The sequence below is a fragment of the Sphaeramia orbicularis genome, chromosome 5 (genome assembly GCF_902148855.1).
Source record: "Sphaeramia orbicularis chromosome 5, fSphaOr1.1, whole genome shotgun sequence".
In the NCBI taxonomy this organism is placed as follows: Eukaryota; Metazoa; Chordata; class Actinopteri; order Kurtiformes; family Apogonidae; genus Sphaeramia; species Sphaeramia orbicularis.
Window position 1 is genome coordinate 42503561 of NC_043961.1, and position 144179 is coordinate 42647739.

Here is a 144179-nt window from a genome sequence, read left to right on the forward strand (position 1 = left end):
GCTTACAAGTTAACTGCTGTGATTCACAAGCATTGCACGTAACATGGAGCGTTGTACAGTGACGTATTTATGGAGTAGAAACTGGTGTTCAGTATAATCAAATAAAAGTCACATTACCGTGCTGAGCCGTACCTTCCCACTGTAGTTTGAAACACTGTCAGTCAGCTGTTCTCGGTATCTTTTGCTATCCTGTGTGTGTCTCCATAGAGCTGTTCCGGTAAGAGTGCCCCCTGCAGGTTTGGAGCAGTTCCGTTCTACTGACTGGTTATGCAGCATTTTTCGTTTGCAGATGTTTTCTTGGTTTACATCGTTTCTCTATTTGCAGCGCATTTAATGATTATGCATTTTTGTGACTTGCAGTGCATTTTTTCATTTGCACCACGATCCTCTTTTTGTACCTCGTTTAGACTTTTGTTTGTGTTTGTGATTTTGCATCATTTCCGTACTTGCAGCTGTTTCCGCTAACTGATGCGCATTGGGCTGTTGCATTGCGTTTGGCCCTTGTCGGCCACCATACACCTGAGGCAGATGATGGACGTGGCTGAGGACTCTCACCAGTACACTTACAGAAGGAACTGGTCCACAGCTGATGCCATCTCTGCTGTGACCCAGCAGGGGCTCGTTTGTGGGATTGCTTGTCAATGCATTAACTCCAAATTTTATACAAAATATGCTAAATCTGAAAATTTAATGCATTTTGCATTATCCCATTTCTGGGCTAGCTGGTGCTAGCTGGTGGAGTCTGCCTTCGTTAACTGTCTTTTAGTTTGTGTTCAAGGGCTGATTTTAAACCGGATGTTGGGGATGTGCATTAGAATGAGGATATATTCTTGTAGCTTTATTTCACTTTATTTCTGTAATGTATTTCCTTTGATATATGATTTATATTTGAAAAAAAAATATTTTTAACACAATTTTGATAATATTAGATTTTCCTCTGGACATTTTGCTCAAAACACACAGTGAAAACGGTGGCAAGGTGAAATGAAAATGATGAAGTTGACCATGTCGACTATGCTCCAATAACAATTTAAAAAATGAAATTGTTAGATGATAGATGGATGATGTGTGATGGATGGATGGATGATGGATGTTGGATGATAGATGAATGGAAGCATGGATGATGGATGGCGGATGGATGGAGAGGTGGTGGATGGATGATGGATGTTCATGATGGATGGATGGATGGACAGGTGGGTGGGTGGGTGGGTGGGTGGGTGGATGGATGGAAGCAAGGATGGATGGATGGTGGTTGGATGGATGGATGGATGGATGGATGGATGGATGGATAGATGGACAGATGGATGGATGGACGGACGGATGGATGGATGGGTGATGGATGGATGATGAACAGATGGATGATGGATGGATGGATGATTAACAGATGGATGAATCGATGATGAATGGATGGATGAATGAATGGATGATGGATGGAGGTGCCAATGCCAGAAGTAAAGCTGGAGTAAACAGCTATTATTGTCCCAATTCATATTTGACTTTTATAGCTTGTCTTGTTGTGATTCCTCAGTCTGAACTCGGCTTTAGACTGTAAATACAAAAGAATTATCAACAGCAGAAAGATGGGAAATGCTGAACTACTATATGTGGGAGAAAAAAGTTCAAACAGGGTCAAATGTTCATCCACTAAATGGACAGTCTTCTACAGGGTATGGTAAGTCTCAGCATAATTCAGATTAATGCAAGTAAAATAAAAATAAATAGAAAGAAAACCAGTAATCAGTGAATTATTTCCATAATGATTTCTTTCATTTTCATATTGATTTGGCAGCATCGTGTTATGTAATCTCTGCCCTCTCTGCTTCATTCATTCATTCATTTTCTGAACCCGCTTTATCCTCACTAGGGTCTCGGGGGTCGCTTGGAGCCTATCCCAGCTACATAGGGGTGAAGGCGGGGTACACCCTGGACAAGTCACCAGTTAATGGGCTGACATATAGAGACAAACAATCACTCTCACATTCACACCTATGGGCAATTTAGATTAACCAGTTAACCTATTAGTGCATGTCTTTGGATGGTGGGAGGAAGCTGGAGTACCCGGAGAGAACCCATGCAGACACGGGGAGAACATGCAAACTCCACACAGAAAGGTCCCACCCCCAGTCGACTGGTGTTGGAATCGAACCCAGGACCTTCTTGCTGTGAGGCACGAGTGCTAACCACTGCACCACCGTGTCACCGTCTCTACTTCAATATATTGAAATTTATTCTGATCTTCATGTTTTTCTAGTTTGCTATTCTTATATCTTTTACTGTGTTGTGTTGTTTTTCTATATTTTAGTGTCTTTGCTTGCATCTTGGTTATTTCAACTGTATCTTGCTGTTGTGCCCTTCTGCTTTGTCTGTCAAAGCACTTTGTAAACCCAGTTTTTGAAAATGGCATATAAATAAAGTTATTGTTATTATTATTATTATTAGTAGTAGTAGTGTTAACTAGGCAGTGTCCTGTGGTACTCCAACAGAAATGCAGATACTCATGTAAACAAGAAAAGCACTCGGATAGCGCAGACCTCTGCCAAGACAGATCTGCCCCCCCCCCCCCCCCCCCCCCCCCCCGTGTCACCACCAAAATATTATCATTTCCTCCTTGTGCCAGTATCAACATTTCCTGAAAATTTCCTGAAAACTTTTTCAGTTATCTTGCTAACAAACAAACAAACAAACAAACAAACAAACAAACAAACAAACAAACACGTATGCATGCAAACACTATCTATCTATCTATCTATCTATCTATCTATCTATCTATCTATCTATCTATCTATCTATCTATCTGGCATTTTGAGTGACTTCATGGAGATAAGTGGTTGGAGGAACAAGGGATGAAACTGGAGCTGAAAACCCCAGACACACTAACTAGAACTAGACTAATAAATGCTCTCAAATAAGTTCAGCTATTTAATAAATGTTAACAAATACAGTTTATGTTTGTTAATACTCAAGTTAAAATTTTCAAATGTATAAACACACCAATTACAACTACATGGGGGAATTAGCAGGTTGTCTAGTAGGTCATTGAATTCCAAACACACTGATGCTAACATTAGCTAATGCAGCAAAGTTTATGTTATTGTAATTTTGTTTTTTATTATAAATTGATCTGTTTCATGACTCCTGTGATGGTCTTAGTGTAGTTCTTTGAATGCAGTTATAGCAGAGAAACTCATAACCTGAGTTAATACACAACCTACCGCTATCTGTCAATCACAGTGATGACTACAGACCAACCATTTTTTTTTGGTTTGTTTTTTTATAAAAGGCTGTAAAACCTAAAAAACAAAACAACAAAAAATGAACCCAAATATATTAGAATTTTTTTTGTTGTTGTTTTTTTTTGGTGATGGGTAAGGTCCCATCTGGAGCCCACCCCTAGTGGACATTTGAGGTACTACAGAGTTCAGCTCCACTGCATTGTGTTGGTTTAGAGATGGCGCCGGGACCTGACGTATACACACGTTTAAGCCCCTCCCACTCACTCACATTGGTTGGATGTGAATTTTGTGAAGGTTCAGCTGTGTTTTGCTCTACATGTTTTTGTGTTGCTGCACATTGGAGTCCACACGGTCGTTATTTTCTACATTATTTGGTCAGGTATCGTCAGATCCAGTCACCCCACCCCCACCCCTCAGCGGGGTTACCAGAGCCCGCCCAGCCCCCCCTCCTCCTTCCCACCCCTCCGGCTGCCTCCGCCTCTCCCTGGGCTGTCATCCACACCGCTGTTGTTGCAGCCATTTTAACCGTGGAGCGTCGGGATAGCGAAGAGCGGAGGATGCCGAAACAGCGCGGTTAAAAGGTAATACCAATTATTTGTTGATTCCTTTGGTTTATGTCGGTGGCCATAACGTTACTTGGCCGTTAACGTCTGTCAAACGGAGGCGTAGTCCGGTCAAAGCGGGGGAGGACGGCTGTAAACTAGTACCAACCGAGACGGAGGGAGATCACCGGGAGAGTACCCGAGCACAGCCCGACGCAGGCACTTCACAAGTCCGCGTGAAAAATGGCGACGTCTGCAACCAAAGCAATAAAGTTGTAAATGATCCCCAGCGGAACAAATACGTGACTTTCCATTTGGCGGCACTTAAAGGCTCCGTTCTTCACATTATAGAGACTGTTTTTGGCGCGTCACAAGGAGGGGGGGGGGGGGGGGGGGGGGGGCGCTCACGAGCTATATAGCGACGCAGGTTTGCGAATTTATTGTCGCTTGATCGTAACAGGCTAGTTAGCTCTGACACACGTTTCTAAGAAAATCTAATGAAATAATGTGACACCACCAGGTCCCTTTGTTCCTGCCACAACAACACAACGGGCTGATCTGTGTAAACTGTGGGTCTGTAGTTGAGCAGCTTACTGTTCTACGCAGGTTTGATACACCACAAATATATTTAGCTTCAGTAGCGTATATTCAATTATCGAGATAGTAAATACATAAAGACTTATTTAAGCTCCTTTTAGGTACATAAATAGGTTTGTCGATTTAAAACGTTGTCAAGCATCACTGCGTTTATTCTTCTGTGCGTTCATTGTGTTGGAACGAGCGTTTAGCAATCAATCCACCAGAGGCCTCTACTTTGTATTAACATATTGACCTAATACCACAAAGAAGAGTAAAGGTTTGTTTTGAGAGGATAAAGTCCGTAATAACAAACACGGTGACAATGGAAGAGGTTTTACTAATGTTGATATTGAGTCTTACTTTTTTTTAATAGTAGTTGAACGTTAACTCTCACAGCTGCTCTTCGAAAAGTGGTGCCATTTCTGGAAATTATTGTCTTCAAATGTCAACACTGCCTCTCATGCTTCTCAGTGGTATTGCTTTGCTTCCTCCATTTGGGTTCACATCTGCTAACTCCCAGTGGACGGACAGATATATAGACGTAATGAAGACAGAAGACGGACAGTATACATACATCTGAGAATTTAGCATTGACCAAAATCGGGTCTGGGCTTTGCACTAAACTGCAATTGGTAACAGCTACATTTAGTATCTCTTTGGTATATTGACCTAGGGGGTACTTGGAGCTACAGAATGATACAACATTGCAAAATTATTGTGTATTTAAGAAAATATAGATGCATGTATTAACACTTGTTCCTATAAACATTTTGTTGCCTTTGTATAATTTTGCAGGATGTCATTGATGTTTGTGGTGGTTAAAGGTTGTACTGCATGCGTTCCAGTGCATATGGAAATCAAAAACCTTGAAAACCACCAGTGGAATTTGCAACTCCTTATTTAACTTAAGGCTTTAACCCATTTCAGGTCAAAGACTTCTGTTAAAGTGTACCTGTAGTGAATGTTCATTAGTATCTATTTCATAGATCACATATAGGCATAATCCTAGTGGTTCCATAGGTAACTTCTGGGATATCTCGTTGTCAAGTAGGCGTTGGCGAGTACTAAGTAACTGCTCTATCAGTCAGACATGGTCACAGACATGTTTCCTCCTTCACTGGCTGTTCCAGTACCGGTACTGACCCAGACTGGTTGTCTTGTCCCATTACCTGGGCTGAGATGGACTAGTCACTGATGCTGTGCAGCAGACACCCGTCTAAGATGACACATTATCACCCAGTGCTGGGTCGCATCTCTAGGACAATGGTGGAGTGGAAAGGTTACTACTGAACAAACACCAACACATACTTTAACATAATCTGTCTCACTGACTGATATTAGTTTACTCACACAAGTGCCAACATGCACTTGAACTCAATCTGTCTCACTGACTGATCCTGGTTTACTGGTACTGATCACCTGGAATCAACAATGGTACATCACTTACAGCTAATGGCTACTCCCCATAGTTTCTGACCCTGCCTGTAATTCACATAATATAAAGGTCCAGTGTGGTGGGGATTTTTTTTTTTTTTTTTTTTTTATACTGCATTTGTGCCTCCCTCCCCCAAGTGCAGTAAATGTGGTAAATATGACCAGTACATGTGCACTTCAAGATGAAACCATTTTAGAATGTCATAGGTGATGGTTGCAATGGTGTGAACTGGGCTCTTTGCAAGAGTACTGTATGTATTTTTCTCAGTATTCCTTGGTGGTAGCTCACATCAGCTGTTTTCTCTGTGAATCCAGACTCCGTAGACTAAATATGTGGCAATGGCATAGTGGTTAGCACTTATACCTCACAGTAAGAAGGTTCTGGGTTTGAGTGTCAGTCGGACCAGAGCTGTTCTGTGCTGGGTTTAACTATTGTTGTGCTGATGAAGTTTTAGTTGGTCCCTTACTGCCTTCAGTGGTTGCTTACTGCTCCTTATGTGTGTGTAGTGTATTCTAATGCATACCGTAGGGATGTAACTATTTCCAGTATAATGATAAACCATGGGAAAATTCCTGGCGGTTAGTATTATCATTTCAAATTCTAATTAGGTCTGAGCAAGGCCAGGTCACAAGACGGTGAGGGCCTTTTAAAACCTCATGGTTCCGTTATTAGGGGCTTAGGGGCTTGGGCATCGACATGAGCCACTCTAGTGTTGAAGCCACGAGCAACCTATTGTTTCTCGATCAATCCATCTGGGGGCGCCATTCTTAATTAACCATACTTGCCAAATACCACGAAGAAGAGTAAAGTTTTTTGAGAAGAAGAAAGTCAGTAATAATAAACATGGAAATGACAGAAGTAATACTAATGTGAATGCTAATGTTGATATTAATGAGGGTAGTTGTCATAAATGTGTTAGTTTTTCACTAACTCACACAGTGTTTCTTTGAAAAGATCTGCTACGGTTCCCGGTGGTAATCTCCGTCTGGGTATCCATCCATGAGCACCTGGAAAACAAATGAAATGTACACAGAGGACGGACAGAATGCTCTAGCCGTATCCGTCTGTGTTTTTAACGTTACTTGGAGTCAGCATTACTTTTATCACCGTCATTTATTTTGAAAAATCTCCACGTTACTCCTTACATTATAGACATTACTCCGCTGCGTACCTGCAGCACTTAACTGCGAATGTCACGCTGCCATAAGTGGTATTGGTGCAGTTGTATTTGAGTATTTTTACGAGTACAAGTACAAGTACACGCTGAGTATCGGGCCCGATACTGGCATCGGTACATCTGTTACCAGTGCTCACCAGCATACGTCCGACTGGTGCAGGGATCTGGACTCTGCCACCTTGTACCTACATGCAGTTAGTATCTCTTTTTTGGCATAAGTTACTACACAGTACAAAAATTCAAAAGCCTCCAGTACCTTGACAGCTATGAACAGTTTTGCAGTGGCTGGGTTCAAGGTTTGGCGATCTCCAAGCCTGATGACTGTGAAAATACTGTGGTGCTGTCAAAGGTCAGCCTGTAGATAGTAAAATGTTTACGTGTGGTAATCAAGGGGGTAGTCATGGTGAAAAACTATCATCAGTGTTTCATAGTCAATAGACAGCATCGTTTATGTTAGGTTTATTTATTTTTGTTTATTTATTTACTTACTTACTTGTCTTGTCCAGCATCTTAACAGCAGAATGGTAGTCTGACTGCCATTTGGTGCTGAATAAATTTGCTTTGCCAAGGTATAAAGTATATTAGGCTGCCCTTGATATTCTACTGTCTTTATTATGGGTTTTGTTGATCCACATTTCAATGCCGAGAGGAGGAAAGGAAGAAGAAGGTGGCGAAGACCCTCACAAGAAAATATCAACAATACAAACAATAACAACCATGGTGATAATTGGCTGTAATGGTAAATATGCAGTAACATCATTTATATTTTTAATGTTTCCTCCCTACGGTCTTGTTCCATGTATCTGTGAAGTGACTGGGGTTGGATTCTAGCTCAGTGATGGCCTGGCTAGTGTGTTGGAATTGTAAATTAAGTAAACTAGTTGGAACCCCAAAATAATACACAGCCATGGGACTGTTGGCGCCTTTAAGTTCAAAATGGCAAAATGGGGCGGGGTTGCTGGTCGTTATGTCATCTCCTCAATCCTAATAGAATGAGTTGGATATTAGAAATGCCAAGTTACAGAAGTTTCGCTTTCTTTAACTCATGAATAATAATTTTAATGAACTTTTATTGGCAGAGCTCAACTCTACAGCAACTCTCCTCCTAATTAGCACATTACCTCAGCTGACAAACACCACCAGGTTCGGCAAAACAAAATAAAACCCACTGACAACAGCATTTGTACTAACGTTACCTTATCTTAAGAACACCATAATTTGTGGCTATAGTGGTTAAATCTCAACAGCTGGACAAGTCAAGCTAGCTAACTATAGGGCTATAGCTGAAAATCCAACATGACAGTTGTTTAAGATATACATTTATACAAACACTAACACATAGCAAAGAAATTCGACTTTACAACATAAATGTCCACTAATACAGGAAGTACACTCGATAATTTGAAAGATGACGATATCTCATTAACTTGGCACTGGAATTGTTATATCAGCTGCAGTAGAAATGAATGTGCTCCGATCGTGTTACACTCAATGTAGGAACTACCGGCCCCTACAAAACCCTTAAGTAGGTCCGTGTTTCGTCCGCCATTTTTTACAGCGGGAGTCTGTGGAAGTGTTGCTACTCTGATATATATATATCTAAGACTCTGAATGGAGTCTTAAAAATCCCCTGGGTTGAGTGAAAATTGTCAAAATGTCCTCTGTTAGAGTGCGTGATGTCATAACGTTAGAGTGGAGGAGCAGCGAAAATTCACTTGAAAATTTTCTGGATAACTCGCCCTCCTGGCCAAATGATACATAAGAGGTGAATGATCTTTTCCAAAAATGGAGCCACGGTTCCTGGGATTCATATGAACCCATGTTTGAAGACCTAGCTCTTTTTAAAGTGAAATGGCAGGCAGCAGTTTTGGCGGAAATCCCTCCTTCTCTCCCATAGGAGTCAGTGTTAATGGAATATTTTTTCTCTTGGTGAAGTGACTGTCTGTGCACTGCTGTAACTCAGTCTTTTCTCACAGTATGGGCCAAAAACATATCTGTGTGTTCCCCAGGTCTGTCTGTCCCTCATGATCATTTTAGTTTTTACCTATCATTTATGGTTTTCCCGTAATTAGCAGCTGTTCTGGAGCCTCCCAAAGGCAGAAATCAGCTTCTTTGTGTCTGTGGTCAAGTGCTTGCTGCCAGGGTAATCACCATGGTAACAACAGCTCTGGTCCGTGCCAGGCCCAGGTGTCAGGTTACAGCTGATTTAGGAACCACAGAGGCACAGCCATACTATAGAGGGTATGCACGTGACATCGCCACTAGCAGAAGTCACTGCAGTTACACCCACTGAGTGGCAGAAAGAGGGAGAGGAGTGGCAGTGTTGGCTTCAATACCATCTAAACTTAGGAACAAAATTTAACCCCTTTAGCCCTATCGGCCCGCCCGCGGGCTTAAAAAATTATATTAATATTCATCTACTGTAAAAAATATAATAAATCAGGACAATTGATGTTTTTTTCAACTTTTGCTCAAAGTTTAGACCCTAATGTTAATAAAAGTACATCAAAAGTGTATTTTAGTGCAAACTTTAATGTTCAAACATGATTTTAAATCTTTGTGGGGGGAAATATATGCTATTAAAAATCTCCGACATGAACAATTAATTTATGCATATCATCGTCAATCCAGCCGAAAAAAAAAAGGCGAGGATAAAAAAATTCTAATTTCTCTTTTAGTTTGTTACAGTTTACTCAGGCATAGTAATAGATACAGTATTTTAGACAATGGGAATAGATTGTGCGAGGTCTCTAAATGTCCATAGACACCAAGAACATCCATATGAACCTTATTATTGTGAAGTAATTCTTCATTTACTTTGGGTATGTCTTTTTAGGCATTTTTCCCCTGAAAATATGGTCAGGGTTAAACAGGTTAATAAAAAATGGGGAAGAGCTGTTGTGCAATTGATTATAGGAACATTAGGGCTAGGTATCATGGCCAGTTTCCTTAATCGATTTTATTTTGATTCATAAGGTTCTGAATCAATTAATTGTGATTCGATTCAGTATTGATTGATTCAGATTCATTTAGTGATATCAAAGTACAATTTTGAGTTGTAACTTGATTATTTGACTACTGCAGCCATGCAACACAGAATCAATATTGATATTGGAAAGGAGATAAATATGACATTTCAGCAGTAAAGAGATGGATCTGCTCTTAAATAATGAACAGGACAGAAACATTGCCATGTTTCTACAGTGGCTCTGAGCGGACTTCTGCCTCATCTTTATTCTGTTTTATGACTGGTGCTTCCAGCCTTAAGGCACATTACTATCACCCTGGGGCACTGACTCCAGTTTGGCCCACCTGAAACAGAATCATGTTGGGCCCTTGGTACAAGAAACTCACTGGAGGGGGAGGGTGGGCGGAGCTTCGTGATTTCCGCTTTACTATTCCTCTAACTCCACGCTCAGCCACAGGTGATCGAAGTTAATAGTCCTAGAACGACTGGCTTCCGCGACCCTCCTCCGCACTGTGGGCTCGAGTTTGAGGCCGGGAGGACCTCCCGTGGAGAGGTTTTCTCCACCCTTCCTCTGCGTTCCTACCATGCCAGAACTGTTGCAAGCACAATAAAGCGTCTCTCCTCGCGTCTCCGCAAGGGGCTCACGAGACGGAGCCGGCCGCGCTTCCACGTCAGCAGTTTCTGGGTCATTTACTTGTGGTCCTGCTCTGAAAAATCGATCTCATCCACCTTTAATCGATTATGCAAAATTAAAAAGAAATTGATCCAAAATCGATCAAATCAAATTTTTTTTACCCAGCCCTAATGAACTGGTTTGAAAAGCAGTCGGAGCTATCGTTTTACAGGTACCGAAAGTCAAAGAAAAGAGAACTAGATGGAGCCACAAATCCAGGCAACGAAACCTGGATTTGTGGTGCCCGTTTCGTGTCAAGTAACATCAATTTATGCTGTATTTTTTGGTAAAATTATACCTTAAATGACGGATTGTTTTGGCTAACGTTACTTCTTAGTAAAGCTTTTGGTTTCAGGATCAGATCTTTCATGGTTTTGTCTTCATTTTGTGGTTATGAACCTTGTGCTCCTACATGATTTGTAAACTAACTTAAACTGAGGCTAACCTAGTTTTCCAGCACAAAGCTACGACGGCCACCTTAAGGCCACATAAGAAAATAAAAACGCTTGTCACTATGAGTATGAAGTCATAAAATATCGATATAAAACTTGTAATTTTATGGTGATAAAGTTGAATACAAATAGAATCACAATGTTATGAGAACAAAGTCGTAGTTATTAAAAAAAACTAATAAATAAAATAAGTAACAAAAATGTCATTCATATGTGAGAGTAAAGTCATGATATTCCGACAATAAAGCCATAATATTACGAGAATAATGTCGTAGTTTAAAAACAGGTGGGAAAAATATCATAATTTACAAGAATAAAGTCGTACCCTGCTCGTACAAAGCAGTTGTAGCTGTGTTGTATAAAGTACTTGATATGAACTAGACCTAAATATTCTCAGTACCAGAAGATCATACATATATTCACTGGGGTCAATACATGGTCTACTGAAAATGGACTTTGGATCAGTTGGTTCTCTGCATAGTTTTAGCCCCTGGTTGTCAGTAATGATGAAACCATGTCTATTTGTTTCAGGTAAAAATAGCGATGATCCCCTACACCCTGGATGACAGGATATGCGATTTTGGGCCACATGTCGATTTTCGTGGACCACTTGTTCTTTGGTAGCTCGTATGGATCCATGTTGAGTCCAATTGTCCTTAATTTAATTTAATTTTTCACATTTTCATGGTCTCGCTGTGTTTACTGGTATACTCTGTCATGTTGAGCAGGTTGGTTTTGCCACTCAGTCTGACCTAGAGGGGCATGACCCAGGAGGGAGTGACGTATGTGCATACCCTCTATTGACAGGAAAACCTCCATGTAAGCAATTCACATTCAACATAGACACACACATAGTACACAGACAGGTTTTGGTGACGTATGACAACATAGTTAAAGCTCAAAAAATGTAATTAAAATAAAAGAAAAAGAAATTAATCAAAATTATAAAATAAAAATAAATAAAGCTCAAAAACTTCACAGGAATTTTCCATCTAAAATGAATGACCTCAACTTGGAATGCATACACATACACACGGAGCTATTCAGTTAAAGGAGCCTGTTTAAACAATGCTTTAACAGGACTGACAGAGACTGTGGGAGGCTTCTCATCTGAATACAGGCACACAGAAAGTCTTTGGCAATGTCAGTTGCCAAACAGTGCCACTAAGATCCAAACACCTCTGATTAATTTCTCATAAGGAATGAATGAGTGCTCAGCTCAATCTCACACCCATCTGATGACTCCAGAACAATCAGTCCAGAACTGTTTATTTTTAATACAATTAATTTGACTAACTCCACTTTACACAGTCATTTGACTGTCCCCACTTAACAGTCACTGCTTATTCAGTTCTGACTTTTTCCCATCACATTTTTTACAGCGACATGTTCATAAGACTCTCCACAAGCCTCACATGAAAGAATTTTTTAGATAGGCTGTACAGTTGTGGATTGATCGCAGTTTGTTTGACAGGTGGTTTTGTAGTTAATATAACATGGACACCCATGTCTCTTCCACAGGTTGTTATTTGTGATCAGGTGCAGCTGCCATGTTTCTCCTCCCCTAGCAACCCTGTAGAGTCCATAGCAGTGGTGTGTGTGAGACAACTACTATTATTACCACAGCCCGACCGATTAATCGGCTGGCTGATTAATCGGGCTAATTATAGCGTATCGCCAATTAATCAACATCGGCCAATATGTAGCCGATATATTAACTTTTTTTGCTGCGCAGAGATTCTGTCGCTCGCTGCTCGTGTGTGTGCGTGCGTGCGTGTGTGCGCTGCCTGGAGAACAAGAGGAACTTTAAAGCGAGTTAGTTTCACTTTTCACTCCTGCTCGGACAATGACGCTATCACTCCCCCACACACACAATCGCATAATCACTGAGCTACCCGCCCCCCCCCCCCATGGTCGCACGCTCTGACAAGGATGGACTGCTTATCGCCCCCCGACCCCACCCCGGTGGAAATCACGGACCGCTACTGCGTGCTCTGACAAGTATGGACCGCTGAACCCCCCCCCCCCCCGAAAATCATGGACCTCCCCACTTGTCTTATGAAGTATTCACCCCCCACACACACACTCATGTCCGTGCACTTCCTGTCTACCTCACAGTTGCATTCTGCCAGCAGGCCTGGGTGTTAAAAGTGTAGGGGAGACCGGGGACAGTTGTAACATGGGTCAGTTGTAACTCTTGCAATTGCTCCAATCAGGAACAACTTAGGATTCACCTAATTCACTCTGCACATGCTCAGTTTAGTCCTTAGTCCACATAAGAAGTTGTAGTGCCATGAGGTAGACACATCAATATTTGTGAGTGAAAACATAATTGTGTGGTAAGGAATATTTTTTTGCTCTAATTATTTTTGTGATTGCATAGTTTGCATTTCAAAGTTGTGTAAATTATATTTGTGAGATAAACAAAGATTTATGCAACTGTTTATCTACCAGTCCACAATTATCTAATATAAGATTATTATATCTTGTGTAGATCAGTGTTCTTATTTCATATATCGGCCAATATCGGATATCGACCGATATATTGGATATCAGCTTTTTTTAGCCCCCAGTATCGGTATCTGCCCCAAAAATCCCATATTGGTCGGGCTCTAATTATGACTGTTATTACTGTTACTGATCCAACATGCATGATGGAAAAAAACTGATTAAACTGATTCTCTTATACACACACTCAGACAAATTATTATTATAATAATTATAATTATTGATAATAATAATAATAGCAATAATAATAATGCTGTAAGCAGCACTGGGCATTGCCCCGTGCGTTCTGCCTCCCATGATCTTTGACACCTCAGCTCCACTCACACCTCTCCATCCCGGCACCAGCTCCCACCCTTAGGTGTCTGTCCTCCTTTCATCCTTACAGAACACCAGCACCCCTCTGCTGAAACCACCATCACCTTTTAATGAGGCTTTTATTTTGGAAAAACCCTACTGTGTGTGTGGTTGTGTATATGTGACAGAATCAGTTTGAATGAATTGAAATTGTATGAACACTTGAGCATAAGTCATGATTTACCACATTAAGGCTTTTATTTTGAAAAACCCGAGTGTGTGTATGTGTCTGTGAGAAAGAATAATTTTGATAAAGTAAAATTATATAAACAGTTGAGCGTTTGATCATAAAAACGAAGAATTATTAATAATCATTAGTTAGCACAGTGATATATGTCCGAGCAACATTTGAATATTTCACATCAGAGGCCATACAGTTTTGGACATGTCCAGAAAAGATGCGTAAGAGAGCCATCCACAAACATACAACAATCACATGAAGTAGAGACTAACTGGTAAATTCTAACTTAGTTTTTTAGCTTACCGGCCGACAGGCCATAAGCTATTGTCGTCATGCGGCGTCCGGTGGCGGCGTTGCCTGTCATCTGTCGTCATCATCTGTCGTCGTCGTCGTCCTTTGTCATTGTCGTCTGTCGTCCATTACAAAACTTTCAATTGTCTTCTTCTCTGAAACTACAATTCTGATTGACTTCAAACTTGGTATACAGCTTCTTTATGATGATGTCAACAAAAGTTAGTGAAATTATCTGGATCTGGATCTTATTCTGGATTTGGTGCGACTTTGAAAAATTTCCCCATTATAAGAGATAGGAAGTGGATCGATGCAATAACTCAGTAAATATAAATGGTATGAAGTTGAAATTTCTACAATACAGCCCTGATGGGGAGATGACCAAAACATAATGGCCACATGCTATAATCAGGATCTTCTTCTGGATCCGGGAACTTATGGAAAATTTAACAAGGGCTCTTATAGGGAAAAACTTTCAATCGTCGTCTTCTCCAAAACTACAGTTCTGATTGACTTCAAACTTAGTATACAGCTTCTTTATGATGATGTCAACACAAGGTATTGAAATGATTTCAATCCGGATCTGATTCTGGATTTAGTGTGACTTTGAAAAATTTTCCCATTATAAGAGATAGGAAGTGGATTGATTCAATAAATCAGTAAGTATCAATGATATCAAGGTGGAATTTGAATTTTTTACAGATCTGATTAGAATATGACCAAAACATGGGCTATTTCTGTAATATAACAAATACACATAACTGGGTGATAATAAATGGCATCTGGATACATTTCCCAAAGCTTTTAATTTGGCTGGTAAGCTACAGGGCCATTGGTCCTATTTTTTTAATAGTGAAGGCTATATAACTTTAAATTGGATTAACTAATGTATAGCATTAATAGAACAGCTTCTGATTCTACGGGATTCTAAGGTCCTCATCCCAGACATGATCATCAATTTGTAACCCAACTCCTCTTCCCAAACTTTTTTTAAAGAGTGAGTGGCAGTCCATTTGCTCTGAAAAGATCTTAACAAAATTTGATATCAAATGTCTTGAATCAAGGGGACCAAGCAGAAGCCTATAAATTTTGCTTTCTTCAGGTAAAGATTCAAATCTAGATGCATTCTGGTGGACATAGTTGCAGATCTGCAAGTATCTAAAGAAGTGTGCTGGTGGAAAAGAGAACTTATCCTTTAGCTGGATAAATGAGGCAAACTGGTTATCAGTGTATAAATCTCTTTAAACAACTATGCCTTTTAGCTTCCAGTTATCAAAAGTTGAATGTGAAAGTGAGGGGGGGGGGGGCATAGTTATGACACACTGGGGCAAAGCTGGAGGTGCCAGGTAACTTACAAGCCTTTTTAATTTGCTGCCATATTTTAAAGAAGTTCAGAATTATTTGGTTATTTACCATAGTAGGTATTGGCAGGTCAGATGTTGTAAAAAGCAATGCAGGGAGTGAACTCGGGTTGAAATGATGTCATGGTGTTAAGTTTAATTGCGATTTTAAACGTTACGTTTAATTAATCATCAAAGCTGCCAATAACCATCTCATAATATTCAGTAGATGAAGAGCGGAACCAAAGACATTCCATTATGCGGTTCCTGCACGGAACGAAAGCAATGTTACAGAAGCACTGCATTCAATATTCCACGAATGACAGAGAAGGAACGGAGACAGACGGTTCAGAAATTCAGACCATAAATATATTTTTGAAATGAGCTCACTTTAGTTTTCAAATAAGTTTGCTACCGTCATCTATGCAGCTTTGGGCTACCATTGCTCAACCATTTACAACAATGTGGCTGCATAACTTTTAGGGGTGTGCCAATACATCGATTATTAGATTCATTGCAATGCGACACAAGGCGATTCAATAACGATTCATAGATGTTCAAAAACGATTTTTCATTACTACTAAATGACAGGAACACAACCGCAGCACGCGGCCGGAAAATAAAAGTCACACGTGCAGCCCGAACACCTTAAGGAACAGACCAGGGGGAACACAGTAAAACCAACTCTAACACTTAGGCTACCATTACAGAGTGTGAGATTCACCCAGCGGGTTTAAAAGCTAGCATTTGGAAGCAGGGCTCTTGTGCTCTGATGTGGACGCTGGAGTGCAGATACAAACATCTGAACCGAAAGTATTTTGCCCAGTAAGCAGTTCCTGAACTGTACAATGACACCAGAACCTAAGTATTGGAATCACTGAGGAAAGTTTGTTGGATATCTCTAACATGTGATGCATGCTTTCATTGTGGATAGCGAAATCTTTAGTTTGTTATGGGATTTATGCTGCTCTTTGAGGATTTTGTTTGGATATAATTTATTATGACTGAATAAGCTGGCGCTTGTATTGGTTCAGATTGAATTAGCAGTTTTTATACAGTTATGTACAAAAGCATGTAAGTGGGAAGGGTCTGAGAGTTTCAGTGGGTTCCTGGGGAGCTTTTGAGGGACCAGAAAAACTAAATAAGCTGTTATTATTATTGTTGTTGTTATTATTATTATTATTATTATTATTATTATTATTTTAAATTATACTTTTACAGAAATCTGTGAAAACCATTTTTGGTTGTCCATCCATCCATCCATTCTCTTCCGCTTATCCGGGGCCGGGTCGCGGGGGTAACAGTCTAAGCAGGGATGCCCAGACTTCCCTCTCCCCAGACACCTCCTCCAGCTCTTCCGGGGGGATCCCGAGGCGTTCCCAGGCCAGCCGAGAGACATAGTCTCTCCAACGTGTCCTGGGTCTTCCCCGAGGTCTCCTCCCGGTGGGACATGCCCGGAACACCTCCCCAGGGAGGCGTCCAGGAGGCATCCGAAACAGATGCCCGAGCCACCTCAGCTGGCCCCTCTCGACGCGGAGGAGCAGCGGCTCTACTCCGAGCTCCTCCCTGGTGACTGAGCTCCTCACCCTATCCCTAAGGGTGCGCCCAGCCACCCGACGGAGGAAACTCATTTCGACCGCTTGTATCCGGGATCTGGTCCTTTCGGTCATGACCCAAAGCTCATGACCATAGGTGAGGGTAGGAACGTAGATTGACCGGTAAATTGAGAGCTTCGCCTCTCGGCTCAGCTCCTTCTTTACCACAACCGACCGGTACAGCGACTGCATCACTGCAGACGCTGCACCGATCCGTCTGTCAATCTCACGCTCCATCCTTCCCTCACTCGTGAACAAGACCCCGAGATACTTAAACTCCTCCACTTGGGGCAAAGACTCCCCACCGACCCGGAGAGGGCAAACCACCTTTTTCCGGTCGAGAACCATGGCCTCGGATTTGGAGGTGCTGATCCTCATCCCGCTCGCTTCACACTCGGCTGCAAACCGCCCCAGTGCACGCTGAAGGTCCAGGTTCGATGAGGCCAACAGGACAACATCATCTGCAAAAAGCAGAGATGAAATCCTTTGGTCCCCAAACCGGACCCCCTCCGGCCCTTGGCTGCGCCTAGAAATTCTGTCCATAAAAATTATGAACAGAACCGGTGACAAAGGGCAGCCCTGCCGGAGACCAACATGCACCTGGAACAGGTCTGACTTACTGCCGGCAATGCGAACCAGGCTCCTGCTTCGGTCATACAAGGACCGGACTGCCCTTAGCAAAGGGCCCCGGACCCCATACTCCCGAAGCACCTCCCACAAGATACCACGAGGGACATGGTCGAACGCCTTCTCCAGATCCACAAAACACATGTGGACTGGTTGGGCGAACTCCCATGAACCCTCGAGCACCCGATGGAGAGTATAGAGCTGGTCCAGCGTTCCACGACCAGGACGAAAACCGCCTTGTTCCTCCTGGATCTGAGGTTCGACTATCGGTCGGATCCTCCTCTCCAGTACCCTGGAATAGACTTTCCCCGGGAGGCTGAGGAGTGTGATCCCCCTATAGTTGGAGCACATCCTCCGGTCCCCTTTCTTAAAAAGGGGAACCACCACCCCGGTCTGCCAATCCAGAGGTACTGTCCCCGACCGCCACGTGATGTTACAGAGATGTGTCAACCAAGACAGTCCCTGCACATCCAGAGACTTAAGGTACTCAGGGCGAATCTCATCCACCCCCGGTGCCCTGCCACCGAGGAGCTTGCCAACCACCTCGGTGACTTCAGCTTGGGTGATGGACGAGTCCACCTCTGAGACCTCAGCCTCTGCGTCTTCTATGGAAGACGTGGCAGTGGGATTGAGGAGATCCTCGAAGTATTCCTTCCACCGCCCGACAACATCCCCAGTCGAGGTCAGCAGCTCCCCACTTCCACTGTAAACAGTGTTGGTGGCGCACTGCTTTCCCCTCCTGAGGCGCCGGATGGTTTGCCAGAATTTCCTCGAGGCCGACCGATAGTCCTCCTCCATGGCCTCCCCAAACTCCACCCAGACCCGAGTTTTTGCCTCCACAACCGCCTGGGCTGCAGCACACTTGGCCTTCCGGTACCCATCAGCTGCCTCAGGAGTCCCGCGGGCCAACAAGGCCCGATAAGACTCCTTCTTCAGCTTGACGGCATCCCTTACTTCCGGGGTCCACCACCGGGTTCGGGGATTGCCACCACGACAGGCACCAGAGACCTTGCGACCACAGCTCCGAGCAGCCGCTTCGACAATGGAGGTGGAGAACATGGTCCACTCGGACTCAATGTCCCCAGCCTCCCCCGGGATCTGGGAGAAGCTCTCCCGGAGGTGGGAGTTGAAGACCACACTGACATCGGGTTCTGCCAGACGTTCCCAACAGACCCTCACAACACGTTTGGGCCTGCCGAGTCGGTCCGGCTTCCTCCTTCGCCAGCGGATCCAACTCACCACCAGGTGGTGATCGGTTGACAGCTCTGCCCCTCTCTTCACCCGAGTGTCCAAAACACGTGGCCGGAGGTCTGATGATATGACAATGAAGTTGATCATCGACCTCCGGCCTAGGGTGTCCTGGTGCCAAGTGCACTTATGGACATCCCTGTGTTGGAACATGGTGTTTGTTATGGACAAACTGTGACTAGCACAGAAGTCCAGTAACAGAACACCACTCGGGTTCAGATCAGGGAGGCCGTTCCTCCCCATCACCCCCCTCCAGGTCTCACTGTCGTTGCCCACGTGGGCATTGAAGTCGCCCAGGAGAACAACGGAGTCCCCAGTCGGAGCACCATCCAGCACCCCTCCCAGAGACTCCAAGAAGGCCGGGTACTCTGCACTGCTGTTCGGCCCGTAGGCCGAAACAACAGTGAGGCACCTGTCCCCGACCCGAAGGCGTAGGGACACGACCCTCTCGTTCACCGGGGTGAACCCCAACACATGGCGGCTGAGCTGAGGGGCTATAAGTAAGCCCACACCAGCCCGCCGCCTCTCACCGCGGGCAACGCCAGAGAAGTGGAGAGTCCAGCCCCTTTCAAGGGGTTGGGTTCCAGAGCCCAAGCTATGTGTGGAGGTGAGCCCGACTATATCTAGATGGTATCTCTCAACCTCCCTCACAAGCTCTGGCTCCTTCCCCCCCAGCGAAGTGACATTCCATGTCCCAAGAGCTAGACTCCGTGTCCGGGGATCAGGTTGTCGGGCTCCCTGCCTTCGACTGTCACCCAATCCACACTGCACCCGGCCCCTATGATTCCCTCGATGGGTGGTGAGTCCGTCGGAGGGTGGGCCCACGTCGCTCTTTCGGGCTGGGCCCGGCCGGACCCCGTGGGCATAGGCCCGACCACCAGGCGCTCGCATGCGAGCCCCAACCCCGGGCCTGGCTCCAGGGTGGGGCCCCGGCTGCGCCGTACCGGGCGACGTCACTTTCTTAAGATGTTTGTTATTCATAGGGGCTTCTGAACTGCTCTTAGTCTGGCCCGTCACCCAGGACCTGTTTGCCTTGGGAGACCCTACCAGGGGCATAAAGCCCCCGACAACATAGCTCCTGGGATCATTCGGGCACACAAACTCCCCCACCACGATAAGGTGGCAGTTCGAGGGGGAGCATTTTTGGTTGTAATAAGTCTTATTTATTTCTAAAGACACTTTATTTGTTTTCCTAAAAAAAAAATGTGGACTTCATTCCACCAAAGTTTATCTTTTTTGTACTGTTAATAAAGAAATTAGTGCGGGGCAGCGATTTAAATTTTTAATCGCAATTAATCGCATGGATTTCCCTGATTAATCACGATTAATCACATAGTTATATGGGGGGAGAATTGCCGGTGTGAGATTGTAAATGGACCCCCATAAAATATGGACCCGGGGGTCCAGATTCCGCTGCGGAATCTGGACCCCCCCCTATGGAAAATGGACCCCCCTCCAAATTTAGGGAATGGTTAATTCTTTTTATTATTTTTGGAATATATATATATATATATATATATATATATATATATAATGGAAACAAAGCAACATTTAAAAAAAACATATTTATTGAGGTATATAACAGGTATCATACAAAGTTAAAAATGTAACAATATCACAGATATCACACTGAATGGCAAATTACACTGTTATGACAGGCTCAAAATGTTCAAACATGTTCTTCACAAACATGGCTTTTGGTGAAGCCTCACAAGGTGAAGGAAGGCCAGAAAGTGGCGCATAGCACTGCCACCTGTGTTCCTCCCCAAATGGTGAGTAGGTCCAGATGGGTGTGGCGAGTAAGCTGGCCACAGCAAGTATTTCTACTTCAGTGGCATACTCTCCAGTCTGGGCCATGTTGCTGACATCTGCGTTCATTTAAATGGGTCTGTCATTCAGTGTGTTATATTTTATATTTTATATTTATTTGTTATATTAATAAAATCTTACATAGGGAAGGGGTGAAAGATAAGCTTATTGTCAAACGAGTTGTTTCCAGGGTTTTTCCCTAGCTAAAGCTCGGGAAAAAAACATGGAAATGAGTTTGACAATAAGCTATCTTTTACCCCTTCCCTGTGTAAGATTTTATTTCTCACATGACCAGTACAGTTAAAAATAACCATTATTTCATACAGTACTGCATTTAATAATTTCTACATATTAGGGGCTTAAATGCTTATTTCTAAGAAAATTATCAGAGGTGGGGGTGGGGGGTGCCCCACCACCACAAACAAAAAAAAAAAAGCTGGGCCCTGTAGTGAAGCCTTGCAGCATGAGCGTACCTCCCCGTACAGCCTGGCCTCCCATTGTGACGTCACTGTGGCGGCGACGGTCGTTTGATACATGTTCTTGTACTCTCTCTTCCCTCAGACAGATCACACAATAACAGAACACAATAACAGAACACAATAAAGAAATTTTGTTTGCAAAATGTTGTTTTGTTTCTGTGTTTATAATTCAAAACTTAAAAAAAAATTATTCATTCCCTAAATTTGGAGGGGGGTCCATTTTCCATAGGGGGGGTCCATATTCTGCTGCGGAATCAGGACCCCGGGTCCATATTCCAGGGGGTCCATATTCCATACTACACCGGCATCAACAGCATGTGTTGCCTTTATGTGATATTTCAGACTCAAAGTACTCCAGTGATTAAAAAATAATTCCACATTGCAGTGCACATAAACAACTTTGGCCTTATCAACCTGACCATCTGAAGACATTTAAAATGAAAATGTCCATGTAAAAGACCGGTACTTTTCTCCATGTTTACGTCCCCACCAGTTTATTTCCGGTTGTGAGTGACTGACAGGAGTCTTAAGCCCACTAACAAGTACTAATACTAATAAGCCCAATAATATATGATGTTCAGTTGTTAAAAGCAAGCAAAGGGGGCCCTCTGCTGGTCAAAATAAGTTGCACTAACGTATGTTTTGTACTTGCGGTGTTCCCGTAGCCAGTTCGGACATAAGAAGGAACTAACAGACACGTTTCTTTCACTCTGTTTCTATGGCCCAACAAACATTTGCCTGTGAGCATTTTATGTTCAGGTGTTGTAAGAATGAATAGTATAAATTATCTGTGATCTGAACCTTTGTTGCTGGATAAAAAGACGTTGTAAATCTTAAATTAATCTGTAAATGTTAATCGTTAGCGTGTCTATGGATTTTCCCCTTCAAGTTAGCGTTGAGCTAGCAGTCTTTTTCCCATTCATGTAAATGTATAATGACATGTAAATGTACTACGGCAATGAACATAACAGACATATTTTGTATGTATGTTGCAGTTTTAGTGAGTCTCAAGTAAAAGATTCGGAGAGAAGTTTTCAGCGTCCGGCTTTTCTTGGGAAACCTGTTGTCTATCTGCCGAGCTAATCGCTACACGCACACAAGCAGGGGCAGAATAATATGAGTTACAATAAAATGGCATTAACGTGAGATAAAAAAAATTGTTGGTGTTATTTAATGAATGCGTTAACGTGGTAATAATGCGTTAACTTGCCCAGCCCTAAAAGACATCTATATTTTTTAAGGTATTGCTTTTGATACAGCAGATGTTTTGCAGGTAACTGGAAATCTTTAGGCTATTTGTGAATACGAGCATGATTTTTTATCTTAGACAATAGACATCTTTGTTTAAAAATTCTAACAAAAAGTGCAGGGAGTTCCCAGGTTCAACAGCATCTCTTATAGATTTAACTGATAATTTAAATAAACAGCTTCCTGAAGTTTTATGAAGTAAATGAAACAAAGTTAAATAAAATTTGTACAGAAATGTGAGTTTCAAATCAGTTCGTAGTCCCAATTGAGCAGCACCAGATTGTGGTGCAAAAAGCAGAGTTGTTCAGCGTGCTCTCCAGTGAGATTGCTTCTCTTGCTCTCATGAATTGCATTGCATTGCATTTTCTTTATAGTAGCTTGAAAGAACACATACTGAAGGAGCGAACTTGCCCAAAATCTCAAAATTGACCACTACGTGAAAAATCAATGTTTTTGCCTGCCCTTGTCTCGCCTTAAATAACCATTATTGCCCTACAGTTTTCTCTCAGACAGACGGTGCTTTGCTGTCAGTTTCTGCAGCTTCTCATGTGGCCTACACACATACACACACAATTCTCTAGCCATTCCCTTAACATGCTATCCTGCAATAAAACTAACTCAGCATTTCCGCTGGTAAGGTTTTGCCGTGGCGCAGCACCACAACTCTGCTTTTTGGCACAGCGCCATAATCCTTGCCACCACACTATGTTTTCTACAAAAAAAAAAAAATCATCACCATTAAACTAATTCTACATATGTATAATACATATTAGGCCAGGACAAATGTCCTCTCTTCTCAAATGAAAGTTTGCAAAGATTCAGGAGAGGGAAAAGGCAAATGAGCATTAAGTTTCACTTTCACCCACCACCACCACCAGGATGATTTCACTGTCAGACCTTGGCATTTGCCTTTAATCACAATCTAAGCTTGTCCTGCATCAGTAAGTTGCAAAGATTCAGGAGGTAGGGAAAAGGTAGATGAGGTTTAAGTCTCACTTTCACTTCTGTGGACTGATAGAGGCGCAGCTTCATCAGAGCCAAAATAACCCATTGATCTCTTATTGGCTGTCGGATATCAGGAAATGTAGAGGAATTAGTAACATACGTTAAGTTTCACTTTCATAGCGGTGCGGCACGGACCACACCCCCACGTATAAACCCCCCGCAAAATAATCATAGTAATCACGAAACTGTGACTATTTCTCTGACAGTCATTGTAGCACCAAAATCTAATTGTTACATACCTTGAGTGAACTATTTGTCACATCTTTCTTTTCAGTAGCCACCCAGGCAGGAGTGTTTTCTGTAGTCATCAGACTATAACCTCCCCAATATGCAAGCGCTCTAAGATTTGCTGCCCAGTAGTGGTGTTGGAAGCAAGACAACCCAAACCCACCCCTTTCTCTAGATTTCTGTAAATGAATTTTTGATATTCTGTGAGCTTTATACCCCCAGATAAAAGGCATGATTATTAAATCAAGTGATTTAAAGAATGACTTCGTTAGAAAAATTGGGAGATTTTGAAATCAATATACAAATCTTGACAGAGACCATCTTGATAGCATTTATACGGCCCACCATAGGGAGAGGGAAAGTTCTCCCATTTATCAGTATCTTTTTTCAACTTTTCCACCTTTTCAAGGAAGTTTAACTTAAAGATTAATTTATGGTGTTTTGGTAGGATTACACCAAGGTATTTCAGTTTATCTGTAACTTTGAAAGGGAGATTTTGAAGAAATTCTGCACTAAGGTTGTCATCAAGAGGCATAAACTCACTCTTTTGCCAGTTAATTGTGTGTCCAGAGTCTTCACCAAATGACTTTATAAGATTTAATAACACAGAAACTGACTACTCAGACTGAGATGTAAAGATTGCTACATTACATTGTGTTCAGTACTGTACAGACCTCATACTGAATACGCACACACCATATGACTGTGCAAAGTGAAAGTGAAACTTCTTGTGCTTTACTAATTCCTCTAAGTCTCCTGCTGTTGTACATGTCATTTTTCTTTTCTCTAATGTCGGAAACTTTCATTTGAGGGGGCAGGATGTTTGTTTAAAGGGGCATTGCCCACGCTTGCGCCCCCCCCCCCCCCCCCCCCCCCCCCCCAGAACCGGGCCCAGCCACACCTACGATAATTATCATATTTTACCCTCTGTGCGATCAGTAATTCCAGAAATCCCATAATGTACAATAATTTGACCCCTTCATTAGGCGACTTCATTAATTAATTACCAAACACAAATAGGATATGGATTCTTCGCAGTGCTGTGCTTGTTTTTAGTCATCCGCTTGTGTGCCTCTCTACTCGTGAGGCAGGACCTTGATTCAGTGCAAACCATGTAGAAGCTGGAAATTTTATAAATGGTGTTCTGGTCCATTTAGTGTAGGGGTTCATCCTGTGCAGCACATATGTAGACGCTTGCTTTTTTCCAAGGTTCTAGGTTGCAGCCTGTAATATGCACTGCCTATAATAATGTGTTACTAAGGTGTTTTTACATTTACATTTGGGAATCTTAAAAATAGTGTCCTCTGAAAGCTCTCTTTGTAAGGAAAATAATGATACCTTGTTTGTAAAGATATCTTTATTAATACAAAAGTTATTGCATACAGAAGTTAACCAAAATATGTACTTTTTCGACCGTTTTCGGCCATTTTGACCCAAATGAAAAAATAGGCATTTTCATATTTTTATAAAACCACAAATAATGGTACCAAGCTTCCTAAAACATGTCTACATGACATATCTAGATAGTATTTCATGTTTATAGCATGAAAAGAATAATATGTTAGGTTCTTTCTGTATAATTAAAAGTTAAAATACCCCCAATATTGAAATTTTAAGCATGCAGAACCTGGCAATATCAAGCGACAGACAACTTTGTCCGACATATTTGTCTGTATCTTACATAATAATAGGCCTATTCCCATGAAAATTGTATCATTGGACTCCTGAGACTAACGGCTATACAATGGTATTTCATAAAGGAAGATTAAAAGTTAAATTCATTTTTTAAATTGACAAATATTGAAGTTATTTGATTGAATTCGGCCAATGAAAGAAAAAACTTCTCATCCTGTACACAGACTTAGTCATTCATAACATTAAATGTAAGATGGACATGGCTGCAGCAACAATTACTCTGCATAGCTTCCAATAACATGAAAAAAAAGTTGTGGCTAATAGTAAAGCAATTTTTTCCATTACTCTTCCGGAGATTTTATTTTGAAAAGCGACCGTTTCGGCCCGCGCCTCACAATTGCTAAACTCAGGTGTGCCGTTTTATGAATCAGTTGTAACACAAGCTAAAGAAATGAGCAAAAAAAAAAGAAAAATTCACTGGAGAACTTTTTCGGGAAGAAACAAGGAAACGATGAGGCTGCAGAAGGGTCACAGACTGCCTGCAAACAGAAAGCTACATTTAGAAGGAAATATCAGGATTCCTGCCGAAGTTACAGGTTCATCCCAACAGGTGACACAAGCACCTCCAAACTGCTCCGACTCATCCATCCATGTTTGAGACAACTTCAAACCTCTGTGCATTCTGGATTAAAGTTAAAGCAGAATATGTAGATATTGCCACAAAAGCCCTGAAAGTCCTTCTTTTGTTTCCAACCTCTTATCTTTGTGTGTCTGGGTTTTCTGCGATGATGAATTACCAAGTAGTAGACTGGATCATCAGCCCCAGATGGGACCGTGTAGTTGCAGGGAAACAAGTCCAGGGTTCTGACTGATTCTGCATTAGGGTGACTTGATATTATACTGTAGAATCATTGTAATTGCCTGATATACAGTGTCAGTGTTTCAGATCACATGCTCTGAACTGACAAAGGTTTTTGTTATTGGAACCCCCAGTCCGTAGTACAAAAAGGGTTGGGGATCACTGATTTAGAAAATTCAATTTATTGGTAATAATATACATTCAAAGGCCTCATAATAGTGAATTAAATTATGAAGGTAACGTGGTTGTGTACTATTTGTTTATTTTGAAAACATTTTGAACAATCCTGATGAAAATCGTCGTTATATGTTCCACAAAATAAGTTTCTACTGAAATAACAATGAAAGCTGTATGGTGACAACTCCGTTATTCCCCCTTATTATCGCCCACATGAGACGTTGTGAAAAAGCGTCAATTTCAGCGCCCTAAAATTCATAATAATCTGACTCGAAGTGGTATAACTATGATTTTTACTTTACGAAAGCAATATTAAAATAAAGATATCAACAGATGACAGGTGAAAGACCATCATATTAATTGTGGATTCTGTGAAATCTAGAGCGATCCTTTGTATATTTTTGCTATAATTCAACAAAACAAATCATTTGGTTTCAAACTGAGTGCAACACATACCAAATCCACTGAGTATGTGTTGCAGACGGTTGCTTTCTGTGAGCGAAGTGGAATCACAATCAACCTCCATGGCGGTCGCTATATTACCATCCTCCAGAGCTAGCCACTGCTCGTTTGGTGCACTGGCTCTCGGGAGTGGTACTTTAAATCTACATTTGAATATCACAGTTTGAAAATTAACAATATTCCAATCATTTTGATATATTTTCTTTCAAAATTGACACGTTTACACCAAGGTTAATGAAGGATTTTCGGTTTCAAACCGTTATAAAGAGGCCCAATATTAACAGAACCCCCTTGATTTTTATACGAAACTGAAGCTTATATTCTGTGCTTTTTTGTGCTTTTTACTGTCTCTCAATTGGATCGTTCGCCCCGGAGTGCGGGGAGAAACAAAAATGGATGTCTGTCCAGGGCTCGTGACTGCGACTGAATTACGGTCGCATGCGCCTGAGAATTTCGGTAGTGCGACTGTTTTTGAGATTACAATCGCACGGTGCGCCAATAAAAAAATGAGTGAAAATTAATACGTGCGCCTAGAATAATGGCTGCAGAAGTAACTCGTCAGCTGAAAATAAACAAGCTCCACGCCCCGCTGACTGAAGCGGAAAATCTAGTCCCCGCCCCCTCGCGTGCGCATCTCTGCGGATGGTCCAACACTGCATGACTTCGATGCACTGCCAGCGGTCAGGAAGTACCTACACTCTGGCACCAGGTCAAGGAGACTTGACTTAAGGCGTGGTGTAGACCACAGTGACTAAGGGCCTTTAGGCCATGAAATAAAAAAGTTGGTTGTTGCAAATAATGGTGTGATTCGTCTTTCTTCTCCAAGAACCAACTAAAGTATATACCACACATTGACAATTGTTTTGCATCTGTGTCAATGTAAGCTTTTTCTTTCATACTCTATTCAAATACTTTATTCTAGGTTGTTAACATAGCTTAAATACATATAGGAATTAGGGCTGCACGATTAATCGATTTTAAATCGAAATCGGATTTTTTAATTAGGACGATTTTTAAAAAAGGGAAATCGTAAAATCGATTTCATCTCTCTCGTGTCTTTGGGCCGTGCGCTTGCGGGCTCCCGTAGGCTCCTCCTCCTATCAGTGACAGCGGTCTGTCACAGAACTCCGTGCAATGGCCGGACTTTAAATGTGTTCATGAGCCCGCAGTACTTATAGCAATGTAAGCCGTGGCTTCACGCACGGATCCCGCAACTGAAATAGAACTGCATGCGGATCACTCATCTTCCGTTGTCCCGGATCCGTACCGTACTGTCTTCTTCCGATCCGGGTCCGGGTCTCGGGGTCATCAGCCTCAGCAGAGGAGCCCAGACAGCCCTGTGCCCACACACATCCACCCGCTCCAGGATAGAATCCCTCCAGCGTGTCCTGGGTCAGTCTATTCCACGCACGGATCCCTCAGTTTAAACAGAACCGCATGTGGATCACTTATATTAACCTGGTCCACGCACGCACGCACGACTGATGCCTGTCACTGACTTACATTGGTATCACTTCTGTGGGCCCAGATACCCAGGAAAAAATAAATAAATAAATAACATTAAAAAAAAAACAACAACACACACACACACACACACACATATATATATATATATATATATATATATATATATATATATATATATATATATATATATATATATATATAAAAAATTAAATAATTAATTTAGTCCTCTTACTTGCTAAATTTTTCATTCACAAATGTAAGTTCTGTAACACAAAAACAAATATTATTTATTTTTTGAAAGATGTTGAACTTTATTTAAAGCTGTTAGATAAATCTGGAAACAAAAAGGCTATAAAAAACATAAGTATTTGCTCTGATTTGGACATTGTATTATAGTGTATTCCCCCTGGCAAACTTATGTTATTTTCTTGTTGCATACATTGTTTGTATACTCTATTTCATTCAATAAAGATTTAATTAAGAAAAAATAAACTTCTGGGGGTTCATCACGTGATACCATCACAGATTTGAGGTCAGAGCAGTGCCTTGCATTGTGGGCTGCTCACGAAAACGACATGCTGACTTCTGTTGTCTTTTGTAGTTTTACCCAAAAATCGAAATCAAAATCGAAAATCGAGTTTTTAGAGGAAAAAATTGGGATTTTTTTTTTTTTCCAAAATCGTGCAGCCCTAATAGGAATATTACTTGGTATGGCCAAGAGTTTTGCTTGTTCTCCAAATTTTTTATATAATAGTGGTGCGCCTAGATTTTAGCCTGTGCTCCTAACTTTTTAGGGTTAGGAGCACAGTGCTCCTAGGTCGAAAAGTTAATTTTGAGCCCTGCTGTCAGAGCTGGTACAGTGGTGCTGTCACAGTCACTGCGCAGAATGGGGAACAGTAAAAAAACAACACGCTCAAACAATGCTTTATTTTCATTTCACAGACAAAAGAAACATACCATTGGAAAGAGCGAGAGCGTGAGCTATATTTCTACAAATTTTCATTCACAAACATCGACACATTTAATTTATTGCAAAATTAATGTCAACCACTTGACGCACGCAGCAGCCATTTCCACTCACATCAGCCACGCTGGCTGGGATACCTATTACTATTGCAGATGGTCTGAGCCAGAGGTTGCATTAACCGAAAGTAAATCGTCATTGATGGATTTTTTTCTAAAGATGACGGAAAATTCTGAAGGCCGTCCGTCATTTTGATGGATTAAAACACAGAGGGTAATCTACTAAAGAAAGTTTTCACAAAACACTGAACACAACCTGCTCGCAGGATCACTGGTCTGTCTGTCTCTTAATGCACCAAACAGTCCATAACAGTATCCTACCGGTATATAACCCTACAGCGCCACCGTTCACAACTACACTGAATACAACACCGGTACTTCTGTCAAAGGACTCAGTTCACCTTTAGTAGACCCCCTGTCCAGTTGATGGTGAGTGTGCATATTAATCAGTCATTGTCAAGTCTTGTCTCGTTCAGCTGACTTTAGCCAAAATTATATGCTACTTTGCTCACGCAAAATGTCAAGACAGCCGAGTCCCCTTATTTAAAAAGCCCAGTAAATGTGATGGCATTGATAAACGTGGTGAAAAAGAGGGACTGATGTGGTGGAGAATGAAGGACAAGTAAGTAATACGCCAGTTCTTATAGCATTTGGTGTGCTATACATACACATTTTCTACCTTTTGTGTGTTATTCAGTGCCATTTGATGGCGTGTCAATATCGCCAAGATCTTCGGTTCACCTAACCATAACCCTAACCCTCAGTGTGTACCGCAGCATGAACATATACACAGAAAGCTTATAGTGCGTACAGATAACACACCAATTAAAAGTGGTTTATTTATGCAAGTCATGATATCACGTTGGTTTATCCGCCAGCAGCAACTCCAGTTGCTGCATCATTGAGATGTTTTTGAACATTAAATACCACTAAATATGCCTCATTATCGTTAAACATTTTTATTTGAAATGACGAATAATAATGTGTTATGATGGAATTTTTATGACCCTGTCTGTCAAAATGACAGACAATAAAAATGTCTAGCGCAACCTTTGGTCTGAGCCATGTCATAAATAAAAAACTGGGTGTGTATGATAATTTTCCTTCAAATATGATATGTTTCAGATGCTGGTACGATACAGGACTAACTAAAAACCAGGCTTTTAAGTCAATGCCCCTGTTTTCATACAGAAAAATTGGCACCTTTTTGCACAATTTTCTTTTATTTTTAAAATATATGTTCTAATGGGAAAGTTACATTGCAATGTGTTGTGTTTGGGGAAAAAATGAGATTGGAATCGGCCAAAATCATTATCGGCCGTCCAATCACCCTGCAAACCAGAAATTGGGATTGGCCCAAAAATTTTAACTGGTGCAAGTGTAATTATTTATTTATCAATACTTCTACAAAATATTGCTTTATTTGTATGTTGAAGATAAAATTCAAGCTTTGAATGATCACAAAATAAAAATTTTAGTGGTTTTCCTGCTTTGTTTGCTTTGTCAGTTTTTCTGACACATTGAAACACTCCACTTGAATTATTTTCTGTGTTTTTATGGTTGAGTCGAACCCCAGGGTTTTGGTCTGGTCCCACTGTTCTTCGTCTCCAGTGGCAGCTAATGAGGTGAACTGGTCTGATCAGAACAAACTAGCCGACAGTTGGTAGCTTCTCCCCTGAGCAGAGAAATTCACTGGATTAAAAACCTCCAGCTGCTTTTTTCACACGTTCATGGTAATGTTTTCCATTTAGGCGTCTGACAGATACAGAAGGTCTCACAGTGAAAATAACAAGGAATAAGCAGTAAAATGACTGTCCTTATTGTGATAAATGCTGCCATCAACATCATTGAGCTCTGATGTTGGCATACATTAGTAATCTGCAGGTGCTCATCACAGGCACAATAAATAGTCTTTTTTTTTTTTTTCTTTTAACATTTATTTCTATCTGGTGTTGCCTCTGTTTTAGGCCTGGATGTTGTATCCCTTTACCTGGATGTTGGTTTAGATTACCTGGATGTTTGATACTGTGGTGGCCAATCCATGATGGTCCCACCCTTCCTGATGACTGCTTTTAGTAAACGTTGCTGAACAATGGAACGCTCTTATCCATTTGCTTGGTTAAATATTGTTTTGTATTTTATCAGGTATTTCACACCAGAAAAAAAAAAAAAAAAAAATCTGGTTTCTTACAATTTCAGGACAAAAAATCAGCCTATAAAAAAGAATGAAATTATCACATTTATAGGTAATTATTGATATCACCTGAATTGGAAATTAAGGATGTACCGATCCAATATTGGTATCAGATATCGGTCCAATCCAGAGACAAAACGCTGCGTTCATTGCATTACTTTGCTGATCTGTGTTGCACACTTTGTGATGCCACTGTCAATGCGACGAGTGAGTTTTTCAGTGTGGCAATCTTTGATTGTGCGAAATGAAAAATGACAGTAATTTAGCATGGAGGCAACTAACAGCAAAGGGTTGGCGGTGTGGCAATATTTTACACTTGTCATGCCAACAGCTTCCACTGCTACTTGCAGAATCTGTAACGCGTGCGTTTTGAGAGGCGGTGGCAGCATTGCAAAGTACAACACAACTAACCTTATTAAGCATTTACATAAGCATCATGTCAAAGAGTCTAGTGAGTATAGCAAAACTAAGGCTAATGAGCCGAAGCAGTTAAGTTTAAAGAGTATTCTAAAGAGCAGCGAAAAACTCCCCAGTGGTGGAATGAAAGCAAAAAAAATAATGGAGTCCTTGAGTTTATTGTTCTGGATGGTCAGCCTCTACAGGTTGTAGAAAATGATGAATTTAGATACTTGGTTGAACACTTGGAGCCATGCAACTCTTTGCCGTCACGTAATTATTTTTCTGAGACTGCTCTACCCGAACGTTATGACAAAGTGTGCCAACACTTAGCAGCACAGTTAAAGGATAATAATGATAATGAAAATTTTAGGTTTTATTCTATCTTATTTAAAAGGGTAAATTAAACTGGATTTGTGATCCTTTTTTGCATAAGTTTCTTAACAGTGATAGCCACTATACCTGCTTTACCTCTGGTTAACAGAGAAGGTACGTATGTTTTATGATTTATTCTACACTAACACACACACACACACACACACACACACACACACACACACGTGTATGTTTACATTTTCTCATTTGATGTTCTTAAAGCTGCGGGAGACTTTGGTCACCAATTTTTCATCAAATCTGTAAAACCCGAGTTATAGCCTAAGTATTACGAATCTGTAAGTCTTTCTGTGATTACTCACCTGAATCTCTTCCCTCACAGTGAATAATTTTGAAGTGTACTCCACTATAAACAAACCCTTTGTTTACAAACAGAGCCAGTAGGTAACTCGGGTATCTTTGGAATTTTGTCGCGACGTACATTGCAGGAAGCTGAGGTTCACGCAGCTCCAACAAACACAATGCGGAAATGGCTGAAACACGGAAACGGCTGGAGGGAAGTGGAACTCCAAACACTTTTTTTTATGTAGAAGTTTTTTTTTTTTTAGGGGATTATTTTGTTGGAAAATATCATGCAGGTTTATTTTATTTCATTGTACAAATTCTGTTTTTACTAACATTTTTTTTTTTCTGTTTAGTAGGTTTTTTTCCCATTGAAGTGTATTTTTATTTAATAGGTACATTTATTTTTCAGATGCTTCTTTTTAAATAAATCACAATCTCCTTTTTTAGCTTACCGGCTGACAGGCTGTAAGCTATTGTCGTCATGCGGCGTCCGTCGTCGTCTGTCGTCATCTGTTGTCCGTTACAAAAATTTCAATTGTCTTCTTCTCTAAAACTACAATTCCAGTTGACTTCAAACTTGGTATACAGCTTCTTTATGATGATGTCAACAAAAGTTAGTGTTATCTGTTATTTTGTCCACCAAACATTGCTGTCAATGTGGCTGAGGCAGCATGTGGGGTTGTCTCTGTCGTGGTGGCATCTCAAGTGCCTTGCGATGTTTGACATTCCCCCAGCGCACTGGATCTCTTTCCCATACAGTTTGCACTTTGCTTTATCGAAAGGCAGCTTCGTCACATGGTCTCACACTTTACTGTTGGTACGTCGCGGCATTGTGTTTACCTGACCTGTGATCTGATATCCAATATGGCGACCATACGTAAGTGCTAGTTTGTTTTGCAAGTCCAGTACCGGTTCCCAACGTTCCAGTTTTTTTGGACTTGAACCGTAACGTTTTTACAAGTCCAGAACCGGGCAAGTGTACCGGTACGCAGCACTATTTGTGATATAGTGAAAAAACTAGGCCCTGAAAAATGTTGTGGCATCCTATTCTCACCTGCGTTTTCTGGATGTGATGTTGTGCCAGCATTCTGTGGTAAAGGCAAAAAGGCTGCAGGGCTTTAGATTACCTTAATTTGGGCACATCAAATGCTGGAATCGGCGGAGGGGGTGGGTGCGGGATTAGATTTTTCAACAGTAATTCCTGTTTTCTCAGACTATTTCAGATATATTCAAGAGTATGAAGGCATGGATTCCACAAGTCTAATTTCCAGAAGTATTGATCAGCATATGGCCAGCTGATTTTAATTCCAAAATCACAGGACTGCATGCAGGCAGATAATTCATATGTCATATGTTTCACTGCGTTTGTTATGTGAGCGGCCTGAACTTATAGGTCGCCCACGAGGCATGGTTGTTGAGAGAAAACCTTTGGCGTACAACGTACGAGTCAATCTCCAAGCTCTCATCACCTCTCATTGGCCGAAACGGGTGATTTAGACCAATCAAACGGCGCAAATATGTCATACCTGCTGCCAGACAATAGTCTGGTCTTGTCTGTCTTTTATGTTTTGTGTGTCACTTCCTGTTTTATTTTGTTAAGTTTTCCCTCATGTGTCTTGTCTGTCGTCTTTACTTCCTGTTCCCCGCTCATCCTGACCTCTGTCCTGATTACCTGTCTCCGCCCTAATTTGCTTCACCTGTGTCTAGTTGTCTTCCCTCCCTTTTGTGTATTTAAACCCTGTCTTTTCCCCTTGTCAGTCGCCAGTTTGTAACTCCAGTAGTTCAGACCAGCGTACTTGACCTCGTTTGTTTGCCTGTGTTTGACCTGTTTTGGATTCCTCGGTTTTTCGTCTTCTGCCTGATCCCTGTTGGTTTTTGTCTGCCTCATCTGATCTGGTTTTGACCTTCTCGCCCTGACTACCGGTACGTGAGTTTGCCTAGTCCTTATGTCCTGTTGCTCGATTGTTAGCCTGCCTGTGTATGACCTGTTTCCGTCCCTGACCTCCCTTTGCTTTTCCCCAGTCGGGGAAAAGAATCCTAACACCGCTCGGGGAGACGGGCTGCTGCCCTCGATCCGGAGGACGAATCTGAGGAGAAAATCCCCAACCATTATCCTCAAGATTCTGTCACTCATTATATTTTTTTCACCTGTGTGTGAACAATAAACCTTTTGGAACTAACTTTTGTTGTCGGAGTTCTGCATTTGGATTCTGTGTTTGTGCTAACGTTATCACAAAATATGACTTCTGCGGGAAGCATGAATACTTGTGCTTTCCTGTTCGGTATATATGTGGTGTTGTTGTTGTCAATGTTTTCTCTGTCGTTATGAACAAGCCTTGTATATTATAACCGATGTGTTTTACGGGAGGAAAAAAGCAGGGGCGAGTGAGTCAATACTTTCGTTTACACTCTGCTCTGGCCTTTTTTTATTTTTAATTTGGGGACACTAATTTGGGGACATTTAATTTGGGCACACCGTTAGTCGGCCCAGCCAAGGTGTAATCTAAAGGCCTGGGCTGCCTGGCAAACCTGGGAGGTGTGCCCTGAAGTGACTTCTGTCTTCCAAAATCTCAGTCAATTCCCACCACTTATACAGGTACATCTGAAAAAATTAGAATATCATGAAGAAGTTCAATATTTTTTGTCACTCATTTCAGAAAGTGAAACCCATATAGACTCATTAGTAGAGATGGAAATCGATAAGAATTTAACAATACCGATTCCATTATCGATCTTGCTTATTGATCCGATTCCTTATCGATTCTCATTGGGTGAGGGAATAAAATAGAGCAAACGGGTGTGTTTGCATTAACTGTCTTTTATATTTCCATCTCTGCACAGAAAATATACCATATACAGTATGTACAAATAATAATAACAGATGACACTGGGCCTGGTTGGGGGGGGGGGGGGGGGGGGGGGGGGGCTGGCAGTGAAAGTGAAACTTTGAAACTTAAGATGCTGTACTAATTCTTCTATTGCCACATGTCTACTATGTAGAACCAGTTCGACTCAGCCCGTCTCCCGTTGTTGTGCACCTCATTTCCTTTTCCCTACCTTCGGAAACTTGTATTTGAGGGGGTACGACATTTGTTGCTGGAACCGGAACTGGGCCCGGCGTTCACTCTGCCACTACATTCACAAGCACCTTGAGTAGAGTATCAAATACGTGACATTCCTGTAAATGAATCACATGCTGTGTGGACAAATGTTTGAGAATATTGGAGGGATTCCACCCTTTTGAAGACATGGAAGCTTTGTAAGTGTTACAAGTGGACCTGGTGTCATCTTTTTAGGCTGTTTCTGCCTCAACACCATGTTGGCTACGTTCTGACCAGAACAATGCAGTGTACGCGTGACGTCATCGCACATGCGCAACGAAGGCGGAATCGATAAGCAGAATGGTTAAGCAGGCAGGCAAATGATTCCAAGGAATCGAGCGACTGGGATCCGGTCCTCAAAAAGAGTCAGTTCTCGATTCCCATCCCTACTCATTAGACTTAGAGTGAAATATTTCAAGCCTTATTTCTTGAAATTTTGATGAATATGGCTTACAGATAATGAAAACCCAAAATTCTGTGCGACAGAAAATTAGAATATTGCATAAAATCAATAAAAAATGAATATTTTAAACAGAAATGTCAGGCTTCTGAAAAGTATGTTAATTTCTATGAACTCAAGACTTGGTTGGGCCTCCTTTTACATGAATTACTGCATCAATGTGGTGTGGCATGGAGGCGATCAGCCTGTGGCACTGCTCAGGTGGAATGGAAGCCCAGGTTGGTTTGATAGTGTCCTTCAGGTCATCTGCATTGTTGGATCTGGTGTCTCTAATCTTCCTCTTGACAATACCCCATAGATTCTCTATGGGTTTCAAGTCAGGTGAGTTTGCTGGCCAATCAAACACAGTAACACCATGGTCATTGAACCAGCTTTTGGTACCTTTGGCAGTGTGGGCAGGTGCCAAGTCCTGCTGGGAAATGAAATCAGCATCTCCATCTTTCTAATAACCCCTATGGAGTATTTTTGCCAAGTTTGGTGCTTGTATCACATTTTGAAGGATAGTTTCACTTAGTTGCAAAACAGATGCTGGTGCCTCTTACTATTTAACAGATGTCCTTCAAATTCAATGTAGATGTAGAGATAACTGTGGATGTCCACGATGAGAAGTGGGGGGTAGGGAGCTCAGAGTTTGTGGGTGTGTTGGGGGAGGGACGTCAGAGTTCAGAGTTTGTGTGTGTTGGGGGGAGGGAGGAGGTCAGAGTTCGTGTGTATGAGGTAGAAGGGGTTGAGGTTCCTGACATCCTGGTGGATGAGCTGTCCTTCAGTCAGCTGGTCCTGGTCTGGAGCCTTCCGTCTCCTTCCCCTTGGCAGCAGATTGAAGAGGCTGTGAGATGAGTGGGTAGTGGTAGTGATGGTGGTGGTGGGGGTCTTCTCAGCTGCTCTCACTATGCTTAGTGATGTGGTGTTGTTAGTCCAGGAGTGGTCCTTTAAGATGTGGATACCCATGGACACTCACCCTGTCCACAGCTGCACTGTCCACAGTCAGACCAATGTCCTGGGTCTGTCCTGGCTTTGTCGCGGGTCTGTCCTCTTCTGATGTCCACCTCACTGCTGTAATTTCTCTGTGTTGCTGATGAGACCCACCACGGTCATGTCATCCACATACTTTATGAAGAGGTTGGAGCTGTGCCACGGTGTGGTTGTGGGTCCATGAAAAGGAGAGTGCTTGACCCAAACTGTTTGTGGTCTTCTTTTCAGGAGGTCCAACAGCCAGTCCAGGTGCTGAGCCCCAGCTGGTCCAGTTTGGGGGGAGGGCAGAGGAAATTACATCACAGGATGAAAAACGGTGGTTCTGACATGTATATAAAGGGTATGCACGTGACGTCACCACTAGTGGAAGTCACCGCGGTTATGCCCACTGAGTGGCAGAAAGAGGGAGATGAGTAATGGCTTTGGCTTGAATACTGCAAAAACTTTAGAACAATCTAAAAAATGGGGGAAGAGCTGTTGTGCCATTGATTGCACAAATAGGTTTAAAAAGCACTCAGAGCTATCATTTTACCGGCTACCTAAAGCCAAAGACAGAAGAAACAGATGGATCACTGCAATTCGTAGAAATAACTGGAATCCAGACAACAAAACCTGGATTTCTGGTTGCTATTTCATGTCAGGTAACGTTAATTTATGCTGTATTCCTGCGTAAAATCATAACTGAAATTACATATTGTTTTGGCTGACGTTACTTCTTAGTAAAGGTCTTAATGTTAGCATCTGTCATTTAGTTCTATATTTCATAACTGAAACGTTTTTGTCTTCAGTTGTGTGATTGTGAACCTTGTGCTCTACATGATTTGTAAACTAGCTTAAACTGAGGTTAACGTAGTTTTCCAAATAAGGTGGTACTCTAGCACAAAGCTTTTGTAGCTGTGTTGTATCAAGTATTTGATGTTAACTATACTTAAATATCAAAAGTACAAGTAGATCATACACTCATTTGGGTCAATACTAAGGGTTAAACTACAGTAAATCAGTAGCGAACTGTGAGCACTACTGCTGGGCCTTTACCTTGGCAATCACTGCCAAGAAAAATAAGTCTTCACTGACATAAAACCTCAAACAATAGTATGTTGAATTGAAAGCACTCACCATCTGTAATCTTCTAATTAATGATGACGAGGATGTCAACAACTCTTTGGCCTTTGTATGCTTTCAGGCTTTGCATTGTGTATTTTCCTGGCGTTGAAGTCAGGTTCATATAAATGTCAGGATACGTGATTTCCGGCCGCATATCAGTGTTCATAGACCACTTGTTGTTTGGTAGCTTGTATGGATCCATGTCGAGTCCAATTGTCTTGAATTTCATGTTATATTCCACATTTTTCCCGGTCTCGCGGTAGTTACTGCTATCCTCTGCCATGTTGAGCCGTTTTTTTTTTTTTGCCAACCAGTCTGACTTAGAGGGGCGTGGCCCAGTGGGGAAGTGACGTATGTGCATTCCTTCTATAAGGAGAGAGTAATGAGCCCTGTTAGCCACAGTAGTTCTGGTATAGTTTGGATACACTGGGAACTGCTCTCAGATTGTAACCCTTTGGCCAACTTGTGGCCGAAGGGGTATTTTAATCGTTTTGTCATTTGTTTGTCTGTCTGTCTGTATGTCCGTCTGTCCATTCAACAACGTAATCGCATTATCTGAAGAATGCATTGAGATAGCCACACCAAATTCACACAAAGACAATCTAATCTCAATTATAGGGCAGTAACTTTCAACAGAACACTATATTTGGCTGAGAGGTAGTAAAATTGCGCAGCCCGTTATATTTGTAGAGTTGCAACAACTAGTCAACTAATAGTTGATGTCAAAATTGGCCAACGACTAATTTAGTTGTGGACAGGTCATTATTGACATCATTGTTTGTATCCCACAGCAGTCACCCCATAATAAACACTGTTTGACCATAACCAGCTGAAGTAGCTCAGTGAGACATCTGACTTTTCCTAGATCTTTGGTGCTCTGACTGCACATGTGCACTTAATGACCATGAACAGAAGGGGGCAGTAGATGCTGCTGAACCAAGGCTATGAGAAAGTGAGCCTTTGTGTGTGTGAGAGAGAGAGAGAGGTGAAGAGAGTGGATGAGTGAGACAGAGCGAGGACTGAAGTTCACCATTAATTTTTCTTTACTGTTATGCCGCTGTGGTTACGGCCGATAACCAATACTATAGGTTGTCGACTAAAGACTAAAGGACTAGAATTGATTACAAATGTCTAATTTGCATTTGGTAGCTGTTGATTGGAATTCTGAACAAGGTCCAAAGAGTGCTCTGGTCTGGAGTGGAACCAGGTCACTGATGTTTATTGACGATGTGATGCTGATAACAGTTAACTGTAACAGGATACGTTCTAAAGTGTATAGATCTATATTCTCTCCTCACATTCCGTCAGATGCTGCAAAACTGAAATGATGGTGCTTGACAGTGCAAATGGACAAATTCTGATTCTGGATTTGGTGCGACTTTGAAAAATTTCCCCATTATAAGAGATAGGAAGTGGATCAATGCAATAACTCAGTAAATATAAATGATATCCAGTGTAAATTTCTACAGTACAGCCCTGATGGGGAGATGACCAAAACGTAATGGCCACATGCTGATCAGGATCTTCTTCTGGATCCGGGAACTTACGAAAAATTCAACATGGGCTCTTATGGGGAAAAAATTTCATTCGTCTTCTTCTCCCAAACTACAGTTCTGATTGACTTCAAACTTGGTATACAGCTTCTTTATGATGATGTCAACACAAGGTCTTGAAATTATTTCGATCCGTATCTGATTCTGGATTTGGTGCGACTTTGAAAAATTTTCCCATTATAAGAGATAGGAAGTGGATTGATACAATAAATCAGTAAGTATCAATGATATTAAGTTGGAATTTGAATTTTTTACAGATCTGATTGGAATATGACCAAAACATGGGCTATTTCTGTAATATAATAAATACACATAACTGAGTGATAATAAATGGTATCTGGATACATTTCCCAAAGCTTTTAATTTGGCCGGTAAGCTACAGGGCCATTGGTCCTATTTTTTTAAAATGTATTAATGCCTTACATTTTTGATACTTACAAGAAATACTGAGTTGAAATAATTCAATTTTATTAATTTTTATTTGTGTTTTATTTATTAGGGGGCCAAGCCCGCAGGGACTGGGGGACCAGCGGTGCTGTGGAACCCTATTGTTTTTGTAGGGATTTTTATTCATCAATATTATTCTTTTTATTTTTCCGTTGATAAAACTGTTACTGCAGCCTAAACCGTACATTGTACAGTGGTGCAATTTGAAGGGTTGGTCCAGACCCCTGCAGGGACCTCAGACGCAAAAATGTGCATATATTCACAAGCAGGGGGCGCTTGGTCTATAACTCCCACACCGTATGTCCCACACCGTATGTCGCACATTCAAAAACCTTATATCCTCGGATTCCCTGAATAGTACTGAATCAAGTGAGCTAGGCCACGCCCATTTCCGCCAGACTTTTTTCCCCGCAAAATGGCGAAAGCTGAAAAACCTACTTTTTGGAACTCTGATGTGAGAGTTTGTCTGATCTGCATGAATTTTGGCACATACACTCTTCTCAAGGGCCTGACCCAAAGTTATTACAAGACTTTTGTTTGGTAGAAAAATGCGCAAATAATTAAAGAACAAATTTCTGTAGCTAGCTAAAAAAAGGCTTACATATCTCAGTCAAAGTAAAGGCTATCAACACCAGGTCTTAGATCCTTGGTTCTCATGTGACTGTGAGGGTATGAGCCGAATTTGGTGAATGTTGGCCACTAGGGGGCGCTGCAAATGTGGAAAATTTATATCTCCTAAACAGCTGCACCGATTTCTACGAAATTTGGTGGGTATGATGGAGGGCCTTTCCTGAGGTGATATCTCTAAGGTGGGCGTGGCTGAACAATGTGGGCGTGGCTTATTACAAGTTAAACAACAAACATTTCCTACAGCTGAACTGTTCTGCTGAGGGCTGTGAAATTTCTATGGACCCTATAGAATAGGACACAGATCTACCAGAGCAAAAACTGTGGATGTGCTCCACTAGGTGGTGCTATAACAGACAAATACGCGTTTTTGCCTCTAACTTCCACATTTTAAATGACACATTCATAAACTTTACATCTTTGTATTCCTTGGATAGAGATGAGTCTACTGATATAGGCCCCGCCCACTTCCACTGCATATTTTAATTTGTAAGTCGCTACATATTGAAAACACACTTTTTTGAACTCCTACTAGGGTTTAAGCCCCGCTGGCTTCAAACTTGGCACATACAATCTCCAGAGGCTTCTGATCTAAAGTTATCACCATCAGTTTGCTGCTGTAAAAAATGTGCTGCTTATAAATGAACAAATTTTTTTGCTAGCTAAAAAACACATATTGTTGCACATCTTTGACAAAGTAAATGCTATCAACATCAAACTTAATACACTCTTTTTAGGGGTCAACCAGAGGCTCTGTGCCAAATTTGGTACAAATCGGACAAAAGGGGGCGCTATAAACAGCGAAATATCAAGTCACAAAAAAGTTGGTCCGATTCCCACAAAATTCGGTGAGCATGATGGGGGGGTCACTCCTGAGACCAGCTGTAAAGTTTGGTGATGATTGGTCAACGTGGGCGTAATTTATTACAACAAATCCCAGTCCCCACACATTCCTCCTTTTGCATTCTTAATGCATTGGTCCCATTCCAGTGAATGCAGGGAATCCGGCTCAAACTGTTCCTGCAGCCTAAAGCGTACATGGTAGAGCGCTGACATTTGGAGGGTTGGTCCAGACCCCTGCACGGAACTGAGGCGCAAACAATTATATATGTCCACCAGCAGGGGGCAACAGAACCAAAGACAATGCATTTTGGTCTATAACTCCCACACCGTATGTCACACATTAAAAAACCTCATATCCTCAGATTCCTTGAATAGGGTTGAATCACATGGGCATGGTCAGGCAGATTTGGGGGACGACTTTTTTTCCAGCAAAACTGCGAAAACTGGAAAACCTACTTTTTCAAACTCCTACTTGGGATTTGGTCCAATCTCCTTGAATCTTAGCATGTACGCTCTTCCCATAGACATGATACTAAGTTATCAATAGCATTTTGTACGGTCAAAAAATTTGAAAATTATTGATGAATAAATTTCTGTAGCTAGAAAAAAAAAAGTTAACTATTACATATCTTGGATAAATTAAATGTTGTCAACACTAAATATTAGATACTTGTTCGACATCTCAATGTGAGGGTATGAGCCGAATTTGACGAATGTTAGCCTCTATTGGGTGCTGCTAATATGTGAAATTTTTATCTCTGAAACACCTTTACAGATTTCTATGAAATTTGGTGAGTATGATGTGGGGTCACTCCTGAGACCAGCTGTAAAGTTTGGTGCAGATTTGTCAATGTGAGTGTAATCTATTCCAACTAATCCTAGTCCCACACATTCCTCCTTCCACTCTGCTGGTGCATTTGTCCCATTCCAGAGAATAGAGTGGCTCAGCCCCAGACCCACGTCCTTTGGGGCCGACTTCCGTGGGCTCTGTGGGGCCTGGGGTCCGAGTGGGCGGGGAGGCTTGGCCCCCGTTCATAACTACTTGCAGTTCTAGTTTTTATTTGTGTTTGCAATTGCCTCTCTTGAAATGGTTGTAGTCAAGAAAATACATTTTGTTGTACATGCACATTTATCCTTGCTTAGCTGGGAGTTTGGTGAGGCACAACAATGTGCGTTGGTTTGCCATTGGTGGCTGACTCTGCACTGTGTCCTTAAGCTCTAGGTGATGCCTGATGACAGACTGATCTCATGAAATTGCGTTGTATGTGATGCCAGTTTATTGAATTTGCCATGCAATACGTACGCATTTTCATCCTTCCGCGTGCTATTTAATGCCATTTGATGGCGTGTCAATGCGCTACCGCTAACCCCATAGCTAACCCTACCTTCTCCATTAGTTTCCTCTTTGTTTTGGTGCTTACCGCACATGCGTATGTTCCAGAACTGGCTGCGTGGTGACGTCAGGACGTCGCACGTATAAAACGGAGGCAGACTGCTGGCAAATTTGTTGTATTTTTTGAAATCGATTGTGCAACCTTATAAATTGATTCTGTAAATGAGAACTGCGATTTTTATATGAATTTTTTTTCTTTTTTTGGCACACCCCTGATATTCACAGCATATATCATTGTATTTAATACTACGAACTGTTGTTGTCTGTGATGATGAACGGGCTCATTATTCTCATGATGGTCACAGATATTGACAGATGAACTTCTATTTTCTTTGCAGACCTTCAGAAGATGTGGTAAAAACTTGGATGTAGACTCAACTGTTCCCAACAGACTGGTCTCTTCTGTCCAAGTAATAATACCATATTTTACATAAATTTGTCATTCTATTAAAGAGCCCAGTCGTAGGAAACTACAGCTCTTGTGTCACTTTTGTTATCTCTGTTGCTTATACAGTAACGCCGAGAAGTCTGTCCATCGAAGATTTTGTGCAACAGATTCCTCAAAGACTACTCACCCGATTCTTCAGACAAAGTGTGATCAGATTAAAAGTTAAGGTGTGGACAGAATGTTTGTGTTGTTTTGACACAATGACCCAAATAGGACAGTAATTGAGTTTAATCAAGTTTACAGTTATCTTCAGCATTTCCACTGGTAAGGTTTTGCTGCAGCGCAGCGCCATGGCAAATTCCATACTGCCACACCAAACATTTCATACAAAAAAATCATCACCGTCGGATGAGACTTATTGTTCATATGTATAACAGGGGTTTTTCTAGAAAAAATTAGTAAGAGGGAGCACAGGTAGGTGAGGGAGCAAAGCGACCAAGCACGCGGGGGGGTGTTTCCCCTTTTGAAAAATTGAGGTAAAAATGGACCATTCTGAGGCTATCTGAGAGGGATATTGTAACTCTAGTGGCCCTCCTGCAATTTTTACAAGGCATTTCACTTAATAATGAAGACCCAATTGGTTTCCTATTTATTTATTTATTTTGATAATTAACAGTTTTATTTGTTACATTCATATGGTGCATACACAACAAAATGTATTTTCTTGACTAGAAACATTTTCAGAGAGGCAATTGTAAATACAAATAAAAATAAAATTTAATTACTGTCAACTTAGTATGTCTTGTAAGTATCAAACATATAAGGCATTAATAAATTTAAAAAAAGACAAACATTGCCTTTTTGATGTGCAACTGAACTTTGGCAGCTGTAAGTTTCAGAATTTTCAATTTAGACTTAACAGGAATGTGTTGTGGCATAAAAGAGGAAAGAACATTTGAACGGGAACTGTGAACAAGTCCATGCATAAACAGTTTGACACATGTCTGCTATATTCAGGAGAATCAAGGCAATGCCCACCTTCCAAGTCCCACCTTATGTCTGTCTCATAACCTATAACCCCACCCCACCCCACCCCACATGCACACGCGTGTGTCCAGTTAATCGATGATTCGTGTCATTCTAGCAAAAAGTAGTTAAAATTTTCCAAAATTCGGCCATGACAAGGAAAGAGAAAGCTTTCAGCAAGCCGTGCACCATTTTGGTCGTGCTTTAGGGAAATTAACTGTTCAAATCACGGCTCGCTGCCGATATCTATGCTTGTGAAAATCATAATAAACTATCCACACATTAGACAGTTCCATAATTAACACAAACCTATCCCTCCGCAGGGCTAACGTTCTGTTAGTATGATATTTTGATGTTAATCTCACTGATTTGCGCTATCTCGGGTCCTCCGCTCCATTCTGGGTGTTTTATGAGCAGATACTACATCGGAGATGTGATGTTGTTTTATGGAAGGGCAGTGTTAAAACGGATACATGACATGGTGTTTACCTTACTGTTCAGTCTGAAATGCTTCCACACTAACGACATTTTCTGTCTTTTTTATTGTGTTTTTTTGTCTTTTGTCATCATTGCTGTATTGACTCGCCTGTCTGTGCTCGTCTCCTCTATCTTCCCGCTGCTTCGAACACTTATGCGTCGTCTGTCATCTTCCTTTGCCTGAGTAACGTAGGCGCGTTGTGACACATTAAATAGTCCGTGCAAAATGCCGTGTTTTGAACTTTACAATTAAATAAATGATTTCTCGAGGCAGAGAACATTCCTCAATCATTTTTTGTAATAGAGGTACTTGTATTACTCGAGGAATCGTTTCACCCCTACAACCAATTGAAGAGTAACTTATTCTTCTGTTAGAAGTGTAATAATGTTGTAAATTTTGGTAACAGGGCACCAGCCAAAAGTATGAGGGTGCGGCGCCCCTGTTCCCCGGTTCAGAAAAACCCCTGTATAATATATAATAGGCTAGGACAAATGTCTTGCCCCCTCAAATGAAAGTTTGCCAAGCGTCAGAAGGCAGAGAAAAGATAAGGGAGTGTAAAGTTCCACTTTCACGTCTGCGGGTTGGGGGCATGGACTGCACCACCCCATACCCCCATAGTAGTATAAGTAAGACGGAAAGCAACGCATTTGCAGTTACACCGCATTACACCGCCACACCAACAGATCAATTCCACAGGAAACACTGGTTATCTTTAATTTAAAATTGAAGACGACTCCCTGACTAGACAGGGTATCAGTGAGTAGGAGGGGCTGATACCCCTTTTCTACCAAAAAGAACCTGGTGCTAGTTCAGTGCTGGTGCAAGAGCTAGTGCTTACCTGGTTCCAACTTGGTGCCTCCAAAGTACCGGTTTGCTTTTCCATAGGCCAAGAGCCAAGCAGAGCCAAGTCAGATACATGTCAGGGCTTTAGATTACCTTAATTTGGGCACATCAAATGCTGGAATCGGCGGAGGGGGTGGGTGCGGGATTAGATTTTTCAACAGTAATTCCTGTTTTCTCAGACTATTTCAGATATATTCAAGAGTATGAAGGCATGGATTCCACAAGTCTAATTTCCAGAAGTATTGATCAGCATATGGCCAGCTGATTTTAATTCCAAAATCACAGGACTGCATGCAGGCAGATAATTCATATGTCATATGTTTCACTGCGTTTGTTATGTGAGCGGCCTGAACTTATAGGTCGCCCACGAGGCATGGTTGTTGAGAGAAAACCTTTGGCGTACAACGTACGAGTCAATCTCCAAGCTCTCATCACCTCTCATTGGCCGAAACGGGTGATTTAGACCAATCAAACGGCGCAAATATGTCATACCTGCTGCCAGACAATAGTCTGGTCTTGTCTGTCTTTTATGTTTTGTGTGTCACTTCCTGTTTTATTTTGTTAAGTTTTCCCTCATGTGTCTTGTCTGTCGTCTTTACTTCCTGTTCCCCGCTCATCCTGACCTCTGTCCTGATTACCTGTCTCCGCCCTAATTTGCTTCACCTGTGTCTAGTTGTCTTCCCTCCCTTTTGTGTATTTAAACCCTGTCTTTTCCCCTTGTCAGTCGCCAGTTTGTAACTCCAGTAGTTCAGACCAGCGTACTTGACCTCGTTTGTTTGCCTGTTTTTTGACCTGTTTTGGATTCCTCGGTTTTTCGTCTTCTGCCTGATCCCTGTTGGTTTTTGTCTGCCTCATCTGATCTGGTTTTGACCTTCTCGCCCTGACTACCGGTACGTGAGTTTGCCTAGTCCTTATGTCCTGTTGCTCGATTGTTAGCCTGCCTGTGTATGACCTGTTTCCGTCCCTGACCTCCCTTTGCTTTTCCCCAGTCGGGGAAAAGAATCCTAACACCGCTCGGGGAGACGGGCTGCTGCCCTCGATCCGGAGGACGAATCTGAGGAGAAAATCCCCAACCATTATCCTCAAGATTCTGTCACTCATTATATTTTTTTCACCTGTGTGTGAACAATAAACCTTTTGGAACTAACTTTTGTTGTCGGAGTTCTGCATTTGGATTCTGTGTTTGTGCTAACGTTATCACAAAATATGACTTCTGCGGGAAGCATGAATACTTGTGCTTTCCTGTTCGGTATATATGTGGTGTTGTTGTTGTCAATGTTTTCTCTGTCGTTATGAACAAGCCTTGTATATTATAACCGATGTGTTTTACGGGAGGAAAAAAGCAGGGGCGAGTGAGTCAATACTTTCGTTTACACTCTGCTCTGGCCTTTTTTTATTTTTAATTTGGGGACACTAATTTGGGGACATTTAATTTGGGCACACCGTTAGTCGGCCCAGCCAAGGTGTAATCTAAAGGCCTGCATGTCATTACGTCAGTGTAAAACTTGATCACGTGACTGTGGATCTGGTTTGGGTTAATTAGTGTGGGACATACTCACTTGGAAGCAAGTGCTGCTCTTGTCTTTACAAGCCAACATAGCAACCCATAGGCGAAAAACACAAATATTCACTCTGTGGCATTTGTGATAAACATAAATATCTGGGTTTCTATATTGCATAGGTACAAACTATGGATGGGTGATGTGGGCAAAAAAAAAAATCTCAATTATTTTTTTACAGTTTCCCAATAACAATAATCTGATGATATCTTTTAAAACATGAATTTTTGTTCTTTTTTTTTTTTTTTTTTTTTTAAACAAAAAATGCTGTAAAACTGTACGTGTTTACCAGGACATCTATGGATAGACACAGCGTTTCAGAACAACAGCTCTTGTTTGTTTTTAAAGTGCTTCATACATCTTATGCAAAACATTGTGGGGGGTGGCGGGCAGTAGTTATATACATGGGTGTGCAGTCCATAACTAATGTGACTAACACTGGGGTGAAACGAAAGTGAAACCTATCATACTTTTGACGTCTAACTCCTGGCTTCTATGTCTCTATTATACAGCAGAACTTACATGAACTTTTCACAACTTCTAACCAGTATCTACTGAACCCCCTCCACATGAATTTGTCACGTTTACCCTACCTACCGCCTCAGCTTGCATATAATGTTATTTTGACCCACATCAATTTGGTCAAAACCGAACCATTTCCAGACCAGAGGTTGCGCTAGACATTTTTATTGTCCATCATTTTGACAGACAGGGTCGTAAAAATTCCGTCATAACATATTATTATCCGTCATTTCAAATTTTTATTTTTTTTAATGATAAAGAGATATATTTAGTAGTATTTAATACTCAAAAACATCTCAACAATGCAGCAACAGTAGTTGCTGCTGGCTGATAAACCAACATGATATCAGGACTCGCATAATTATATAATTTACTTTTAATAACTTATAACTTAATAATTTAATAACTTTTAATTGGTGCGTTACCATGCACTGAGGGTTAGGGTTCAGGTTATGTGAACCAGACATCTACGCACAAATTTACATGCCATCAAATAACACATGAAAGGTAGAAAATGCGTACATATAGCACACCAAATGCCATAAGAACTGATGTATTCCTTGCTTGTCCGTCATCCTCCACCGCATCAGTCCCTCTTTTTTTCATTCATCAATGCCATTACATTTACTGGGCTTTTCTAAAATAAGGAGAGTCAGCTGTCTTCACAGTGTACGCTAGCAAAGTAGCATCTAATTTTGGCTAAAGTCAGCAAAACAACGACGCAAGACTTGACACTGACTGATTAATATAATATTCACACTCACCATCAACTGGACAGGGGGTCTACTACAGGTGAACTAACTGTGAGTCATTTGACTGAAGTACCGCTGTTGTATTCAGTGTAGTTGTGAACAGTGGTGCTGTAGGTTCTATACAGGTAGGATACTGTTATGGACAGTTTGATGCCTTGTCGAGAGAGACAGACCAGCGATCCTGAGCAGGTTCTGTTCAGTGTTGTGTGAAAACTTTCTTTGGTAGTGTCATGAGATTGGTGTGTGTGTGTGTTCCTTTAAGTGTGAGAGCGGTGTGTGGCACGTGTGTGTGCGTATGGTGTGAGTGGTTGAGCAAGGTGAGGGAGCGGCAGTTTTGAGTATGAGTGTGTAAGAGGACAGAAGTAAAAAATGTACTAACATCGATATACTGTGCATAAAATTAAAGCTGCTGTCTTCCACTACTGGCAAGGGAGTTAACCCCGACATCGGCCCTGGAGGAAATCTCCCCTGTGCTTGCTGACTACGGCCGGACGAGCCGAGCAGGAAAGGTTAACAGTAGATTACCCTCAGTATTTTCATCTGTCAAAATGACGGCTGGCCTTCAGAATTTTCCGTCATTTAAAAAAAAAAAAAATCTGTCAATGACAGAATATGTTCGGTTAATGTGACCTCTGTTCCAGACCAGTGATATGGAGCCACGTTTCACTATGAAATCATCTATTGGGATGGGAGACTACTGCATTTCCTCCAGGTGAGACGATGTTGTGTCTCGGGTGCCGCCAAGTCGCCATGAAACTGAGTCCTGTCCGCTGATTGGCTTCTGAGGCACGCATTCAGCCAATGAGGACTTTCATGAACCTCTCCTTTACTGTCCATGCACTGTCCATTTGTTTTCTTTTCCAGACAGTATGAATACTCGATAATGTAAAACTGCACATCGGCTACTCAACATTTACGATATTATCATAGGCGATATATATTGCCCACCTCTAGTACAAACATAATGCAAGAGTAGCCTGTAAACAGATAATTAGTGAGGTCAGCAGAGCAGTATTGTTACCCAAGTTTATGTGAGGTACAAGAAAACACGAGCAAAATTAACTTTTTGCATTTCAAATGGGTTTATTCACATTAAAGAAAAAAACCCCAAATAGACTAAAAAATAAAAAATGCTTTAAAAACTTTACAAAAAGAAGAAAAATCCAGGTGTTGCTGTTTGAATCTGCCTCCTCGTCCATGGGCAACAACTCTGTAAAGAACAAAACAATGTTGTGTACAGTTGCAAAAATGTTGTTAACATACCACTAGCTAGCATTTTAACGTCTGTAACGTTTGTAGCTCACTTTAATCTCTAAAGATGACTTTGTGAGCTATTAACCATGTGTTTGAGAAACAAAATTTAGCAATATCATTTGCCGCTGTTTCAATAACAGACTCGTCCACGATTGGAAGCTGCAAGTCTGTGACTGCTGTCCCTTAAAACCAAGTTCAGCAGGTCAAAATTCGGGATTCTTTTCAGCTGGCCGCTGCGTCCAAGCTGTCTTTTCTGGTCCTTGCAGTCTTTCTTTAACTTCTTCCGTTTGTTTAGAAGCTGGTCCAGGGTCTGCTTGTAGCCGGCAGCAGCCCTCTCTATGTATTGTAAACTGGCTTTGTTCGAGAAGCTCCCTCCAACTTGTCTTGGACTTTGGATGAAGACCACAGTGCCAGAAAGCACTGGGCCTCCTCCTCAGTCCACTGCGGCTACTTTTTGGTGTCTATAACTTCTCTAAAAACTAAAGTAAAAAGCCGCTGGTTGTAGTTTTAAAAATGGTGGTTCATAGCTTTCGCCGTTCCTGTTTTGGTCCACAACCCCCGCCCACCGATAACGCGGGGGTTGCTCTGGCCCCAGTTTAGCCCAGTTCAAAGTTGGTACTTGCCTGGAATCTGTTTGGAACCACTGTGGAACTGGTTTGGCTGGTGCTTAGGTGGTGGAAAATCAAAGCACTGGTGCTAAGTCAGGCACTGGCTCCGAACCAGCCCTGGACCCTGTTTGGTGGAAAAGGGGTGGTATAAGTGTTGTGTGGCAAGGTGGACTGAAATCTAGGCATTGTACTTGTACTTAACTGTTTGTGACTAAACTATAACAAATAACACATTTAGAGGAGAAACTCACCACTACCAAATTTACCATCTGACACCATTTCTACAAATCTGCATTTCCTTTAAATGAAACAAAATGATCTCCAATCCTTATTTGGATTTGTTTTTTACTAGGTAGGAACTGTCCTGTTGGATTTCTGATACACCTCTCCATACTTTGCTCTCAGTGGCAAATGTTCTAGGGTTTGATTCTGTGACCGTTTTTCTTTCGACAGATCTACAGAACATGGCTGGCACGGCGCGAGGTCCAGTGGTCAGCCGGCCGTCAGCGTTTACCATGGAGGCGCAGAGGGCGGTTCACTCCTGGTCACGGATCTCCTCTGCAGGCCACAACGTCCTCCTGGATGCCCTGAAGATCCTCAGCCCCATGTCCCATGATCTGTCCAGCACAGAGGATCTGGTCAGCTTCCTACAGGAGCTGAGTGACGAGGGCCACAAACCCACCGTCCTGTGCAGTAAAGACGTGTACTGCTACCGCTCCTGCACCAGCCAGCCTCTAACCAAGGACATGCTGAAGCCCCCCAACCGGAATGTCAAACCCACTGCCAAGAAGAGGAGGAGGAAGCCTCTGAAGAAGAGGGAAGTTCACCCATCGTGGATTACATCAGAGCGGAGCAGCCCCCGGATACAAGGTGTCCGGCCCCCAGAGCTCCTGGTGGACCACCATGCCATCGTCTGTAGCCAGGATCGCAGTCGGATTGTGGAGCCGTCGCAGGTCCAGGTGCAGCCGTGTCTCAGACTGACCAATATTGAGGGCCTGTCAGGGTACCACACAGCCCGACTCCAGATCCAGGCCACCTGGAACCCGTCCTCCCAGGCTCTCCCTGTTGTCTTTTCACAACAACACCACCCTCCAGCGCTTTCAGGAATACCTTTGCAGCCTTCTCAGAATGGTGGTGGGGCGCCCACCAAAGCTGTGGCCTTGTTCAGCCAGAAGAGCCTGTCCTGCCCGGTCCGCTTGGACGGCGCCCTCATTGGAGACTCTGCGCCTGTCTTCTATGCCAATGGCCGCGCATTCCCTCAGACGGACACACAGCTGACAAGCAACCACTCCTGGAACAACGGCCTCCACCAGGACAGCAGGGCCGCCAAGGAACCGCGGAGTAAATGGAAGGACAAGAGGAGTTTTAGGTGCAAAGTGATAAAGGTGGATGACTCTCGGTCGGTGGCAGAGGCCCGCAGGAAAGCGCAGAAGATCCTGCAGGTCAACCTGTCCCCGGTGATCCAGATCCAACCTCTCAACCACATGCTGAGAGACTTCAGATACCAGAATAAGTGACTTCCCTTCATACATTCATGACCTTTAGCAGATGTTAGTGTTTTACATCCATCAGCCGTAGCAGATGTTTGACCTTGTTTTTATTTGTTTTCCATTTTGTTGCTGTGTTGGCGGTAGAGCTGCTCAGGTTCTGTGTTCCTGACAGATTTTTTTTTTTCTATAAAAGGCATTTAAAGTGTAGGTGACACTTTTCCTGGCAGGCTGGGAGGTGAATATCAGCCCAACGCTGGTACATTTTCACTGTCTGTTCTACACAAACAGTTCAACCAACCATTCATCTGACACCACTGGAGGGAGTGGATGAAGGAGATGAATTTTGCGATGCACCATACACTGTGACCACTCGGCTAACGTGAAATGTTTATTCAGCTCTTTTGTGAGCAGCGTTTCCCTTCTGAGAGCTTTGGGGGGTATTTGTTCATCATAAAATGTCAAGTATTTTCACGTTTTTCTTGCCAAAGTTCTTCACTCTTCCAATGTAATAATGAAAAATTCAAGTTAGTGTTGAGTATTGCTTTGAATATGATACTCAGTCAGTCCCAAATGTGGTGGTTGGTTGTTTCTGGCAAAAACAAACTACAAAAAATGACAAACAAGTATTTAGTTTGTCTTTCTTGTTCGTTTTTGTTGCATTTCCACTGGAAAACAGGACAGTTCTGAGTTGACCAGAGTCAGACCTTCACTACGTGTTCCTTTGCTTTAGTTTATCCACTTATATTGATTGATAATATAGTATTTATGACTGTTGGAAATATTTAATGTTTTACAGTGACAGAACATGAATTGGTGGTTTCAGATTTTTGTTTTTTCAGGAACATTGAGAATTGAGAGATGAAAGCGTTTCTTTAATCACTTTGGTTTTCTTTTTCTTTTTTATAACAGATTCTTCTTCTTCTCTGGTTACATTCAGAATTGGCCCACCTCACTTCCATAAGTATAACACCATCTCTGGACCACGTTGATATTTTGTAATATGATATTACGGCTAAATGTCAACCAGTTGCTGCTGCTCAACATAGATCTTTGTCCTAAAAAAGTGTGAACTTAAAAGATGATCAATTCTCCAGATGATATAAAACAGTATAAAACACAAATTTCAGGTGAGGTTGGTGTGTTTTCTGCTCAGTTGGTCATGTTTGATACTGAAAATGTCCAGACTCTGCTTGAACATCCCTGCTGTGATCAGAGCATCAGTGTTTTATCATTTACCACTTTGTTGAAGATGAAACTCATATTCTTTTTCTGTCGCCATCCAATCCAAACTCCACTAACAGTCCGGTCCAGTTCTTCTGTGAACGTGGACTGTTTTTTTTTTCTACAGGTGTGCAGTCTGATGTTGGTGCTGAATTCTAACTGGTACCAGAATGTTTGTGCGGTGGGTTTTGGTTCTTTGAACTCAGATGGTGAGATCAGTATAAAACAGCATATGTTTGAATTATTCTAGAGTCACGTCCATTTTACCAGGAGACAATGACACCTTTCATGAATAGGACACTTTCTACAATTTAGAGATAACTTAGAGGAAAACCGGTGTTTTTGTCTAAATGTTAATTGACAAATGTAAATATACATCCAACAGTGAATTTCCAAACATCAGAAGCAGCTGATTCCGACTGTGACTGATCCCTGGTAAGATGCTAACGTCTGCATAGCATAAGCATATGTGCGGTGTCTCCTTATTTATCAATGGTTTTGGCGTTTTAAGAACTGTGGCTTCCTGTGACTGTTTCCACTGAGTGTCTGACAGTGCTGCTGCTCCCTGCAGGTTGGGATGAGAACGTTAAACCACCACTTTGCTTTCAAAGGTTTCCTGAACAGAAAGAACTGAATATCCATTTTCATGTCATCTGCGAGAAACTCCTGTGAATTCCCACAAAGTTCTTGTTTGGGGGGAAAAAAAATACATGACAAAAGACGACATTTGAGATTGAGCATTAAGGTTTATTGATGATCTTGAGGGAAAAAAAAGTCCATCATCCACTTGTGGCTCCTTTCACATTTTTAGACTGAAAGATCTGCAGAAAAGTCAGTCTTCAGATCTTGAATAATTTAATAATTGATTATCATTGTCAGGATTCTAGTTTTTCCTCCACCAACTAAAAACGTCCTTAACCTGACCATTAGTGTAACAGTCAATAAAAGTACCAATGACCATAGAAAACTCAATGGCAAGTCACAGGCCAGTTTGAAAGAAAAATAAATTGATGTGAAACTGGCTTTAAAATGATTTTCATATTTAGACCACATCAGTGTTCGACTGTTTCCATATCTGCATCTGGTCAATCTTTCATTTTGAAAACTTCTGGTCACTGCTCTCCGGTCTGTCTGTTCACGTTCATACCCACTGACGATTCCCTTTTCTAGATCGTTTGTTTTGTTGTTTGTGCAACACTTGTATAATATCGTATTTCCTACATGATCTTTGAAAACCTTTTTGTTGAATAAAAACTTACCTGAAAACTAATTTGTACCTGGTCTGTGCACATCACCTGCTGTATACATGAGGTATGTCAGAAAAGTTCTAGGACTGATGTCACAAAATAAATATTTCAAATCCAAACTGCAAATTTTCCCCTTAAAAGTAATCACACTGGAGTATGTAACTGTGATCTCAGCTCTCTGCAGCCATTAAACTTTTTCCATATGCTTTTTTAACTGCTGAAAGACTGATGCATGCCAACGTGTCAAGACGTCCTCGAGCATCTTGAAACTGAACCAGACTTGCTAGGGAGAATCCTCATCGGTGATGAGTCAAGGATTTTAAAGTACAACCTAGAGATCAAACACCAGAACCTTCAGTGTGAGTCTGATGTCCCCAAGGCCAAAGAAAGCACGACTGTCAAAGTCCAAAGTCATGTTTATCACATTCTTAGATGTGAGGGGCATCATCTACTGCGAGTTCTTGCCACAGGACCAGACAATCAACCAGCATGTCTGCAAAGAGATCCTGTGGCATTTGCTTCATTCAGTGCATGAGAAGAGGCTAGAGTTGTGGCAGGACAACTTGTGGCTGCTTCACCATGTCAACATGCCTGCTTAAAATGCCCTGAGCATCTAAAAGTTCCTGGTTGAGAAGAACACTACTCTACTGGAGCAACCTCCCTACTCAACTGACCTGGCTCCATGGGATTTCTTTTTCCCTCTTCCCCAAGCTGATTCAGGTCATCAAGGGGACTTGTTCTGAAGATGTGGATGCCATCTAGATGGCTGTGACGATGGAGCTGTGGAGGATTCCTGAAGAATCCCTCCAGGAGTGCATGGAAGCGTGCCAGAGAAGGCTGGGAAAGCTTGTTATACTGTAGGGCAGGGGGGGCCAACCTTGGTGTTGGAGAGCCACTATCCTGCATGTTTTAGATGTATCCCTCTTCCAACAGACCTGATAACCATCAGGTGTGGGGAAAGAGGGAAACATCTAAAACATGCAGGATAGTGTCTCTCCAGCACCAGGGTTGCCCACCCCTGCTCTAGGGGGATTACTTTGAAGGTGAAAACTTGTAGTTTGGATTTGAAATATATCTTTTGTGACACCAGTCCTGAAACTTTTCTGACACACCTTGTATGTTGGATAAGGGGGGGAGTTTTTTGTATTGAGGAGACATATGTATGTGTGTGTGTATTAGAGGTCGACCGATTATCGGCCGGGTTGATTATCGGCGCCGATATTTGGGAATTTGACGTATATCGGTATCGGCCTTTTTTTAATCCGATGGGCCGATATTAAGAAACCAATTTAAAACAGTTATTTCGGCTCAGATGCAGCCGCGCCTTTCTCTCTCACTATCCACTCTGCGCCCTCTGATTGGTTGAGGCTGAAGCTGTCCTCACACACACAGACGGGGACTGACTTGGGATGAGCCTGTGTTCTACATACATTTTTCTCCATTACTAATACATAGTGTGCAGAGCGTTTAGAGCCAGACTGATGAACTAATGTTCTGGTAAAAGCTTATCAGACTTCACCTTAGCGTGCTTCCCTAAAACAAGTGAACTGAGTTTTTTAGGCCCTCTCTCTTAATCCCACACACGCTTTTCTATCACAGACTGTTTCCATCTCCATATTATCAGCAGTCTAATTCACACACATGTCAGGAGGTAATATGTGTTAGCAGAGCTGCCGCTAATGTTTACTCTGCTCTGACGTTCTTCTGAAATATTAGTAGTAGTTGTGAGATGTAGAGCACAGGGATGTTTAGTACAGTTTCAGAAGAGTTTTCTATATTTACCTTTGACACGTGTTTTCTCTCCGGAGCTTCTCACACCAGAAAACTTCACCTCTCTGCGGTGTGTACTCCTTCCGCGTCAAAGAGTACACCCCGCGTCAAATAGTGCCGCTACAGGTCTCTGACTGCATGCGTCGATTTCTGACTATTTGGGATGAGACTGTTGGTATGTAATGTAATAGTGTGTGTTTGCATTAAAGTCACATGAAGAACTCTACAACTCACAACTACTAATGCTGCTGTGAGCTTTCTAGTCCTATGATCTCAAAATTAAAGTGAAGATAAGAGAGAGTCCAATTCAGAAGTAATTTATCTGAACATGGTGGAACATCCTGTGTGTGCTCATTAAAGCCCTAAAGGCTGTTTGTGTTTTGTCAGGAGTTTAACTGCACTCACAGGAACTATTAGACTTTTTTATGTAGCTTTTGTCATATTAATCATTAATAATGTAGCAACATAGTTTTGAATGACAGGGTCCCTGCTATCGCATGGTAAAATATAAAATTTAATAATGAAATCAACTTAAGGCGTCCCAAATGCTGTAATAAATTAAGCATAATGAGTTGAGCAGATGTCAGCATGTGGCCCAAGAGTTTACAACAGTCTCCCTGTATTTTTGTTGTGTTTGAACTTAAAACAAAGATAAGTCATTATAGTTATATTTAAATTTTACTTTATTTACTGTGGAAAAATTTCAGGGAGCTATTTATTTAAGCTTTTATTCAACTTTATAAGAGGTGCTTCTGAGTCTAGGAAATCCATGCACTTCTGGAGCTGTTATTTTCTGTTTGTTTGATTAAGTAAACATGCTTTAGGCATTTAAACGAAGTTCAGTGTTTGCATTATTCAAAATTTTTCACGCCAATTTTTACACTGTTACTGCAAATGAATATCGGCTCCAAATATCGGTTATCGGCCTTCTCTAACTACTAATAATCGGTATCAGTATCGGCCCTGAAAAACCCATATCGGTCAATCTCTAGTGTATATATATATATATATATAGATATAGATATAGATATAGATATATATATATATATATATATATATGTGTGTGTGTGTGTGTATAGTGACCAATTTTCATGTGATACTATAACCAATTTTTACAGCATACGATGACCAACAATTATATCTATGGAGCCATTCTGGGGCCAAATGATGTGTACATCAAAAAATTAAATTTTAGGCTCAAAATTCAAGTTTTGATCTTGAATTTTGAAAAATGCAAGATTTTTTTTTTTTCAGTTGCACGTTCTATCTTTTCAGATTCAGCTCTTGTTCTTTCAGTTTCAGATCTTTTTTCACTTTCAAATCTTTTTTTTTCAGTTTCAGATCTTTTTTTTTTTTTTTTCAAGTACAAAACTTGTGGCCCTGATGTCGCATGGGGGGCGTGGTGTCAACTGAAGGGCTTGGAATCACAAGTGACAACATAAGAAAAAGGCTGGGGACCTTGCACAGTCATGTTGCCTTCATGGAACATAGGAAGTAAAACAATTTAGACTTACCACTTTATGTACGCCCTATTCATGTAACTGGCAGTGAAAAAACTGATGCCAGTGACAAACTTACATTTAAAAAGCTGTTTTAGACAGTACTGAGCACAATTTGCAGCATAAGCCAGATTGTACAGTTAAAACAGCCACACAATAAGTACTTGATATTTCTGATTTCCACATAGCACTGTGAATGCAGCGTAGTGTCTGCTTGCGATCATGGTGGTCCACCACAACAGACAGGACAAAGATGTCAAACGGTGAGGCAGCGTACAGCCTGCACTATTCCGTCAGTGATTGGTTCTCATTTTGCATTCCCCAAGCGCTTCATTCAATCATCCAGAAGCTCACTGTCTGTTGTCCGATTCTGAGCTGCACGGAAATAAACAACCGTCTTCGGTCTCTTGCACCTATCAAGGTCACTGCTGCACTTGTTGGGGTTTCTGTTTAATACTGCGATTCTCTCCATCAGAATTTCACTCTTTCTGTTACAGTTTGACATGCTCCTGGGATGAGCACTGTATGTACACACACACTGACTAAAGCAATGCCATAAAACACACACATTTGGCAACACAACGTCAATAAAACACACACACAGTCTCTTCATTGCCGCCCAAGGAAGGGCCAAAAACCGAGTGAGGGGCAAATGATCTCTGACACTAAATTATATTAATTATTATAATAGTTTTGTCCTGTTGGTTTATATTTATGTAGTTCTACTGACATTTAAGTCTAAAGTTCAGGGCTTTAGCTGACAAAAAAAAAAAAAAAAAAAAAAGATTTGTTGTTTTCCTCGTCATTTGTCACTCTTCAGATAGAATTTGAATAAGACTTTTTTGGTTTGTGAAATATGAAAAAATATAATTTAGTTATTTTACTTTTTACTTTTGGCCAAGTTTAAGTTTTTTGGTCCTAAACCATTCAGAGCTTTATAGACCAGCAACAGAACTTTAAAGTGTATCCTCTGACGGACAGGCAGCCAGCGTAAGGACCGCAGAGTTGGACTAATGTGGTCCGCTTTTCTGTCTTAGTGAGGACTCTAGCAGCAGAGTTCTGGATGAGCTGCAGTTGTCTAGTTGAATTTTTAGGTAGACCTGTAAAGACACTTACAATAATCAAGCTGACTGAAAATGAAAGCATGAACTAGTTTTTCCAGGTCCTGCTGAGACATCAGATCTTTTATCCTTGAGATATTCTTAAAGGTCCTGTACAGAGAATTTATTTAAAGTGGATTGCAGTAACATCGTCAGCCGGAATCGGTGGTGTTTTTAAGGGACAAAGACTCCGCTTCCTATGAGCACTAGTGCCTACTGTTGTAAGGGCATAACTTTGGCCATGGCATTTTGAAGCTAATGACTGAAGAGTGGATCCTCTTTACAACTCTGCATTTCTTTTTTCCAGACAGTACTTTGCAGGTGCAAAGTGATGTTTGAAACGAGACAACAAGCAAACTCCATGAGGTCCGTTTGTAGCGTAGTTTATTAGCTGGTGTGAAAATGAAAGTGAAACCACGCTTTGAAAGTCGGACTCCTACCTCTATGTCTCTTTTACTCTGGAGCTCCGGAGTGTTAATCAGACCGGTGTTCTAAGACATGTCCCAATAAGACTGTAGCTCTGGCTTTTCCACAAAGTATTCAGTCATTTTCATAAATGACTTAATTCATTCAATATCTTCATCATTCTGCATTAGCAGTTCAACGGTAGCTGCTTCAGCCTTCTGCATTCACAGTATTGTACTTTTATAATTAACTTGTTCCTGAGGGACAGTTTAGTATGCAGGCCCCGGCATGAACATTAAACTCCAAAAAGAGCCATTTCAGTCTCTCCTTTCAAAGCCCTTAATTTGGGACTGACCAACCAGCAACCAACAGCCATTATAGTCAAATACAATGTTCCAATGCATATGTATAAAGAAAAAAACATTCTATACCTGTGTAGAAGGAAGAGGGCCAACTCCGGGTCTGTTTTCATTCCTTTTAACTCCCTTAGTTCTATCCATTGGTTCAATGCAGAGATTTACCAGTGTTTTAGTCTGTGCTCTATCACTCTCCTGTTTAGTTTTCTTCTTCTTTCTACCGGTCCAGCTCCAGTTCCAGTGTCCACCATAACAACAAAATAAATCCAAGAAATCCCTTTCTTTAGGAAAAAAGGACAGATCTTACTCCTTACACTGTAAAAACTGTGATCAGGATTAATTAATATTTACTAAGTAAATAAGAGTAAACTATATACAATAAAAAAAGACTGTGTGCAGTTTTGAATCACACTGAGCTGAATTCACCAAATTTGAATAATTTATTAATTGCATTAACTCAGTTTAAAAAAAAAAAAAAAAAAAAATCAGATGAGAACCACTGAGTAGAATTTAATTATGCTTATCAGGAAAGTCAAAAGTGCAGAAAACTGATAAATTTTACTCATTGGGAGGTCTTAATTTTAACCACCTCTTGCCCAAGGCATTTTTCAACACACCGACATCAGGTCTGTCACCATTTCATGGACTACCGTTTGTTTAAAAGTAAGACCTGTTTAATTGTTCTTAGTAAACTAACAATTCATGTGTCTGTAGCAGTTAAACATTGTTTTGCGTTACTGCAAATTACCAAACATGTCAACTTTACTGCACTGTGAGTCAAAATTAAGTTATAGTGTTAGTGATTCGAAGTCAGTCTGCGTCATCTTTGATTCGACTAAAAGCATTGCAATGATTGAAAAAGTAGTCTCAAGGTCACAATTTAATGCGACTTTCCCAAGTATAAGGTAATACCGTTATATAATGGCCGTAAAATACCAGCTAATATTTTAGTTAATGTAGTTTTCGGGCCTCAGACCAAGCTCCCCCTCCCCCACCAGAACAAGCTAGCTAGCACGCGCCAACACTGTGATGGAGGAACTAACGTTTCTGTCAGCGGTGAGTAATCAAACTTAGGAGTTTTGTCTAAAGTTACTGCATTTAGTTTTCACTATTAAATTGTACTCGGGTAACATTTTTACTCAAGTAGCATGTTAAAAACAGAACACTTATCAGATTTTGTAATGTTACACATTTCGGAAGAAAAATCAGTCGTTTTTGTGTCGTTACATTTTAAAACAAAGTGCGCGGTTTCGTCTTTCTTATTTTAATTTGGTGTTATTTTCATCGAACGTCTGTTAATGTGTTTTGAGCGCAATGGCTGGTGTTTTGCTAATCCCAAATTCACCGGCTCTCACCGAGGCTCTGCATTAACATCCGTTAGTTGCATTCAGATGGCATGAAAGGCCTTCCTCGATTTTATACTCATAGAGCTTGGTCCGGACTCTGAGCTGCCACAGAGGGGCTTTGTTAGTCCGTCTGTTTGCGACCACACATTTAACACTGTACATATTATGTTAACATATCACGCTCAATATATCCAAATGCTACGCGATGTCTCCTTTTCCGACTAACGTTATAGAAGTCCTACTGCCAACAGTGTGTATCCACAGAGTAAATCACCCAGTTAGGCATTGGACATTCTTATAGAATGATGAGACCAAAATAAATACCAGAAAAAGAGACCATATTCACATGGGAAAATGATCAGAATACATTTCCTTTTATAAATAATTTGCCTTATAATGTTTCATTCACCTCAGGTGAAAGTGAAGAAGGGAACACAGACTTGTAGGTTTAAAAGACAACTTATGATGAAACATCACATCTTTTGATTATATTATATTATAAATTTTCTTTGTCAGGGTTATTCTTAGCCTCATTATTATTTACATGACACGTTTCAGTGCCATTAGCATCCTCTTAAGGTAAAGGATCTACAAAGGTCATTAAGCTTCAACAATTATTTTATGCCACTGTTTGTTTATGATTTGCTATGTTTTTTTGTTTTCATGGAAGTAAGTCTATTGTAAGTGTGTCTAACTAGTCTTTCAGAGGCTACTGGGTTATTTAAATGCGGTTCTTTACTTAAGATTGTAGACCTCTTTCTTCTTCGCCCCTAAACAAATGTTCTCTTATTGTCCTCATGTTATTAGAGACCTTAATGTAGTGGACTTAGATCTGATACATGGATAGTTATCCAAAGAAAGGTTAAATCAAGGCATCTGGACTTGTTTTTAGGTATTAAAGATGTTTCTTTAAGAACAAGAAGCCTTTTGGATGAGAGGTGAAATGTCTTCAAGATATAAAAACAAGTCCAGTTGCCTTGATTCAACCCTCTTTGGATGATAAACTGATATTTGCAGGTACCTGAGTGACAATGTTTGGAAATTTCTTAACACTCCAATTTTCATCATGCAGTATGTGGACAAGCAAGTGTAAATTTTGATTGTTTAAGTTATTACTAATATGTTCCCTGTTGTGTGTGTGTTAATTAAATTCTGATATGAATTTATTTCCAGATGCATGAAGAATCTATGACTAAAAGTTCATAACAGGTATGTATCACACCTACATTATGCGTAATACACCATATGCTATGATACCATATTTCACATACAGTACATGTGTTTGTATACCATTTGTATTGCAGTAGAAATTGATAACTATTTTTGTATCACCTTTTGCTGCATAAAAAGCAGATTAACTACAGTTTAAATTGTTAGTGATGTTCAAAACCTGTAGTTCCAACCTGAATTTGAAATTAAAGCAGCAGAAAAGATACAAATACTGATCACACATTCTCATAGACGTACAGTTAAGTTAAGTTAAGTTAATGGTTTGTACATACTTTTCCACACCCGTAACACTAATTAATCATGTTTTCGTCTTGTAATAATGTGACAGCAAAAAAGTTTAGTGTGGACATTCTTAAAGGGATAGTTCAGTTTTTTAGAGCAGTACATTGCACAGCATCTGTGCCAGTATAATTGTCTGTTTCTCCACAGTGGGGACACGTAGATCACAATCTACTGCAGGTAAGACACTAACTATGGATAAATACCTCATACAATCTCACTTCAAAAAATGAACTGTCCCTTTAAGATGTCAGATAAAAATATGAAACCAATTTTAAGGTAATATGCACATCAACAAATGCCAAACAATAAATATTAAAGTCAAAGGTGCCCAATCTCTTGCACGTATGTTATAGGGCTGAACGATTTTGAAAAAAATATCTAATTGTGATTATGTTTTCAGTGATATTGCAATTGCGATATGATTTGTAATGTCTGAGGGAATTATAATTTTGTGTCATTGTTCTCATTTTCATTGAAAAACATTAAAATGATTATGATGATTATGGTGTGATTTTTGCAGGGATCTGTAACAGATGTTTTTTTGAAGTCTGTAGAACATGATGTGTTGGCCAGGACCTCTCTGCAGCATAACATTTCATTTAAAATGATTTTTGACACACATTTTGCCTTTAAGAACTATTGTGCCTCCTGTGATTTGAAAATTGCAGTAGGCTGTATTGCGATTTTGATAAAATTTTGATTAATTGTTCAGCCCTTGTACATTATTAAATTACTAGATCTATTAGTAATGTAGGCTACTAGTTATACACTAAGTAAGACCTTTTTCTTTTATTACCTTAGGTTCTGGCCTATGGGATGGCAGTGTAAGATCTGCAAGTCTTTGTCTGCTACAAAGGGGAATCTACTAAAACATTACAGACTACAACACGCAACATTTGGTCGTGGGCAAATCCAGCCATGTTTATATGACAGTTGCCCTTGTACATTTAAAACACAGGGTGCCCTTCGCACACATTTGTCCAGGTATCATACAGCTGAAGACAGTCTACAGCCAGGAATCATCTCTGTTTTTAAGTGTTTAGTTTGCAGTGCTAGTTGTTCTACAGAGAAGGACTACTTTCAGCATATTGGAAATCATCTGAAGAGCCATGAAACTGTCTTTTGTGTATTTGAAGGATGCAGCTTTCGGACAAATATATGCAATACATTTCTGAAACACAAAAGTAGAAGACACAAATCCTATTCTTCAAGTGATTTCAAGCAAGGTGTGTATGAGAGTCACCACAATCAGACTGTTGACCATTCTGATTTATTAGAGGCCAGTGATGATGAGGGCACTAGTTTAGATTGTGATAAGGAAAGTGCATCATACTAGGTTCTTCAAAGAATCGGCTTACTTCTGCTGAAGCTAGAAAGTGTCTATAATGCCTCAGTGAAGTGCATTGATGCCTTGGTTGAAGACCTTCAGTTCATTTCATCTTCAGCATCTGTTGAAGTTAGAAATATACTTGATTCAACATTGAAGTTAAATAAGTGTATTGTTGACCAGGCCATCATAATAGACTTGGCAGAACAGTTGTGCAACTTCCATCCCATTAGTACAGCACTTGCTGCAGGTGGTCCACTTGGTTCAACTTTTAAGAGAAGAAGGTATTTTAAGGAGCATTTCCAGTGTGTTGATCCTGTTGAATATATTCTTGATTCCCAAAAGAACAAGACCTTTCAATATGTGCCTATTCTTGAGACTTTGCAGAAAGTCTTGAAGAATAAAGACATTGCAAAGGGAATCTCATTCAGACATTCAAATAATACTGGATATATTAAGTCAACTTTTGATGGCAAACTTTTCAAGCAAAATGCCTTCTATGCTGGAGAAGAGACAAAACTCTCTATAATCCTTTATGTCGATGACTTTGAGGTGTGCAACCCACTAGGTACTTAAAGAAAAAAACACAAAACAGCCGTTTATTGGATTTTGGCAAATGTACCATTCCAGTTGCAATCTGCATTAACATAAATACACCTGGCTTTACTTTGCAAAGCTGCTGATGTCAAACAGTTTGAATACAAAACAGTTTTGGAACCCCTCTTGAAAGATCTTGCCACTCTAGAACAGGATGGGATTTTCATTTCCAGTGTTGGAAAAAATGTTAAAGGAACTGTACACTGTGTTGTAGCCGATAATCTCGGTGCACATTCAATCAGTGGACTAGTTGAAAGTTTCACAGGGCCGTACATCTGTAGATTTTGTCTTGGACATTCGTCAGAGTACCAGACACATGAAGTGCGGACTGGAGTGTTTCCACCTCGGACAAAGAAGGACCATAGTTTGCATGTGCAAACTGTGAGAAAAAATCCAAATTTAACACATTGCTTTGGTGTTAAGCGGTCGTGTCCATTGACTGATAAATTGAATCACTTTCATTGTGTATCTGGGTACCCACCAGATGCACTACATGACCTTTTTGAAGGCATAGTCCCAAGAGAACTAGCATTGTGTTTTCAGATTTTCACCAAGAAGAAGTACTTTAATTTGACTGAACTCATTGAGTTAATCACACATTTTCCCTATAAGGGCTCAGACAAAGCCAACAGCCCTCAAGCAGTCCCTCCAAACTACATTCATCGCAGAACTATAGGTGGAAATGCCCATGAAAACTGGGCCCTAATACAGTTGTTGCCACTCATTGTTGGTTCACGGGTACCTGAGGATGATTCTGCCTGGCAGGTTCTTCTGACTTTAAAAGACAGTTGAATTGGTGGTTGCCCCTGTTCATACAGTTGAAACTGTTGCATACCTTGACTTTAAAATATCTGAGCATCGTGACAGATTCTTAGCAGTTTTTCCTGAAGAGACACTGACGCCCAAACACCATTTTTTAGAACATTATCCTGCATTGATTGAAGAGTATGGGCCTCTGGTTGGTGTATGAACAATGCGCTTTGAAGCGAAACACAGCTTTTTCAAGCAAGTTGTGAGGCACACAAAGAACTTCAGAAATGTGTTAGTGACCCTTTCTACAAGACATCAGATGATGATGGCATGCTATTTGCATACAGATGTTGGAAAACAGCCATTGTGTGTCACAAAAATATCTGTAGTGCCTTTAGATGTGCTGCATTCAGACATACAGGAAGCTTTAAGAGAAAAATCAGCACTTCTTTCATCTGTGCAGTTAGCTAACACTGTCACCTGCTATGGAACAAGGTACACTGTCGGGATGATCTTGTCTTATGGCTCTACTGGGGGACTTCCTGACTTTGCTGAGATTATTCAGATAGCCATTTTGAACAACTATGCACATTTTATTGTAAAGTTACTTGATGGCTGGTATGAAGAGCATCTAAGATCTTTTCAACTAGAGAACACTGGTAAAATGGCTCTTGTCGAGCAGCAGAAACTTGGTGATGTGTACCCCTTGGCTGCATACAGTGTGGGAGGAAAATGCTTGGTCACACTCAAACATCACATCTGTTGTTCATTTTAGGTAATTTTGATAAATTATGTTAACCTTTACATCTCATAATATTTTAACCCATTGTTCTGAAAATATAACAATACAGTGTCCTTTTTTGTTGACATTTCAGCATATTTAATAACAATCATAATTATGGCATACGCATTTAATGTTATGATTATAAACCTGTGTAGTGTTCCACTTGAATAAGTACAGATTTTATGATGTTTATACTTTTTTTTTTTTTTTTCATGTACTGTATAAGCTTCTGCTTGTGTTGCCATTGAACTCTTGTCTATTCTTGTCAGGATGGCAGAGATGGAGGCAAAGCTCAGAGTAATAATTGATGACCGAATTGAGAAGTTGGTCCTTCCATCAGGAATCCTGCCCACTGTGGAGGAGCTGCACACTATTGTGAAGGAGACCTTTGGGATTTCTACTGAGTTCAGTCTTCAGTATTTGGACTTGGAATTTGAAGATTACTTTACTCTTCACAACAGTGACCTTATCAAACACAAATACACTATAAAGGTTGTTCACACTGCTCCAATTTTTCTGAACTTGTGTCCATGTAATGAAAGTTTGGGCAGTTCCTTTGTTCAACAGTCAACTGACTGTGACTGCATCGTTTGCAGAGTCAACTGCATCACATGCAGAATCAACTGCATCAAATGCAGAGTCATCTGCTGGAACATCTTCTTCACAGGACACCATTATCCTGTCTAGGCAAAGTACCACAGAACGTTGTCAGCCATGGCCAAAGCAGTTCCCCATTCCAAAGTTTGCATATGAAACTGAGATGTACCTTGAAAGAGCCAATGAGGACTACAAGAAGAATGGAACACTTCTGACTACCTCTAAGATCAAGGCAGACATACTTGAGAAGCTGGCTAAAACTGTATATATATATATATATATATATATACAGCCTATCCATCAGGTTCACAGATAAGTGATGTTGCTGAGGCACTTGTCAATAAATATCCTTGTCTCAAGGAACCTGGCTCCTTTGCAGGTTACTATGGCTGGCAGCAAAGCCTCAAATACAAGATGTCAAATTATCGCACCAAACTCAGAGGCTACGGTGTTCCTGAGGTGTTATGCAATGCACTGAAACGCAAAACCCCTGCAGACCAGATGTCTGCAAAGAATGTAAAAAAGCCTTGAAAGGCAGAGGTAAACTTCCTTCCTCCTTACCCGGCTGGAGAGAATGAAGAAAGCCAAGAACAAGAGAGGATTCAGCAGGTGACAGTGTTAGCTAACTGCACAGAAGACAGTGTTAGCTAACTGCACAGAAGACAGAAGTGCTGATTTTTCTTGCTTACTGAAGTAAAGAAAAAGGACAACAACGCATTGATAAAAGAAAAAATGGCCAAAACATTTGCACACAGAAGAAACGAAATCATCAACCAGTCACCCAGCATAGAGGACATCAAAGCCAGATGGCCCGCTCTATTTGAGACATCTCATGTGAGTTACAAGTGCATGCTAATTAGAAATATCCCTAGTCCATTGTGAAGGATTGCACTTGTGATTCTGCATGTAGCTCTTAGATACAAAATGTGTGTTACGTTACTGTCATCTGTTTTCTAGATCAAATTTTAGAATGATATAGTTTTTGTTGCATTACATTGTTGTACAGTTTCTAATAGGAATCATTTTAAATAATAGAGGAACTACCTATTTTGGTTAGTATTCTAACAAAAATATTTTATTAAAAGGGTCATATTATGCCCCCTTTTTGAAAAATGTCATTAGAACAGTATGCATGTTTGTAATATTTGAGGCTTTAAAACTAGGGGTGTTAGAAAATATTGGTTTTGCAATATATCGCGATATTTCATTTCACAATACTGTATTGATATCAAAAAGTACTGTATCAACATTTTTAGGTATTTATTCAAATGCAGATATGGTGGAGGTTCATTTTTGTTTTTCTTTATTGTTTATATCTTATTCAGTATTATTTGACACTGTTTTTTTTTTTTACTGCCCTCGTATCAAGTCTCTTCTTTTCGTATGCTAGACAGCTGGCTAACACGTGTGATGTAGGCTCCAATGATGACAAGATGATCCTTTTATCTTGTTTATTGTCTTCTGACATCACTTTTAGAATGTGTAAAATGACAAATGATGTCCAAGGCAACACATGTTGAGACAAAAGTACTAAGTTCTGTACAAACCCACTTCTTCATTACATTCCCGTCATGCAGTATTCCCTGCACATCCGCTGAACACTGTGTAAAAACTCAAAAACGCTATTTATGTTTTACCACAAGAGGGCACCAAACCATTACAAATGAACACAGTAATAAAACTTCAGCTAACTTAAATGTACAGGCAAAATAGTTTTATTAAATAATGATAATTTGAAGCATCCTAAAAGCACTTTTTACTGTATGAGAGGCAGATGTTAGTTTCTTTGTTGGGACAAGAATAATGTTCTGATGTTAGTTATGAACTAATAGAACATTTGAGCAGGATCTTAAGCTGTAATGTCTGTAAAACATAATTTAAGTTTTACCAGAGCAAAATTTTGTGATATAGAATTAGATCCTGTTATGATCAAATAAAAATGTGTTTAGCATTTGTGCATATTTCTGGTGTAATTCAATTCTACCAGGAAATAATCATTAAAAAAAAAAAAAAAAAAAATTGCCTTTTTAACAGTGTCATGATATATTGTTATATATCGTATTGTGATCCTAGTATTGTGATTTGTATCGTATCGCCAGATTCTTGCCAATACACAGCCCTATTTAAAACTGGTTTCATGATTTGTCTTTCAGATCCAGGATGAGTTTCACAGAATCACAATGGTGCATCTTGAATCGAAGTTCATGTCCAAGCTGGATGAATATACTCCTCGGCTTCTGAACCTCTTCCACTCCAAGGGCGGAAGTATGGGGTTGAGGTTGCAGGCTATCCTACTCAAGGTATCCTTCATTGAGCATTATGTTTGCTAATATTTTATTCTAGGAATTTTGTGATCAAACTGCTAGAATATCATTACTAATTTACAGGAGGTAATGTTAGTCTGTGATTCTCTTTATAAATGGAGTATGAAATAATTGCACGACAATTTGTTTCATTAGTGTTTCATTCTACTGGTCCCTGAGACGGCACAGGAAGGATCCTTGATAGGGGCTTATTAACAGTAATATAAACCACTTGGTGTTTATTTCTTTCATTTCAGACTTCAAGCAATCCTGACATTAACATGACCAGAGATGTTGTCATTCGATGTTTGATGATGTACCTTGGGGAATCTACAGATCAACTCTTAAAAGAGTACGATGTAAGTTGAAGTACATGTTAAAATATAAAGAAGGTGATCTCTCTCATCTCTGCTACTTGGTGTGTCTTGGGAAAGTCAAATCACAAAAAAGTCATAACTATATTTCTCCCAGTAGTTCTTGGCAAGCTACATCATTGCCCTCTGTTAAGTGTGTTTAAAAGTTTTTATTTTCCATTAAGGAATGTTTAAGTGCTAGTGCAGAAATAGGAAGTGTTATTAAATGCTTATTATCTCAATTTGATTTCACCAGTTACATTTGGGCTTCAAAATTCTTGAAAAATAAATCTTCACTTTTCTAATTTTCCATTATATATTCATCAATAATAGGTAATAAACTATCAAAGGCTTGATTGGCTCAGCTTACACATCAATGGTACAATTTTTATTACATGATTTATGTGGTGTTTGTAATACTTGGTGCAACCCTGTTACCAACACTAAGGAACCTGAAAAAAGTGCATTAATTAATTTCTTAAATGTAATTCCTTTTCCATTAAGTAAAGAAAGTAACATTCTCTCTGAATAACCATTTGGTTTCACATATGACTTGATTTAAATTAATTTTAGCAACTTTCAAAATCTGTCTCGGCCAACTTTTCAATATTGGCATGTTTCACTTTAACAATTTCAGTATTTATTTTACAATATTTACTCTGACACATGTTGCATATAATTACATAAACTCTTTAAAGGGCAATGGGTTGAACACTTTTGAGCTGAGAAAGTAATTTATGATTATTTTCAATTAAAAAGATATGGTAACAGGGTTGAAATTAGGGTAACAGGGTTGTATGAAGTAACAGCTACATTATTTCTGATTATAGATCATTATATAAAAGTGACAAATGCTCAAGACACCAAAGTATTCTTTGAATAACTTTTAATACTTTCTGTCAGCACTGTTTCTCAAATAACAACCCCCCCCCCCCCAAAAAAACAAACAAACAAACAAACAAAAAAAACCCCAATAATAATAATAATGGGGGGGGCTTATTTCAAGAAATTTTTCAGATTCAACTTTAGCCCTGATTTTCTGATGCAACAAGATGTTCTAAGCACTCTTTTTTTTTTTTTTTTTTTAGTTTTCATCCAAAAACTACCCCCTACCCCGAAAATTACTTTTTCAGCCCTGAAAACATGGGGTTTTTGGAAACTTTCAAACCTTCTTCACTTTTGATGAAGTACAATGTAACAATCTGCTCATGCTGGGCCTTAAATGTTTTTTGTGTGACAGGTCATGTCTTCAGAGTGCTTTGCACTAAAAAAGGTGTAGTGTCAAGGGTCAAATTCTAGGTCAAAGGTCACCCAAATGGTCCAAATGCATGGAATGAAGCTGTTAATGTGGGTTCTTCAAAATGTTGGGCTCAGGTTCTCTCCTCAGAACTACTGACCACAAACAACTTCCATTCAATAAGACACATTAAACACAACTATTTACTCATGTATGCTCCATACAGACATGTCAAAAAGAACAAACGGTAGTTTCACATGACTTTGACATTTACATGTATATGTCCTGTTGTGGGCGACACAGTGGTGCAGTGGATAGACCTGGTACCTCACAGACAGAAGGTCCTGGGTTCCATTCTAACACCAGTCCATGGGGGTGGGACCTTTCTGTGTGAAGTTTGCATGTTCTCTCCGGGTACTCTGGCTCCTCCCACCATCCAAGCACATGCTCTGATAGGTTAACTGGTTAATCTAAATCACCCATAGGTGTGAATGTGACAGTGGTTGTCTCTATATGTTCAGTCTGTGATGAACTGGCGAAATGTCCAGGGTGAACCCCGCCTTCGCCCATAAGTAGCTGGGATAGGCTCCAAGCGACCCCTGTGACCCTAGTGAGGATAAAGTGGGTTCAGAAAATGAATGAATGAAGTGTTGGTGATTCCTTCCTAAATGTGTGCTAGTGTCACACTAATGGCGGCAAATTCAAATGTAAAGTACATGTTTTAATATTTAGTCTCTAATGTGTCTTTAAAGGGCCAAAGGCCTTGGGGGATCCCACCAGGAAACCAGAGGGAACAGAACTTAGGACAGATTTGATAAAATGTCAGAATGGTATGAATTTTTGAAAAAAACTAGGCATTTTGGTGACCTTTAACCTACAACATGACCTTGACATTAGACTTTTCACTGTACAAAGTACTCTTACGATACAATATGGCACTTATAAGATCATTAAATGGCCCATCATGAACATATTTATACACTGCACCGGACAAAAGAGTGAAGAAGCTGGGAAAGTGGTAATTTTCAGAGTTAAAAAAGTAATTTTCAGGGTAGGGGGAGTTTGGATGAAAATTTCAAAAAAATTACACGGGAGTGCTTAGAACATCTTATTGCATCAGAAAATCAGGGCTAATATGGTATTTGATATTAGCCCCCCCCCCCCCCCCCCCCCATTATTAACCCTTCAGGTAACGTTCTCCTGGCTTTACTCCTCTTATGAGTCTCTCTCCACTTTTTTCGTTGGGCATGCTGTCCTCTCTCACTGCTGTCTTTTTGAAGCAACTTCTTTCCTGTTTCTCCATCTTTCCTTCATTTCTGTCTTTCTTTTAGTAAACACTGTTGTCTCCTCTGTACATCAGCATCACACTTGGCACGGTGGCATCTCTGCTTTTCAGCAGCACTCAATGGTGGGCCACACTGTAAGAACAAAAATTATCTAACTTCATTTAGTGTCCCCTATTATGAATTGTAACTCATTGTTTATCTATAGTTTGATTTATGTCAAGTTAATAATCCCATCAAGATAGCTGCTGCAACCATAATCCATTTGGACTACCATTAGGAAATAAAAGGAAACAATAAAGTCTGGAAAATTCAGGAATGTGTTTACAATATGTAGATTAACTAAATTCTATCTCAGATAATGTAAATTATTGACTGGAACCATAAATAATAGTTTGTAAAGTCTGAGTAAACTGGAGGAGATGCAACCCCATTAATGTAGTACAACCCTGTTACTCTAATAACAGTAACAGGGTTGTAAATCCAGACTGTTAGCTTTTTCTCAGGCAGGTTACTGCTGACCAAGAGGACACACTTACTTATGTAAATAAGTAAAGAAAAAATCAAAAAGAATTTGTCTTATCCTATTAATATGGGTAACAGGGTTGAGTGAGGTAGAGTGAGACATTCAATCAAGGCTCACAATCTTATGAAAATATGAAAAATAGAAGAGAGGACATACCTTTGCTCTACCCATTCTTTTGGAAGACTGTTTGATGATGTCAGTTCCAGCATATCATGTGATTCACTGCTTTCTTCTTCTTCTACCATGCTAAAAGGTTATGGGTAACAGGGTTGAGTGCATGTTGTGGGACACAGGTTCCATGCATAATAATTATTATTTAAAATATTATGTTTATTTAAAAAAATGTTCCCGCAATTACAAGAGACACCAATGAAACTAGTCATACCAAAAAAAAGAGATTTAAATTTCATTTTAACTGTTTTATTTGAGATTCAATTTGGTCATCAGGGGGTTGGGACAAGTGAAAAATGGCATTTTAGGGGGTACTCCAGACTTATTTGGTATTTTTAAAACTATTTACAAACATTCTTTCCAGTTATTCCAGTTTTTTTAGATTTGGTCTCAGGATGAGTAAATTTACACAGAAACTCCATGTTTTAGTATTTTGTACATGGATTATTTAAAATTTGATGGGTGGGACGTCAAATGTCCTCCAATTCTGGAATGACCCAATTGGCAGAATTCAAAACTTGTCAGTAGTTTATGTAATGTTTTTCCTAAGAATGCTTTACCTAACAACTGTATTTTTATAAGTCTTATTTTTTAAAACTCTTTATAATTTATCCCTAAAAGCTAGCTAAGAAATGCTGGCCAAAGAGCTGCTTTGTGAATACAAAGACATTTATACAGAGAGACTGAGGCAACTTCTTAAATAAGCGAAGGAGAGCAGAGTTGAACCAGTTGCAGTGGAAGACTTCAAGCTTAAGGAATGAACTTACAGTGCCACATAAGTCTTGTTTCCACTATAAGTACAGTACAGTACGGATCGGTATGGTAATGGTTCGGATTGGTAACAGATAGCTTTGCAGTTACACTGTATAGGGGACCCTTACAGTAGCAGGTGGAGTGTGGACTACTGAAGAGGTCCAAGCACTGCGCCATCGAGCTCCTGCTGCACGTTGACACAGAGCAGTGCCTGTACCTCTTCAGCAGTCCACACTCCGTTGTTAGCAGGTTCCGACATTTTCCTCTTGAGAAAATACAAACAGAAAATTGGTTGACAGGTGACCAGCCTTTGTTAGCGAATGTAGAATAAGATATTCATCAATACAGTGCCAGGAAGAAATGATGAAGTAATAGATTGATTTCATTTCAGAAATTTCATGTACAAATATTTACAGCTGTAACTCTGTTCAGCCCATCATCATGTGATTGAATTGTTTTGATTTGCTGGTCAACTGATTGGATCATTTTCAATTTACCTGGTGTGAAAATATGCTTTTATGTATGATTTTTAAGTGTTATCTCAGATTTGTCTTAATACTGACATAAATAGAGTGCTTTACAACCAGCGGCTATGACAAACTCCAGATTTTCTTGTCCAAACAGTAGGAAGCAATTTGGGAAATAGGACCTTCTCCTTTGGCTGTACTGTCTGATATGCACAATGTTCTTGCTATTACAGGATGCTGATGAAGACAGTGTGTCGCAGGACCTTGCTGTTCAAAGCCTGAAGATCTACAACATCAAAGCTAACACGTCAGAGGATCCAGACAACATCGGTATCGTGGTGGAGGGCGTGAAAGTTCTAACTGCTCTGGGTAACTTTCCAAGGGCTTGCTCCCTGCTCGTCGGGTTGGCGTATGCTGTGAATCTTGCCTATCCAAAGGAGCTCAGATACACGTTTGAAGTGTTTCAGAAACTTCTCCTCGGGCTGGATAGTTCAAAGCTTTCCCCAAAAGTGAACACCCTCAGGAATAAGCTACTGGCTTAAGAAAAGGGACCCTTGCTAATCAAAAGGGAATTGACAAGTCACTGTTAAAACTGACACACAAGACTTTGTGAAATGCTTGAGTTTCAGTGAAGTTAGTTAACATTAGGGCAATTTCAGTCAAGTTTGGATTTCTGCATGTGTATTTTTTCTTGCAGTACATTACAAGTGCAGTGTAAATATTGAATTTTTATGTGTTGTTACACTACAATGTTGTTAAATGCTTCCATGCCATTGGATGGCACCACCCATTCAAGAACCACCCTTTTTAAGGACAGACCCATTGTTGTCATATGTGGTAATGTGGCTTGTTACATGGCTTTGCATCTGTTCAGGTTGAGATACATATGTGTCTGTCACATGACCCTTGTTGTGACACTTTGTGGACAGTCCATGCAGGCTTCACCATTGAAGCGTGATGATCTGCAGGCTGCAAAACTTTGGTGTGTTGTAATATATTATTTGCACTTTATACAGGGTGGGGAAGCAAAATTTACAATGAACATTTAGTTGTTTTTTCTCAGCAGGCACTACGTCAATTGTTTTGAAACCAAACATATATTGATGTCATAATCATACCTAACACTATTATCCATACCTTTTCAGAAACTTTTGCCCATATGAGTAATCAGGAAAGCAAACGTCAAAGAGTGTGTGATTTGCTGAATGCACTCGTCACACCAAAGGAGATTTCAAAAATAGTTGGAGTGTCCATAAAGACTGTTTATAATGTAAAGAAGAGAATGACTATGAGCAAAACTATTACGAGAAAGTCTGGAAGTGGAGGAAGCAACAAAAATCATACCAAAGCTTTTTTTAAAGCTCTTAAATCCAAAATCCTAAAGGATCCAACCAAATCCATGAGAAAAATGGCAATTGAACTTGAGGTAGACAACAAGACCGTTAGAAATGCAGTAAAATATGATTTGAAGTTAAAATCTTACACAAGAACACCAAAACACTAGTTGACAACAGCAACAAATCCAACTTTAGCAATTTTTGGGAATCATGTTTATGGCCGCCTTCTAGCCCAGATCTAAACCCTCTGGATTATGCTATTTGGGGCATTTTAGAACATGCTACCAATAGAACATCACACAGCAATGTCGACTTTCTTAAAGATACTATTAAAGAAGAATGGGAGAAGTTGTCACCCAAATATTTGAGGAACACTTGCGCAAGTTTCAGGAAGCGTGTGAAGGCAGTTATTGAGAAAGGAGGACACATAGAATAAAAACATTTTCTATTATGTAAATTTTCTTGTGGCAAATAAATTCTCATGACTTTCAATAAACTAATTGGTCATACACTGTCTTTCAATCCCTGCCTCAAAATATTGTAAATTTTGCTTCCCCACCCTGTATAATCTATTTTTTTTGTAGATTTCTGTCTTTCAGTTTATTGTTAGAATAGGAAAGTAAGTGTCACAGAGTCAAGGGCCCCAATGCAGTGACATGATGTAGCATAAAAATACAACAAAAGAAAATAGATGTGTTTATGCCACATGGGTCTCACCCATCTCTCACATTTTGTCATGCAGAATGGCTGAGGTGTTTTCCCCAGTCAGCCTTTACATGTAGACCTGTTCAGTGCTCTACGTGGCCTGTAAACATAAAGTGTGCTTTTATGCGATTGATAAAAAAATGTTGAAGCTGGCTTAACTGAGTCCCAGTTAATTGTTGTTCGTGTGATGGTTGTAAAAAATCATATTAACGATACTTTGAGTGGAGTGGCATCATGTTTTTGACATGATACTGATATATATTGCCCCTTCTCTGTTTTAATGTTGTATTTTGACATTTTGCACTTGTTGAGTGCTGGATAAACATGTTTTAAAAAGTTGCACAAATAAATGTTTATCTGCTGCTGTTTCATGCATTGTAATCTGTTGATGTTTCTTGATGCCACAGTTTACTTAAGTTTGGTCAGGATATTGAGTAAATGAGACAGAGAAAAATTATGGCAACAAAGTGACATTCAATATTATTGAATAGATTTAAAGTCCTGTGATACAAATTAAAACTTAAAATTAAACAATTATTTTAGGTACAGATAAATAAGAAAAATGGAGTAAATGTGTTGAATTAAGCAACAGTGTGCTAGAATATGAGTTGATGTAATTTATTTTATTTACTTAATCCAAGTCATTTTTATGCAGATATTTAGTAAATGTAAATCAATTTCACCCATATAATTAATAAATATAAGTCAATTTCACCTAGATTATCAGTAAATATGAATCAGTTTCCCCCAGATATTTAGTACATCGAAATAATTTTTGCTGAGATACTTAGTAAATATAAATCAGCTTTCCTTGTGAAATTGACTAGGATTTACTAAGTATTTTTTGGCGATATAACTCAACATTTGGCGTGCTGTTACTAAATCCAACACATTTCAACTGTTGCTTTGATTAACATGTACTTAATTTTTTTGGTTTAAGTTAAGTTAATGAATTCAATACTTTTTAATCAAAATTGTAGAACGTAAAATTTATTCAATTATATTATGTTTCACTTTGTTGCCACAATTTTTTTAAGTAACCATCGGTCATATTTTTCTCAGTGTACATGTTCAGCTTATGTCTCACTACTAAACTCTGCCAGTTGGTGTGGTGTTGTCATAGTGACATAAGTCTGCTGTACATCAGTCCAGTCTTATCCGACCTGACCAGGCAAGCTGGAAATAGCATTTGGAAATAATCTATTTTGGTGCTGATAATCTCATTTTAAATTGAGGACTATGATCAGGCATATATATAAAAATAAGACTTATTTAAGGTCACGCAGAAAATCTGTACAGGATCTTTAAAGTGACAGTAGGCTGATTTTGTGACTGCCTTAATGTTTTTCAAAGTTTAGGTCATCAAGGTTCATCATTACACCCACATTTCTGGCCTGGTTGATGGTTTTTAGGTGTATAGATTGAAGCTCTGTGGTGACCTGCAGCTGTTTCTCTTTGGCTCCAAAGACAATTATCTCAGTTTTGTTTTTGTTCAGATGCATTTCACCTGTGGAGACTTCACCGCCAACTTGCGGAGGCTAGGTATCATCACTGGGTGCAGTATCTCAGTGATCCTCTTCTCCACGGTGATGAACCTTTTTGTTAAGTCAGCAGAGAAGTTGCGTCAAGGTGCAGTACTTGCAAGCATAACCCAAATGGTGCCAATAAGAGCTTAATGGATGACGTCACCATCACAGCTTGATCAGTGCCTGAAGCTAGATGGGTTTTGGATGACTCGATCAAGCTCACCAGTTGGGCTTGGATGGAGTTCAAGCCTGGAATATCCAGAAGGCTGGTACTGAAGAGAAGGGTGATCCAGTCCCTGAGAGAAGCCAGATCACTGGCTGGCTGATGAAGTAAGTGGTGACAATTCAAACAAAGTATCATCAAAGACAGACAGACAGACAGACAGACAGACAGACCGACCGACTGACCGACAGATACTTTATTGATCCTGAGGGAAATTCAAGTATTCAGGAGCTTTGCATACAGCACAAGAAGACAAAAAACAAACAGACCAAAACACAACAGTGTGTTAGTAGGCATAGTATATATATTCTAAAAGACACTTGCTAAAGAACTACCTCTAAAAGAGCTTTCTGTACAATACTGTAAATAAAGACTTCTGATTGTATTTACACATTTCAGGGCAGTGATATAAAGTGAAACAGTGATTTAAGTGTAACAGTTACTTAAGTGATCTACGGTGGTTTGAAAAGTAGGTGTAGTAGGTGCTTGGATATTTTAAAGTCTCATTGGATCAGTCCTAATGTGGTCATGACTGAGACCGATACCTCCCCTGACCACTCAGTGATGAGTTGTACAGTCTGATGGCCAGGGGGATGAAAGAGTTCCCGAGCCTGCTAATGGAGCAGGTCAGAGACAGCAACCTGGAGCTGAACACACTCCTCTGCCTGATCACAGTCCTGTGCAGAGGATGCTGAGAATTGTCCAGGATGGAGAGAATCTTCTCCAGGGTCCTTCTCTCTGCTGCTGATACCAGGGAGACTAGCTCTGTGCCCACCACTGAGCCAGCTCTCCTCACCAGTCTGTCCAGTTGTGCAGCATCCCCTTTTTTAATGCTGCACAACAAACACCAGCATAAAAGAGAACACTAACACGACTGACTGGTAAAACATCAGCAGCAGTTTCTTGCACATGTTGAAGGACCCCAGTCTCCTCAGGAAGTACAGATGACTCTGTCCAAAGAACAAAGTTTTTTTTTCCCCTATTACTGATTTTTTGGGTATGTTTGTTCTTGCAATACAGGTAATTGATGCATACATTCATATCCTTGCTGAAAAACAGCAGGCAAGTAGGCAAGGCAGATTTATTTGTACAACACAATTCATACACAGGGCAATTCACAGTGCTTTACAAAAATGTAAAAGAGACAGGTTAAAAACACACAATTACAATTAAAACATAATCAATAAAACATAAATAACTAGAAGCACTCGGAGAGCGCAGACCTCCGCCAAGGCTGATTAGTGCCCCCCCCCCCCCCCCCCCCCCCCCCCCCCCCCCGATCACCACCAAAATTTAATCATTTCTTCGTTATCCCATTTCCAACAAACCCTGAAAATTTCATCAAAATCTGTCCGTAACTTTTTGAGTTATGTTGCACACTAACGGACAGACCAACAAACAAACAAACAAACAAACCCTGGCAAAAACATAACCTCCTTGGCGGAGGTAATAATCAATTAAAACAAAGTAAAAGAGAAGAGTGCAGATGAAACCCTTTCAGTTGTTATATGCACAGCTGAACAGAGCTATTTTCAACCTGGACTTAAACATTGTGAGAGTAGAGGCCTGTCTCATATCATCAGGAAGAGTGTTCCAGAGTTTAGCTGCATAGAACTGAAATGCAGCTTCACCGTGTTTAGTCCTGACTCTGGCCTCCAGCAAAAGACCAGTCCCTGAGGTTCTCAGAGTCCGAGACGGTTCATATGAAACCAACATGTCACAGACATACTTTGGTGTTAGACCATGGAGAGCCTTATAGACCAGCAGAGCTATTTTAAAGTCTTTTCTCTGAGCGGCAGGAAGCCAGTGCAGAGATCTGAGCACGGGACTAATATGGTCGTACTTCCTGGTTCTAGGTAGGACCTGAGCAGCAGCATTCTAGATGTACTATAGCTGTCTTACAGCTCGTTTAGAGAGTCCAGTGAGAAGGCCATTACAGTAGTCTAACCTGTTAGAGATAAATGCATGGATAAGTCTCTCTATGTCTGGTTTAGACAGTAAACTTTTGATTCTGGCAGTGTTTTTGAGATGGTAAAACGCTGATGATGTAAGTGATTTAATGTGGCTGTTAAAGTTTAGGTCTGAGTCCATTATTACCCCTAGATTTCTAACCTGATTTTTAGCTTTCAGAGTAAGAGATTCCCGATGACTGCTGACACTTTCTCTGGGTTTTTGTGGGCCAGTCTTGTCTGAGTTTAGTTGGAGAAAGTTGTTTTGCATCCACACAGTGATCTGTTGGAGGCAGTCACAGAGTGAGTCCACAGGCCCATGTTCATCTGCTGTCAGCGAGATGTAAATCTGAGTGTTGTCTACATAGTTATGGTAGGACATGTTATTACTGCGTATTAACTGGCCCAGGGGCAACATGTAAAGATTGAACAAGAGGGGTCCCAGGATGGACCCCTGAGGGACCCCACAGGTCACTGCCATTTGGTTTGACACACAGTTTCTGATTTGAACAAAATACTGTGAAAATAACAGATTAAAGTTATCAATGAAATGTATTCCTGTGGACTTACAGACCTTGGATAGCCATGTGTTCAGCTGCAGTAGCCGACTGAAATTGTTTACCCTCCCTTCTATCTTGGGCAGTGGTCCACTAATGAAGGACTGAATCAAAACTTGATAAAGCGCCTCAAACAACTTAACAAAATTCTTTTTTAGGACTTCAGATTCTGTCTTTCTGATGTCCACTGCACCCACGTGTACAATCAGCTGCTTGACTCCATGGTATTTTGATACAGCCTGGGGGAGAATAGTTGTTATGTCTTTCACAGTGGCACTGGGGTAGCTGCATGTTGATATTCTGCTGTTTTCTATCTCACTGATAGCAGCATCTCCTAGGAGCAGATGTCCTTGACTTTTGGCACAGATTCCTTCTCTCTGGCTGACTGTGTTTTCCAACTTCATGACTCCCGTTTTGTAGCGTATTCCTACAGTTCTCTGTATGTTTGTCACTCACAGGCATAATTAGCTTTGATAGTGGTAGAAATCTGTTTGTAAGTTTTATTTTGGGTAATGGCATAGAAGATCCAATGATACCACCATCCGGTTTCATTTTTCTGTGCTGCTTTGGCTTAGCACCAACTTTATTCCACTTGACAGCACTTTGGTCTTTGGATAGATGTGGAAAGGAAACCGTATCATTCAGGTGGAATTTAGTCATTTGGTCACCCTCATTTTTGAAAGTTCCTTGAGAGTTCTTACCACTGGATGACACTGGGAACATCTGGTGAAGTCATTTCTCCGTTTTTAGTGTAAGAATCCTCGCTTGTAACACACTGATTTCTTGTAAATATCTTCAGCAGTTTTTGCAGTGAGAGGTTGTTTTTTATATCCTCGAGACATGTTGAAAAATATTTCCAAGACTGAGATCACTCGGCTCGTCAGATAAAATATACCCAACTAAGTTTTAGGGCCACTTAAAACTGTTTAAAAGAATGAATAAAGAGTTTGTCCAAAAATAAAAGCATTAAGATTAAAATCCCCAAAAAAATAAAGCAGCAGGATTAAAAGCAAAGTAAAACAGGACAAAGGCAGGAGCAAGCAGAAAAGCGTCTGCACCTCCAGAAGCAGGAAGCATAGTACTGGATGCAGGGGCATAGAATTGGGTAGGGACACTAGCGACATGTCCCTACCAATAGCCAGCCACTGTAGTCACTATCAATGCAACCGCTGTTAGTAGTGTTTAGTCAATGATTATGGCACACAAAGGGTTGACAGTCGGTCTCTGCTAGAAGTCCCGCCTCTAACCTAAATATTGCTCTTTCAGTTTCTGGCTAACTAACATGTAATTTGCCATCCCCGCTGTCACTCCTGCTTGTAAACGCTACTTGCAACCTGCTAATTGGACAGGACAGGAGGCAGTGTATGTATCAGCAAACGCCAGGGTAGGATGTCAACATGTTTGGCATTTGTTCTGCTGGGGTCACATCAAGAAGACAGATTTGAGTATCAGTGGTGTCATTTACATTTTTATTTGTGTCTGTTTGCATGCCTGCATATGTGCAATATGTAATGCCAAAGAGATACATTTTTTAAAAGTTATTTTTACTTATTTTCATGTAATTGTGTGGAAGAGAAAAACTGTTTAAAAAAAACAAATAAAGAAAACGTGTGGGGAAAATACAATAAAACCTCAGATTCTAGATGCACGTGTGATTTTAAACATTCATATTTTTGGGGAATAAATTACATGTAATACTTGAAAGTAAACACCTTTTTTGCTCAGGCAATAACTGTACCATCAAACTCTATGATCATTGTGTCCCTAATCTGTTCATATGTCATGCATCAACATATTTTTGTCAGGTTACATTCAGTAGACAAGCAGGAGGAGGTAGAGGAGGAGAAGCTGAAGGAGAGGCGGGAAATTCACAGGTGAGGTCTAAGTAACAATGGATATGTTAGTCATGAGATCCCGCATTGTGACAAATGTTAGTGTGATGATGATCTGAATAACAATGCTTCACCTATGTAGCTGTAAAATCAGAGCTTTATATCAAGTCTGGTGTTCTGAGAGGACTCATCATGTGAGCACTTTTGTGTCCCCACCAATGTCAAAATCAAACCTACTCCCTTGACTAGAAGTAAAATTATGTTGTTCTCAGTTCATTTGTTTAATGTTCCCTGGAGTACAGATTAGTGTTACACACTTTTTTTATTTATTTTTTTCTAACTTGTCTTGTCCAGCATCATAACAGCAGAATGGTAGTCTGGCGGCCTTTTTGTGCTGAAGAAATTTGCTTTGCCAAGGGAAACTTCATAAAGTATATGAGGCTCCCCTTGAAATTCTGCTGTCTTTATTTTGAGTTTCATTCAACCACATTTCATTGCCCGGACCTGACATGAAGGAACAGGGGGGAGGAGAAGAAAGGGGGAGAAAAGAAGGAAAGGGTGAAGGGGGGAGAAAAAGGAAGAAGAAGGCGGCGAAGACCCTCACAAGAAAATATCAACAATACCAACAATACCGACTTCAAAATGGGAGACAGATTTATCCAGTGATTTTGATCAAAAGTCATGGTCACAAATATGCTCAAATACATTTAAAATGACTAAAAACCCAAATTTACAACTAATTCAGTTCAAAATTCTTCACAGAATTCATTATAAAGGACAAAGGATGTTCAAGATGGGTCTCACACAGTCAAACATCTGCTCACAGTGCACAGATAACTCTGTTGATAGCTACATACACACCTTGTGGCAATGTGCACCTGTCCGGAGGTTTTGGCTTCAGGTCTGTGAGGACCTGTCAACATGGCTCAGATGCAATATTCCAGCCCACCCCACACTGTGTATACTAGGTGACCTGGGCCACACCAACATGGATACTAACACCCCACACATGGTCCTCACTGCTTTATGCATCGCAAAGAAAACTATTCTTGTGAATTGGAAAACAAAAGCCAATCTGAACATTAACCAGTTTAGGAACCTTCTATTAGATCACATCAGTAATGAGACAATATCTGCCTCTTCAAACAATCAATTGAACCAGTCTCATTCTCTCTGGACCCCTGTGATTAGCTCTATCACATCACTCTGAGTGTTAGGAGGCCGGCGGGAGGTGCCGCGGGGCTATGGGTCACTAGTGGTCCCTCGGAGTGGGGGTCTGGACCGCCCTGCTCTGGGGGTGGTTTGGTATTTGTCCCGGTTGGGGCAGGGGTGGACCTGATGCCGGGGTTGCCCTGTGGTGGTGGGGCGGGGGGCTCCGGGTTGGGCCTGGGTCGGTGGCCGGCGTGGCTGGGTCGGGGGTGGGTGGGGTGTGGTTCCTGGGTCCTGGGGTCCAGGTGCTGCCCCTCCTGGGGGGGGGGGGGGGGGGGGTTCAGCATGCACTGGGGTGTCTAGGCTGGCCTGGACTTGCTGCTGCGGGAGTGGGTGGGTGCGTGCCCCGGTGTCTGGCTGGTGCCTGGGAGTCCTGGGGTGGGGGAGTGTGTGTGTGTGTGTGTGTGTGAGAGAGAGAATGTGTGTGTGTGTGTGAGTGTGTGTGTGCATACGTTTGTGTGTATGGGTGGGTGTGTCGGTGTGTGTTGGTGTGTGTGAACGAGTGCTCATGTGTGCATTACAGTATGAATGAGGGATTGTGTGTGCAAGTCTGTGTGTGCTGGTGTGTGGAGGAGCTGATGGAGCAAGTGTGTGGGTGTAGATGTACATGTATGTTTGGTGAATGAGGGAGGGTTGTGGTGTGGTGGCGGTGGGGGAGGGGGACTGCAGGTGTGCTTGGGGGGTTGCGGCCCCTGTGGGGGGTGGGGAGCGTCGCTGGGGGTTCTCTCAGGGTGTGGTGGTGGGGTGTGGCCGTTTCGGCGATTGGGACCTGGGGCGGGGGTGCTGGTCGCTGGGTCTCGTGCTGCGGGGTGGCACTGTGCCGGTGATCGCTGCATCCCTAATGCATGTAAGACTGGGGAGGTGGGTGGGACCCCTGCCCAGGGGGACGGGTGGGTCCTGGGCTCGTGGGGCTTGGGGACCGGCGTCTTGCCTGCCCCTGGGTGGCCGGCCCCCGGCGGGGGGGTGGTGGCTGGCGTCCCTGGCCCCCTGGGGCCTGTGCTTGGCTGATGTGGGGCCTCTGGCGGGAGCCTCCCTCGGCCATCTTCGGGGCGGGCACACTGTTGCCTCTCGGGGGGGGTGGGCTGGATTCCCCCTCTCTGTGGTGTCTGCTGGTTGGCCGGGCCTTGGGGCCCTCTTGGTCGGTCCCTGATCCTTGGAGGGAGTGTGGTTGCGGTTGCATGTCTGTGTTCTTCACCTCAGTCTGTTTGCCTGGTTCCCTCTGTCACAGCAGATTAATATGAACCACTGATGTGTGGATTTGTTACTGGTATTATTTGTTATAGGTATTATTTGTGCGAACGTGGTATACGATATTTTCTTCATGCTTTCTTATATTCTTCATTTCATGGGTCTTATGTATCTCATTGTTGTGTTTTTTTTTTTTTTTTTTGTAGTTTTGTTTGTTCTGTTTTTTTTTTTCTCTCTTCTGCCCAATTTACTCAGTTCTGGTTGTAGTTATTGTCACCATTATAATTGTCTCCATGGTTGTTGCTGTTTGTATTGTTGACACTTTCTTGTGAGGGTCTTCGCCACCTTCTTCTCTCTTGTTCTCTCTCCTTCTTCTACCCCCCCACCCCCACCCCCAACCTCAACCCCCATGTCAGGTCCGGCATCGAAATGTGGTTCAACAAAACTCATAATAAACACAGTAGAATATCAAAGGGCACTTTATATACTTTATGAAGTTACCCTTGGCAAAGCAAATTTGTTCAGCACCGGGAGGAACCAGACTACCATTCTGCTGTTAGGACGCTGGACAAGACAAGTAGAGAAAAAAAAAAAAAAAGTAGTGTGAGATATTCCCTTGTAAAATGTCCAAATAAAAGAGGATACACAAGCAAAGGTGTCAGAAAAATGGGCAATGATGACTGGGAGTACAGTTGGTGTCGGCTGCTGCCTTATCGGTACAGACAGCTGCCTGTCAGCCAGCTGAGCCCATAAAAATTCTAAGAAAAGAAAAAACAAAACAAAACAAAAAAACAATACCGACAATAAAAACCATGGCAATAACTATAATGGTAACAATAATGAGAACAAGAACTGAGTAAAAAGCAGAAAAAAGGGAAGAAATTAAAATGAAATAAAATGAATAAGACCTATTAAATCAGAGATATAAGAACGGAAAGCATGAACCCAACATCATAAACAATGACAGCACAAATAATACCAGCAACAAATCCACACAACAGCAGTTGTTCACATAAATCTCCTGTGACCAAATGACTGCATCAGTGTAAAGCAAAGAAAATAAGGCAAAGAGACTGAGGTGCACTCAGTGATGAACACAGCCATGCAGCCGCAACCCCTCCAAGAACCAGGGGCCAACAAAGTTGATCCCAAGGCCCGGCCAACCAGCAGACAAGACAGAGCAGGGGATCCACAGTGGTGACAGTGCGCCTGCCCTTAAGGTGGCCGAGGAAGGCCCCAGTCAGAGGCCCCACAGCAGCCGAGCACAGGCCCCAGGGGGCCAGGGACACCAGCTGCGAAACGCCTGCCGGGCACCAGTCACCCAGTAGCAAGCAAGGTGCAGGAGCCCCAAGCCTAGAGGCCACTCACCCCCCTGGGCAGGAGCCCCACCCAAGCACACCGGGAGACCAGGCCGCCCCAGACAGCCACCCACTGTGGGCCAGTACACACTCTGATGCCCCAGTCAAGTGCTCCAGGGGCCATGCCCCCGATCCCCTCCAATTCCCACCCTCTTCAGTGCCCCACACACATAAACACATCCCCATAAGCACATGCACACACACTTAAAGACACCCAGACACACACACCACCTACACCCCCACGTGTGTGCTTACACGCACACACCAGCATGCATAGACACACCCACATAAGCATTCACACCCACACACAGCCACCCTCGCACACCTACACATACCTGCATGCCTACTAGCAATGTGACGACATGAGAACTCCCCATCCTGTGACCAAAATCACCACGGCCACCATAACCAGGGATGCACCCGAAATGCCCAAAGAGCACCCACGCACCCACCGAAGCAACTCAACTGAACATGCTCACCCAGAGTGCTGCCCCCCCCAAGGAAACAAGTTACACCGCTGTGAGTCCCCCAAAGCGCGGCAGCCAGACACAGCCCCAGCACCAACTGGAACCCAAAATGGCCAATATCAGCTGCCAGGAACCCCACCGTGGCCCAGTACTCCACCAGCAACTGCCACACCCCCAATGCCCGCACACACACACACCATTCCCAGCCCCACCACATCCTGTGGCAGGCAAGAGGACAGCCAGCCCAGGTCCCGCCCCTTACCAGAATCCCCATGCGCACACAAATAAGACTACCCTGGGGCCGGCAGCCCCCCAGAGCAATGCAGCCAGTCAAGACCCCAAGCCAATGAACTGACACCCTCCCCCTCCCCCCAGGCCCCCGCCCCAGGCAGTATGCAGGAAACAGGGGTGTGGGAAGACCCCCCCCCCCCCCGCCCTCACCTCCCCATGTATCTATGTTGTGAAGTGTGAGGCATGTATGCAAGCAGTTAAACACTTTTTTTTTTTTTTTAACAACAACCCATTCATCAGCTTTGTGCTGTGGTAGTTGGATGTTTGTTTTCCAGAAGATTTCAGCCAATAACTGTTCACCACAACAAGCACCAAGACAACAGTAGCTGTGGGATTTTGGTGTTAAAGGTAAAGATTTTAATTAAGAGTATTTGTAGTAAACCTTTTTCTTTATGTTAGCCAGTCATATGTAACTAAATGCCTAAAATGCCATTTTGCAATGTGTAGAAGGGTTTCTCAACAATTGAGACATCATGAGCATCCAGACACATCCTGCAGAGGTTTTAAAGGCTCAGTGGGAAATAGCATGTGCATGAAGCCATCACAGATGGGATAAATACTGAGAATAAATTTCCCTCATGGGATCAAAATAGTGTATATAGTGTATATCAGTGCTTCCCAACCAGTGTGCCATGACACATATGTGTGCTGTGAGAAATTATCAGGTGTGCCTTGGAAATCCAATTTCACCTGATTGGTACTATACGGGAGTGGCGTGATATAGATACGTATGACTGCACCACTCTACAAGAACAGTTTCCCTTTGCAAAGTGAAAATGAAAGTGAACCAGCCCCAATGCGGTGTGTTCTGTTGATATACCCCCCACCATCACCACTAGTGATTTGAATGTATTGTTTCTTCTGTTGTCCCATGTTCATTGTGTCCAATATCACAAAGGTGAGGTGTGCTACCTCTAGTGGGATCATTATTTGGTAGAAGGTATAGACCTGTGGAAATGTGCTACCTGTACACAGTCTTGAATATGTAATGGTGATTCTACAGCAGGGACATTATTTGACAGAAGATATAGGCCTGTCAAAATGTGCTACCTCTACCCATATTCATATGAAAAAGTAAATAATAATGATTCTACAGTGGGAACATTATTTCATATGCAAATAGGTGTGTCAAAACATAAGGTGGCATTTTTTGATGGGGTACTGTGAATCAATAGATGTAGCTGTCGATTTACACTGCTGGTAGCATTTTTCAACAGAGCATCATTATTCAACAGAACACTGGGCCAATGCAGGGGCCTGGTGTCAGGTGTGGCCCAGTGTCAGGTCTGGCCTCGGGCTCTTTGGCACCACTGGGGGTTGCCCCTGCCTCTGTCAGCCTGTCCTGCCTCTACGGGGGGTTGGGTTCATCTGCAGGTGGTACCGAGGGATGGTTGATAATAGCCCCCCCCAAAAAAATTTCAGCAACATCTATCAACGTTTGACCCCCCCCCCCACCGCAAAGTATGAAGGGCCCACCAAAAAATGTCAAAAAAATGCTGTTTTTAAATGCATTACCATGTTTAATGTATACTAAATGGATACTAAAGTGCCTGAAGTAAAGACATCCATACTCCGTCACATGTAGCACCTGACTAACTCTCTTGTGGTACTAAGTCTCTTTGATAAAGAAGTACCAATAGAAAGCAAAGCAGTCATGGCAAGACAACTGCAGGCTAACCCCAAACCTGCAGTATTCACTAGAGGCATGAACAGCAGACTGACCTGGTTGATTTTGTGGGACCCCAGTCGTGGCTGATATTTGACCTTCTAGGCATGGATGGGGCATGGCTGGAAGCACCTCCAGAGCAGTAGGAGGAAGAGCCACAGTACAGAGAAATGAGGGCTATTGTCTTGGGCAACATGGTGATGCAGTGGTTAGCACTCGTGCCTCACAGCAAGAAGGTCCTGGGTTCGATTCCAACACCAGTCAATGAGGGTGGGACCTTTCTGTGTGGAGTTTGCATGTTCTCCCCGTGTCTGCGTGGGTTCTCTCCGGGTACTCGGGCTTCCTCCCACCATCCAAAGACATGCACCTGATCAGTTAATTGGTTATTCTAAATTGCCCATAGGTGTGAATGTGAGAGTGCAGCCATGGATGGTGCCCATAGAGGGAACATCATCTTAGTGTCTGGTTCCCACAGAATCAAGCTACCAGAGTTTCTCAAGAATGAAATGGAAGAGAAACTATAGAGCGAGTAATATCTGAATAAACTCTGAAATGCACATGTATAAAAGTATGTCCAGATGATCAGAACCATGTCATCATTAAAGTCTTTGATTTATGCAACCTTAAATCTTGTATTTAGCCTTGTTATTTAAGTGTTCAGCAATATTTGTCTTTAAGTAAAACCTGTATTTTGCTGAAAAGGGGGTTAAGAAAATAGATATTGTGTTCAACTAGATTTACTGTTCTGATCTTCTTTCTATTTCAAGTTTTTAGCCTATAATTGAGTTATTTTTATCTTAAAATCACGTTATTTTCACTTATGTATCACCTGATACAATAACCTATGAAGTTGATATTACAGGGATGCTGTAAAATACCAGAAAAAGCGATTTGTGGACACATAAGACCTCATTATATGCAATTTTCTGGGTTAGAATGAGCGTTTTTGGTGTTTTTTGACGGGCCCTTCATACTTTGTGGTGGGGGGGTCAAACGTTGACGGATTTTGCTAAAATTTTTTTGGGGGGCTATTATCATGTTTAGAGATTAATAACACCATGATCTGAAGAGAAAAGTGATTTTTGAGACGCCCTAGGGTGGGGCAGGTGTGTGTGCAGGTCCTGTGCCTCCTGCCGGCCGGGCCTCTCAATCACGGGCCCTGTGCCTATGGGTGCAGCTGGTGCTCCTGGTCGGTTGGCACCTTGCTGGGGGGTGGTGTTGCGTTGCCCCTGTCCAGGGACCCTTGTCCTACATGGGGGGGATCTCATAGTTATTTTGTGGTTGTGCTTCTGGCTCTGGCTGTGGGGATGTGCCATAGGGCATGGTTTTGGGTCCTTCGAGCTCTGTGGGTCAGTGGTTGCCTGTGCTGCCCAGGCCGTCCCTGTCCTGCTGCTGGTGATGGTGGGTAGGTGCGGTTGCGACTTCCCATGCACATGTTCATGCACATACACATGCACAAACGCATGCTCAAACATGCATCCAGATGTACACCTACGCTAGACCAGGGATTAAAGCAAAAATTTTTCATCTGACTGAAAATTTTCTTCTGGTCAAAATCATTGGCCACTATTAAAAATGATGCAATACAATACTACTATAGCGTACGAGTTTATATAGTCAAATTTGGCAATACTGTAAAACACACTGAATGGGAGAGTGTACAGGTGTAGAAGATTAGTAACATGGATAGAAAAAATGTCATGAGTGGTATTGGTGGGGGGGTCTGGGGGTCCTCCCCCAGAAAATTTTTAAAGCTTCAGGTCAATTTTGGTGCTCTCTGGTTAATTTTAAAGGGTATAAAAACTTTTGAAGTAAGTGAAAATAATAACTAGAAGAAAACCTTACTGCAAAAAATGAGTGAGGCTGCTTCATTTTTTTGCACCATCATCTAATTGGAGTTCCATCGTCTCCCTTCTCATCAAGCCATGCCCACCTCCATCTATTTTTCATGCATCTCTCAATAGTTACCACTTCAGCACCTTCCTCTACAAACGTGTCCATGATGTTGTATATGCTAGCCAAAATAATCTGTATGTTGTCAAACCTGCATCCACAACCCCCTCCTGCCAATATCATGTTCTCTTTTGATTGGAAGAAATTACATCAACTGAAACAGAAATTATATTCCGTTACAGATATTCTCTGAGGGTATTTAAAATACAGTGGCTTTGCAAATACCAAGGGTGTTACTCATTCATTCAATTTTATCTTCGTACTGTACCACACAGATAGAAATAAGATGCTAAACGGGTCAAAATAAAGCACTTATGCAGTCGGGCGCGTAACCCCGTAAGGCCGCGGCGCGCACAGCCACATGCACGGGAAGGGCACATACACACAAACACAAACACACACACTAGTCATATACCGGCAAGAGGAGATAAGCTATGAACCCAAACATGAAGGTCCATGTAGATCAGTTCTGTCTTCTTCCCTTTTCGCTGTGGTTCTTTCATAATGAAGGCTACTTGTTAGCACTAAACTAAAGTTAGCGTCTGGAGGCTGAACTTCAGTAAAGCTGAACTTGTCCATGTGTTTCTGAGGCACAGAATGAGCAGCGTTTCCTTCCAAATAGAAATAGTCATCAATCCCTCCTCCCGACTTAAAAATAAAAAAGTCATCTTATTATCATCACTGTTAAACCTATCAGCCCCCTGTGCCTGTGTTAAGCACCTGCAGATTCAGGACAGCAGACCCAGGACAGGATCCTGGTGCCAACTGGACTCCGTGAAACACGTGGGGAAGTTACTTCAATATGACTTTTTTTCCCCCCTCAATTTTTCCATTTGACGGAAATCCGTCGTGGTGACGGAGAACTTTAATCCCTGCGCTAGACTGTTGTTACCTTTGGGTTACACTGCCTTTGAGTAATTTAACTTCAAAGTCACCAGTGTTATTTTGCTGCTATCGGTGATCTTCTTTATTTATTTTTTCCTTTCCTATTTACTCCTGGTTATTGTGATATTGGACTATTTTTTGCTTCCTTTTGGTAACTTAATAAGGAAACACTGCAATCCACTTTAAATTAATTCTCTGTACAGGACCTTTAAAAATAGGCATCCTTAGTTGGAGTGGAGAAAAAGAAAGTAAGGTAAATACTAGACAACATTTAAAGCTGGTAGAAACAATTTAAATGTACAAAGTTAATGCTATATTCAAATGTTAATATTGTTCAGTCATAAAATTGTCAATCAAAAGGAAATTAATTCATTGTCATCTTAAAGATCCATTAATTAAGACACCTTGTACAACATTAAATAACTATATGTCAGATATAGTTGTCACATTATTCGAGCTATTGAAAGAGTGGAATTTGTGCCTCATTTTGTCTCTTTTTGATGCATTTTCTTAGCCATGGCTGAATATTATACAAGTTCATTAATTCTTAAAGACCCAAACATCCATCACTGACAAAACCATCTACTGATCTAAACTGTTTATACCTGTTGATCTTCACATTGTTTTCACCAACCTGCTATAGGGAATTTATACATTGTACTGTACATATGGTTGTGTTTCTGCTCAGTCAATGAGCCACCCTAACCCGACCCCCAAATAAAGTGTCCAGGGTAACCCGCTGATCCGCGTTTCTCTAATTTCTTTGAATAGGATGGCGAGGAAGATAAAATATATGAAATAACTAAAACTAATACTAAAACTAAACTAAGCTAAACTAAACTAAAACTAAGTATTCAGAAAAAAACGACAACTAATAAAAACTAGTAAACCTGTTCTAAAAACAAATTAAAACTAACTGAATTAGAGAAAAAAAGTCAAAACTAAATAAAACTAAACTATAATTAAAAATCCCAAACTATTATAACCTTGTTTCATGCATTCATTTTGACAGCTCCAAACATGTCAGCTTGGACTGCATTAATTTTGAATGCAGTCATCATCATCATCATGGTGAAAACTTGACGTTCTTAACAGAACCCCAATAAATAGGTAGCCATAGTCTTATGCCGCATTTCCACTTTGTGGTACCGGCTCGACTCGACTCGACTTGGCTTTTTTGCTTTTCCATCACATTAAAGAACCTGGAAGCTGGTACCTGGTACTACTTTTCTAGTACTTGCTTGGCCACGGTTCCAAAATGGATGAAGAGATACTAAAATGTGACATGAAAACACGGCAGACCACTGACTGGTCAGAGAGTTGTCCCTGCGTCTTTGCACCATCAATCACTCCATTAAAAAAAAAAAAAAACAGATTCATAAGTTTACAGTAAATATACCGGTAGTCTAATCTATGATGACAGCCTGCAAAATGACACTGTGGTCGGTCAACAAGGTTCAGGTATTTCTGTCCTTGGTGGCCGAATAAGATTCAGTGTGAGCTTGATGGGGCAACATGCAACGAGCAAGTTTATCAGTAACTCTCTGAGCAGATGTCATATAAGTTACGTGCAGCGATGTTATGACGTCCAGGTACTCTAAAGTTGGTAGAATCCTGTAATGGAAACAGTCTCCAGGAATAGTACCTAGTACCCGAGTCGAGTCGAGCCAGTAGTGGAAACACAGCATAAGCCTAGCCAGCCTATACTTATGTCCTGCTGCTCCTGCAACTTACCAGCACCTCTTGCTCATTATCTGAGCTGGCCTGTCCCTGCAATGCCAGGGGATGCGCTGACTCAACCTCCCCCTGGCCGTCCTCTTGCTATATTGTTCAGTAAGCTTTTTGCATTTGGATGCCTCCATCTGTAATAATTTGTCCCTCTTCTCTTTTGATTTTTCCCAGCTACCTTTCTCCTTATGCTTCATGTTCAACATTTTCTCAAACTCGTCTTTGGACTTTTCTGTTTCACATTTTGTGTATTTCCCCCACATACTAGCCTAAATAATCATATTGGCACCACCTGTTGTTTTGACGTTAACATCGCTGATTTTTTCCCCCCTGATTCACCACATCAGATGGCCATCGCTGTTGGTGGGACGGCTGTTAATATCACTGTTAGATGCTGTGCACTAGTTTACTAGTCTTTTCCTTCTTTTTGACTTTATTTTGTCTATTTTTGATTGATAATTTTGTAGATATTTTGCCTAGTTGATTGCATTTTCTAGGTTAACTATTTTTTGTCCTTTGTAGTATTTCTTCTATTTTTATAAGTTTAAACTTAATTAGTTTGGTGCCTCTTGCGCTATTTAGTCGAGCACTTGTGGGGCATGGGTCTCTTTCTCTGCCTCCTCAGCTGCTCCAACATTCAGTTGGGGAGCGCGCATGTCCAGGCGTGCCTCCTTATGTTTATTTTGCGGGTCCACTTTGGTCTTTTCTTTTGTTACTTTGGGCATGGGGTTTTAAAGGGTTTGTTCTGATTTTTTAAAAACAGCTCGTTTCTACCAAGAAAAGAAGTTAAAACAACGAAGAACGAAACAAAAAAAGAACCTAATATAATAAAAAATATGTTCGTTTGAATGATACCCTTTGACTCTGGTGTCCTTTTTAAATATGTTTCACCTTTGGGTCATAACAATCGCTCATCAGATTGTTTTTTTCTAATTTACCACATCAGTTATGGTCTTTGACAGAATGTCCTACTGGTCAGTCCGCCCCTGTTTATTGCTGTTGTTACTGTTTATTGTTGTTACTGTTCTGTTTTTGCCTGTTGTCTGTTTCTGTTTCAGGGTCTGTATCAGTGTTTGTTTGTGTATAACACCTGTCCTGTTCTCCCATCTGGTAATATCCATACAGTAATAAAACAATTAAATCCAACCAACAGGGAGAATTGATCTAAGGTTAAAAACCCTCTTAGATCAAAACTGTCAAGCAACTCGTGGCACCAGTACACTTATATTGGAGGCCAAATTGCTGAACAGGACAGGGTTAAGGAAAAGGAAAAAAAGGCAAGGCAGCTCACTCATGGACCCCATTTCATTCATGTCAGCAGGGTGAGAGAAAGTACTGCAGCAGAAGTGAGGAGAAAAGGGGTCCTGGCCACAGCAAGCAACTGGGAGATGCAGGCCAACCTGAAGAAGCAGCTCAAATTCCCAGAAGACGTCGCCCATACTAACCGTAGACCAGATATTGTTCTCTGGTCGAAAGGTACCAAACAGAGGCCTACGAGTGCAAGATCAAGAAATATTAAGCCGTCATGCTCGAGAGCCAACTGAATGGCGAGCTGAATGAAGTGGCCTGGAATCTGCCAATGGAGGTCAGCTGCAGGGGTTTTACTGATGGTCACTTTGGAGAGCATTGAGGCTGCTGCAGATTGAAGGGCTGGTGAGGAAACGGCTGGTAACCAACACCACCAAAGAAGCAGAGGCAGCTTCTCAATGGATAGGAATGTAGCGGGAGGTGCAGTGTCAGAGCCAACCACTGAAGATGTAACTTATGCATGGAGTTGGGTGGTGTTCAGCAGGGGCAGATCCAGAATGCTGGACCTGCTGTCAGGCCTCCTTGACATGTTGTGGGCGTAAATTTGACAAAACACCAAGGAAGGGGGGCACCCACCTGAAGACCTGCTGATGCCACCCAGCTCATGCGTAGTATGCAACCAAGCCTTGGCTCAGGGAGGAGGACGCCTCTGCCATGCAAAGTCTCGAAGGTGCCTGAAAAGGGAGGAGAGAGAGAGCGAGAGAGAGAGACAATGTGATGCCATTGGCTCATAGGTGATGCAGGGAGCAAGTACCTGTAACGGTGAGTCAGTCATGATAAACCCTTTGTCGTATTTTGCATATAAATCAGCCTGATCTGCCAAAACTATAAGCTTTATCATAAAGGACAGCTTTCTTCCTCCTCTTAAACGTACGGAGGGTGTCTCCTCCCAGGCAGAGAGGTGGTTCCACAATAGAGGAGCTTGATAACTGAAGGTTCTAGTTCCCGTCCTACTTTTGGAGATTCTAGGAACCACCAGTAAGCCTGCATGTTGACAGCGTTGTGCTGTAAATGGATTGGATGGAACTAAGAGCTGGATGTAATCAAAGCATGGATAAATTTTTCTGCATCATTCTGTGTTGAAATATGCCTGATTTTAGTAATATTTTGCAGATGAAAAAAGGCAGTTGTCGAGATCTGTTTTATATGTGAGTTAAATGATAAATCCTGATTAGGGATGGGAATCGTTAAGAATTTAACGATTCCGATTCCATTATCGATATTGCTTATCGATCCGATTCCTTATCGATTCTCTTATCGATTTGCATTGGGTGAGGGAATAAAAGAGTACAAATCGGTGTGTTTGCATTAACTGTCTTTTATATTTCCATCTCTGGATAGAAAATATAACATATACAGTATGTACAAATAATAATCACAGATGACACCGGCCCGGTTGGGGGGGGTACAGTGAAAGTAAAACTAAAGACGCTTTACTAATTCCTCTATTGCTGCATTTCTACTTCGTGGAACTGGTTCGACTCGGCTTGGCTTGTCTCCCGTTGTTGTGCACCTCATTTCCTTTCCCTTCTTACCTTTGGAAACTTGTATTTGAGGAGTTACAATGTTTGTTGCCCACATCGGAACCAGAACCGGCCCAGCGTTTATTCTGCCGCTACATTCACAAGCGCCGTTGAGTATCAAATACGTGACATTCCTGTAAAGGATTCACATACTGTGGACAAATGTTTGAGGATATTGAAAGGATTCCACCCTTTTGAAGACATGGAAGCTTTGCAAGTGTTCCAAGTAAGTGGACCTGGTGTCATCTTTTTAGACTGTTTCTGCCTCAACGCCATGTTGGCCACGTTCTGACCAAAACAATGCTGCGTACGTGTGACGTCATCACGCATGCACAACGAAGGCAGAATCGATAAGCAGAATCGTTAAGCAGGCCGGCAAACGATTCCAAGGAATCAAGCTATTGGGAACCGGTTCTCAAAAAGAACCAGTTCTTGATTCCCATCCCTAATCCTGATCTAATATGATGCCTAGACTCCTCACAGTGGTTTTGATCTCCATGGTAACACCATAAAAGGCAATGGTCTTTAATACGATTAATTCAGATATTTGTTATTTACCGTTGTTATTATATATAATGATAATAATATAACAATAATAATAATACTATATTAATTACAGGACCTTCACTGTAACATGTGTCATGGTGCACTCCTGCATTGCCAAAGACCCCTCCCTCAGATTCATTATCAATTTCACTTGCTGGCACCACACCTGGAGTAGATCTCCTTTAGGAGCCTTTATAGGCTGCTCCTCTGCTCTGGTGCAGTGCCAGACCCTTGCTGTTGCTGTCACTGCTTCTCCATAAACTCACCTGGACTCTGATTTCATACCTCATTACCATAACCCAGACAGTCATCCACCACCCTGATCCTCTACCCCACGGACTCGCAAACTTTGCTATTATTTCCACCCTCAGGTTTTTTGTTATTCATGTTCTTGTTCATTTTGTGTTAATTAAAACACTTTATTCCTTTCAGCACCGTGCATTTGAGTCCAGGCATTCACTCCCTCATGACAACATGTTTTATTTATAGAGGGTATGCACGTGACATCACCACTAGTGGAAATTACACCCACTGAATGGCAGAAAGAGGGAGATGAGTGGCGGCTTTAGCTTGAATACTGCGAAAACTTCAGAACAATCTAAAAATGGGGAAGAGCTGTTGTGCCATTGATTGCACAAATAGGTTTAAAAAGCACTTGGAGCTATCATTTTACCAGCTACCTAATGCCAAAGACAGAAGAAGCAGATGGATTGCTGCAATTCGTAGAAATAACTGGAATCCAGGCAATGAAACCTGGATTTGTGGTTACCATTTCGTGTCAGGTAATGATAATTTATGCTGTATTCTTGTGTAAAATCATACCTTAAATTACATATCATTTTGGCTAACGTTTCTTCTCAGTAAAGCTCTTAATATTAGCATCTGTCATTTAGTTATATATTTCATAACTGAAATGTCTTTGTCTTCAATTGTGTGAGTATGAACCTTGTGCTCTACATAATTTGTAAACTAGCTTAAACTAAGGCTAACCTAGTTTTCCAAATAAGGGGGTACTCTTGCACAAAGCGGTTGTAGCTGTGTTGTATCAAGTATTTGATGTTAAGTACAAGTAGATCATACACTCATTTGGATCAATACTAAGGGTTAAACTACAGTAAATCAGTAGCGAACTGTGAGCACTACTGCTGGGCCTTTACCTTGGCAATCACTGCCAAGAAAAATAAGTCTTCACTGACATAAAACCTCAAAAACAATATTATGTTGAATTGAAAGCACTCACCAGCTGTAATCTAAGGGGCCGTTTACACGGCGTAGGATTCAGTCGACTCCGGGAAGATTTCATCGCGGATTAGCCTTCTGTTAACATGGAAACGGTGCCTAGAGTGCCTGAATCCGGAAACTTTTGATACCAGGGTCCAGGGTGGAATGTTATCGATACGCTCCGCATTTCAGCTCTGTGTTAACGCGAATCGGAGCGTTCCGGGGTAAAATATGACGTCACCGCATGCGCGCGCAGCCAAGAACCACCAGTTAACCCACTCCAGGCCAGTTGGTGGCGGTAATGCACCTCCAAGCTGGTTTGCCAGCCTCTGACACAATAAAGCTGCAGAAAAAGAAGGAACAACCACAACAACAATGGCCGGTTTCAGAACAACATACGTGCTGCTAACTGTGCTCAGTTTGCTGTTGCTTCTCCACCAAAAGTTAGACTTACTGCGTCTACACTCTTACCAGCGGAGACGCATTTCTTATATTCGCTAATGCCTCTTCTTCTTCTTCTCATTTAAAGGCTGTCTAAACTGGAAATCGTTTGTGCGCAGGCGTGTGTTTTACCGCCACTGTTTCACTACAGCTCTACATCGCCAGCTACTGGTCTGGCATGGCCACTACAGCGTATTCAGCCGTTCTCGCGGACTCATGTTAACGCAGATCGTTATCATAGCGGCTTCGTCTTAACGCGGAATGATTTTATAACGCAAAGGAGAAATATTTGCGGAATTAGATCCTAGTGTTGCCGTGTAAACGTACCCTAAGTAACGATGATGAGGATATCAACAACTCCTTGGCTTTTGTATGCTTTCAGGCTTTGTATTGTGGATTTTCCCGGCGTTGAAATCAGGTTCATATAAATGTCAGGATACGTGATTTCCGGCCACATATCAATGTTCGTAGACCACTTGCTGTTTGGTAGCTTGTATGGATCCATGTTGAGTCCAATTGTCTTGAATTTCATGTTATATTCCACATTTTTCCTGGTCTCACTGTAGTTACTGCTATGCTCTGTCATGTTTAGTAGGTTGGTTTTTGCCACTCAGTCTGACTTAGAGGGGCGTGGCCCAGGGGGGAAGTGATGTATGTGCATTCCCTCTATAGGTGATTAAATGTAGGAGTCATCTATAGTTGTGATCTAGGGTGCCGATAAGGGGGGGTTACCATGACAAATACATGGGGCCCAGCATTTGTGGGAGGCCCATAGAGCAGTGGAGGGGGTCCAGTGGATACAGGCTAGAAGTTGTGAAAATCCGCTTCTATGCCACTGTATAACAGAGGCATAGAGGTCGGACATCAAAAGTATGTTAAGTTTCAGTTGAATTTCACGCTAGCATAAGTGATGTTATGTATCGGCCACACCCCCACCTACACCCCCCCCTCAACTCTGACAGATTGATGATGAAGGGTCCATGATGTTTGCCTTACATGGGGCCCACAGTTGGTAGCGGTGCCACTGGTTGTGATTATTTTACAGATGTGAAATTTCCTGTTTCTTTACACTCTGCATTGTGTTTATTCTATGTTGTGTTTTTTCATTGTTTTTTGAACAGAACAAACATGTTGACTTAGGTTTCCATTGTAGACCAGCCATGTTGTTTCCTCTCAGGTTGAATCAAAAGAGGAAGCAGATATATATAATCCCAATGACTCACTCTGAACAAGGCCAAATGCTTCTTCTGTCTGTAGACTTTCCCTCTCAACTCCTGCTCTGTGTGGATTTACGGTTTATCCAGACACAGGATCACATTCACACATTCAGACCAAATGAATATGGACATGAGGTTTGTTCAGTTATTAATATTCTGATGAGGCATAGGTTGACGATGATACTGGATTCACCCTGTGTTAGTGGAAGCTCATGTTTGGGTCTGGGTCTGGTTTGGATTCACTGCAAAGATGATAGAGGTTCAACAGTAACTCAGTGGTCATTCCTCAGACATTCCTCAGACTTATATCTGTTCCAGCTGTTCAAAGTGTCCATGTTTTTCACTGTTTAATTCACTCTTCTATTCTGGGATATTTTTAACTTGGCCTTAAACCCATTGTAGCTGATGGCTGTGACACTATACCTCAAATAGGTCATTTTTTATTTAATAGGCCTTCAATAGTACACATACCGAACCAAACTGTTTAAGTACGCACCTGTTCAGTTCTGTACACAGCTGTACCGAAATGGCACAGTATGTTGAGAAAAAGAAAAAGCAACAAAAGACGTCGTTCAATGCAGAACTTTAAATCCACGCAAGTTCCACACGGACATATTGAAGGAGCGCACATTGACCTGAAATACAAAATAGCAGCTGATATAAGGCAACCCCCCACCCCCCCTCACAGCAAATATGAAGTCAACCTGGAAGGAAGAGACAGAACACCGTCTGCCATCATTACAGTCCTGTTTGGGATCACTGCGGGTTCGGGACATAGAGACGTTGATAAGACGAACAGTGTTTGGCCCCTATGAATTACGGTAGTTCTCAAACACTGACACTTACTCTCTCTGTGTCTCTCTCTCTTTCTCCCTCTGTCACACATACACACACACGCTGTATAATAGAGGAATAGAACCCGGGAGTTGGACGTTGAAAGTATGTTAAAGTTTAAGTTTTTCCCCATAAGAGCCCATGTTAAATTTTCTGTAAATTCCCGGATCCAGAAGAAGATCCTGATCAGCATGTGGCCATTATGTTTTGGTCATCTCCCCATCAGGGCTGTACTTTAGAAATTTACACTTGATATTGTAGCGTCATGACGAGGGGAGTGAGTGAACAGAGCAAAACAGAACTGTAATGAAATCATCCTTTTTGTTCTTGTCATGACCAAATTCCAGAAAAGCCATGTTGATTGCCTGGTATCAGGTCAAAGGAAGGACACCATTTGCAAACAACATTTATGGTGACAAATGGGCCCAAGACAACAAAGCCTTAGCCCAGTGGCATCTGTTCTTCATCAGAGCCATCTTCCCTGTCGTGGTAAATTAAGGAACACAGGAACTAAGTGTTTACACTTGTCCACTCCTTACCGTTGAACGTCTGTGTCTTATTTCTTCTGTTTATCCAGAAGTGGAGAGAAATCCAGAACAGAGACTGAATAACCAAAATCCTTATCTGTTGCCATGTTAATAGTGTCACAGTAATGTGTTATCATTGATTGTACTCAGCATGTTAACCTTTTGATGTATGTCTATGCAAGAGCCCATTTGCCTGACCTGTGACCATATATGTGTGTCCTTTTCATGTTCACTATGAATTATGTTGAAACTCAGAGTAACACTGTGTATAACATGTCTGATAATAGGGCTACTATCTTACTGATGGTGAGTGAGGTTACAGCTGACGTATAAGTTTGATCTTATTTAAGGATGGAGAAGTTTTCTTACAAGTTTGCACAGTCCCCTATCTCTCTCTCTCCCGAAGAGGAGAGAAACTTGACGCTTTTGGGAGCATGCAAATGACCTGTGAGGTGGGCTGGACTGGCGCCAAAACAGACAAAGAGGACAATGCCCAGAGATATCGATGACTCATCAATATGCACGAGGAGGGCGTGCCGGGTTGGTTCCCGGCAAAACTATAAAAGAAAATGAAACCAATCTCTCATCAGAGCTTTTTCCATCCTTCGCGGCTGTCAAACTTCTCGGTGAGAGCTTTTTCCATCTTCGCGGCTCTGAAACTTCTTGGTGAGAGCTTTCTCCATCTTTCTTGGCTCTCAAACTTCTCGGTGTGAGCATTCCAACCTCCTCCAGGGCCAGCTTTCCACCTCCTCCGGCCAGCAGAGCTTTAGAGCTCCAGAGCTCCTGAGCTCCGGTGCGAGCATTCGGCTCCGTCGCATGTTGCTGCTTCGAACTCTGTCAGAAGACGTCATTCCAACTTCATCCGTTCTCCGTCAAGGCCTCTCCAGCCGCTGCATCCTCACCACTGCCGTGTCACTCCAGCTGTGCATGCTCCTTCTCCAAAGTCAAGATCTGCACCCTTAAAGACCTGCAACTTGTAAGGAAACTTGCTCCGGACTTGTCTGAGTTGGTGTGATTCCCTGTTTAAGTAGAGTTACCTCATCTTAGCCTCACTAACGTTATAATATCTTTAATATAGTCATCCGTCAACTTAGTATACATTTCTCCTATCCATAATCTCCTGCTCCCTTTTGTCGTATTTGTCTCTTGTCTTTGTTTTATTTGTATGTCTTAGTTTAGTCAATAAATTCTTTATGTGTGTAGAAATCCGCTGCTTCAGTTATGTTTGTGTACTGCATCTTTTCACACTCGGGTTCCCTGTAGAGTCAACGGCCCACTGACTTCGAAAGGTTTCCAAATTATTGGTTTGGGTTGATTTAAGTTTAAACCGGATATAAATCTGTAATTAAATTAATCAATAAATCAACGCTCCCTCTTACATAAATTGGCTTCCCTGGGTAGGCTAACATAAATTGGTCTCCTTTCTTACAATATCATTTATATTTACTGAGTTATTGCATTGATCCACTTCCTATCTCTTATAATGGGAACATTTTTCAAAGTCGCACCAAATCCAGAATCAGATCCAGATCCAAATAATTTCACTAACTTTTGTTGACATCATCATAAAGAAGCTGTATACCAAGTTTGAAGTCAATCGGAATTGTAGTTTCGGAGAAGAAGACGATTGAAATTTTTGTAACGGACGACAGATGATGACGACGACAGACGATGACAGATGACGACAACGATGCCAGACGCCGCATAACGACAATAGCTTATGGCCTGTCAGCCGGTAAGCTAAAAAACTAACTGTGGCTTTCAAAACCAAAAACCAAAAAGTTTTGTGTACCGTTACAGGCCTACTATTTAACTGTTCCTTTATGTAAGTTCTCTGAGTTGGTTCTAAATGTCTGTGTTTCCACCTTTCCCACTGTTTTTTGGTGTTAAATACTGATACGGTTCGATTTCCACATCTCAGATATAATCCAGGGCAACTTAGAAACACCTATTAGGGACCAACCAGGACACTATGGAACATGAAAGCAGCCAATGAACAACATCAACCTCGTCTTTGAGTTTGTAGTATTATCAGTTTTATTAGTAACATACAAACAGTTATTATTAAAATTTAATACTTCATGTGTTAAATGTATAAAACTGCTCATAGTGTGGAGATCTGCTGGTTCCTGTTGAAAAGTATAATTTTTACTACATTGACATTTTTACTACATACACTACTACATACACTACAAGAGTGAATGCTTTTCCTGTTTTAAAGTTAAAATATGAACACTCTTAAAATAGTAAAATCAACATTTTGCAGAGTGGACCCAAATACACACTTTAAAAGTGGTGATGTGAACTTGGCTGTTACATAATGCACTGGAATATTACATTTTCATTTAAAAAACCTCACAATATTACATAATTAATACAAAATGGGAGACATTTCATTGCATAAGACCTTCAGACTAATGATTCACAAATCAAGGTGTTTTTTTTTTTTTTTTTAGCCTTTTCTTATAGTGACAAGAAAGATGAAGAATGACAGACCTGAACCGGGGACAGTCATTCCATTTGGCAAATGTAAGATTTTTTATTTATTTATTTTAATAATTTTTTAAGTACAACAGATAGTCAAATCAGCTAACAGTTAGCTAACTGCTAACAGCAATTAACATTAGCTAGTAAGTTAAATCTAGCTAAAATTGGCGTGAGGGGTGAGAGGAGCAAATGTGAGCTATGAAACTCATGACAGCTGCAGAGAAATAACAAAAAGTGGAAATTATTTTTAAAATCTTTAAGGCAAAATGTGGCTGAAGCCCACATTCAAGTGGTTAATATGTAAAATGTAGGTAATCTTCTCTTTGATTAGAGCTATATATTAGACACCTTTACTTACGAAAAAATGTGTGTTCAATAGGAAATAAAGAGAATTCTAAGGAAACAAAGGTCGAAGTAATAAACCTAGTGTTTCATTTCCTTTTGAAAAACTGTTGGAGAGAAATAGGTTAGAAGTTTCAGTGAATATAGGTCAAATAAGTACAGATTCAAACAAATTAAAATTCAATGCCACTCGAAATACCCACAAAATGGGTATTTGTAAGAGTGGGACACAACCAGAACAGCTGATGTTCAGATGTATGTTCCAGACAGTGGACACATATATAATCTGGTCCATCAGGGCCAATTTGGCATATTTGATGTAGAAATACTCAGAATGTGACAGTCATTATCAGAGTTTAACATCAATTGATCAGATCCTGAGTTTGAATTTGCCTCAGAGTTCAGACCCATGATGCACTAAAGAAAAGACAAAATCATGTTTATTACAAAATATTTGATGTTAGTTGCAATCTGCAGATGAGTTTGGTCTGGACTTTTCTACTCCTTGTTGTTGTGGTCTAGGTCCAGGTCCAAGATCTTTGGAGGATCTTGAGGGTCTGATGGATCCACCTCCTGACCAGAGTCCTGTTGAAACCAAAAAAATTGGTGGATAATGAGAAACTGAAGCTGCTGAAGGTGGCCCAGAAGCCTCTGTCTATTTATGTTGAAACTTCACTGAGCTCTGTATTTTTAGTTTTAACAAGAAAAGAACTCTGAATTAGAAACAGTTTAGTTTTAGTCAGATACATGTTTAACATTCAAGTCTCTCCTTTCAGAAGAAAACTGAACTATTGGAAAAAGAAATTGTGAGAACTGTGGAATGTTTCAGTTTTTAACCAGAATATTAAACCATGATATTTAACAAGGATAATTAACCAGAATATATAACCGGGATGTTTAACCAAGATATTTAACCAGTATATATAACAAGAATATTTAACGAGCATATTTGATATTTAACCAGGAAATTTAACCAGGAAATTTAACCAGGACGTTTAACCAGAATACAGCATATTTAACTAGGATATTTAACTAGAATATTTAACCAGGATATTTAACCTGGATGTCTAACCAAACTATTTAATTAGAATATTTAACAAGGATATTTAACCAAAATACTTAAGTAGGATATTTAACCAGAATATTTAACCAGGATATTTAACCAAAATACTTAAGTGGGATATTTAACCAGAATATTTAACCAAAGTATTTAACCAGAATATTTAACCAGGCTGTGATCATCCATGTAAATCTTTCCGTTCATCAGTCTTTAGTCAGAAGCTTTACTAGGTTTGGCTGATTAATGGTTTTATTCTGTTTCCAAAATGATGTTAGCTTTGTCCTTCCAGTTCGTGTCAAATATGTACATTCACACATTAAACATATCTTCACTATCTGCTTTAAAAAACAGCATTTTTCCCATTCATCAGTTCATCAGGCTTTCAGGATGGTTTCCTGTACTTATTTAATCCGTGTGCTTTAACATCATCTTGTCTAATGTGACTGAATGTTTTGTTGATGCTAATCTTGTCCTTACTGAGGTGTCTAATTATGTCAGTGACGCTCTAATTGTTGCAGGTTGGTCACATGATGTAAATGTCTAAAAAGTGACATTGATGGTGAGGAACCAAACCCAGACACCATGACCTTCAACCTCTTCCACAAGGGGTCCGCCTTAGCTTAACTCCCTGCTGGTGGGGAATGGGTAAGTTTAGCTCTTAGCTTAGGTCAATAAGCAGCACAAACTTCAGCGCTGAAGGAAAATGTCAAAGAAAGGATGTAAATACTAATGCTAGTACGACATGGACTGAATACTACATACAGTCAAACATCAGGGGATGATCAGCTGTTTAAAGTTGATTCCACCGTTCTGTTCCTATCGTGTCTCTGCTGACACTGACCTTCATTCATGTTGTCATGGTTTTACCTCTTGGCCACACCCACTCCTGATCTAGAATCAGCACATGCTCAGAAATTGTAACTGTTAACTAGTTTCAAACATTGAGTATCGCAGCGTTGGAACACATACATAGCAACTCCAGCGGTAAGATAAGAAGATATCATCCTCTTTCAAATTATCAAGTGTATTTCGGGTATTAGCGGACATTTATGTTGTAAATTCTGTTTTCTTTTGTATGTGTTAGCATTTGTATAAATTTATATCTTATACAACCGTGTAAAGCAGGTATGGCTCTAGTGGCAATGGGGTTGCAGTTAGTTACAGGAAGTTGAGACAGAGGCAGGAGTATTTGTGGTCTACTCTTTTTTGTTTTCTTCTTTCAAAAGTGCATATTTACAATGTGAACCGTGCAGTGACGTGTGCATAAAGTGCATTGGAGGACAGGAGCAGGGTCACCAGCAGCAGAAGCCTGAATGAATGGTTAAGGCACCTTAAGTAAGTCCTAGTCCACTGGACAAAACCATAAAAACTCCAAAGGGGTGTACAAATAACAATAGTTCATGTAAAACTATGTTAAAATCCTCCAATAAATAACCCACCACCATAAACCATAATATATGCTGCACACTTTTAATACCCCTTGGCCAAATGTAGTGTAGGATTCTGTTGAAAGTCACTGCTCTGTAATTTAGATTAGATTGTCTTCGTGCGAATTTGGTGCAGATATTTCAGTGCATTCTTCAGATAATGTGATTATGTCGTTGAGAGGCCATTTGACCTCAAAAAAGTAGGTCAAGGTGACCTATTTTCAATAGGCTTCTGCTCCATGCCAAGGTGCATCCACAGTATAAATTTGGTGCGGATATGTCATTCTTCAGATAAAGTGATTACGTCATTGAAAGGACAGACAGACGGACAGACAGACGACAAAACGATTACAATACCCTTCTACCCTTTGGCCAGAAGTTGGCCAATGGGTAATAAAATCAAAATACCGAATAACAAAACCCTAAAACCAATTTCACTAATTTAATAAAATACCCATAAACCGGTAAAACCCAACTATGTTTACCCCACGCACTCTTGCTCCTTGATCTGGCCCGAAACCTTCTTTACGGTGTCTGGTCCCCTGGGGAATCTTTTGACACCTGGACACAAAGACACAACGGTAAGTAAAAACACAGACATGCCACACCACTAAAACACCTAAAATATTACACATGCACACACATTAACACTTACAAGAAATTGCCAATTATAAAATATATTGCACATGTTATTGCATATCACTGAATCGTATTATTTTGTGTTTGCTTCCAACAGACCGGCTGCCACTTTGGAAAGTTGTCTTTCCAACCGGATCTGCAGCAGACAAACCAAATACTCAGTAAATAAACTTGAATGAATGAATGAATGTTTATTTCAGTTAAATACAAAACACATACATATTTAAAACAAACAAACAAACAAACAAACAAACAAACATAAAATTAACACAATTTGTAACTGAAAAAGGAAGAAGCTGAAGCCAGAGGCTTATTTCTGCTTCTCCTATTCCCATCGTTGCTCTAACTCCACAGTTGAAGTTGCAGCAGATTAATACTTAAACACAGATTATACTACATTCGGTGTTATAAGTCACTTTATAATCACATTACTTTCATAGCCCTTCAGAATTTGACAAATTAAAGTCTTTTTGAAACTCAACAGTGAGCTACACAATTTCACTTCATCCTTCAATTCGTTCCATAGCTTGACACCAATAACAGAAACACTGTGATATTTAATGTTTGTTCTTACTTTACATTTTTCAAACACAAACATCCCTCTTGGATTATAATTTCCTTCTCTTAACTTAAAAATTTTCTGAATACAAGGAGGAAGATTTTTACTTTTAACACGAAACATAAATTCCATTGTTTTAAATATACAATATCAAAAAATTTTAGAAAACCAGATTCTACAAAAAGTGGATTACTTCATTGGAGATAACCAGCTTTGTTTATGACTCAAATAGCTTTTTTTTGGAGTTTAATTATCGGGTCTATATTAGTTTTATACACATTGCCCCATATTTCCACACAGTATGACATATATGGCATTACAAGTGAACAATACAATATATGCAAACATTTTTTGTTTAACAAGTCTCGAGTTTTATAAAGAATCGCAACAGCCTTGGACATTTTACGTTTGATATATTCTATTTGTGGTTTCCAACGGAGTTTATGGTCAATAATTACTCCCAAAAATTTTGTTTCATACACCCTTTCATTTTCAGTTTCATTAATTTTCAGTTTAATATCACAATTTCCCCTAGCACCACCAAAAACCATAAATTTTGTTTTATCTTCATTAAGTGATAACTTATTTATGTCAAGCCATTTTTTTTTAACTTTATCAATTCCTTTTCCACAGTTTCTAATATTTGTTTCATATTTGCTCCCGAGTAAAGCAAATTAGTATCATCTGCAAATATTGTAAATTTTAACTTACTAGATGCCATAAAAATATCATTAGGTAAAGTATAAATAACTTAGGTCCCAGAACTGAACCTTGTGGGACCCCACATGTTACTTTTCTAAGTTGTGAATCTGTATTTCCAATTGATACATACTGAGACCTATTTTGTAAATAACTTTTTAACCAATTTTGTGCCACACCTCTTATACCATACATTTCACATTTCCAGAGTAATATTGAGTGATCAATTGTGTCAAATGCTTTCCTTAAATCAATAAAAACACCAACAGTATGCTGTTTCTGATCCACTGCTGTTGCTATATTTTCTACAAATTCCATTACTGCTAAAGATGTCGATCAATTTTTCCTAAATCCGTACTGATGATCATTTAATATCCTATATTTATCTATGTAGTCATCTAACCTCTTTACAAACAGTTTCTCAAGAATTTTAGAAAATTGTGGTAACAGTGACACCGGTCTATAATTTGACATCATGTGTTTATCACCATTTTTATAAATCGGAATCACTTAGCTATTTTCATATTTTCTGGAAAAGTGCCTGTTTGAAATGATTTGTTGCATACATAAGTGAATGGTTGAAGGATACTGTTTATCACTTGTTTTATGAGCGACATATCAATGGAATTTCTATCAATAGATTTTTTATTTTTAAACTTCCTGACCACTTCCAACACTTCACTTTCACAAACTCCACCAAGAAACATTGAATTATTGTTTTCAATATGAAAATCAAAGTTTTTATCATCCTTTTCCCACTTGGTAATATCTTTTGCCAAATTTGGACCGATATTAACAAAAACGTCATTAAAAATATTCACAATGTCCTCAATTTTTTCCATCACAGCATCACCAGTTTTAACAGCATATATTGAAAAATCCTTTTTATTACTTTTTTAAAAATCATATCATTTAACACTCTCCAAGTGCCTTTAATATCATTTTTATGTTTTTCTAACAACTGATCATAATAGGCTTTTTTATGTGTTCTTATGATTGCTGTCAATTTGTTTTTGTATCTTTTATATCTATTCTCTTTTTCTTCCGTTCTGTGCTTCAGAAATTCCCTATAGAGCCTGTTTTTCTTCTTACAAGCCCTTTCCAATCCCTTAGTTAACCATGGTTTCTTATTCTTTTTAAAATTTTGTCTATATTCTTTCACAGGACAATGTATGTTATACAATGTCAGGAATATGTCTAAGAAAGCATTATATGAATCATTAACATCATCTACATAAACGTCATGCCAGTCATAATTTATGAGTTCCTCCTTTAAGGCCATAATTGCTTCTGGTGACTTTGTTCTTACCAAACAAGGCTTTTGCTTATAGTTGGTTAAAGATAATTTGTTGTTCATTTCCAGTTCTACAAACACTGGTAAATGATCACTTATGTCAGTCAGAAACAGACCGCTCGTTATTTCACCATCAATAATATTTGTAAAAATATTATCAATCAATGTTGCGCTTTCCAATGTGATTCTACTTCGTTTTGTAATTACAGGATGAAAACTCAAACTAAACATAGTATTGACAAATTCTGCCATTTTTGCATGTTCATTCCATTTCAACAAATCAATGTCAAATCAAACCAAAATCACCTTATCACAATATTTTTCATATAAATCAGTAATCTCCTTATTGAATTTCTCAATGCATGACCCCGGTGTCCTGTAAATACAACTAAGAAATATGTTTTTGTGTTTTTCCATCTTAATTTCAACCGTTACACATTCCATCAAATTGTCTATAGCAATTGTCAAATCACCCTTTATCTTACATTTCAAATCAGTTAATACAAATAGGGCCACACCTCCTCCTCTTTTATTGGCCCTATTTTGCCAAAACATCTCATATCCCTCTAACTCATCATGTAACCCTTTCTCATCACTCAGCCAAGTCTCTGAAATTGCTATTACACTGAATTTATGTTGAAATTGTTGCAAATAGTCTTTTATTTTATCAAAATTACTATAAAGACTCCTGCTATTAAAGTGAATCACCAAAAAACCCTTAATTTTAGACTTATACTTGTCTTCTGAATAATAGTCACATGTTGTATTAATGCTCTGGTAGAAGTGGGTCTCTGGATCAATATCATTCTCTAAAACATAGGGTTTATGATCTTGAAAGTCAAAAGACTGAAATTCAGTGTATTCACACATTCTCATATTTCAGTCCCCAAACAATAACTGACCTCATAGCTCCATCACAACAAAATTCAGATATGACATATCTCCACTGGTCCACCTCTCTACTTTGTTCTTCATAACATAACAACAACAACATAACATGATTGTTCTTAAAACAATCATGTGCAATCCTTTCTTCTGTGCAAATTAGTGGTTCACTAAATAAGTGCAATATGCAATAAAAGTGCTCGGTGTATATTTTAAAGTGCTTGAGTGAAAGTGCTTCTTTCCATTAATGAATGGCCTGTTCGTTACAAAGCCCTATGCTGGATTTTGAGCTGTAGCCCAATAGTTAGCTGCAGGGGCGTAGAATTGGGTGGGGATGCTAGGGACACATACCTACCAATATCCAGCCACTGTTGTGTACTCACAATCAATACAACCATTGTCCATAGTGTTTAGTCAATGATTATGGCACAGAAAGGGTTTATTGTCGGTCTCTGCCAGAAACTCTCTAAACCTCTAAACTAAATGTTGCTCTCCGATTGGCTCTGTGGTTTTGCTAACATACATGTGATAGGCTGTCCCCACTGTCACTCCATCTACTTGTAAAAGGAACCTGCTAGTTGGACAGGTGCACCTAGCATAAGTTGTCAATATGTTTGGAATTTGTTCTGCTTGGGTCACGTCAGCTAGATGGATTTTAATATCTGTGGTGTCATTTACATTTACATTTGTACATGTGTCTGTTTGCGTGCACATGTGCACGTGTGCTTGGTAATTAGGATTTGAAGGATGTCAAAGAAAAACTGGACATAAGACACTTCTTTAGGAGTCAAAGTGTAAGTTACTTCAAGGGTATAGAACTGTAGAGGCTCAACAATACAGACATTGAATAAAATACATTTAATGCCAAACAGATACACTTTTTTGATGTTATTTTACTTATTTTCATGTATTTCTATGGACAAGAGCAACTGTTTGTGTTGTAATTGTAAAACAATTTGTGTTTCAAAAACACAAATAAAGAAAATTAGAAGGGGGAAATGTAATAAAACCTCAAATTCTAAATGTGATTCTAGATGTGATTTTATCCATATTTTTGGGTAATAAATTCCATGTAATAATTGAAAGTAAAAGCCTTTTTTGCCCAGGCAATAACTGTACCATCAAACTCCATGATCACTGTATCCAGAATCTGTTCATATGTCATGCATCAATATATTTATGTCAGGTGACAGACAGTAGAGAGGCAGGAGGAGGTAGAGGAGGAGAAGCAGGAGGAGATAGAGAAGGAAAGGCTGGAAATTCACAGGTGAGGTTAAATAATAATGGATATATTAGTCATGAGAATAACATAGCAGAATGCATTAAATTTGTGTTTTGCTTTTAGATATTCAGATATGCATTCTAAATATGTCAATTACTGAATTTTTTTCTGACTTTGATTGTTTGCTTGGTTGATCAGCTTTATATGACGTGAAATTATGACTGAAAATGCAAAAACACATCAACTTTCAGGAGTGCTGCCTTGGAGCACTTTTGTGTCCCCACCAATGTCAAAATCAAACCTACTCCCTTTGTTAGCTAGCTTGACTTCGCCAGCTGTTGAGATTTAACTACTATAACTACAAATTATGGAGTTTCTAAGGTAAGGTAATTTTAGTACAATTTTGGTTATCAGCAGGTTTTATGTTAGTTATTTTGCTGGTGAGGACATGTGCTAATTAGTGTCATTTACTGCAGGTAGAAATGTGGGTCCACTTCGAGGCCGGCAGTAGGCATGCGCAGGGGTGGGCTCAGCCCACCCAAATGTCCATCTTGCCCACCCAATCGAAAGTTAAGGGAAAACATTTATCCTACAGAAAAATACAACAGACTATACAACAGACTATTGGGTCTTATTTGTGAGGGGCAAAGATCTAATTGGGTGTTTTGATTTTATCAGATGTCTAATTTATTGCTTTTCATCCTTTTACTTTGTGGCACTGAAGAGGGTAAGCTCTACCCAGTTCGTTGTATAGCCATTGTACAATGACAATAAATCTATTCTAAATTATCTAAATCTAAACTAAATCTAATCTAATCTTTATCTAATCTAAACTATCTAAACTAAATTATCTCTTTCACTAAATTAAATTATATTAATTATTGTAATGTCCTGTTGGTTTATATTTATATAGTTCTACTGACATTTGAGTCTAAAGTTCAGGGTTTTAGATGGAAAAAGAAAGATTTGTTGTTTTCTTTGTCATTTGTCACTTTTCAGATTGAATTGGAATAGGACTTTTTCAGTTTGTGAAATATGAAAAAAATATAATTAGTTATTTTATTTACTTTTGGCCAAGTTTAAGTTGTTTGTGTGGTTGTTCTATTTGTGCCCCTTTTCAGTCTGAGTTTGAACAAGAGTAAACTGCCTCCTTTTTGAATAAATTCTGGCCACAGTAAGAATATTTTATTTCATTAGTATTTGGTAATCATTCTTTTATTTTTCAAGCTCATCCAATGAAAAGAAATATGCATGAAGGGCTTTTAGAATAATTTTAATTTTATATTAAAGAGCAAATGAACACAAATGAGCTGCCTGACAATTGAATTTCTCTTTGGGGGATCAGTAAAGTGATTCTTACACTTAAAGGTGTGGGAGACTTTCGTGACCAATTTTTGCATGAAATCTCTAAAACCTCAGTCATAGCCTAAGTATCATGAATCTGTAAGTCTTTCTGTGATTACTCACCTGAATCTCTTGCATTATGGTGAACAATTTCTAAATGCCATCCACCATAAACAAACCATATGTTTGCAAACAGAGCCAGTAGGTAACTTGGGCATCTTTGGAATTTTGTTGCGATGTGCATTGTGGGAAACACCAGTTTGCGCCGCTGTCTGGCAGCGGCAGCTGCTAAAGACACGACGCGGAAACAGCAGGAGCTCCCTTCCCTCAATGCATATTCCTCCAGCTGTTTCCGCGTTTCAGCCATTTCTGCGTCGTGTTTCATCCATATAATATCATATGCTCGCACTGCTGCTGTCAGCCTTTACTTCCCACAATGCACGTCAAGACAAAATTCCGAATATGCCCGAGTTACCTCCCGACTCTGTTTGCAAACATATGGTTTGTTTATGGTAGATGGCACTTCGAAATTGTTCACCGTAATACAAGAGATTCAGGTGAGTAATCACAGAAAGACTTAGATTCGTGATATTTAGGCTATGACTGAGGTTTTACAGATTTGATGAAAAATTTGTCACAAAAGTCTCCCGCACCTTTAAACTTCCAAACCACTTTTCAGTGCTGTCAGGACTGCAATTCAAATAGTCAGCCTTCAGGCCACTTTTCGGTTTGGCTATCATCTGTACATACCAACCAAGTTGCCCACCTGTTATTTCAACCAACCCACCCTAATATGACAGGCTAGAACTGGCCCTGGTACACTTTGCCAGTTATTTTATTCAATTTGTAATTTATTAACATTTCATAATGGCATGTGATGCCTGTAAGTAGGCCAAATTCTGACCGAAGGGGTATTGTAATTGTTTTGTCATCTGTCTGTCCGTCTGTCCATTCAATGAAAAATGCATTGAGCTATCTGCACTAAATTTATACTGTGGATGCATCTTGGCATGGAGCAGAAGCCTATTGAAAATAGGTCACCTTGACCTACTTTTTCAAGGTCCAATGGCCTTATGCCTTGTAAATATATGTAATAAATTTTCTACAAAGACAATCTAATCTAAACAAGAAAAGCACTCGGAGAGCGCAGACCTCCGCCAAGGCAGTGGGCCCCCGTGGCCCCCCCACCCACCCCCGATCACCACCAAAATTTAATCATTTCTTCCTTGTGCCAGTATCAACATTTCCTGAAAATTTCATGAAAATCCGTCCATAACTTTTTGAGTTATCTTGCTAACAAACAAACAAACATGCACGCACGCAAGAAACACACAAAACAAAGCTATCACAATACCTCCTGGCGGAGGTAATTATAGGGCAGTAACTTTCAACAGAATCTTACACTAAATTTGGCCAAGGGGTACTAAAACTGCACAGCATGCTATGTTTTGTCCTGCATTCGTTTCATAAACCTACTTGCTGTAGTTATGACGCTAGATTTCAAGGGTTTCAGTGGTGGATTTAAGCTTGTGAGTAGAACATGTTGAGCTACTCGCAAACAAGGGAGGTATCATTTTCAATAGCAAGTAGCCCAATGTTTGATAAATGCAATACTTTCAGTGGTCAACCCCACTACCCAAAAGCATAACTGGCACAAACATACATACAGTAGTGCAGCAACAGTTGGAAATATACTTGTGTGTGTTTTTGTTTTATATTTACTGTGCAGTAATGCACTCGCTGCTAGGGATGGGAATCGAGAACTGGTTCTTTTTGAGAACCGGATCCCAGTAACTCGATTTCTTGGAATCATTGACTGCCTGCTTAACAATTCTGCTTATCGATTCTGCCTTCATAGCGTATGCGTGATGACGTCACATGTACACTGCATTGTTTTGGTCAGAACATAGCCAACATGGTGTTAAGGCAGAAACGGTCTAAAAAGACGACACCAGGTCCACTTGTAACACTTGCAAAGCTTCCATGTCTTCTAAAAGGTGGAATTCTTCCAATATGCTCAAACATTTGTCCACACAGCATATTATTCATTTACAGGAATTTCACATACTCGATATGCTACTTAGCGGTGCTTGTGAATGTAGTGGCAGAGTGAATGCTGGGCCCAATTCCGGTTCTGGTGCAGGCAACAGACGTTGTATCCCCTCAAATACAAGTTTCCGTAGGTAGGGGAAAGGAAATGAGGTGCACAACAATGGGAGACGAGCTGAGCCGAGTCGAACTGGTTCCACGTAGTGGATATGCGGCAATAGAAGAATTAGTAAAGTGTCTTAAGCGTCTTAAAAGAATCGATAAGGAATCGGATCGATAAGCAAAATCAACAATGGAATCGGAATCGTTAAATTCTTATCGATTCCCATCCCTACTCGTTACTGTCTGTCCCATTGAAGTTAGTTAGTGGTTTTGGAACTACTGAGGCTTACATGAACCACGTGAACACCGTAGTGGTGACATCAAAGCATGTCACAATTCTCTCTCTCTCTATGCCTCTGGAACAGACATGGACCCATGATGCCCTTGGACCACGAAGGTTTTTCTAGCTCAACAGTGGAGCATTTGAACTGTCAGGTCATAGTAGTTTCATTAACCTATTAAACCCCAAAGTTGCAGTAGAACTGAATGAAAACTGGGTTCAAACTCCACATTCAAATATTTGGACACCGTGTCTTGCTTCCTGCAGGTTTTCCTTCGACATCTGAACACATTCCAGACCCTGTGAACCTGGACCCTCTGACTTTAATCCCATGATTAGTCTTAGTGATCGAAGTATCAGACTCTTAAACCGCCTGAACTCTGACCTCAGCTCTGAGCTGGATTTACATGTACTCACCCCAAATGGATCTGTGAAGGATCTGGATCCACTGTACAGAGGGTTGGGGATGGACACCAGGGCCGGATGGACACCCAGGACGCCCCCCTCGGACCCTTCCTCCTCATTCTGGAAAACAACAGAAAATAAACAGGAAATAAGAGGAAATAAACAGGAAATGACAAGTGAATGAAGACAGTATGTGTCTAAGTGTAACTTTGTGTGTCTGTGTGTGTCTTTGTGTCTGTGTGTGTCTTTGTGTGTCTGTCTTTGTGTATCTGTATGTGTCTATATCTTTGAGTGTCTGAGTGTGTCTTTATGTATGTGTGTCTTTGTGTGTCTGTCTTTATGTGTCTGTCTGTGTGTGTCTTTGTTTGTCTGTGTATGTTTGTGTGTCTGTGTGTATGTTTGTGTGTCTGTGTTTGTCTTTCTGTGTCTGTGTGTGTCTTTGTGTGTCTCTGTGTGTCTTACTCTGAAGTAGTGGAAGCCGAAAGCATCAGGTTTATGTTTGAAGACGTAGTATCCAAGTGCAGCCAAAACACAGACCAACAAGACAGACACTATGATGGCCCAGGCGCTGGTGCTGGACCCATGAGGGGAGATCTGTGCACACACATATGATGACATCCCATTAAAAATTCAGATTCCAGATGATCTATATCTACGCTGTGTCACCACAGAGACCGAAACACCAGCACCTTCATTTACCCTGAGAATCAAACATCTGAACCAATGAACATGAAGAATATGTGTTTGTTCACATTCTGCTGATGTATGATGAGTTCAAAGATCCACTGAGGCCAAAACTGTCTAATAAAATGGTTCAGAGACCAAGGTGTGAGTCCAATGAACCAGAACCAAACCCACCCCAACCGAACCCAGAATCAGAACTGAACAGTTTCAGTTTGACCTGTTCAAGTGGACGTGAGTATGATTAAAGATTCACATAATGCACATAATAACGTCTAGAATTTCAAGTGCTGCCAGGCACAAAAAACCCCGCCCCTTGCACATATTGTAGCTTATTTGGGCATGGATCCAGCTGATGTCATGTCTATGCATGTGGTGATGTCAGTATATCAATTGCCTCTATATATGTGCAAGTTTGAAGTAAACTGAAACAAAACTGATGTTTTTATAGACATTATAAATTAATGGGAGAATTAATTATTTTTTTTAATTCATAAAAAATTTTAATTTTGACCTACTTTTCCAAAAATATAATGACATCTGTTCTGGGTCACTGGCAGTCTATAAACCCAATTTGGTATGAATTCAACCAATAGTTTTGCTGCTAGAGTGTTGACAAAGAAACGAACAAAAAACAAAGAAACAAAGAATCCAAACCAGAAACAATATCCCTTGCTTCCCCTTTGGGGGGGGGGTTAATAATAATATAATATGTGAATTGATATTGACTAAACTGACTGCGCAGATGTGGGTCAAACCATGTTCATTCACCAGAGAGGGGGGCGCCGTCAGTGGGGCCTCAATCACATGGATGATGCCATTTACTGCAGGGATGTCCCAGTCCACCAGGAGGCGCTGGTTCACCAGTTTACAGCTCTGAGGGGATGGAAGTCAAACACACAGCTGATACGGTGGATGTATTCAGACAGGAAATACTCCATTATAATTAAATTACTTCATTAGAGTGAAAAAACTCCATTACTCTGAAAATACTCCATTCATAAACATACTCCATTACGGTGAAAAAACACCATTACAAAGAAAATACTAGATTACAAAGAAAAAACTCCATTACAATGAAAATACTCCATTATAGTGAAAATACTTCATTACAATGATCGGTCAACTACAGTTGAAGGTCAAAGGTCAAAGTCCCCATCCATCAGTAAACCGGTCATGGTCATATTTCACCGAATCCACTGCTGCTTTCATGTGTCTGCATTAAGAATAAATACTTCTATGTACTTAAATTGCAAATATATCATTGTAATCCATTATTTACAGATCTGTAATCCAGGTCTGAGCCAAAGGTGTAGTTGATAGTCTACAGTTCAAATGCTTATTACACAGATAATCCATCTGTGACATGGTTATGATGCAACTCCTCTACATGTTTAAGGTTGAATTAATCTGATCTTCATATGATGTCACAGACCCATGTGGGATGTTCCTACTGGCCTGTTCCCCCACCTCCACCTCCATCCCAAGCTCCACACCCAGCTCTACCTCCAGCTCCACCTTCACACCCAGCTCCACCTTCAGCTCCACCTCGACCCGCAGCTCCACCTCCACCTGTCATTTGTTGAGTTGTTCTCAGTACAGGTACTGTTCTGTTACTGATTTGAGTCCATACCTTCCACATAATCAAACCATCTAAAACATAACATAGATTCATACGATGATTCAGAGTCACTTCCCCAGCCATGACCCATGATCCATGACCTATGACCTATGACCTACGACCCATGACCCATGACCCATCCAGAGACAGATCCACAGCTGGGGCAGATTCTGTTACCTTTGGTCTCAGTGTAGAGGACCCAAATGCTGAGTGGTAGGCAGGTTTCAAACCCATATAACAGATGAGAATAATACTGTTAAACCAGAAGGGCCAAGGAAACAGACACAGGAAGGCAGCACCATTACTGATGTCGATGTCACAGGAGGCTTGGACATCGAGAGGCGAAGCCCAAGGTGGAAAACACCACAGAGTTATGGGCAGAGGAGAACCAAGGAACAAACAGGCAGATGTGGATCAGACTGATGGGTTTACAGGACACAAACAAGGAGACAGGGTGGGAACAGGCAGGAATCAAACCAGGGAATCAGGCGGAAGATCAACGCTAGAGAGTCAAGACAATCTGTCCATGACTGAGTGAACCAGAGCAGCTAATGGAGTGGCCAGATGATTAAGCACAGCTGGGAATCCCAGGTGGAAGTGACCAGGTGTGGACAGGTGATGGAGGAGACGGCAGTGAAGCAGACTGTGGCATCATCTGTCTAAGACCACCACTATAACAGCCGCCAAAGGGCTTTCACCATCAGGGTCTCATTTCTGGGCTCGCTTCTTAATACCTTAACTCCAAATTGTATGCAAAATGTGTTAAATCTGAAAATTTTATGCATTTTGCATTATTTGGTTTCTGGGCTTGTTGGTGAAAAGTCTTATTGAATGCCTTTGAGTTCCGTTTAATGTTTAGAAGGATTCATATTAGCTGTCACCAAGATGACAAACTAATCTTCCAGGGGTCCACACAGAAGGACAACACAAAACACAGAACATAACAATACATGATATGCATGACAATCACAATTCACATTATTAACAATGCAAATCTAAAACTAATAACCATTATAAACATCATTAAAAACATAAATAATCATCAGTAAAATATGGGAATAGTTAGTACATTCATGAGTTGCATCCTTCAAAGAAAATACCATACACTCCCTCCATACAGTACTTGCTAAGATATATAAATAGTGCCTTCTCAGGTGATACTTGAAAGATGATTTACCATTCAATTTACATATGTTCAGGGGGCAGTTATTCCAATGATTGATAGCACGATAAATAACTGTCATGTTTAAAGCACTTGATTTTGGATGTGGCAACATAATTTGGCCATCACCAGCTGACCTAGTAAAATGAGAATGAATTTGATTACATCTGACAATTTGTTTGTAAAGGAAAACAGGTTGAGTGGAAAAGATAGTGTTCCTTTCCTATGAGCTCTCTTGATTTCCACAGAGGTTTCCATCTTGAGCTTTGCAGTGAACATCTCTTGCACTTTAGCCTCTGTTTCACCCCAGATTTCATTCTCTTTGTCAGGACGCACACCAGTGGTGTAGTCCAGGGTAAATGGCGGTATATGGAGTGTAGCTACTTATTTTTCAGTCAGCATTGGGTATACCCACTTCTAAATCCCCCTGATGCACACCATTCAGTAGTATCTGAGCCAAATTGCCCATGTTTTCCCCTACGATGGTGAAGCCATGACCCACCCTACTCTGCCTCTAATTGGTTAGTACTTGGTACCTTCACTGATCAGATTGGTACATATATTTTTACAGATTGTATTCCTGTACATATCCACTCACTGTATAAATACTTCAATTTGCACTTTCTGTACATACTACAATGTAAAACCTACGGTAAATCATATATACATAATAGACTCACCCACCCACTCACCCACTCACTGTATTAAAACTCCAATTTGCACTCTGTACATATCACATTGTCAATCTCAATCCATTGTTGTCTCTGTCTCTAGTGGACTGTTTATCTATATTATGTCTAGGTCGGCATGTTGTCTGGGTTCATGTCGAAACTGTATGCCGTGAGCATTGTAAAAACCAAAGGCAAATTCCTTGTATGTGTTCACATACTTGGCTAATAAAGCTGATTCTGATGCTGATTCTTTAGGCGTGAGGACTGATGAGCCAATCAGAGGTAGAGTGGGTCATGCTGAGGAAAATATTGTTAACTTAGTGCCAGAGCCGAGGCTCTGCTTAGCGCTGGCCACCCCTGGAACCTGATTGGACACCTCAGATGCCAGTGCCACCCCAGTTGATTGAACGGTCACTAGTTGCCTGATTGGTGAGTCTGTCATGGTTTGTGCCTGTGTGGCCGCCAGCTCCTCCCTCTCCATTTAACCCATGATTGGACCCACCTCCTGTGCGCTGCACAGGTGCAGCGCATCACCGTTCTGCCTATTTAAGGCTTGGTGCTACTGCTGTGCAGCGTTGGTCCATTTGTCATTCACCTGCTCAATAACCTGAACATTTTACCACTGGTACGGACTCTGACTGCAATTCAGGTTTTTGTTATTTCCCTGTTTATATTCCTGTCATGTTTCATTAATAAGCACGTTATTTTCCCCTTCAGCACTGTGCAATTGAGTTCATTCATTTTCCACCGCTGTGACAGAATGGACCAGTCATACCTGGACTCCACCGGTGCTGAATGGACCCGTTTTTCATTTCTCCGCATTTGAGTTTTTTCATCCCTGGTTTCGTTCGCCTTTTTCTTAGTTCCCCTCTGTACCATCGCTCTGCGCTTCCTGGTCCCTTTCCCAGCTTTCCCAAGGCTTCCCTTCGTTTCCGCTCTTGAGTTTTTTTTATCCCTCGCCTTTTTCTGTTTTTCCTCTGTGCCATCGTTCAGCGCTTCCTGGTCCCTTACGCGAGATTTTCCATGGCCTCTACCTCCCTGTACACTAAAAAGGTGCAAAACAAACCTACCCACGGGTACAAATAAAGTAACCTTGAACCTTGAGGTCACCACATCTCATTGAAAGATGCACGATTATTGGAAATGTGAACAAGAAAGGCAGAATAAACGTCTTTCAAATGAGTGACAAATAACTGTGTTAAGGTGGTTTCCAAATGAGTCACTGTTTTAAACTACTAGCCATATTACTGCACATTTAGAGAGGAGATGTTGTTGCCAATAGTTCAATGCACATAGACTAACGTTATGAAAGGCTAACGTTATCCTATGTTTACCTCATGTTGAACACTTTTGACATTCATGCAGATGCTTGTGTGACCAGTAATACCTACAAACTGTTCCTGATCAAGTCATGATAATTTTATAATAGTGAGCAAATAGTACTGATGGATTTTTGGGTAAACTAAACAGAGTAGTCTTACATGTCACTGTTTCTAAAATGGCGTTTTTCTGGACTACTTTAAAAAAAAAAAAAAACATGTCAGTCCACCCATTTCTCCAGGGACCACTACACCACTGACGCAGACCATTTATCACAAGATTATTCCTCCTGCATTGATTCTCTAGGTAGGAAAAGCAGTCTCCTACCTCTTCAACAGATCCTCATAGAAGTTCTTCTGCTGATCCAGTAATTCCTTTAGTGTGTCCATTGTCACATACACAGGATCAGCAGGATCACAGTTTGAAACTGCTTTGTTTGGTGTTCTGCTGCCATTGCCACTAGCCACGATGTAACAGTTCCAACTTTTCAAATTCTCACTCTTTTTGAAATAAAAAAACACAGCAGACTTTCTTACCAAGATTTTACCAAGAAGTATAGCTGTTGCTATTTGAGATCCAGCTTTGGAATAGGCTGAACCCAATCCATCAGATATCTCAATGTTTAGAAACCATCCAATCTGTATTAATCTATGGAAGTAGGTCTTTCCAATTGCACAATGTGTGACCTTCAAAATGTTCATAAATTTCTTGTCAAAAGTCAAAGGAATTGAAGCAATCCTTCACAACAAATGCAGTGTTAGGCCTAAGCAGCCATCTTGAGGGGCCAGTATGGAGACAATGAATGTGATGAATGTTAGAGGTCTGATTTTGATGAGGATGTCAGGGTCTGCATTAGAGTGAGGATAAATTCTTGTAGCTTTATTTCAATTTATTTCTGTAATGTATTTCCTTTGGTACTATACTGTACCATCTTCTTCTGCTTATCCAGGTCCAAGTTGCAGGGGCAGCAGCCTCAGCAGAGGAGCCCAGACAGCCCTCTCCCCAGCCACTTCCACCAGCTCCTCTGGGGGAATCCCGAGGCATTCCCAGGCCAGCCAAAAGATACAATCCATCCAGCATGTCCTGGGTTGGCCCTGAGGTCTCCTCCCTGATGGACATGCCCGAAACACTCTCCCAGGGAAGTGTCCAGGAGGCATCCTCACTAGATGTCTGAACCACCTCAACTGGCTCCTCTCATTGTGGAGGAGCAGTGGCTGGGTCGGAACGTAGATCGACCGGTAAATTGAGAGCTTCGCCTTTTGGCTTAGCTCCCTCTTCACCACAGTGGATTGGTTTAGCATCCACATCACTGCAGACACCACCCCAATCCACCTGTTGAACTTCTGCTCCATCCTACCCTCACTCATGAACAAGATCCCGAGACACTTAAACTCCTCCACCTGAGGTAGGAGTTCCTCCCCAACCCAGAGTGGGCACTCCACCCTTTTCAGGCTGAGGACCATGGCCTCAGACCTGGAGGTGCTGATCTTCATCCCAGTTGCTTCACACTCAGCTGTGGACTGCCCCAGTGAGAGCTGGAGGTTACTGCTTGATGAAGCTAAGAGGACCACATCATCTGCAAAAAGCAGAGATGAGATCCTCCCACCACTGAACTCGACCCCTTCCACCACCCAGCTGTGCCTAGAAGTTCTGTCCATAAAAGTTATGAACAGAACTGATGACAAAGGGCTGCCTTGGTGAAGTCCAACCCTCAACAGGACCGAGTCTGACTTACTATTGGCTATGTGGACCAGGCTCGCACTACTTCAGTGCAGGGATCAAATGGCTGCTAACAAGGGACCACCCAACCTCTACTCTCGTAGCACTCCCCACAGGATGTCTTTAGGGACACGGTCGTGAGCCTTCTCAAAATCCACAAAACACATGTGGACTGGATGTGTAAACTCCCATTCCCCCTCCAGCAGCCTAGCAAGGGTAAAGAGCTGGTCCATGCAAGGCCTTGGGAAGTAGGAGTGCGCAGGGGTGCACCCTGTGCAACCACTTCTGAAGAAGAATAATCTGGATCAAACTGTTATTGTAAATTACAGGCCTATCTCCAATTTACCATTCCTCAGCAAAATAGTTGAAAAAAAAAAAAAACAGTTTACATTCAGCTCACGATCTATCTCACATCAAACAGCCTTTTAGATACTTATCAGTCTGGTTTTCGTCCCCACCATAGCACAGAAATGGCACTTATTAAAGTTATATTAAAGTTCTAAATGACCTACATATACATACAGACTACAAAAAGATTTCCATTCTGGTTGATCACAAAATCTTACTGGAGAGGCTTGAACAATGGGTTGGCTTATCTGGCCCAGTTCTACACTGATTCAGAACCTACCTCCATGATAGGCAGTTCTTTGTCTCCACAGGTGATTTTTCCTCAAACAAAATGAACATTACATGTGGAGTACCCCAATACGGAAGCGTATTGCATTCACACAAAAAAATAAATTCGGCTGTTTTTCTGAATTAACGAGATAATTATTTCGTAATTATGAGAAAAAATAAGTTTAAAAAAAATTTGGCTCTGTTTTTCTGAATTAACGAGATACTGTTTTCTGAAAAAAAAAAAAGCTCTGTTTTTCTGAATTAACGAGATACTGTTTTCTGAAAAAAAATTAAAATTGTTTTGTTTTTCTGAATTAATGAGATAGTTTTCTAAAAAAAAAAAAAAAATTGCTCTGTTTTTCTGAATTAACGAGATACTGTTTTCTGAAAAAAATAAAATAAATAAATAAAATAAATAAATAAATAAATAAAATAAAATAAATTCAGCTGTCTTTATCTGTGTCAGTGTGACAGTGATGCCTGATCCAGGCTGGAGCTCCTTCATCAGTTTGATGATTCAAAGCTAACGGGGTTGACATATAAGCTATTAATGGAGAATTTACATGTTACATGTTAATAATGTGTCAGGATAATGTGTTTGCTGTACACAGGTTACGGACGAGGTTAAACGAAGTGATCGTTAGTGAGTCGTCTCACTGTTAACATTGACTCAATGTTTGCTTGGCATGATAAGCTAGTGGTCGCCCATGCTTAACTGTATATGATACCACTGTAACATTTCCACAATGTAGAGGGTATAATTTTTTGTGTCTTTTAAATTCATATATTTCCAGGGGCATACATTTGAATACACAGTCAACTGTATAGCCTAAGGATTGTAACAAGACAGTACTGTAGCATAACGTTACTGCAGTCAGTCACAAAGCATCGAGCAGGTGTACAAATGTTCAGAACTTTGGTAGTATCAATTGCTAGCTAATTTCTTCTTACACCGCAAAGCAGACACTATGGCTTTTTGATTAAGGCGTTTTTTTCTTCGTTATACTTGTGTCACACTGGTTTAATGAGGAAAAAAATACCTTATGGTACAAACACACACACACACACACACACACACACACACACTGATTGTTTTGTGCTGAAAGACACTTAAAACAGATTCTTTGTGAAAAGACTGTCCACATATTTATGTCCAAAACTCATGGCGTGCAGTATTCAGAACTTTAACATTTAACGATTTTGCATTGGTGCTTTAGCTTTTACAATATCTAATTGCACTATTTGTATCCTATGGAGTAAAGCTGTAGTCAGTATTTTATTGACAAGGGATATGTTTACTTGGATTTACTCTGTGGTTTACATCCCTGATCATCTCCAAACAATGTTAGTTCCTCTATGCTTTAAATGCAGGTTTTTCTTTTCATTAACTAGTAGTGAACTAAAATAAAGGAGTACAGTAGTACCTTAAAACTGCTAAAACTTCTTGTATGATAACTTTACAGTAATCCAAAAGCCTAACCATGGACTGGGGTCGCAAATTAGCTGTGGCTAGAAACCTGTTTGCATGGCTTCTACTTTGTATTTTACATATGACAACAAATAATCACATAGATAATACTGACCGTATTATCTGTACCACACCGTTATCTTAAGGTAGTCTTATGTGTTGAGTCGTACTACTTGATTGCTCACTAATACATTTCTACTGTTTGAGTAATGTATTTGCAACAGGAGATTTAAAAGTGTAAACTGAAATGCTTAAGACTACAGATGTAATTTGACTGCAGTTGCTTGCTCTGGCCTAACAGCTGTGTTGTGTGTGGTTCTAATCAAATAAACTAATAAAACCATAAACAGACTTCAAACATCCTTTAACTTTCATTATATTTTATGCTCTGATGTCAGTTGGAAACATCACAAAAAATACTGGCTTTAATCACTGTAAACATTTTTAACTCATTTAAAGTTTTTTTTTTTTTTTTTTTTTTATGTGTTTAACACAATTACACTAGTGAAGGTACATACACTATATTGCCAAAAGTATTTGCTCACCTGCCTTGACTCACATATGAATTTAAGTGACATCCCATTCCTAGTCTATGGGGTTCAATATGATTTCGGTCCACCCTTTGCAGCTATAACAGCTTCAACTCTTCTGGGAAGGCTGTCCACAAGGTTTAGGAGTGTGTTCATGGGAATTTTTGACCATTCTTCCAGAAGTGCATTTGTGAGGTCACACACTGATGTTGGACAGAAGGCCTGGCTCTCAGTCTCCACTCTAATTCATCCCAAAGGTGTTCTATGGGGTTGAGGTCAGGACTCTGTGCAGGCCAGTCAAGTTCATCCACACCAGACTCTGTCATCCATGTCTTTATGGACCTTGCTTTGTGCACTGGTGCACAGTCATGTTGGAAGAGGAAGGGGCCAGCTCCAAACTGTTCCCACAAAGTTGGGAGCATGGAATTGTCCAAAATGTCTTGGTATGTTGAAGAGTTCCTTTCACTGGAACTAAGGGGCCAAACCCAGCTCCTGAAAAACAACCCCACACCATAGTCCCCCCTCCACCTCCACTTTACACTTAGCACAATGCGGTCCCACAAGTATCGTTCTCCTGGCGACCACCAAACCCAGACCCGTCCATCAGATTGCCAGATGGAGAAGCGCAATTGGTCACTCCAGAGAACGTACCTCCACTGCTCTAGAGTCCAGTGGCGGCGTGCTTTACACCACTGCATCCGGCGCTTTGCATTGCACTTGGTGATGTATGGCTTGGATGAAGCTACTTGGCCATGGAAACCCATTCCATGAAGCTCTCTGTGCACTGTTCTGGAGCTAATCTGAAGGCCACATGAAGTTTGGAGGTCTGTAGCCATTGACTCTGCAGAAAGTTGGCGACCTCTTCGCACTAAGTGCCTCAGCATCCGCTGACCCCGCTCCGTCAGTTTACGTGGCCTACCACTTCGTGGCTGAGTTGCTGTTGTTCCCAAACACTTCCACTTTCTTATAATACAGCTGACAGTTGACTGTGGAATATTTAGGAGCGAGGAAATTTCACGACTGGATTTGTTGCACAAGTGGCATCCTATCACAGTTCCATGCTGGAATTCACTGAGCTCCTGAGAGCGACCCATTCTGTCACAAATGTTTGTAAAAGCAGTCTGCAAGCCTAGGTGCTTGATTTTATACACCTGTGGCCATGGAAGTGATTGGAACACCTGATTCTGATTATTTGGATGGGTGAGCCAATACTTTTGGCAATATAGTGTATGTCAGACCTTTATTTGCATATAGCCTATGTGTTGGTGCAATTAATTTTGACATGCTTTTTTTTTGTTTGTTTTGTTTTGTTTTTGTTTTTCAAATGTACAGGGCCAGCTATGGCTACATGTTCAAATAGCCCCCTCCCACAAGATGATAGTCTTTGGATATTTCTGGAGAGCTGAGGTGTTGCTGAAGAGAATATTCAGAAAATGCAGCAGGATCGTGTAAGTTACAGCACATTCATCTCTGAAATTTATTAATTTCTGACAAAAAAAAATCAAAGCCTTCCCTTCCCAGTTAATAGGTACATATTGGTGGTATTAATGCAAGTTACAGAGTACTGACTTGTTATTACTGACATGAATATATACACAAAATAAAATATTGCTTTCTCGTATTCAGAGCTTGAGATATTTTTCTGTGATGTGACATTGCTTTAAAATCTGTCACTGTGTCTAAATGCAGTACTCTTTTCTGTCATTGAAAGACCAAATTCTGCAAATAACTATGAGATTCCTTTTTTAATCAACAAATGTATCAAATTTGTTTGATCTAAGTGGTTTAGTTTTAGTCAAATTAACATAAGTTCAAATAGACATTTATACACTAGATTTATGTCAAGGTTGCAGACTTAAATTTACATGAAGCTCTAATATTTACGACAAACAGCATATCAGTGTTAAGGAGAGTTGTTACAATTCTAAATCCTGACATTAACAAGGGTGCTCAGTGGATGCATTACTAAAACCTCTCTAACTCTGCTCTCTTGTATTTTATTTATTTATTTGCATCAAACCTAGCACTAGCAATTTCAAGATCTTGTTGAATGCTGTCAATAAGAATATAGTCTGTCAAATTCAAGGTGAATTTGATTCTAAAATTGCAAAAAACAAACAAACAGTGTACCATTGTCAATGAGTGTTATCAAACAACATATGCAATGATGCTGACGCCTCTGATAGGATCTGATAGAGTGTTACATTTATTTTAATACCATGATTGGTAATAGAATCCTTGTAGGTACAGAGATATACTTAGTCCAATTTGGAAATGTAAGTTGAGCACCGGCCTCAGATATGGGCCCGGGATGAAGAAGTTAATTGAGGATGAAGAATATGCCTTACTTAGGCAACTGTAGTGTACACTGCCTCTTACCGAATGACAGCTGGGATTGGCCCCAGAACCCAATGGGATTAAGCCAGGTGCTGACAACCTTAAACACTTAAAGAGCCATTTGGACCCGTTTCCCACAGAAAATAAAACACCAGGAGCCACAAAACCCTTTTGACAACTAAAATGAACATTAGACTGCAAATTGGTTTTTACCTTAATGCTATGTGTTAAAAAAACTACCTCTATCAGGTTCAGCACTGGACAGTGCTATGGTTTCCTGTGCCTTATGAACAGGTTCAGCACTGGACAGCTCCAAGACGGCTCTGTTCAATGCAGTAGAGCAAAAATGTGTAGCCTGAAAAGAAAAAAAAAGAGAAAAAAGTGGCTTCGGCTCTCAGGTAGGAGCAGGCTCCTACCATTCACTTGACAGAGCCGGCCTCTAACAGCTGTTATATTTGCAACCAACACATCACTAATCAGAATACAGGCTTTAACTTCGTCCACTGACAAATGGAAATGATGATTTAAATCTTTTGCCATTATTTTATAGAGTGACAAAAAATTAAACATGTTTTATTATAATGTTAAAAGATCACTGTTATCCTCAAATTTAGAATTACATAAAAAATAAATAAATAAATAAAAAAAAATAAAAAAAAAAAACGAGGTAAAATAAAATTAATTTAAATGAAATACTCATCCCACTGCAGAAGGATGAAAGAACCACACGCGGCTCTGAAGCTGTGAGTTAACTACCCCTGGGTTAAGCAGTTCAGAAGATGAATGAATGAACATGTCTTACTTAATGCATTGTTTTGTTTCCATTACAGATCGACAGCTTGGTAGTTGGTTACATGGATGATGCCTCTCTAGCTGCTTATATTCCTGCATATGGTGACAGGATTGCTGTAAGGCGTTTCTGCATGGAAAAGCAGAAAAAAGGTCGAGATGATCCAAAAAGACTGTCCTTGTTTGAAAAGCTTCGAAGAAAGATGGCAACAACAAGCAACAAAGACAAAGAGAAAGATTTTGAGGAGGAGGATTCTGTGGAGTCACCAAAGATCTATCTAAGAAATAATAAAAGAGCCTTGAAGATGACACGAAAATAGAAATAGGATGGATACATGACAATAGACAAGTAAGAAAATGCAAAGGTGGGGGAACAAGAATTATAAATATTTCAAAGAAGGCCACCAAAAAAGAAATTTTGACTAAAACTAATAAACTATTTTTTCCTCATGAGATATCAAGCAAGGGAAGGTGGGATGAGTTTAGTCACGATGTTATTGACTTTAAGGAAGCACACCTTGACGAGGACATCAGTCTGGGAGAACTCTATGAGACACATAAATTAGGCATGTTAAGATTTTACCTGTCTACAGAGTGTCTGACCAGTGATAATGAGAAGGTGACAGAAATTGAGGGAGAGGATGATAGGCAGAGGCAACCAAATCAGATAAGCAACAGAAAAACACAACAGAAGAAAATGAGCTGCTGCTGATACAGATAGACCATGAGCCAAGTGCAACCGAGGAGCCTACTTTTGTCCCAACTGCTGTTTAGTTAATTGATCTTACATCTTTGTGTAACACATAAGAGGTCATTGTTGGACCTTGGCAAGGGGAACCATTTGCTGGTGAGCTTGATGATACAGTCTTGCACGAGCCTGTTTTCAACATAGAAAAGGCGCAAACAAACACCAACACATACACCTCAACTCCTATCCTTTATGAGAAATGGCACACTAAATCAGCAAGCCCTGCGAATGAACATGTGTCTGTCAAACTCCATAGAGTGAATCTCCTAGATGAACTGATTGCCCAGTTCAAGGATGAAGCAATGATGAATTACTCTGTGAAATACAGCTTCATTGATGAAAGGGGAGCAGATGCTGATGGCATGTCCAGGGATGTCTATGCTGCCTTCTGGATGGAATTTTTAGACTGTGCAGCAGAGGGGGCAGATGTGAGGGTGCCATCACTGTCGCCAAAATGGCAAGAGGAGGAATGGAAATCTGTTGGTAGAATACTGGCCAAAGGATTGCAGGACCAGGGGTATTTTCCTTCTCGGCTTGCACAAGCTTTTACAGCAGCACTTACATTTGGTGAACATTCAGTCTCTACTGACGTATTGCTTGACTCCCTCATTTTGTATCTTAGTCCGTCTGAGCATGATCTCTTGTCCTCAGCTTTGCAAGAGATAATTGTTGGTGATGATAAAGATGAGCTTCTTGATCTAATGGATAATTTGGGAGTAAAAACAGCACCAACACAAGAGAACTTGAAAGCTGTGCTTCTCCAAGTGGCCCACAAGCAAATGATTCAGCAACCAAAATATGCACTGGACAGCATTTCAGAAGTGGCAGGACCAATGCTTAGGGAGTTTTTCCCTAGCATGCAGGAAATGCAGAAGCTGTATGATGATCTCAAACTGACAACAAGAAAGGTGTGAAAGCTATTCATCGCACCTCCAACCACTTCAGCAGAGAACCAAAGTTTGTGTTTTTTACATCAGTACATAAGGGGATTGGATGAAATAGGCCTCTGGAAGATGATGAGATTCATGACAGGGTCAGATGTCATCTGCTTTAAAGAAATTGAAGTAATATTCACCCCCTTGGAACAGCTTGCACGGTGGCCAATTGCACACACGTGGCCCAACTTTGGAGCTGACATCAACATACAACAGCTATCCAGAGCTCCGAGCTGAAATGGAGGCAATATTGTCCGGCAACTTCAATGCAATGGACATCGCATAGGAGTGCCTCGCTCACTCACATGCACACAATTAATCATTACTTCTTCAAACAGTGCTTACTGTTCAACTTAAGATAGTGTGTGAATGTGACACAGAACACATTTAACTCAGTAACTTTATAAGTAGAGGAGGATTTCTTTTTTTATGTTCAATTTTACTATCATATTCTTTTGATGGAATTAAGGGAATACTTCACCAAATGCTAATATTCAAATTGGCAAAATATTTTGTGGTTGTGGTGTTTGCTTTCGGACAAAAATATAATGTTCTTACAGTTATCATGACATTTACACAATTCATTGTTATCCTCCATATAAATTTTATAATGTTTATAGGAGGTTTTATACCTTTCTCTGTCAATGTATTTAAGATTTTTCACTTCAGTGCTTTCAAGTTTCAAGTTATCAATTAACCCTTAAGTAAGGTTTCATTATCTTAACATGTTTTGATAATGTTCTTGTGGGACGTTTTTTAGGTACTCTGCTGTTTTAAGGTAGCTGTGACTACCTTGAAGTTGAGTTGAGCTATGTTTGAACTGTTAAGTCAGCTGTTAAAGACAGTAACACATCATTTAACTGTTTGTCCCTTCTTCCAAATAGAACAACCACAAGTTACTCCTATTTTGTTCTGTTTTGTTAAAAAATAAGTCTTGCACATAACCTTACCTAGCCAATGCAACAAATGGTACAGGGTAATATAGTGACAACTGGTACGTAAATAACTGTGAGGGAAAACATGCATCTTGTCTCAAAGAGCAGAACCACTGAGTTAAAATAACTCCAAGGAGGACCCTTTTAGTTATAACTTTTGATAAGTGGAATTAATCAAATCTATCAAAAAAGAAAGAAAGAAAGAAAGAAAGAAAGAAAGAAAGAAAGAAAGAAAGAAATGTAAGTTGGCTTTTATTAAAGAAAATGTATTTGTATGTGTTATAGCAGCAACATTTCTACATTTCATAAATATTTATGAAGGCTAACCATATTTCATCACAGTACATTAACCAGATTTGCAACCAGAGACTTCATATCATGTACAAAAAATGTTGACTTGTTATTGTTAAATTGCAGCTGAAACTAAAGCAACGGTGTATCTTTTTTCTGCTAAAGTTGATAATGTGACAGAATAATAAACTATTACAAATATTAACTCAATGCTTTAATAATACAAGACTTAAAAAAATGTATGAGTTCATGTAGGATGTATTATAATTTCAGATTTCTCATCATTTACTGATGATGGAGTCAATCACTTTATTTTACAAGCTCACCTTTAATCAATCATCAGTTTAAGTACCTTAATTCACTGTCACTTAATATATTACTTGGTATAGACCCCAGTTGTTGGACCCTCAAGTTTATTTGAGATGCTTGACTTTCCTGATTAAATTTGAAGACTTTATATTTCCACAAATAATCACCTTTTTATATATTTTTTTTATTGAACGTCATTTACAACATTGAGAACATTAGCTATATGTCATTATATCTTGTTATTGATAAAGACTGACAATATTAACTATATTACTTTCAATCTTTAACCACTCTGTTTCTTATTATGTTTTCAATACTTTTATTGTACAGCTGCACAGTAATTTCATTACTGTACATGTATATACTGTGCTATACAAATCACTTTATTGTTGTAATTATTAATGTCATATCACAACAGGGTAAGGTATACTTGAACAAAATTCTCTGGCAGACATCAGGTAAAATTTTGAATATCTACTCAAATTTCAAAGTTTTATAGACAAAGAAATAATTAGAATTAAAAGATAGAATGAAATATGGCTAACATCCTCAACATTGTAAATAATGTACAATAAATGGTGAATATTCTTGTATGTACAACTACTGGTCCATACCAACTGATATATAAATTAACAGTGAAGTAAGTTACGTTGATTGATAATCTTCAGTGAACTCACTGAATTAAGTCAGAGTAACTTCATTAATTAATGGTGAGCAACACAAGTTAGTGATACATCCTACATTATTGTACCCTTGCTGTTAAATGTTACCCATTTATTTATAGTTACAAGACTGGCTTCAGTTCACTCTTTAAGATATTGTTGTTTTCTTAGGGAAAGACATACATTTTTAAAATGTTCACTGTTTTCTTTACATCAAAAAAATATCTCTGTCAACTACTTAAGCTTATAACGCCAAACGTATCATGTTTGATACATGAGTTTTGAAGCCCTCTACATGATCAGTGTGATATTTTATTTCTTCAAAAACCTGACGTATACAATTAGATACATGCAATACACAGATAATCCACCAGGGGGAGGAATTCATTCATCAGAGGCCTTTCCAGTGACACTGCAAGATTATCATTTATCACTTTGCCAATTTTGAAAAGTTTGAGGTCAGAAAACATAACATTTTAACAGAAACATCAATAGGAAGAGTTACTAGGTTGATGAAATGTGAAATTACTTAATATTTCATAATCTATGTTTTAGTAAAACCATGTTGAAAAAGGTGTATAAAATTTGTTCCAGCAGGTATACGAGTCATGTAACTCTAAATCAGTCAACTGTAATTTTTTTGTAATTTTTGTCAGAGTCTTTGAGGTCTTGGAATGTGTTCATCCAGAACTGTGCATGTTGTTTCCTCAAAAATCCCCACCAGTGCTCTATTTGCTGGTTATGGTTGCTTGATTCATACAAGTAGCATCTCCCCGAAAATTAATCGTCATGATCATGCCTCATAAAAGTCTGCATCTGCTCCATGAAAGAATTCTCTGTGCCACGGTCTGATCTGATTCGAGTAGCAGTCCCGTTCACTGACAGCACCTTATCAATAAAGTATCCAGCGATTACTTTAGGATCAATACTTGTGGAGTATGCATGCAGTCATATCACCATTCGCGAGAACCTGTCTATTGCATCATTGATGCATATCCCATATGGTTTTAGCTTATCATATGAGTCAACATGCCACAAAAAGTTTGGGCCTGGATTCTGCTATAAAAGTCTCCAAAGGCTATTCCAACACCTCAGTTGCACTCCGTGGGGATCCAGGATTTTCAGCAGCTGCCTGATGGTCTCCTGAATCACAATGTAGCCTGCTTGAATGGATTTCAGATGCATTATCTTGTATTCATGAACCATGCCATATCTGGCCAGTTGTTCCTGGATAAACATGGCTATGTCCAACAGATCCGAGCAGTGTTTTTGTCTAAAGAGCCTCAGAGTCTTGAGGTGCCTGCGCAAAGTTGACATACTGATAACATCTGCCACATCAGTAGCCATTTTTAAAAACTGGTTAAAAGCTTACCTTTTTTTGACAGCGTTCTGTTTAGTTGTGTGTGCGCATGTGTGGTTGTGTGGGTATGTGCGCATGTTTGAATATACGTAAGTGTGTGTACATATGATTGTTTACTTGCACTTGCACTCTTTTTTATGATTGTTTTCATGTTGTATGCCTGTTATGAAGCACATTGAGTCTGCCTTGTGCATGAAATACGCTTTATAAATAAAGTTGAATTGAACTGAATTGAATTGGAGCATCAGTTTATGATATGTGCACCTGGTACAAAAGTAAACCCGGAATGCGATTTGTAAAAAACATAAATGTAGAAATGCTTCTGAAAAGTTTATGAAAATAAATGACAGTAAGCATGTAGTATGTGAAGAGCCCTCTTTTGGCCTAATGAAAAAAAAAAAACATACCTATAAATTGTAAATTGAGGTAAAACACTCTTGTTTTGAATGTAATAAAATGAGGCAAACAGTAACCATTTCAGAACCACAGATAGCACCGCTTACACTCCTGTCACTCGTCAGTGTCTAATTTGATCACTGTTTTCACCACACAAAATAAATATCCTAGTGTTTCTATTGTCAATTGGCAAAGGACTTTTAATGAGAGGGGAACCATTTCATCTCCTGTCTCACATGAAATTGCACTCAGACACAGCATAAATAGGCCTAGGCCTACTCATCATCACCTTAGTTTGAAGAAACATATGTCCGTTCTTTTCCTTCAGTATTGTTTATCAGTAGCCCATGCTCTTAAAGTAGTCTATTTTGTAAATCTTGCTTTTTGTAGCCAGTAGCCTACACAGCTGCCAGCTGTGTGTTAGCCTGTGGTTCAGACTATCGTCTACTGAAGATTTGTTGGTACTTGCTGCAGTATTGTGTAAATCTGGCTTTTCTTTGAGTCAGTGCTCAGTCAGTCACTCATTTGTCTTATATTTTGTGAAGCCTATGTTTTTTTTAATTATTTATTTATCTATCTTACACAAGTAATATTGCATTAATAGTCAAACAATGTACTTTCATCAATTGAAAAAGCTAATTGATTTTGCGTCGCCCTTGGTACGATCCTCACAGCACCAGCCATATGAAATGGGTTCCCACAGCTATGGGTACATGGTTCCATGTCCGTGGCGAAAAATGTTTTGCTCCTCCTCGATCCGAGGTTCAACTAGCAATCATACCCTCTTCTCCAGTACCCTGGTGTAGACCTTACCAGGGAGGCTGAGGAGTGTGATCCCCCTATAATTGGAACACACCCTCTGGTCCACATTCTTAAAGATGGGAACCACCACGCCGGTTTGCCACTCCAAAGACATCGCCCCCAATGTCCATGCAATGTTGCAGAGGCGTGTCAGCCAAGACAGCTCTACAACATCCAGCGCCTTGAGATACCCAGGGCGGATCTCATTGACCAACCAGACTCAGAGCCCACCGTGAAATACTTTCACTACCTCGGAGGCTTGTACCCCGACGATTGGTCCATCTGTCTACTGGTCTTTCTGCTACATTTCCTCTATGGAATGCATGTTGGTGGGTTTGAGAAGCTCCTCAAAGTATTCCTTCCACTGCCCAATTATATTCTCAGCTGACATCAGCAGTTCCCCATCCCCACTGAACACAGTGTGGGCGCATTGTTGCCTTCCCTCCTGAGGTGCCAGAAACTCTTTGCAGCCGATCGATAGTCTTCCTCCATGTCCTCATCAAATTTGTCTCACACCTAAGTTTTTGCTTCAGCAATCGCTACAGCCGCGCACCACTGCAGCCATGCACCGCTTGGCCTGCTGATAACCACTGGCTGCTGCCAGAGACCCATAGGCCAGCTACGCCCTGTGGGGCTCCTTCTTTAGTCTGACGGCTTTTGCTGCCACAGCTGGCCCCAGCTACCTTATGGCCGCAGCTCACCACAGCCGTCTTGACAATGGCAGAGCGAAACAGAGCCCATTCAGACTCAATGTTCCCTTCTGCCCTCGGCCCTCGCTGAAGCTCTGCCAGAGGTGTGAGTTGAAAATCAATCTGAGTGGTTCTTCGGACAGGTGTTCCCAGCAGACCCACACTACTTGTTTGGGCGTACCGGGTCAGTGCAGGGTCTTCCGCTGCCACCTAAACCAACATCTTTGCACCTCTCTTGACAGAAAGTGTGACCCATCAGAACTGGAGCAGAAGATTCAGAATCTGGAGTGAATCTTAAAGAGTCCAGAACATATGGCTACAGGTCTGATGATACAACTATAAAGACGATCATTGACTGGTGACCTAGGATGTCCTGGTACCAAGTGCACTGACGGGCATCCTTATGTTTGAACATGGTGTTTGTTATGGCCAAACTGTGACTCGCACAGAGGTCCAATAACTGAACACTGCTCGGGTTTAGATTGGGTAAACCGTTCCTCCCCATCACGCCCTTCCAGGTCATGCTGTCATTGCTCACGTGGGCATTTAGGTCCCTCAGTAGGACGATGGAGTCCCCTTTCGGGACACTTTCCAGCACCCATCCCAAAAACTCCAAAATGGGCGGGTAGTCTGAGTTGTTGTTTGGTGCATAAGCACTGACAACAGTCAGAACCCATTCCCCAACCCAAAGGTGCAGGGAAGCAACCCTTTTGTCCACTGGAGTAAACTCCAACATGCAAGTAGAGAGCCTTGGGGCTATCAAAAAGCCCACCCCTGCCCACCGCCTCTCACCCGGGATACTCCAGTGAAAGAGAAAGTCCAATCCCACTCAAGGACTTGGGTTCCAGAGCTGACGTTATGTGTCGAGGGGAGGCTGACTATATCTAGCCGGTAGCACTCAACCTCCGCCACAAGCTCCTGCTCCTTCCCCACCAGAGAGGTGACATTTCATGTTCCAAAAGCCAATTTCCATAACTTAGGATCAGACTGCCAAGGCCCTCGCCTTGGTCTGCTGTCCAGTCCACAATGCACCGGACCCTTCTGCTTCCCCTTGCAGGTGGTGGGCCCACAGGGCGATGAGCTCATGTCTCTGGTGTGGGCTGGGGCCAACCGCCCCCATGGGCAAAGGCTCAACCACCAGGCAGTTGCCCACAGGCCCCAACCCCAGGCCTGCTTCCAGGGCGGAGACTTGGTAACCCTCCAGGCCAGGTACACTATCTCTTGGTATTTATTGGCATCAGAGTCTTCTGAACTGTTCTTTGTCTAGCCCTTCAGCTAGGACCAATCTGACGTGGGAGACCCTACCAGGGGCAAAATGCCCCGACAACATAGCTCCTAGGGTCATTGGGGCTCTTAAACTCCTCCACCACAGTAAGATAACAGTTCAAGGAGGATTTTCCTTTGATATATTATTTATATCGAAAAAAAGTTTTTCAACACAATTTTAATAATACTTTTGATAATATCACATTTTTCTCTTAGACATTTTGCATAGAGAAAAATGAATTTATTGTGTTATTGTGTATTGTGTTATTGATGCACTCATTGAATTTTATTCTCCGTTTTGATTTATGTCCAGACATAGATTACCTCAGGACATAGAAAAGCTAGCGGATAGATTTAGTGAGAGCCCGTATGGTGAGGAGAAAATTCTTCCATTCCAATAATTAATGAGTCATTAAGAAAAAAATCATATGAAATATGTTAGGAAATTCAAGGTTTGCTAGGCATCATTTGTTAGCTCATTAAAAAAAAAATTGTTAAGTTGACATTAATAAATGCAGCCAGCCCAGAAATGGAATTTATCCTTCTGTGTTCATTACACCCATCATTAGCCCGCAAATTGCGTTAAAGTTGCATTTGCATGTTAGCCAATAAACGCTGCCCTGGGCCTTTAACAGCAGGATCTCTGGCTGTTCTGTGGAGGTCCGGGCCAGTCCTCCTTCAGTGCACAGATGGTACTGGATGCTGTTTGTGGGCCTTTAGGTATTGTTCCTCCTTAAAGAACCATAAACTACTGACCGTCAGGCTGGACCTTGAAGCCTGGGCGTAGGTTTGAATATTGACAGTAGTGACTTGTCACTGCCAAGTTTGGGCAAGGCATAAATCGTCACTATCAATATTTTGTTTATTTTCATTTCCATTTGAGAAATTATAGACTGGGATGCATTTCCTCGCCTGGAGTGACATTGAAAGACGAATCTCCACAGTCTTTCAACTTGAAAGATATGGTCTGGGTGTGAGTCGAGTCCCAGTCCATCCACAGACCTGTAACCTCTAGAGATGTGACGTTTGTGAACAAGTTGAGTCTTTTGAACAGCTCTTTTAAGTGAACGATGACAACCGATTTGCAGTTGCAATCCTTTCGTTTGCGAGCCATTCTTGTATTCAAATTGCCCACGCTGCCTTCATGTGTCACCTGTGTGCTTATTGAGTCAGAGTTGTCAACACTACCTTCATGTGAACAACTAATGACATGTCTGAGTTGGAGTTGTCTGCAGCACACCCCATTCACTTTAATTCAGCTATATGCACAGCTAACTTAGGGGAGGAGTTATCAGTGAACACCGACTTAGTCCGACTAACTGGAATGGAGCCACATTTACTGCTGTATCAGGGAGGAGGAGATATTAATGACTGAAAAAAATGAAGATGCGGGATTATTTGGAGGAGCATCTTCCTCCTAAAAATGAAGATCCCCTTAATGTGGCGGAAAAGCCGGGCCCTAGCCCAGCCTTACCAAAGTCATGGTTAAAATGCACTGTTTAGTGGCAACATCGGTTCCATCTGAAAGAGCATTCTCTTAGACAGTGTTTCCCAACCACTGTACCAAGAAATCATTAGGTGTGCTGTGGAAGATTATCTAATTTCACCTGATTGGTACTCTAAGTGAGTGGCATGATCTACATACGTACAACTGCATGCCCCAATGATCCACTCTACAATAACAGTCTCCTGTTTCCCTTTCCAAAGTGAAAGTGAACCGGCCCCAATGCTCTGTTGACAAAGCCCCCCTCCCGAGAAGGTACCCACGTGATTGGGTTGGGGAGGGGGAGATATGCCTCTATTAAACTATTATACGACAGACCAGGGGGTCCATCCGAGGGGTCGCTGACACAAACCCTCAGCTTTCTTGTTCCAAATGCCCCGCGGCAATGTTGGCCCCGCACCCCCAATGCACTTTTGTTCACACATTATTTACACTTCGTTGTTGTTTACATTTTTCTGATGTGGCAGGTTGTGACTTAGTTTTCTTACTCCTATATCCTACATTACTGGCACTAAGGTTCACCTGAACCAAACTGTCGGCAGTCTGAGAATTCGTGAATGTCCCCATGCACTTGGGCACTAGAAAGGGGGGGTAAACGTGACAAATTCATGGGGCCCAGCATTTGTGGGGAGCCCATAGAGCAGTGGAGGGGGTCCAGTGGATCCAAGTCAGAAGTAGTAAAAATTTCGTGCAAGGTCTGCTGCATAATAGAAGAACAGAACCTGGAAGTTGCACGTTGAAAGCATGTAAAGTTTCAGTTTCATTTAAAAAAACCAAACCAAAACAAAAAAATATATATATATATATTTGTTTATATATATATGTGTGTGTACATATATATATATATATATGTGTGTGTACATATATATATATATATATATATATATATATATATATAGAGAGAGAGAGAGAGAGAGAGAGTCAAAAAAAATTGTCAAAAAAAAAAAAAAAAAAAAAAAAAAAGCAGAGGAGGAGATGGTTTTTTTCTTTTTTTTGTAGTGGGAGGGGGGGCGTCCATAACTAATGTAACTAACGCTGGCATGAAATGAAAGTGAAACTTTACATACTTTCAACGTCCAACTCCCGGGTTCTATTCCTCTACTATACAGAAATTACATGAAATGTTTTCAACTTCTAACCTTTATCCACTACACACACAAATGCTGGGCTCCATGAATTTGTCATGTTTACTCCCTTTACACACACACACACACACACACACACACACACACACACACACACACACACACACATGGGGTGTTTCAAGAATACTTGCAATTTTGGAAAAACTCCTTGTAACAGTGGTGAATCTCAGAAATGTACAGTAATAGACATGCTCTGAACTGTTTACCTGGCGTGTTGGACATTGTCTACAATGTGTGCACCTGAAAATTCGGTCAGTAATCCCCATATTTCCCTCTTCAACTCAATTTGTGTCCCGTACGTAACCCGTTTTTGCCAGTTTTGTGTCAACCAAAGGGTAATTGCAATTTTCAACTCTTTGCCCTGTTTAAAAAGCCAAACAATTGCTTACATATTGAATGATTTTGAATACTCTATGATATTGCCTCAGTGATAGAACAATTTAGGTCTACATTTTATGGATCTTAACATCATGACAGCAGTTTTTCAAAAACCTGTTTTCGTAACCGCTGCTCAGGTTTTTTGACCCTCTAAATCTTTTGTCCCTCAGATGATAAGAAATAGAGGCTTTTATGGGTTTGTATGTTCAATTTCATTCAAAACACATCTGTTATCGAGAATAACTAGTTCAGCCATCAAGTAACCAACTTGTTTGTGATTGGTGTGCCTCTGTTGAGGACGTTCTCACCTGTCCTGTACAAAACCAAAATTTTCACTTAATTTCAAAGTGATATCTTGAAATAAAAACAGAGAGGCAAGGCCAAAAAATATATCAGTTACAGTCCTTTACCACAGAGGAAGGTAAACAACCAAATGTGAAACTTGTCATCTTAGAAATAGGCCAGTAGTAAGTGTTGAAACATTGCATGTCAGGAATGTCCCGTACATAACCACTTCAGTGTGGAACATGCCTTTTCCATCCAAGCAGAGTTTGATATTGACTTCATAGTTTATGCCATATACTCTTCCTACTGATGAAGATTGACCAAAGTATCACTGTAAAGAAGGAATTTAGGAAGCCCATGCTGGAAATACCTTTCTGCACATCTCCAAAATCTGACAGTGCAAGAAACATACCTAAACTGGCCATGTCCCGAACATAACCATGCTTCAAATGTTCATATCTTTTGAATACTAGAGCAACTATATTTCACTGGAAGAATGTGTTTAGTAACTGCTTTAATCTTCACAAAAAGAAATCATAGCACAAAGAACAATTCAGTGATCCTTATCCATCTTTAAAAAGAGTGTCCCATATTAACAACCTTTATAGAGATTAACAAAGGTTCAGTTGAAGATTCTAGAATTTTATGGGATGCCATTAAAGGATCAATTAGGGACACAACTATTTCTTTCTCATCTTACCTTAAAAAGAAAAGACTCTTTAAGATAAGTGAATTGGAGGATGCTCTTACCCAACTTGAGGCAGAACATCAAAATACTCAAACTGACACCCTGTTGGGGAAAATATCTGCAACTAGAACTGAGTTGAATTCCCTACTGAGACAGAGGGCGGAGTTTCTAATTCACAGAACCAGAAGAACGTATTACTTTAACGGTTCAAGGCCAAGTCATTTGCTAGCTTTAAAATTAAAACAAAATGAGAAATTCTCTAGTATCTTGGCCATCCAGGCACCAACTGGTACTGTATCTGAACCTCACGAAATTAATTTGGAATTTAGAACTTACTATTCTACCCTCTATTCATCAGAAGTAACATTGGACACAGACACTTGTAAAAAAAATTTTCATAACCTTGACTTACCCTCTCTTACTATCCAAGAATCAAAAAAACTTAGTACTCCTATCTCACTTGAGGAATTGAGAAAAGCTCTCATCAGTATGAAAAAAGGCAAATCCCCAGGCTGGGATGGTATCCCACCAGAGGTGTATCTCACCTTTTGGGACATACTTGGCCCATCTCTGTTGGATATGATTAATACTGCTATCGCTAAAGGCGCTTTCAATTTGAGTGTCAATGCTGCAATTATTACACTACTTCTTAAACCAAATAAAGATCCTTCCCAATGCAGTAACTACAGACCTTTATCCCTTTTAAACGGAGATGTGAAACTTTATGCCAAAGTGCTTGCCTCACGATTAGAAATATACTTGACAAGACTGATACACAACGACCAAACGGGATTTATTAAGAACAGATTAGCATCTGATAATGTGCGCCGTCTCTTGCACATTATTTACGCAGCAAAGGCCATTGACATTCCCTGCTCAGTCCTGTCACTTGACGCTGAGAAAGTGTTCGATCGACTGGAGTGGGATTATCTCTGGGCTACTCTGGGTAACTTTGGACTGGGTTCACAATTTATTAAAATGATCAAGGTCTTATATGCTAATCCCTCTGCAATGATCTATACAAATAACGTTTGTTCTTCCCAGTTTCCCATATTAAGGGGCACTCGTCAAGGTTGCCCCCTCTCCCCATTACTTTTCGCTCTCTCTCTCGAACTTCTGGCTCAGAAAATCAGACAACATCCCGCTGCACTCCCTATCTCTTTCAATAATACTGAACATCGTATATCATTGTATGCAGATGATATCCTACTTTATGTCAGTGACGCAGGGTCTTCTCTTCCACTTTTATTATCTACTTTCGACTTATTTAGCTCACTATCTGGATATAAAATCAATTGGACTAAATCCTCTTTAATGCATCTAAATTCAGCTGTTTCAGTTATACCCTTACCTTGTAATATTCCAGTAGTGAGGCAGTTTAGATACCTTGGTGTTGATATTTCCCCCTCCATATTTCACATAGCATCATATAACTTTCAAAATATATATAATCAAATTGAGAAGGATATTGGACGCTGGTCAAAACTATCAAATTCTCTTCAAGCTCGTGTATCAATTGTCAAAATGGATGTACTTCCCCGCATAAATTTTTATTCTTCTATGATTCCACTTGCACCTCCAAAAGGTTACTGGGAAAAATTACATTCTCTCATATCAAAATTTGTATGGAATGGGAAAAGAGCACGTTTGAAGCTAAAGACCCTTCAGCGAGACAAGACACGGGGTGGATTGGCCTTAACAAATTTCAAAATGTACTTTTGGTCTTTTGTGCTTCGACCTTTGTCTGTATGGTTTGATCCTGATGTCTCTGTCTCCTGGAGACCAACTGAGGAAAATCTTTCTCAACCCTACAGACTTCAAGACTTGGTGTATTCTAACATACCACTTAAAGAAGCCAGATCACGCTTAGGCCCTATAATTTCCTACTTGCTTAGAATTAACCTCACTGTGTTGAAATATGCTAATGCGGATCTAAAATGGCACAAACATTCTCCTATATTTAATAATTATTCTCTTCTTATTGGTAAAACACCTTGTTCCTTCCCTTCATGGAGAAATAGGGGAGTTTATATTCTTAAAGATTTGTTTAATGATGAAGGTTTACGAGCTTTTAATGATTTACAAGCAGAATATAACCTACCTGGCTCGTCATTTTTCTTTTATTTGCAGTTGAGATCTGCCATGAAGGCATATGGTGTCCCTTGGTGCACAACACTTCAGACACATCTGTTGCGTAAATTATCTGCCTCACATAGCCAAACACGAGGGATGGTTTCCAAACTTTTTAATTTTATTTCTGATCCATGTGTTCAGCTGCCTGTAGAAAGTGTATGGGAAAGGGATGTTTCCTCTGCAGGAGAGGAAGACATTCGCTGGGAAACAGTGTGGAAGAACTTGCACGACACATCCAAAAACCCTGATCATCAGTTAATACATTTCAAGTTTATACATAGGATGTATTTAACTCCCAGGAAACGTCACGCTATGAAAATTATTCCATCTCCTATGTGTAACTTATGTACACTAGATACTGTAGGATCATTTATACATATGTACTGGGAATGTCCTGAAGTGTATGATTTTTGGAAGCAAATTTCTGTTACTTTGAGTGACATGCTAAAGATTAATATCCCTTTATCACCATCTTTACTTCTGCTTAATGATGACTCTACCTTACAACTTTCTCTTCAGCAAAAGCGTATATTATGGGCTGCTCTCACTGCAGCCAAGAAAATGCTGGCATTGAGATGGCAACCGCCTCATACTTTATCACAGCTACAATGGATAAATTATTTTCTAGATATAGTTCTGATGGAGAGGTCAGTGGCCCGGATACATGCAGCCAGTCAAAAAACGCTGAGTATGTGGGATGGTGTTTATTTTTTGGTTAAAGAAAGAGTGCAACGTAACTGTCTATGACTTCCCCGATCACTATTCTGTTTATATCTGTAAATTATACTCTTTCATCGATATACACGTATTTGTCTGTATTTATCTTTATTAGTTGGTTTTTGTATTCTGAGATCCAGACTGGGTTAGTATGGGGGTCGCCACTTGTTCTGTGTGTGTGGGGGGGGGGGGGTTGTTATACTTTGTGTGTCACAGAATCTTGTATTATAAAATGGGAATTTCTTTTCTTTTGTATTGTACTTCTGTGATGCACAATGAAAACAAATAAAAAATTGATCCAAAAAAAAAAAAAAAAAGAGTGTCCCATACATAACTTTTTTTGCCAGTGTGAGTTATGTACGGGATGCCTTAATATATTTAAACTAATCTTGACATTCTGATTTGCTGATTTGAACTGATGGCCTTGATGGGAATCTCATGACCCATCTCATTAGCGTAGACCCAATTTTACCCAGGATGTGTGGAATATAAGTGATGTTTTAAGCTTCGTATCCATGGTACCTGAAAAGTGAATTTTTTTTTGCTGGGAATTTCGCATCATGCATAAAAAACTTTCTTTCACTTCTTTTTTTTAGAACATAACTCTAACCTAACCTTACATTTCAGGTATTTGGAAGTTTGTTCTTTAGTTATTGTTGACACTTGGTCGTGTTTTTCTGTTTCATACAAATGATACAACCCCCTTTCCACCATGCAATACCAAATGACATTTACAAAGCATGGTTTAATCATGTTTTACCCATTTCAGGAAGTAACAAGTTCAAAATGATGATCATGGAGGCAAAACAAACAAGTGTCCCATGCGTAACCTCCATGTCCCGTACATAA

At 40.6% G+C, this 144179-nt stretch overlaps 3 protein-coding genes across 6 annotated transcripts in view; 2 read left to right on the top strand and 1 right to left on the bottom strand.

The window, feature by feature from the left end:
- The first annotated feature begins 3716 nt into the window (after positions 1-3716).
- On the top strand, positions 3717-54774 carry ccdc71 (coiled-coil domain containing 71). The gene is made up of 2 exons (XM_030133503.1): positions 3717-3814; positions 51247-54774. Exon 2 carries the CDS (start codon positions 51258-51260, stop codon positions 52308-52310), a length of 1053 nt encoding a protein of 350 aa, XP_029989363.1. The 5' UTR covers positions 3717-3814; positions 51247-51257; the 3' UTR covers positions 52311-54774.
- Positions 54775-62304: 7530 nt separating this feature from the next.
- Positions 62305-74992, top strand: LOC115418950 (uncharacterized). 2 transcript variants are annotated; one of them, XM_030133515.1, is made up of 5 exons: positions 62305-62436; positions 62887-62916; positions 68948-69094; positions 69355-69456; positions 74121-74992. In XM_030133515.1, the coding sequence occupies exons 3-5, from the start codon at positions 68975-68977 to the stop codon at positions 74427-74429; spliced, it is 531 nt and encodes a 176-aa protein (XP_029989375.1). In that variant the 5' UTR covers positions 62305-62436; positions 62887-62916; positions 68948-68974; the 3' UTR covers positions 74430-74992. The 2 variants fall into 2 exon arrangements, with proteins under 2 accessions (XP_029989375.1, XP_029989374.1); XM_030133514.1 differs by lacking the exons at positions 62305-62436; positions 62887-62916 and adding an exon at positions 66731-67628.
- Positions 74993-102773: 27781 nt separating this feature from the next.
- stab1 (stabilin 1) overlaps positions 102774-144179 on the bottom strand; it is a 327280-nt gene continuing 285874 nt past the window's right edge. For 2 of the 3 annotated variants that reach the window (XM_030133489.1, XM_030133487.1), the window contains 4 exons: positions 116625-116729; positions 115635-115766; positions 115185-115292; positions 102774-103792 (listed from right to left, as the gene is read on the bottom strand). In XM_030133489.1, the coding sequence (XP_029989349.1) occupies positions 103706-103792; positions 115185-115292; positions 115635-115766; positions 116625-116729 (432 nt within the window). In that variant the 3' untranslated portion in view covers positions 102774-103705. Of the gene's footprint in view, positions 103793-106030; positions 106256-115184; positions 115293-115634; positions 115767-116624; positions 116730-144179 lie in introns of those variants that run through there. The other variant, XM_030133488.1, reaches the window with a different exon arrangement.

Coding starts and splice junctions, on each gene's coding strand:
- ccdc71 (XM_030133503.1), top strand. CDS start 51,258: ATGGCTGGCACGGCGCGAGGTCCAGTGGTCAGCCGGCCGTCAGCGTTT.
- LOC115418950 (XM_030133514.1), top strand. CDS start 67,527: ATGGCCAAAACATTTGCACACAGAAGAAACGAAATCATCAACCAGTCA. Junction 69,095..69,354: donor TGCAGGCTATCCTACTCAAG/GTATCCTTCATT, acceptor CTTTCATTTCAG/ACTTCAAGCAATCCTGACAT. Junction 69,457..74,120: donor AACTCTTAAAAGAGTACGAT/GTAAGTTGAAGT, acceptor TTGCTATTACAG/GATGCTGATGAAGACAGTGT.